The 109,123-nt window shown below is 33.8% G+C and overlaps 3 protein-coding genes across 10 annotated transcripts; all 3 read right to left on the bottom strand.

Moving 5' to 3' along the window:
• Window positions 1-521: 521 nt before the first annotated feature.
• Window positions 522-4,554, bottom strand: LOC143230622 (uncharacterized). Of its 7 annotated transcripts, none has more exons than XM_076464479.1 (2): window positions 4,399-4,554; window positions 522-2,007 (listed from the first exon to the last, which is right to left on the bottom strand). In XM_076464479.1, the coding sequence occupies exon 2, from the start codon at window positions 1,981-1,983 to the stop codon at window positions 868-870; it is 1,116 nt and encodes a 371-aa protein (XP_076320594.1). In that variant the 5' UTR covers window positions 1,984-2,007; window positions 4,399-4,554; the 3' UTR covers window positions 522-867. The 7 variants fall into 7 exon arrangements, with proteins under 7 accessions (XP_076320594.1, XP_076320591.1, XP_076320595.1 ...); XM_076464476.1 differs by having other exon boundaries at window positions 522-2,044; window positions 4,399-4,521; XM_076464480.1 differs by lacking the exon at window positions 4,399-4,554 and adding an exon at window positions 4,033-4,330.
• Window positions 4,555-8,333: 3,779 nt separating this feature from the next.
• LOC143230621 (calsyntenin-1-like) lies at window positions 8,334-75,533 on the bottom strand. The gene is made up of 16 exons (XM_076464475.1): window positions 75,341-75,533; window positions 44,216-44,317; window positions 40,744-40,927; window positions 39,220-39,428; window positions 32,634-32,780; window positions 31,552-31,743; window positions 23,776-24,045; window positions 19,043-19,221; window positions 18,124-18,250; window positions 17,344-17,498; window positions 16,573-16,724; window positions 15,671-16,020; window positions 15,278-15,423; window positions 13,488-13,671; window positions 12,400-12,572; window positions 8,334-11,300 (listed from the first exon to the last, which is right to left on the bottom strand). Exons 1-16 carry the CDS (start codon window positions 75,402-75,404, stop codon window positions 11,139-11,141), a joined length of 2,796 nt encoding a protein of 931 aa, XP_076320590.1. The 5' UTR covers window positions 75,405-75,533; the 3' UTR covers window positions 8,334-11,138.
• Window positions 75,534-76,868: 1,335 nt separating this feature from the next.
• LOC143230619 (cellular tumor antigen p53-like) lies at window positions 76,869-105,077 on the bottom strand. 2 transcript variants are annotated; one of them, XM_076464474.1, is made up of 13 exons: window positions 104,939-105,077; window positions 95,850-95,971; window positions 92,645-92,768; window positions 87,357-87,419; window positions 85,833-85,927; window positions 85,471-85,549; window positions 84,326-84,515; window positions 83,711-83,821; window positions 82,889-82,997; window positions 80,444-80,577; window positions 80,018-80,115; window positions 79,519-79,622; window positions 76,869-79,176 (listed from the first exon to the last, which is right to left on the bottom strand). In XM_076464474.1, exons 2-13 carry the CDS (start codon window positions 95,960-95,962, stop codon window positions 79,110-79,112), a joined length of 1,287 nt encoding a protein of 428 aa, XP_076320589.1. In that variant the 5' UTR covers window positions 95,963-95,971; window positions 104,939-105,077; the 3' UTR covers window positions 76,869-79,109. The 2 variants fall into 2 exon arrangements, with proteins under 2 accessions (XP_076320589.1, XP_076320588.1); XM_076464473.1 differs by lacking the exon at window positions 104,939-105,077 and adding an exon at window positions 96,717-96,886.
• Between the last annotated feature and the right edge of the window lie 4,046 nt (window positions 105,078-109,123).

Below are 109,123 nucleotides of genomic sequence, written 5' to 3'. Positions count from 1 at the left end.
GATTTTTATATCAGATACACATCCAAGCACTTAAGATCTCATACTTCCAGCTTTCTTCAAATGAAAAACAATCTAGTAGATAGAAAATTAGGGTCATGTCTTAATGCAAATATCTAATCAGAGGTAGCAGATTTGAACTTATGATACAGAAAAGTGCCCTTAATATCGGACGATCACTACATCAGAAGTTTGTGTAAATATGAGATATTCTAACCACCACAGAAAATATGTGGCAGTGACCACAAGAAAGTATCCTGAACCTTGGTGAATCATTACCAAAGTATTCCATAAAAACCCTAATCTTGTAAACTTGAGAGAGAAGGTACTGATATTGTATATAGTGTTGTCAAGTGCAGAGCACTTCACAAAAGAATGATAGTTATGGTTACCCTGGCAACAACAATCACTAATGATTATGAATTTAAACATTTTGAATTAACTTCTGTTATTAATCACTTCAAGGTTTAAGTAATTTATCACTATAACTTTTAGTTTATTTTTCCACATTGAAGATAGCCTTGTTGGGCTAAAACATCTTTATTTACAGGTCTGTATTAACAGTCAACTTTACATGCATTTCCAGGAAGGTATATTACATTTAACACACATAGTTTCAAAACCAATCATGATAAATCACTTGTATATGCTGATACAAAAATAGTGCCTGTAGGTTCATGAATCACACAAAAATTTGTATCACAGATATGGTAATTTCTATTGAGGCATTAAAACTGGACAAGTTCTCTATTAGACTGTTTAAGAAAAAATGTTCTGCTGTTTTTTATGCCTGTCTCTGTTAGAAACACACACAGTTTAGACACACTGACTTTTCAACTCTCATGTTGCTATGGTGTTTTCTCTCCACAGCTAAGCAGCATTCTCGGTTTGTTCTTCATACGCTATATCTACAGGGAATATCTGGAAAGTCTGTTGTGATGAGTTCCCTGTTGGGCTGTTCAGTGTTATATTTTCAAAACTAAGAAGCTGTGTTAACACCTGCCTTAAAGCCGCAAGTCCTCGACACACAATTTCAGAATCTTGGTACCACTGACGTGCTTTTTCTTCATTTTGATCACTAGGCACTTCAACAATAAGCCCTTCCTGGGGCAAATAGAGAAGCAGATTATTAGAATTGGACCGAGAGTCTGCTAATACACCCACTGACTGGGAAGTAGTACCAGACTTTGGTTCACCAGACACAAGCAATTTGGATACTGGGATTGCCACTACAGTTTCTTGCTGCTGGGTCGGTTCTGAGGAGTTTGTGGCAGAAGTGGCCAGTAAAACTTGCAAGGGGCAGTTTGGGTCTGCCATCGCCACTGCATTTGGGGTAACACCTTGGATATGATTTAATGCATTTCCTAAACCTGCCAAGTTCATATCTTGTAAAACAAGTGTATGTGCTGAATGATCAGGCTGCGTCTCCACATTTACAGATGGTGCTAAAACTGTCTGAAGAACAGTTCCCTGGTTAGGAAGAGCACTGTTGGCAGGAACTATTAATGTCTGTACTTGCTGGCTGGACTCTGCAGTACTGTCATTAACAGGCAACAAAAGCGTCTGGAACTGTTGGATATCATTTCCTCCACCATTACTAGGAACTAAGATAGTATGAACTTGTCTCCCAGCATCAAGTACTGAGCTACTATCTGACAAATAAACTGTATGAAGTTGTCCTCTGGGACTTACAGAAGAGCTGGCCATGGGAAGAAGTACAGCCTGAACACGGCCACTGTTCACTGGCACTACTGTCTGCATGTTGGGAGTAACCACGTGGTACTGTTCACCTGGAAGAGGTTCAATATCACAGCCACTGGCCTCGGTTGGAGGGACAGAAACAAGAGTTGCCCCTTGGGCCGAGAAGTTGGGTAGTAGAAGTTGGCTGCTAACTGGAAGGGTAAAGAGGGTATGACCTGTGACTGGTTGTTGTACAAGCATCGGAACTTGATTTACGTTTAGAGTAAGTACTCCAGGGGGAGCCATTATTCTTCCTCTGTGCACATATTTCTGCTTTCACAAAAATAATAGTTTATCAATAAATATCCTGTAAAAGAAAAATGTCATAACAATCTGTACATGATATACAACAAGCAATCATAATTTATTAAGAATTATAAAACAGGCAAAATAAATAAAATATTATATTTCAATACTCTAATGTAAACACAACTAATAATAACACAAATAAATATTCTGTATTTGAAAGTCCATCATCATCTTGAAGAATAAAATATTTTCCACTTCTTCAGTTAAAATTAATTTTCAGTAAAAAGTAAACTACAAGCTAATAAACAGGGTCATCATTTTAAAACATATATCTGAAACAGTAGTTTATCAAGTTAGGATTTAGGTTTGTTTTGCATTTAGAGGTAAAATAAAAGACTTGACACATCATGTAAATGTTTATTAAGATAAATGTTAGTTATTTCTTGTCAAGCACAAAGCTACACAAAGAGTTATCTGTGCTCTGTCCACCACAGGTACTGAAACCTGGTTTTTAGCAGTACTAGTCCACTGAGGGGCTTTTGATAAATGAAGATGTAGTTTACATAAATGTTTTATGTGCATAAAATATGTTTGCTTTACAAAATTGTTTATAAAACAGACCTCCACTACAAACTACAACAGTATGTTTAAAAAAATATGTATAACTAAATATTTCAAAAGTGCAATGACTTACAGTATTCTTCAGACCACATAAAGTTTACATTCAAAACTTATAAAATGAACTACAAAGAAATACATGTAGAAAAACAAATTCTCCTCACTTTTCTACAAACAATAAAGTTTTTTTGCTTTCTAAACTATGATGTGTCTAAGTGCTGGTTGAGCCTATAAAATGTACTTCAGTTAAACTTGTAACAATTCTCAATATATTCAGTAACACTTGAGATAAAATGGACAAACAGCTTTAATGAAAATGATCAACATTCATTCAGGTGAAAAATGGAGTACCCTAGAAAAGTTTTAGTTTTCTAAGTGTCTCTATTATAGATCATGAAACCTGTAACCTACCTTCATGGTAAACCAGTAGCTGTATTATACATCAAAAAACCTGTAACCTACCTTAGTAATAGAACAGTAGCTGTATTATACACCATAAAACCTGTAACCTACCATAGTGGTAGACCAATAGCTCTGTTATACAGAATGAAACCTATAACCTACCTTCGTGGTAGAACAGTAGCAGTATTATGCATCATGAAACCTGTAACCTACCTTAGTGGTAGAAAAAGAGTTGTATTATACATCATGTAACCTGTAAACTACTTGTTTGAATGACTAGTTAAACTATAAATCATCTTGATGTCAAAAAGTGACAATCAACACCCTTTCATAGCTTAGATGCAAAAAATAAATGTATTTGTTCTTTAAAAAGTATAAATTTAGGATTAACAATGGACCCTATCCCCTATACGTAAAAATTTATACACACACACACACACACACTTGTGTATAGTGAAAATGCTTCAATCTCATATAATCTGCAAGTTCTACTGATTCCATGATTATGATACTAAAAATCTATATAAGTGAACCACAAAACATATTATTTACATTCCTTTCTTCATTTTGACGAGTTTTCTATAATATCAGGTAACATGAGAGTTCTTATATTCAAATTTCAATGCCCTAACATAGACTTCATGTATTACAAAAGTGTTGTGTTATGTAATTTAATATAAACATCAGGATATGTTTGGTCTAAAATTACAAAATCTAAGTTACAAAGCATTAAGATTATATAATATTAGCGCTAAACCACATTTATCTCTTGAGTCCTAAGGAATGGTTTTAATTTAACAAGTCCTAAAAATAATTATAATAATGTGTCACCGATTACGCATTAATATCAGTTGAAACTTTAACACACTGACTTGGGGCCCTGAAAGTGAAATGACGTTTGAGTTTAAGCCTAGTTTAAAAAATTTACAATTTGTTTTAAAGTCAAACTAAGAACAACTTAAATACGTCTTGGCAGATAAATTTTAACGTGATCAATATTCAACTCAAAAAGTAAAATATTCATACTTTGTGAAAAATATATCACCCTTCACAAAACTGACACTGAAATACCTGAATAGAAAAAACCTACAGTTAATTATATGGAACTTTTCAGTAATAACATTAAGTAATGTTAAACCACTCAACGCTGGGTGCCCTTACGACACGAAAAATGTCGAACTTCATTTTAATCTAACTTTTAAGCATCAACGTTATTTCCTTAGGTTTGACTTTAACAAGTTCGTGCACTTTTCACACACTAAAAAAAAGTAACTGTTCATACTTTTCTACGAATTAAATATTGCTACAACATATAAACAATTATTTATATAACACTTGAAAATAAAAATACTTTTTTCTTTTTTTGAGTTTTGTCAAGAGTATTAGACTTACCTTTTAAAAACCAGTTTACTAAACAGGTTGGGGTGGCGCCGTAATACAATGTGACGTTCGACCACATTTTTACGATATAGAAGCATTTATATTATTTACATATTACTAATTTAATAATTTGCTTCATATAAGTAATATTGCTCTGTACTGATACCAAACTTTCCAATATGAAAAATCAATCCAAATTTCATTTGTCCTCGGAAAGATTATATTTAAAATATGTATTTTCATTACTTTTCCTTAATTCTCTAAGGTAACCATTTTATTATAAAGGTACGAGACATAATATTGTTGTTATTCTAAAAATATAATATATTTCTGCTGAGAAAATTTTTGAACTGACCGATTACTTTCTACTTATATGTGTTTGTCAAAGAAATGTTTAATAGGGATATCACGACTTTGTACAAATGTTAATAGATACGTATTAAAGTATGTTTGAATAAATCGCAGAGTCAGAATGACACAACATTGGCACCTGTGCATTATAAAACTGTCTTCCTCACTATTAGCTCAACAAATGTATATCAAATAATAAAGGTGGATATTTTAGATAAGTAAAATTTAAATGAAAATAATTTAATTCGTAAATTAATAAAGCTCATGACTGACGAAATGATATCATATTTAATAGAGTTTCTTTCTTTTTTTAAAAGATTTAGTTTAAAAATATTACTAATTCTAGCGCTATATTAAAAACGAATGCAAAAAACGTGGCGCAGCCTGGCACATGGATTAGTATGTACTAAGTAGTTTTATTTTTCATGTTTTTTTTTTCCTTATGGGAGATGTTATTATCAAAAATAACACTTTAAACTTTTTAAGTTGTATAATTATTTGTTGAGCGATACGATAACTGTTATTATTCGGCAATAAAGAAACATTGTTGAATAATTTAGAAGATGGCTCCTAGAAAATTAGCCATTATCTAGAGAACTACTTTTTAGCTAAGCCCAAAATATGGCAAGACGTATTCTGTGGAATTTAGTAGGTCGTCAGTTTTTCGAAGTATTTACATAAAAGTAATATTACACATCTTGATAAAGTTTTCAGTTTTGACGAAATAACAGAAATCTTAATGTGCATTGCAGTACTTACCAATTCTCATTATTAAAACAATAAATAAAGCAAACATAAATAAATATTTGAAGACGTCTTTTAAGTGAATTTCGATTTTTTACTCATAGTTAAAAACACATACACACTATAATCATGTCTCCCAGTAGAATAATGGCATGACTGTGGACATACAATGCTAAAAATTAGGTTTCAATATCCGTAGTGAGCATTGCGTAAATAGCCCGTTCAGTGGCGTGTTTAGGCAGGGGCAAGAGGTAGCTTAGCTCCAGGACCCATGGTCTCAATGGAAGCCCACTGATAATTTTATTCTGTGTAAAATTACAAGAGATGTGGGTCTCAAAAAATCATTAGGCCCTGGGCCCACACAACCAAGCCCGTTGTGTTGCTTTGTGCAAATAGACTATAATAATCGGCCCGGCATGGCCAAGCGTGTTAAGGCGTGCGACTCGTAATCTGAGGGTCGCGGATTCGCATCCCGGTCGCGCCAAACATGCTCGCCCTTTCAGCCGTGGGGCGTTATAATGTTACGGTCAATCCCACTATTCGTTGGTAAAAAGAGTAGCCCAAAAGTTGGCGGTGGGTGGTGATGACTAGCTGCCTTCCCTCTAGTCTTACACTGCTAAATTAGGGACGGCTAGCACAGATAGCCCTCGAGTAGCTTTGTGCAAAATTCCAAAAAAACAAACAAATTATAATAATCGATCCTTATCCGATGAGTGGGTTAAACATCAAGTAGATATTTTAATTTTTATTAGTTATACGACGTTTAAAAAACAAAACAAGCTTATGGAACACAGCATAAGAAAATAAATGGGTTGAAATGCAGCTAAGTCGTTCTATTACATTTTCTGTAGGCTATTAACTAAAACATTAGTACGCATGATTGCAATCATTAAACAAGAGCTTTCAATCATTGTCAGAATATTTAAATACTGTAGTTCAGCGTTAACTTCACGGATTTATGAGGCTAAAATCTCAGACTCAATTCCATGCAGTGAATACAGTGCCGATTGCTTAGTGAGTGACTTGTCACAAACACAAAGGTTTTTTGTTTTGCTTTTGAAATTCGCGCAAAGCTACATGAGGGCTATCTGCGTTGGAAAGCAGTATAAGAGGGAAGTCATCACCACCCACCGCCAACTCTTGGACTACTCTTTTTTACTAAGGAATAGTAGGAATGGCTATCACATTATAATGGCTCTACGGCTGAAAGGGTATGTTTGGTGTGACAGGGATTCGAACCCGCGACCCTCAGAATCGAGTCGGGTGCCTTAACCACTTGGCCATGCTAGGCCGTAAGACAAACCTAACATATCGTCCAATAGCTATTATTTTATTTTTTTCGTTCTTGCATGTACAAAAGTTAATTTCATTTTTAGAATTTAAATATTTGGTATAAATGATGCTGTTAACACAGCTCAACATTATTTTTATTCAAATCACATCAAGTACTGATATTTTAAACAAAAATTCTTCTGATTCGCAGTGAAATAAAGAAACAATGAAAACTGGATGTCTCATTGAACAACCAACATGGCCAGGTGACTAGGACACTCGACTGGTAATTCGTAGGTCGCGAGTTCGAATCCTCGTTACACCAAACATACTCGCCCTTTCAGCCGTGGGGGGCATTATAAGTGTGATCAATTTACCCATTCGTTGATAAAAGAGTAGCCTGATTATCTTTGGTGTATCTGAAGAGAAGACATAAAGGAATAAGTTTAAGATTTGGTAAGAAGACAGGCTAGGTGACAGTTTCATTTTTCTAACTGGTTGACTAACTTTTCGAGTAAGTTAGTAATAGAGGTCAGCACTTTATAGTATGTGTATTTTTTTCTTATAGCAAAGCCACATTGGGCTATCTGCTGAGTCCACCGAGGGGAATCGAACCCCTGATTTTAGCGTTGTAAATCTTTAGACTTACCGCTGTACCAGCGGGAAACTACTTTATAGGTGTATAGAGTGATTATTTGGAATTAAGCACCAAACTACAGAATGGGCTATCTTTGTTCTAGTTTCTAGCAGTGCGAGTCTGTAGACTTACTACTATGCCACTGGGAGGCTATAAAAGTATACGAAGTGGTGTTAATGACTTCACGAAAAAAAATGGTGGGTTTAAATTTTTACTTTTCTCAAATGTGTGTGTGGAAGGACAACTGTGAAGGCCAAAACATGTTTTTGTTTTCTGTATTTAAATCTTTGTAGAGTAAGTCAAGTAATCAGTTTCTTTCACACCATGATGTTCGCTTAGACCTAACAGTGCAACAGTACCTTTAGCAACACAGAAAGTGAATATCTTATGTTTCACTATTTAGTGTTGGAAAATAATTACTCCCTGACTTTAATATAAGCATTTTTACACAAGTCTGCACAGACTGGGTTTGTATTTTCATTTTACAGTATTCTTATAACGTCTTCCATTATTCATACTTTCTTTTCACCTAATATTCTCATTCATCTAAAATAATTCTTCAATTCTGGTGAGGATGTATTATAGACAAAAATTTACTTGTGTGAAGAAAACAGAGGTACAGAGACTACTAAATCCAGTGTAAATTGTCGCAAGTCCTTCTGTTAAAAATACAGCTGAAAGTAATGAACAACAAACACAGACTTAAGGGTAAAATGTATTATTTCATTGCAACACTTACAAATATTTCCAAACAGTATATACTTAGATGATGAATATTTGTTTCACTAAAGTTCATGACGTTTGAATTTTTAGATATCAAAGAATTACCTCTAACATTTAACCTAATCTTTTATCCTCAAGAAAAATATTAAATAATTTGTCAAAATTCATTTGACACTTCCAAATTTGAGATTTGTAAAGCCAGTGTATTATTTCTTGTTAGTAAGTTCCTAAAGTTACTTTATTTCTTTCCACAATGTATATACATGCAGTTCGTTTGTTACGTGCCACATTTAAATTCAAAGTTTTAATGCTGTGAGATTCAGTAACTGTTAAATCTTGTAGAAAACAGAAATAATCCTTTAGTTTAACACAAGAAATTATTATTAATTTGGACCTAAGAAAGAAGTCACGTAACATAAGAAATTATTATTAATTTGGATCTAAGAAAGAAGTGATGTAACACAAGAAATTATTATTAATTTGGACCTAAGAAAGAAGTGATGTAACACACGAAATTATTAATTTGGACTTAAAAAGAAGACATGTAATACAAGAAATCATTATTAATTTGGACTTGAGAAATAAGTGATGTAAAGTAAAATATTCTCAGGTGTAAATAAAAAATGTCTGAACACACAAAAATAATTGGTTAAAAACTTTAATACTCAAAGCTAAATTTGAATTTTCTCTTTTTTTTTTTTAAATCTTGGAAAAACATCAGTAAATCAGAAACTCTACAAATTATAAAACCAGTATGATTCAAGTCACTTGGAGCTATCTCGTCCAGTTATTGAAAGGTGTGACCCCTTGAGAAGTAGACCATTGTTCTTGTATATATATATATATATATATATAATTCATTCAAATAAAAACCTAAAATTTATGTATTTTTTTCTGTATTTAAATACTGACTTCAAAACTTTCCCTAGATCTTTTCAACTCTTCACTACTGTCACATTGCTGGAAAGAAACTACTTATTGAAGTATATTGGAAATCAAATAAAAGCTACCCTTTACCCACAACAGAAACAAAACAAAGCATCTTATATTTATTTATTCAATATAAATGGAATGTTTCGCCATTACAGTGTTAGTTACAACAACTTACAAATCACTTTTTTAATTCTTTCGACTCTCACAGTACTGTGTCCCTGAGAGAAGGTTGTGTTTGGAAGTCACGTAACATATGCGAACCATGAAAACAGGTTTGTGTCTTATTACTAATTCAGTGTTATATTACCCAACACATTCTTCACCTATCTTAAAGATTGGGGTAAGAAAAATTTAAAGTTTAGAGAGACATTGATACAGCATCTTACTACCTTGTTGTACATAATGGCATAACTTTTCAACTTGGGTAAAATCTATAGAAGGCTTTAACTTACTTTAACACAATGAGTTTTAACCCAATTTTCATTTAATTTACTTAAGTAAGTTGTGTGTTTGAGAATTAAGATAATTTGTAGCACTGTTGCCTGTATTGATATACACATACATAAGATGGGAATTCAAAACCATAATGAATTTCACAATTGTGTCCCTCTTGGGACTGGATATGAAGTTACCAAGACTGATTCTTAGAGTGCCACACACTTTTTGCAAACAAAACCTTTCTCTTGGAAACATGAGTAACAATAAATGACTGACCATCTGTTTACACACATTAAAGACAAGACAAACAAAAAAATTTCAGTACACGTATTAAATACATCTAAAGTGCTCTGACTATGGCTACATATCTACAACAGAAGAGGTTAGAAGTAAAATGCTTCCACAGTTACATCATGAAAAAAAAAGAAAATAATAAGTACATATGGATATGTTATTCAATTCACTGTGTTAGTAGACAAAATTTCTCACAACATGAACCTTAAACTCTTTTTCTGATAGACCACTGTTAACACAAGCCTAAACCCTGCTTCTACAGAGCACATATCTATTTTTTTGCCTATTAATACAAGTCTAAAACCGACTTCCATAGATCATTGTTAACATAAGTGTATATGCTTCATCTATACAGCATAAACCTAACCTTTCCTGTGTAAACTATTATTAAAACAAACTCAAGAAATATCTTTACAAAATTATAATATTTTTATACACCACTTTTAACAAACCTAAACTGTGCTGCTATATAGCAGTGTTAACGTAAACCTAAGCTGTGCTGCCATAAAGAAGTGTTAATGCAAACCTAAGCTGTGCTGCCATAAAGAAGTGTTAATGCAAACCTAAACTGTGCTACTATAGACCAGTGTTAACGTAAACCTAAGCTGTGCTGCCATAGAGAAGTGTTAATGCAAACCTAAGCTGTGCTGTCATAGATAAGTGTCAACACAAAACTAAATTGTGCTACTATAGACCAGTGTTAAGATAAAATTAACTTATGCTGCCATAGAGAAGTATTAACACAAACCTAAACCTAAACATTGCTGCCATAGACCAGTTAACACAAACCTAAACTGTGCTACTATAGACCAGTGTTAACACAAATCTAAACTGACCCACTGTCAAAGCTTTATGGGAACTGCTTCCCAAGCCTTACATGTAAAGTGGTTATTACACATTACTAATTATACTGATTTTTACAAACAAGGGGGACAGCATGATCAACTGTTGTATGAAGTATTCTTTTAAAAGTATATAAAAAAAGTTTAAGACGTATGCCAAGAACAGTTTAAAAATAAACATAAATTTTTGATTTACACCACTTGAGGAATGTCGAAATGCCAGCAACATGAGCTTAGAAAGTCATTATGGCACAAACTAATACATAAACTTATTAAATGTTTCAAAAAACACTCAAAAAGAAGTACAATTCAAGTAGTGAGAGAACCAAAAGATGCAAACAAACAAAAAAGCGAGCTAATGTTTAGAGTTTGTTTACGTTGAGTCACGTTTCACAGCTGTAAAGGTGTACATAACATCTAACTGCTTTCTATGTAGTATTCAGTATATTGTTTTAATACAATAGAAAGGGAATTAAAACAAAGTGTTTCAAGAGGGGAAAAAAAATAAGCTGATAAAGTTAGAATGAAATGTTGGAGTTATCCCATTCAAGGTCTCGCTCCTTCACTTGTTCAGTTTCTTCCTCAGAACTTTCCCCATCATGGTAGCTGCTACCATCATCTGAACTGTCACTGTCTTCATCTTCCTGTAGGGGCTTAGCCTTATTTGGTTGGTCAATTTGCTAAAAAAGAACAAAAGAGAAACCAACTTTACATTAATGTACCACAAGGCCTACAGGGTTATTGTATCATTAGACCTAGAGTTCATGTACTATTAGGCCTAAATACAGTTGAAAGATTTCGAAGTTTCCACTTAACACTGAAGGTGTAGTTTAGTTCAGTAAAGCTATGCCTTAATGTGACACAAACTTAAGTACTAATAGAAAATGTAACTAAATAATGATAACAGATATGACCTTATTGGCATATCTATCCCACCATGACATTAGAAATAAACATAAGTTCAAGAAATCAACTGAATACAAATATGCAATATTCTGTAACCTGAGAGTTTTTGAAAGGTGGACCTTTCTTCTTCAGGGGAAAGCTGGGAATGTGCTGTTAGAGGAAGTGGATAGGACAATGATGTTTGTTTGTTTTGAATTTTATGTAGAGCTACGTGAAGGTTATCTGTGCTAACCATCCCTAACTTAGCAAAGTAAGACTAGAGAGAAGGCAGCTAGTTGTCACCATTCACTTCCAACTCTTGGGCTACTCTTTTACCAAAGGATAGTGGAATTGGCCTTTACTTTATAATGTCCCCACAGTTGAAAGGGTAAACATGTTTGGTATGATGGTGATTTGAACCCATGACCCTCAGAGTGCAAGACGAGTACCCTAACCACCTGGCCTTGTCGGGTCAGGTAAGACAGTTAGGTAATCTATAATGAGCATGCAGATAGTTTACAAGTGAACCACCAGAGGGTGGTGTGATGAGCAAGTATCAAATGTCTAAAAATGACATCAACTTCTAATAATAAAGTCTTAAAATTAATAGTTCATTGTAGGTTGTGCCTTGAAAGTGTTATAATTACAGGGCATTGTATTTTATATCTGTTTCCATACACTGCACAAAAAATTAAATGATAACTGGTATATACATTACCTTAACTAAAAGAAGTTAAAGCCACAGTTTTTTGGTGTTTTTTTTTGGCAAATTAGGAATCATATGTTTTATCATGAGATCTGAAATGCAAATGGGAGAATATTTAGCCTATACCACATGTAAATGTTTAAGACAACCTTGTCTTAGTTGTTTATTCTGAAGTCATTCATACTTACATCCATTGGATTAACAGTGATTGTGAGGGACGAATCATCCCAAGCCATCTCTTGCTCATCCTCCCGAGATTCCCGAGATCTACGATGGGCTGCACGAATTCGAATCACTCCAAGAACAATCATAGAGACCAGAAAACCTACACATACTACTATGATAACAGTCATAGCATGGCCTGTTGAAAACAATTATAATTACTTATACACTTTCATTGTTCTCACCCAGAACTTAAGATAACATTCTTTCATTCTTTGATAACTTTGTACATAATGTTACATGACTGATATTGTTCCAGAACATTACAAGTTATACAACGAAATCCATAACACTATATAACACAAATTTTGTTCCTGGATAGTATGCATTATTTCCCTTCAAACTTCGCTTCTGTGACCTGGATAATGAAATTTAGAAATTAACCTGTCTTCTATGTAAAAATGGGCAAATTTTCACATTTTCATTAGGTCTGAATAAGACAACATATGAATCAAGATTTACATGTATTTATACTAAGGTTATGCAAAAATTAACAAAAATGTTTAGAAGTGAGAAGTTTTTCAAGATTTGCGACTGTAATGTAAATCACTTTCATGTATCAGCCCCCAAATATAGTCTCCCATCACGTTTTCGTCATATGCTCCCAAGTCACAAAAGCAAAGTTTGAGGAGAAAAATAGGTCTTTTCTATTTACTTTAGGCATAAGCAATTGGGAAATAACACTTTCTGCCCAGGAACAAGAAAAAGGAAAAATTTTCTTACATAGTGTTAAATCACACATATATGCTGGAATCTTTAATACCATACACCCATCAGAATGTTAAATATCAAAAGCACCCATATCATACAAATCCAAGAGAATCCATTACACCCTATGAATCCACTGGAATCCTCAGTATCATAGACATGTCTAACACAAACAAAATATGACATGTATATCTAACAGAATTAAAATGATACATTTGTAAGAATTACGAGGTTTTTGTGGGTAAGAGAACAGTCTGTTTAAACATGTTAAGTAGACAAAACATGAATAGAAATTATGCACAACTGGTAGTTGGAGACCAGAATAAGGCCTAACAGAAGGACATACTTGCAGAGGTTTTTGTAACAGTTTCTCTACCATCCAGTCCATTAGTGTTAACATGTTCTGACTTCACATTTGGATGTTGAATATCCACTTTTTGTTTGTTGACTTGAGCATGAGCAATGTGTATAGGATTGACGTGGTTTTCTACCTCATGACTGGGTTCGGCACGAGGATGGATGACAGTCAACTGAGTAGAAAGCATTAGAATCAGTTATTTATTTTTGGTACTTTCTCTTTTTATACTGCATTAAAATCTTTTATACTAAGATATAGTGAAGCTTAAAGAATAAAAAACTGAAACAGTTATAAACCCAAACACAGTAAATCAAATTACAAGAGCTCTCCACCCCTTTAAGAAAAGTATAACAGAAAATTGCTGATGCTTGTTTTAATTTTGTTTCTTGATTTACTAATTAGCATCATGTGCAATTCTTCTAGAGAAATATCTATTTATATAGTTTGTTTTATTTAAAAAATAACCACTAAACAGTAACAAACTCACTATCTTTGTCATTCTGTCCCTTATGCTTACCTTCCAAAGTAATGAAATGAAAGTTAGAAACCCTAAGTTATTTTAATTGTTGTGAACAGCAATATCATATGCATGTGATTATGTGTTATGTAGCTGTAAATCAAACTGTTGGTTCTTCATTGTTATTTGGTGAGAACTCTAAATGTCAATGAAATCAGAGTTTATGAACAGCAAAGTTGCAAATGCATTCTGGATGTTCAAAATTTGGGTTAGCTTTGGTTTCCTGTCATTTCTGGTGGGCTTTTATAGTAGTTCAATATAACTTTGCATGCAAAAAATTTGTATCAATATTACCTCTATCAAAAAATTAAATACAGTTACAAAGATACCTGTGTTATATGAAGTCTAATTACACAATCTGTGATTCTGGCTCATTATGTGTTATATATCATGTTTATTTTTACAATAATTATGAATTTAATAATACACTACATAATTATATCATTGTTTCTCAATAATATATAATTTTGCTAAATCTACAAGTTTAAACGAAGGAAACTGTATTGCTCTTTTACAATTATTGACTAGAAAACATAACTCTAAAAGAAAAACTACACACACACACACATACACACATATATTACTTCATGTCCTATGAATGAAAAATATGTACACACTCAAATCCAGAATAATTTAGTGCAAGAGATAGAAGACAGGAAAATTTGTTTCAGGCAATTTTAAAAATTACCATTACAGACCAGACAGTTGCTAGTTTCCACCAATCCCCATTACAGACCAGAGAGTTGTTAGTTTACACTTATTACCATCACAGGCCAAACAGTTGTTTGTTGTTTGAGTGAGTGTTTTCTGTGGTTATGTTGTGTTTATTTGACTTGCAGTGTTCAAAAATGCATGAATGTGACTTTTTATGTTCTTTGAATCTGGTTTCCATTTTTCTACTTGTTTCTCCAATATAGAAGTCATGGTAGTTATCACATTGTATTTTATAAATAATGTTGGTGTGGTGTTTGTCAGTGTAGTTTTTACATGGTATAGACCTCAATTTTGTGCCTGGTTTTTGAATAAATTTGGTATTAACTGGAATGTCATATTTTGTTACTAGTTTTCGCCAAATGTTGGTTATTTTTCTGCTAATGTCGGAAATATATGGTATGTAGCAGTATATGGGTTCATGATTTATATTCGTGGTATAAGCATACTAGTTGAGATCAATGGATAAACTCCATTTCATAGTTTCTGAAGTTTTAAAGTAAAAAAAAAAAGTAAAAGTATTCGACCAGAAGGGAGAAACACGCCTTACCGTTTGGATGTATTCATTACTGACAAAACGGTCATTCAGTTCAAAGCAAACCAGTTTAAAAGCCCGATTTAGGTAGTAGGCTGGTTTTCGATTGAAATATAGAATCTGTCGAAGAATCAGCTCATAGTTGTGAATTTTGTCTGCTCCTGTAAAGACAGCAGTATAAAGGTTAATATATTTAACAGATACAAAGCTGTTGAATGGAAAAGTAAAAACCAGTTACTCATGTGAGGATCAAATCAAATTCACCTTCTATAAAAAGATATTACTGGCTGAATAAAAAAACTGAAAAAGAGGTGATTCACTGTCACCATCCAGGTCCAGATAGAACAACAGTGTTTAAATAACTTACAATTCTGTAATTATTAGTTTTTGATTAAGTTTAACATTCACCATAAATAATTACTCCTTCCTTATGATCTCGGTGATGAACCCTAAGATGCAACATCAGATTCTGTGGTAAACGAAAGTACTCGTGATCTGGATTTAGAGGTGGATAAACCTGGATAGAACACTTGTCCACTTTATTATCAATAGTGACGACCACATCAGAAAACTCTTCCTCGTGATTCTGGTCGACTGTCAGAGATATTGTGTTGAAGAGTTCAATGCCCTCTTTAAAAGCTTTGTACTCTCGGGCCAGGTTAGAGGTGCCATTGATAACAATACTGGGTTCTTCTGGTTGCATGACCATCACATAACTTTTGATTTCTGGAACTTTCTGGGGTTTTCCATTAGAACACCTGGATGGTACAAGAGAGTTTCAACAAGATATATAACACAAACCTATTCCTATAAAACTTCTGACAGTAAATATATATAGCTGGTTTATAAATACATAAATAGAATTGAAATTACCAAAAACAGTTTTAGCTTCAAACATACAACATTTACAATAATTAAATGATCAAAGTTACATTAGATTACAATAATAAAGTGCTGTTCAATCAGCTAAAAATCAGTGCTTCTGTAAATAAGTCCCAGATCTCCTTATCCTGATACATGCACAGAACAATGAAACAGAAATAGTTGTAAATACACCAGCCACCCAAAAGTACATAAACTAAAACATACACGTAGGACATGTTTCATTACCTTTGTGAAGCGAATACTTCAGTTCCTGTTGGTTCTCCATTTGAAGGAGATTTAACAAAATTCTAAAAGTGGTTACATTTTACTTATGTAAATAAAATTTCTGTTAAAGAAAAGCAGCTTTTTTTTACATTATATGAAAGAATTTTTGGCATGTCAGATGTTTATTACAATTAAAACTGTATTTAATATTCTATGCTTACATAACAACCGTGTCAAGATACAAATTTCGACGGCCAGGAGTTGGGAATTTTCTAGAGTTCCAGTACATTACATTGGATACAAGTTTCTCCAGGTTTTCTTTGTTATTCCCCTCCATAGTCACTTGTGTTTTCTCAGAGTTTGTCATCAGTTCCTTCATTCAAGACAAAGTAAAACTTGTGACATATTTATTCAGACAGGATATTAGTAGTGAAATTCAGCAGTTATTATTTCTTCAGCTATAATAACAACAAAATATTTGTAAAGTAGAAATTATTAAAGTGATATTTGTTTACATGGTGACAGCATTTATATGTTTCAATGACAATATCTCAGGTACACTGATAATTTTGATATACATGGTGAATTTAAACAGATATTTATTTACATGGTGACAGTGTTTATACATTTCTATGACAATACCTCAAGTACACTGATAATTCTGATGTACATGGTGAATTTAAACTGATTTGTTCACATGGTGACTGTTTATATGTTTCATTAACAATACCTCAGGTACAATGATAAATCTGCCATACATGGTGAATATAAACTGACATTTGTTTACATGGTGACAGATATCTTTTCCCACCTCGCAACTATTGATGAAAACAAAAGATTACAGTTTATATTAGCATTAAAACAATTCATTCTTGGTTCCACTAAGTTAGTTGATGATCAAACAATATCTTTGATAATTTGTTCTGAATTTTCACTCACAATAATTACCTTGACAATAGAGGTTATACTTAAAACAATATTAGAAATTATACCATTCCCGGTTCCAACAAGTCAGTTGATGGTTCCTCTAGGCTCTCTTTACACTGATGTAAGCAAGACAAAACTTCAAGGTTTTCAGTTTCTCCACGAAGAAGAGACAAACCCGCGAGATAGCCATGAAAATGAAAGTTTGTTTTATTCTCTCGACCTGAAATATAACATAATTTATGTCAGTTTTGTTATATGTACATGGTTGAAATGTGGATTAGTTGTTCTAAGAACCTGTTGTAACTTTATAAAATCAGTGTCCAATAGTAACCTTTCAGCCAGTATTAGTTTAGACATGTCAAACTAGTGATAACAAATCTAACACAAAGGTTACAGAAAAACATTTAAAACTCAATCATATGCAAAAAACATAAATCTTGGTTATACCTAATGTTTGTATTACAGAAAATTTGGAAAATGAGCATTATGTCTGGTATTGCTGAAAAATACTGTTAGTTACAGAACTAAACCAGGTTTTACTGACAAAATACTATTAGTTACAGAACTAGGCCAGATTTTACTGACAAAATACCATTAGTTACAGAACTAGATCAGGAAATATCAACCATTATTCTACCAGTGTGTATCCGTTCATAATTAGTGAACTGTTGGGCCAATTGTCAGCAATCCTTGTTTTCACTGATGGAAAGTGATATGATGAGTTAGCATTGGGATTTCATCCCCTAATGTCATCCCAGGGGCCCCTATATGTTCAATGTGGACTGAACTCAAATGTCAGCTCATGATCCATAATTTTTTAAGTTTTTAATAAAACTTCCGCTCACCTTGCCAACAAGCACCAACAACAAATGTGGTGTTGACACCTTTCATTGGATGTAAAGGCCAATCATCAATGACTTCCGGATTATTAGCAGTGACTTTGAAGACCTGTCCGTCCACATAGAGAGATGCCTTAAAAAAAACCAAAAAAACACCAGTAGAATATTTCAGTCTAAGATTAAAGTAAAATAAGAGTAATAGGTTAATACACTAGCTGATAATCAAAAATGGAATTATGCATATTGTGTTATTTTTATTATGTCTTATTTAATAAACTGTAATAGATTTGAACATTTATAAACTGTCCATAGCATTTATTAAGAGACAGTCACCCACAGCACTTATTATCAGTCACTCAAGGCATTCAGTAGCAAGGAGTGACCTGATACATTACAAAATAATATATATACCACATTACAATAAAACTTAAAAAACATCTGTATGACTCAAAAAGAACTAATTATTTGAAAATTAATGGTATAGTAGCAAATTAGTTCACCATCTTGCTAACTACACAAGTTTTAGGGGATCTGCAGAAACTGATTGATCCCTTAGTCAATAATAAAATGTGACTATACGTATGACATACTAATAACTAACTAAAGTCAGGTTTCTTCCAGGTTAAAAAGTACATGCAAATGTTTCTAAATCGTTAGATCACCCACTCATTCTTGCTATATAACTTACATAAAATCCCTGCTTTAACTTGTCAAGAAACCCAAGATTCATAAATTAAAACAACTGATGTTTAAATCATGATGAAATCATTGATCATCACTTTTACAGCACACTCATAGCTCTAATTTACATGTAGTTCATACAAGGCCCATAAGCTCTATTAATATGACCCCAAAATTCAACCTATTGAGAATTCTTAGATCTATGCACATTTAAGAAATGTTACTCAGTTATCTGAAAACATACCTGAGGAAACTTGACACTGACAGCAAAGTGATGCCACTGATTATCACATACTTCTGGAAGTTTCCATCTCCACTCTGCAGGCCTGAAAACACTTGGCCTTTCTTGATAAAACTCTCGTCGTAACAAAAGGATCAATCGGCAGTTCCGGACAAAGATCGAGTAATGGTGACGGTTATGAACTGAAAATAAGTTATACAAGTTTTATAAAGGCTAAATTAATTGTAACTAAAATATACAGGATTATTTTGAAAAATTAGACTTCTTATATTTGAGCATAAATCACGTATTGATCCTTAAGAGACGTTTACTCTAACAAGTTTTAGATTGTAAATTTTGTATAGATGTCTAAATTTTACATTTTCTTGCCATTGTAATTTCATAAAAACTAATAAAAACGAATGTTTCATACTATTCAACTTTTAATAAAACATATATACATATATTCTTAGGAGTAATAAGGCTTTTAATTAAGTTAGTTAAATTTTACACAAAACTAGTCGGAAAATATTTGTTCGAGCCATCACTACTTTTGAGGAGACAGATTAGGAGAAAAGTAGCTAGTCAACGCCATCTACTGCCAACTCTTGGGCTAATTTTTATCAGTGAACAACTTCGCCAACACACTATAAAACCACCATGGTTGAAAGGACAAGCACGTTTGATGACAGATTTTGGTCCCTCGACACACAAATTGCGAGTCAAACACCTTAACCACTAAGTCATACTAGGTCTAAATACCAACACACTTCTTCTTACTTTATTATGAAGCACCTAATTAAATAAACTAAAGGCAAACACAAAATATTTTTTCATATTCTTTATGAAAAGTTATATGTTTGTTTGTTGTTAAGCACAAAGCTACACAGTGGGGTTATTTATGCTTTGTCCAGTGCGATTATCGAAACCAGATTTTTAGCGTTATATGCCCTCGAACTCGCTACTAAGCCACCAGGAGAGGGAGGAATAAATTAAAAGACAGACTGATGTGATTGAATTTGATACCAATCATTAACTGACCGTGAATATAGTCTTATGTTGACATAATAAAGACATGTCCGAGTAAATGCTGGTTTATATCTTCCTCAAAAGAACATAAGTACTGTTGTATACTATGGTTGTTGTTGTCGGTTTTTATTCATATATAAATTTGTATTGTTGTTTCTGCAAAATACCATCGTGTTACGTGGTGAGCGCAAGGCTTTAACGTTTCGAATGTTTTTGAAAGTTTAGGAAACAGATTAGAAGCAATAGAAACGTGAGTTTGGCGTAATTAGCTTAAGTTTTATTTATTGATTATTGGGCAGAAGTTCATTTGATGAGCTAGCGAGTTTGTTGGTCGTTTCGTGTGCTTCTTAAATTTCGTGAATATTCAACGACGAAACAGACATAGATGAAGTACCTTGAAGAGAAAATATTCAAGTGACAGTTTTGCCTTATTTATACGTTAAGCCTACCGTTAGTTCGTGACACAGTCTAACTTCTAAGTATATAACGCTTTCGCCAGCAAGAAATGGACTTGACTTTGCATTGTTTTTTAATTTAACAATTCGAAATAAAACCCATTCACAACAAGAGAAACCCTGTCACAATATTATATACAAAATTATTCTACTGTTTTCTGATTTTGACATCATTAGACAGATTCTATCAGGGAGTTCTTGTCATCATTATCCACGATAATTACAGTGATGGATTACACACCATCGGGTCATTCTAGGATGATTAACCATCACCACAACATTATCTCCCTCGCGTATAGTAAGACTTCGTGAGAAATCACCGAACTATGGCTTTCAGAGCTCTTTCTTTGTTGTTATTAATGTCATCTCAGTGATTTGTAACAGGAGTTACCAGAGCTGTTAATAGGTTAGTTTAATCTACTGGGAACAGTTACCAAGTAAGATGAAGCGGAAAGACATTAAGGAATGAAATTATAACTTCTGGTGAAAATAAGGATATTAAAGTACAAAATTAATAACAACACAGTACCATGTGTGACACCATAAAGACGAGCAGAACAGTATAAAACTAAGTATTCACTTGGTGTGCGATTATTGTAGGCCTAAAACCCGAACCCTCTCCAATAAGCGAGAATTTCTGATAAAATTTAAGGATTATAAATTACTATATGATTGAAATATTAAACACACGCAATATCTAAAATAAAAGCAATATCATATTAAATGACAATATACTTCAAAGATTATATGTGATATATCCAAACCTTGAAAGACAAGTCTTGGTGTAACAGTACAGGATATAGCAGACACGGTGTGATTATTTATCAATACATTATTATTTTTACTGTCACAAGTTCTCAGAATTAAGTTAAAAATACAATTAAAAACACGCACTTGATAACAGTTACCAAAATGACGATATCAGTGATTCCGGAAAATCGGTAACAACATAGAATTTATAAAATTATTGCATATACCAAAAAAAATGATTTTTATTGAGGTTATAACCTAATCTACAGTTCCATTTATTTGTTTATTAAAGTTTTTATTGGCAAAATGACCACAAGCTCTTATGTACATATGCAAGTGAGACTCTTATTACTTTAAAACAATCTTTGCCCTCAATCAGAGTGAAACTGTATTTTCGAGATGACAATCGATTTCACGCCCAATGTCGTTTCTACGAAAACGAGCCTTGTCGCGGTAGTCGCGTTGTTTATGTATGTCTTGTACGGATGTGCCGATTTCAAGTGTTTAAATATGATGGGCTGTTGTAAACAGTACTTTCTAAGAACCGCGGTTTGTATTGTAACCAATAAATCAAAAACATATGCCCGTCGTTACGCCTCCTGGTGGGAATAGATATTACGAAAACGTTTTCTCGTCTACAAATCTGTTCAGGTTCTAGAGCTGTGACAAAATATATTTGTTTTAGTAGCCAACGTGTTAATCTAACTCTAGTGTGATATGTACAGATACAAAACAACTATAATTAGTGGTACTAGCGTGCGTGTTAATCCTTTTAAATAATATAAATAGCCACCCACAATAAACAAAAATCATTAAAACTGAACTATAGTTAATATCAACCCACAACAATACAAAAACAGTTAAAACTGAACAATAGTTAATATCAACCCACAACACAAAAATCATTAAAACTGAACAATAATTAATATCAACCCACAACAATACAAAAACATTACAAATGAACAATAGTTAAACATTAACAACCCACAACAATCACAAACTACTTCAATCAATTTTTACTCAGTTTACTTAGCATGGCTCTGAATAGTTATGTATTATGTAATTTAGTTTCAAGCGTGATCTACGTCAACAGAAACAAAACTGAAACCTTTGCAACAGCCAACTGAGTATGATCGTTCTAGGTTTGTCTTCTGACTGGATGAAGTGCTCCAAAAGTGTCTGGATGATGTCAATGATGATACGATCGTGAAAGTTTTGGTTAAACTATAATTATCACTCACTGTTAGAAATAATAACAGCAGAATACAAATCATTAGTTCTCCATTAAGCATTATCAACATAAAACCTCAGGATCAGACAATAAAGCGAATGTAGACAGAAAATGGACAGAGGTTTCTGTTTTTTGTTTATTTTTGTGGCAAAGCCACACTGGGCTATCTGCTGTGTCCACCATGGGGGATTGCACCTCGGATCTTAGTTTTTTTAAATCCGTAAACATAACGCTTCCCCGCCGGGAGAGAGGGCAAGGAAAGTCTTATAAACAGATAAAACAGACGTGTTAAATACTGAAAAGAAATGGGAGAACTTCGTAGTTCTTTTTTTAATACCTAGATATCAGGCTTACTAGTGATATACAGATGGGCCTTTATCAGCAGGCGGCAACAAAAAAAAATGAATGGATTGACAGAAAACTAAATATGTTATCCTTTCTTTCTCTTCATCTTAATTAGTGCTACTGTTAACGTACAGCGACTGTCATAGTTTGTCTTCTTGATTTACTATGATGGTCAGCTGTTGGTCTGCCAAATTCAATAGGATGGTTAGATGTTGGTTTCCTTGACTCACTATGATGTTCAACTGTTGGTTTCCTTGATTTACTATGGTCACATGTTGGTCTTCCTACTTCAGAGTAGGATGGTCAGCTCTTAGTTTCTCTCCTCCAGTAGGATGGCCAGTTTTTCAGAAACGACAGTCAGCAGCAGGTGTCCCTGCTCCAATAGGATGGTCAGTTGTCAAGAAGTACTATCAGCTCTGAAGGGCATGATAAAATTCCTTGCCACAAAATGTTTCTTGATATAACCAATATAATTCTTCGACTTCAGACACAACGTCTCGTGCTGATAACATATGTTAATTTGAAGTAAAGATATTTTCACTTATTTCACTGTTGTCAATCGTTATTTTACCTTCTCTCACTCTGTGACGCTTTCCTTCTACTTTCATATAACAATGAATGACCTGGTCATATGCTCATTATGTTTTCATTAAATTCAACAAAATAATATAACAATTTCTTAACTTTACAACAATATTTCGACCACAACAGACGACAGCTCACCTGATGATAACCCTACAAAACGTTACGAAAATTAAAAATTAATCCCTTTAAAAATAAAAATGTTTCTAGAGTTTTATTTAAATGTTGTAAGGTTGTAAACTGTTGTGATCTTGACCTTGAATACAAACCAGTTATCAATTAGTACAAAGTATGTTTTAACAGATATACATGTATCTTTAATTCCAACCTTTACTCTCATTATTGATATTAAAACACATCTTTACCGTGATCGTCAGAGTTACAGATAATGTGTTCTTTCGTGTGGTGGGATGTGTGGTTGGGCTCGGGAAGTGGCTCGTGCTTCATCCAGAAGGTCACGGTAAAGTTGTCCGTCAGATTGTGGTTTAAGATCGTTTCTGGGATCACAACGCTCGTAGCACCATCGAATTCGTAGATCTGGTCACTTTCGCGGCCTTCATCCATCGGAAGGTTTCTGGTCCACGTAGCCCCGAGTTCAGGTATGGGAAGAAGGTCAACACTTTCAGTGTTGGCACCTGGTGACAGATACAGGTTTTACTAAGAATTCAGAAGTGGTTAACACATAACACAGTGGTTATACATATTAGCATATAGACAGTTATAAGGAATTATCACTATAGTTACAATACTTGCCACTAGATGGGGCAAAACAAGAAATTATCGCAAGAAAGCGGATAATTGTTCTTAAGCGCAAAGAGCAACATAATGGGCTATCTGAGATCTACTTGCCACGGATATCGAAACCCAAATTTTAGCATATTAAGCCTTTAGACATACGCTGAGCTATTGGAGAACAAGCCAGTAATATCAGATTGTCTTAAGTTTAAATATACACATTTTTTTTATTACTTTATTGCTTGTTTCTGCCCAAAGCACACAATGTGCTGGCTATCTTCGTTTCGTCCACCACGGGCAATCGATCTCCAGTTTTTATCACCGTAAACTGATATTACAAGCTCTTTGGCTACCATGGCATTCCTAAGACACACGAATTTTATTAATAATTGGTTTGCTTCAGACATTCAAGCAAAACTATACAATGGCTATCTGCTCTAATGATCCTCACTTTTAATATAACAAACTAGAGAGAGGGCAGCTAGTCGACGGTATCCATTGCAAACCGTTGAGCTCCGGAAACCAACAATGGGGTTTGACTGTCATTTTTACAAAGCATCAACGTCCACAAATAATGGAGCTCGATTTGGAAGTTACGTATTGGAAATTATGGATTAAAGAATTCAGAGCTCAGCATTGTGTTTGCTTCTAGCCAGGGGTATGTTACACTTACGTTTGTCTTTCACAAGATAAGCAAAAAATTGAAACATAGATATGAAATTAATTGAAACGCCGAGGTCCATGATGAAAAATATACTTGTTTAACCACGTCCTGGTCATAATTTTAAATATGTTAATAGTGAAAAGGTACAGTGGAATCTGTCATGTTTTAACTCAAGTGTCATGTCCTCGTACACACACGGGCCAATCAAACACTGATTATTAGAAAACATTAAAGACAAGGTCACGACCAAACCTTCATTGTTCTAAACAAAGCAAAGACAGCGTATCCAAGATTCAATATATACATTCAACAAACAGTGGATTCACAGTCATGTAGATGGTGTGTGTTACGTACGTATATCTTTCATATATGTTGTATACATATCTATAAATATCACTGGCTACATCTTTCATTACAACTCTTGTTCATCTCGTTAACAACACGCGATTAACACTATATAATGACACTGTTCATGTGACCCGTGGTAGTGAGTGTGTCACCAGTCACCTGAAACATTTTAGGTGTTTGGAAACATGTTACATACTCTCAATTAATTAATTATACATCACGATTCAGTGGTTGAACCGAATTTTTCATTTACATATCAATATCTGTGACTAAAAGATGACGTAGTCGCTAATTCCAATGCAACAGACAAATTTCGTCGAATTCACGCTCTGTCATTGCTGTTTGGAAGAGTGAAGAAAATACATTAGACCCTATATAGTAAAATATTACTAATTTTCGATACAATTATTTCTCGTTTCTCAACAATATGCAGTGTAACAATAGTGGTTACTTGTTTAACAATATATTATACGCAATTAAACACAAGTATGACTCATGAACCTGTGATTAACAGGTTAGGATGTATTCTTCTGACTTTAAACTGTACTTTTCCGCTATTAGAAAAACACCGGAGGTGGTTATTCAGTTTAATTTACATAAACGTATCTACTTTCCTGAGTCCTGTCCTCACTTGATTTAACTATAAAGGATCGTTTGGTTTTATAATTTCATATAAAATATTAACTGTTCTTATAAAGCTTAGAACATGCTGTTATTCCCGTGAGAGAAACTAGCGTACGGAGAATATAGGTACTTTTTATTTCGCCCAAAGCTACACGAGTGCTATCTGCGTTAGCCGTCCATAATTGAGCATGTGAGACTAGAGGGAAGGCAGTTAGTCATCACCACTCAACCGCCAACTCTTTTACCAACGAATATTTGGATTGACCGTTACATTATAACGCCCCCACGACCCTCAGAATACGAGTCGAACGCCTTAACCCCCCTGGCCATGCCGGGCCATAATACGGTATATTAGGCTTGTATGTAGTTAAGTGGAAAGCTACACAATGCGCTATTTTTGATCTGTCAATCACACGTATCGAAACCTGGTTTCCAGTGTTGCAAGTCCGCAAACATTTTGCTGTGCCACTAGGGGGCTACGATATATCAGGATACACATTACAGGATTAAAAGCGAAAACTGAAATCACCGATTTTGGGATATATAAACAGAACTATTAAACAGCTAAAAATAAACAGTGAATCTTAAATAATAAGTACCGAAAAACAAAGTACTGATATGTCATTTTTTACATATTCTCAGTGTTTATTTTAGTTTTTGTTTTGTTTGAAGTTAAGCCCAAAGCTACAACTTTTATTCTTCATATTTCACAGCTAAGGCCTTACTTTGTCTTTATTTCATACTGTTAATTTATAATAATTTTTCACTAAGCCCTGTAAATAATATATTGAATTAAAACTTGAATATTATATATTACGAGATATTACAGTTTTACGCTTTATCATTACCATTATTATTTAGATTACTTTATCAGTTACATACGAAGAAATTAACTGGTTAGCTAAATATACAGGGTGAGCCAAAACTAGGTGGACAGCATTTGGAATAGGTTTATGTATCGGTTATATTAATGCAATTGTATATTATAACTATGTTGCAACTATATTATTTGTGTTATATAATTACAATTTTATAATTACATTTGTTTTTTATTTAATCTGTCATGTTTTTTTTTTGATTGTTAATTGGAACCCATAATGTCAAATACTTTAAATACAGATAAAAGAATATGGGTGTTAAAAGAGTATTGGAAATCTCTTTTAAAGGAAAATAATTTGAGCATTTGCGTTAATAAATAACAATTTTATATTATCATTAATATAATTTTACGTCTTATCATTACATTATAGTTGTTACTTATATCAGATCTCTAAATAAATGTTTTATTACTGTCCACTTACTTTTGGCTCAATATATATGCAAAAACGGCTCGTTTGGGTTGAGAAAATATTAGGTAACTCAGTTATGTCATTCAACAATACTTTATCATTATTTGGTATTCTGACCAATGAATGAAGTACAAAAACGACGGTAGGTTACTCTTAGTGGAAAGTAGTGAATATTAGAAATAACTACGACAGAATGTAACTCAGGTTTGGTTATACAGCCCTTACTTACCACTAACAGCACGCGACATGATGTCACTATTTATTACCCATTATTAGTTAGTAGCCTAGATCGAAGAATGAGCTAGACCATTGTGTAATTATTTTTTCACTGAAATTCACCTTTTTATATGGCAAATAAGTATTCACAGATAGAAGGATGATTCAGATGTCAAAAATCTGAGGTAGATAATATATTTCTTTCAAATTATTTGTAACTAGAAATGGAAAAACAAAGGTAGTGTTACATCTTACGTCAAAGACGATTTTTCAGTACGAAATGAGATATAATGTGAATATGAACATTATCACTTTTTATGCAGAAAAACACAATAACTACTGATCCTAAACATTTTAAAATGCAGTGTGTCTCTAACAGGCCTAACAACATTGTCTCGTTGTCTACCTCTGTAATGTACACCTAGCAGACCTAACAACACCATCTCGATATCTATCTCTGTAATGTACCCCTAACAGGCCTAAGAAAATCGTCTCGACGTCAAACTCTATCAAGTACCTCTACTAGGCATAACGACATCGTCTCAACGTTTATCTCTGTTACATGTCTCCATTAGGCCTAACAACACTGCCTCAATGTCTACCTCTGTAATGTATCACTAGTAGGCTTAACAGCATCATTTCTTTGTGATTTACCCTTGTCTAAGTCTTTGTACACGTTTTGAATCTACTCTAAACCTATACGTCACTAAATGACATGTTCATAATGTTAGAAAAACACCTAGATTCAAACGGTCTTGAAAGAAATGAATAAAAATCCTACAACCGAAGCGCTTTCGAAAAGTTGATCTTTCTTCTTCAGAGGCAAACTGAAAGGTCCACCTTTTGAAAGCATTTGGATTATAGGATTTTTATTCATTTCATTAAATATTATTATGTTTCGAATATATTCTGAACCTATTTGTCAGTAAATGCTATACAGTAAACAACCCAACCAAAATGTGTTTATTGATTGCTAAGAAACATGTATCAAAACTTGACAGATTATAGACCTGGAAAAGAACCAGCTAAACAAATAACCTATCAAATGGTACCAAGGTGTTTTCCTTGTTTTATTACAAAAAAATAGTTTCTTTAATACATTCAACCCAGGAGAACTAGAAAGTATGGGGCAGCCAACGTTGAATATCATTCATCAAAAATACAGATGAGGAACAACCAAATATTGTCCCTTGGAAAATAAAACGAACAGGCACCAACAAGGAATTTGTAGGAAACAGACGATGAGGGTTCAGTGATAACAACATTACGTAAAACCTTCATTGACATTTTCTTCAACAATCCTACAGAAAGAGACCCAAAAGTAGGGTACAAATTTTCTGCGTAAACTAGATTAATTAAAACAACAACAATGTGTGGTGTTACCAGTGGAACAATCGAACCACACCACAAATAACGAAGAATGGTTCAGCAGTGGTCGTGTGCACCAAGTTCACAACCTTACTGTGTCAAACATCTCTACTGTTAAGGCCTAGAAAGTATGACATACTTTTACAAAGGAAATGTTTAACTTATTGTTTCATAAGTAAGCCTAATTAACCACTTACAGATAGAACAAGATGTAAATTGGTTTATTCACATCAATCAAAGTGATATGATTTTAAAAATGAATGTTTTACAACAACTGCTATAAGTAATGAACTGGATATATTATATAATCGAGTAAAACATATTTTTTGATTTCAACACAATACAAACATTGTAATAGGATAGACAAGAACACTTTACATAATCTATGCTCCAAATATACATTTTAAAAACCTGATAAAGGAAACACAGTAGTTTTAATGTTAACTAAAGTACATCACAAAATAGTAATGGAACATTTACTGACAATACAACAACATTAATAATCATAACAATGCATTGAAAAATATTAAATTTATTTACATGGGATCGTTCAATACTTGTTCTTACTCCTATTACAGGAATATTTTATTTTTGTAACAAAAATACCAGTATATTAGTAACATGTTTTAATATAGATGATACTTGCATAAAACTGGGAGCTTTATTATTGCCATACTAGACCTATTGTTGCAGGACACCAGTTTTTCTTCTCAGTACACTAGTAATTTTGTGAATGACCTGTTAAAACCTTTTATTGTGAAACCAAAAGCTTCTTTGCTGTTGTATTTAATTTGTGCAAAGCTACTTGAGGACTATTTGTACTAGCTGTCCCTAATTTAGCAATGTAAGAGTAAAGGGAAGACAGCTAGATATCACCACCAACTCTTGGGCTATTCTTTTACCAATGAATAGTTGGATTGACTGTCATATTATATAACCTCCCATGGCTGAAAGAGCGAGCACATTTGGTGTGATAGGGATTCGATCCTGCAGGCACCCTAACCACACAGCCATGCTGGGCCAAAATTAAAAGTCTGAGATTGTTTAGATTTTTATACAAACATGTTTATAGAACTTGTTCATAAGGCCAGATTAGTTATAGTAGATGTAGTGTCTTTATACAGTGATACTGAATATGAACTTAATGATGTACCACCAGGGATCAATAACTTGTGGATTTTGCACAATTTTGAACACACAAACTTCTTAGCTTAATCTAAATCAGTAAGTCATTAGCCACTATAAAACGAAAGTATTAACATCTTCCTCAATTGTTATGTCAGCTAACTCTTCTAACAAAGAACTCTAATTATGTTGTTGTCACTAAGCTCCATACAAATACATGTCACTGTTTACATTCATGTACACTTTATTTTAAATGTCATGTATATGGCATTGTTCGACACAAGTAAAGATTTTTATATAAGAATTTGACCATCAATACCACTTTCAATATGTGGGTTGAATTATTTCATTTAATACTTGTCAGAAGGAATTGAGAAGCCACATATAATATGAGAAACTCTGTCCAGAATACAGAATAAACAAGTCATAAACAACAGAACGTCATGAAAACAAAACATGCACTCAGTATTTTTTTTTACAGTAAAATTGCATTTTGGTTTTAATAAATTGAAAACATAATAATAATATTACAACAGTACAGCTGACTCGTCGATATGAACTCACAACTAGACAGATGTATTTTAATAGTATTGGGGTAGGAACTTCTCACCAGTAGCTCTTACATTATGTCAGTCTTGAAATGATTTTCATTGGAAAGTTTTTAAACTCATTGAAGAGTGTTAATAAATAAGTATAAGGAGAATCATCTATTACATCAAGATAAAAAAAAATACATTTAAGGAGTTTTGTCTGACAGACAGTTCAAACTTTTATAACCTTTCCTTGAACAAGGTTTTATTTTAGGTTTTCTTGTCTTGTGGCATTAGAATTTCAGGAATTGATTTTTAGAACGTTACCCACAGTACGCAACTTAAATGTACTCATTAATTCATTCTTTTGCTTTATAAATATCACGTTGGAGAAGTCTAATATTTGTTATTTGAAACCTACATTATTTACCTGTCTGTCCATCTGTCACATCTCTGTGTTTCTTTATCACACTGTCACATACATCATTATGTTATTTACAGGAGATCCTTAGGAAAATATTTTTGTTGAGTATAATAAAAGGCTTAAGAAATAACGTCAGGTTACTTTTCTTGAATGAAACTCGTTCATTGAAAAGATGTCTCAAGATAAGTTTGGCCATGAAGTGAGAGATATTAAGTATATTAATTTGAAGAGCAAAAGAAAGTTGTAATCAAAACCACTGGGTTGAATTATTTCATTTAATACTTGTAAGAAGGAATTGAGAAGCTACATATAATATGAGAAACTCTGTCCAGAATACAGAATAAACAAGTCATTAACAACAGAACGTCATGAAAACAAAACGTGCAAATCAAGTTTTAGTGTAAGGTGTATCATGAACTTTGTCACCTAACTAGTGTAGTAAAAGTCTCTTGTAACTTGTGTTCAACATATCACCTTTATTGAAATTACCTTCAAATTATTAAAAGCAATTTAGAATTTCAGGCCAGATTTCAGATTAAAAGGTTTAAGGTTCGAATTACACTATGCTGCTTAATTTATGCCATTCCTCTGTCTATGGGGTCTAAGATTCTTCATATTTAGCTATAAGTGGCCACATAATTGGTTGGTCCTACTGATTTATCTCCCTTTCTTTAGTCACCATATTCAAATTCTGAAGACAGTATCCTAAACATAAGAGTTTCAGACCTGGCCATTAAGTCAGTATGTCACATAGTGGTCCCACAGATCCATATTTTAATACACTGTTGACCAACTGAAACTAAGTACTGCACACTCACCACACAGTTTGCGCTGAGACTCCACTGAGTATGTGTCACGATCACAACCTTTGCCGATATGACCAGTGGACAAGGTGATTCTTGCGGACAGTTTCTCGGGTTTACAGGGAACATCACAGAGATTCAGCCTGGCACTAGGAAACAACTTCTGCTGGCCCGACTCAGGTACATACTCTATTCTATCGTATACTCCTGTAACACAAACAGTACGTAATGAATAAGTAACAGCAGTTGTATGTTCACTAATATTATTTAATATTCACCAAATATGTGGATCTATATTTATATCTATCAACAGTGTTGCTCGCTATAGTTACAATTTGTTGAATACATATGAATGCAGACTATCACAGAATCGTTAGTTTTGCTCTATAATGTAAATTTTAACAATACTTTATTGTACTTTGGATATTGTAGCCTGTAAAATTAATATTTTGTGTAAACTTTAACAATAATGTAATGCACCTGGGGGAGAAAATGTGAAACTTTCTCGAGTGTTTACCGCTCCATCTTGTGTTTTATTATATAATTAAAAATAGGTTTATGAAAAAAAACTGGCTGTCTTTTGTATTTAATACATGCAAACTTTTGTACTTTCTAACAGCTGCACAGTTTCCTTCTTTATATAAAAAATACACCGTTCTATAAATGGACTTAGTAAGGTTGAATTTTATAAAATCAGAGAAATATGGCTACCTGTGGTTGATCGTAAAAAAGTTAACCTTAGCTATTAAACAATACCATGGAAGTGAATTTATCCTTCAAGTCGATATGACAAACAATGTCTTGGAAGTGAACTTACCCTTCAAGCTAACATGACAATGTTCTGCAACTGAACTTACCCTTCCAGCTAACATGACAATGTCCTGCAACTGAACTTACCCTTCCAGCTAACATGACAATGTTCTGCAACTGAACTTACCCTTCCAGCTAACATGACAATGTCCTGCAACTGAACTTACCCTTCCAGCTAACATGACAATGTCCTGCAAGTGAACTTACCCTTCTAGCCAATATGATAATGTCCTGCAACTGAACTTACCCTTCCAGCTAACATGACAATGTCCTGCAACTGAACTTACCCTTCCAGCCAATATGACAGACTTCATTCACTCTGATATTAACACTTGTCGGTTTCGATCTCTTCATGCCACAGTCGAAAGCTACAACTCTCAGAATATGATTGTGACTTCGTTCCCATGACAACGGTTCCGTGTTCTTAATACGTCCTGAACAATGATAGTAAATTATGAATGCATTGATAAGATATTTTCGACTCAAATATATTTATTTATACACAAGAATGACCTATTTCAAGCACTGGGCAACTCTTATACAACAAAACTACATTTTAATGTAAATAATATCCAATACTGTTATCAGTTTCTAAGGTGACACATTTAAGTCAATTTCTACAACCATCGCTAATCTTAATAATAGGTACCACAATCCCGTTTCTACACAGCGTAGTTAATCTGGTTACTAGGTGACACAATAACGTTTGTACGTAGCGTAGTTAATATGGTTACTAGGTAACAAAATCCCGTTTATACACAGCGTAGTTAATCTGGTTACTAGGTGACACAATACCATTTCTACACAACGTAGTTAATATAGTTACTAGGTAACACAATCTCGTTTCTACACAGCATAGTTAATCTGGTTACTAGGTGACACAATACAGTTTCTACATAACGTAGTTAATCTGGTTACCAGGTAACACAATACCGTTTCTATATAATCCTTATTATACATGACACGTTTAATTCTGTTTCTACGCGCACACTTCTTTATTTTGTTTGTTCTATGTCCAGCTACTCATGATTAACTCCGGTTCATCAGATCAAAGTAGAACAGAAGACCACACAAAGGGAAAATGGTTTATTAAAAAAAGGGACAAAAACACTTACCAGTTTATGAAATGAAAACAAAGGGGAGAAGGAAACGAGTTTTCTTCATTTTTTTAGATTTTAGAAAGCTAGTGGTTTTAATTCTAGAACAAAATAAAAATGTACATTAACATTAAAGCTGTACTTCCGACAGTAGCAACACTAGTGCCATATTCGCATAAAGATGAAAATGCCACTATATTAACATAAGGCCCGGCATGGCCAGATGGTTAAGCGCTTGACTCGTAATATGAAGGTCGCAGGTTCGAATCTCCATCACACCAAACATGCTTGCCCTTTCAGCCGTGGGGGCTTTATAATGGTACGGTCAATCCCACTATTAGTTGGTAAAAGAGTAGCCCAAGAGTTGGTGGTGATGACTATCCGCCTCCCCTCTAGTCTTACACTACTAAACTTTGCGCGAAGTTAAAAAAAAACAAAAAACATTACCGTAAAATATTCATTTTCGGACTTTCACTTGTACTAACACTGGTGTCACATTTTAAGTATTTAAACTATCTTTAAGATAATTACAATTATCCAATGATAACGCTCTTGTGCAATCATTCATACTTTAGGTTTAACGTTTGCCTAATATTAGTGGCATTTTTTTTTTTATCATAGGAGAATATACCATTTTGTCTTTTCGTGATACAAAAGACAGAATATTCACCAAAATCAAATAAGGTAATAGACGTTACGATTACAATCTATACGACATTATGACTCCATAAGTAATACTTATGATCCTCAGGGATTAAATCCGGGATACTTCTGAGCGCTATCGCAAAACATATTATAAAACAAGGTTTGAAAGGTGCGTTTTTATTTTATCTTCACTTTGATGTCTGTTTATTTTGCTTTCAAGAATGTGATGCTACTTGAAAATAATTTTTTGTTTCTTCTCTGGAGGAAGTTTCAATACAAACAACAATAAAAAATGAAAATAATCATGAAACACTAAGCCTAGGACAACGAAGTAGACTTAACATAATTGATACTACAGCATAAAGACATGCCACTCAGCCTGTTGAATTCTGGATTGCACGTGTTTATTTTAGACGTTTACACATTATTCCTCTTAAAATTATTTTACATAAACTGAGATTATGTTAGATTATTTAAGTTCCATTTTAAACTATAGATGGAAAATGGTAGCACTTTCTTTTATGGTGGATTTCATCTTCTTTCTTACATTACAATTTACGTTATACTTTTCAAAAGTCCACTGAAATAACACCTGTGATATTCCAATACGCCGCTGAATGATATTAACTGACGAGATATTCGCAGCCACAAGATTATCTGTTATGTTTCGGCTGAAAAAAACAAACAAACTTATTTTGTGACAATCGTTCAGGTTAAAAGCATGGCTGATGAACACCAGGTCTGTTGATTATTTACTTTTCACTTGTTCCCGAAACACACAGAAGACAGTCTTATCCTCATAGTGCGAGCTTCTTTGTGCATTTTCATTCTATCCATCAACGGCTGATTAAATAGGCTTACTTCTCATCCAGTAGTGCATGTTTTGTAGTTAAGCACAAAGTTACACTGTGGGCTGTCTGTGTTGTGCCCACCTCGGCTATCCGATTTTCAGTGTTATTAATTTACTGCTTAGCCACTGGGGGGGGGGGTCTGTTGTTAAGCTCAAAATTACACAATGGACTATTTATGCCGTGCCCACCACGGCTATCAAAACCAGATTTTTAGAGTTAGGATCCGTCAGAATTGTAGGTGGATCAACGGGAGGCATTCGCTCTTTGTCCACCACATTAAGAATCCGTTAATGAATACATTGGGAGACGGATGTACAGGAAACTTTTAATTATTTAGTAAAATAACAGCTACAAAATAACAATCCAGACTTAAAAGATAAACGATAAGCCGACCGTAAATTATAACATCCACCACCACTGTATCTTTATGTACTGGAAAACATGTTCTTAAATCTGCACGTGACTGTCTTGTGTTAAAGATATTAAGTTTGTGTTGTTGAAACAAATATACCATATCAACTGTCTTAACCTTGTAACCTCAAAACTCGCGAAAAACTTTCTTACAGTTTCATTTCTAATGGAACCTTGAACGTGCTATGACGTACCGCTATGTCACATCCAATGAGAGGGCGATTAACTATACTTCATGTGTCACCGGGTCGTCAAACTTGGATGTTCTTATGGGTAGGTTTGAGCCATTTCGTCATTCATCCAACATCTTTAAAGTAAACCTGTGACATTTTGCATATTTTTTATTCAGCGTGAAGATAAACAATGGGCTATCTGTGCTGTGCCCACAAGTATCAAAACTCGATTTTTAGACATTTAGGGCAATTTGTAAGTTGTAATAAAATGACTATTAGTTAAACTCAAGACGAAACTATTCTGTCTGTTTGTTTTTCACCCCAAAGCTGTACAATAAATAGACTATCTGTGCTACGCCCTCAACGAGTATCATGTTGATTTCAGTTGTAACATTTTATCTTTCAAGATAATTCTCAACATGGTGGGTATACTCAACGAAAACGTTCAACTAAACGATTCTCCAATATTAAATACCAAGTGTTTGTTAATAAACAGGAATTATTAACTTAATTCAAATAGTTAAACTTGAGTTATTATCGGCAGTTGGGAAGCCATTTTTACGTAAATTTATTTAAAGATTTTATACAAATATCATAACGTGATAGTGATTTAATAAATAAAACGCTGACAAAAATATGTTAATTACAGTGAATTAATTATGGAACCATTTCATTAAGCTTATTGCAATGTTGAGGTAAAACAGTGGTAATTAATCCTTAAACAGCGGGAATGTTGTAGGTAGCATCATCAGTTGATGATGGCCGCCGTTTAAGGGTTAATACTTACAAAAATATGTTTTCTGTTTTGGTTGGTGTGTAACAGTTTCTAGGAATATATCCACAAACTAACGTAAAAACCGTTAGGGATCGATCAATTTAAGTTACGTTTTAATCTGTTGATATATGAATAGATAACAAACATACAGTTCAACATCTACAAATCCTGTACACAGTTTCTTAGGTATATAATATAAACTATCTGTGGTGCATAATGTACACTTTCTACAGTATCTAACATATAGTTCCTGTAGTACGTAACAGAACACTGCATGTTTCTAAGTCTCTCTTCAATAACATTGTTTCCTTTCTTTGTTTGTGAGCCAGTATTTTTGTTTGTTTGTTTCTGAAGTTTACTGGCTAAGAATGGACAAATGTAGAATACAACCTCCAAATATTAAAAGGGGAACTTGGAGCATCATATGATAATATAATGAAAGCTGAGTGAGATTTGTTGTTCTTAAAACGACTGAAACACCATACAATACCCCTAGTGTTTAATTTACTAACGGAATCAGTGTTGCTTAGATACAAAGTCTATATGACCCATGTGGTGTAGCAATGGAAGAAAATGATTAAAAAGAAATGTAGCATGTATATAAAATTACTTCCCGCATACAGTGTTATTTTTATTAAGGCCACATGCTGTAAACACAGTGCATTGTTTTCTGAATAAAAGTAATATTAACAGTTTGTTAAAATATTTTATTTCTTAAAAACATAATAAATTATTTCCAAATCTTCAAAGTCATATAAATATTGTTACTAAAAACAAGATAATATATTTGGCAGAAGGTACACAATCTGTAGAAAATTTATCTTAAGTTTAAAACTATTTCATCTGGTAGTTTTTCTTCTTATTGTTTTATTACAAACCATAAAAAAAGTTTGTCAAATCAACACAGCCAGCTAATAACGGCTGTATAAATGTCAAGCAACACAGGTCAACATTTGACAGTGTGTGTTGAACACTTTTTGAATAACCATGTGATGTATACACAACTTTATTAACGTACTAAAGTTAAAAGGAAGCCAAACTGTTTCTAAATTATTCGTCAAAATATTTCATTTAATATATGTAGTAAATTTTAAATCCATTTAATATTCATTTATATATTTACATTTCTTTTTTGAAAATTTCACCAAAATATTATTATTCCTTATCTACGTATGCAGCAAAACATCAAACCTAATAAAGCAATGATCACTTGTACCTAGGTGGTTTGCAGTATCCACCTTCTCAAACATTTCTATATTAGAAGTTAACAATAAATCTAAAATAACATTATTTCTAGTAGATTCCTTGACTAATTGGTGAAGAAATCAATCTTTAACAGTTTCTACAAACATTTCTTCCTCATGGTTTGACTCTAGCATTTACCAATCAATATGTCTGAAATTAAAATCACTCATTATTATGACTTCATTAACAGCTGATATCCTAATCTCATTCTAAAGTTTTCTTACTAATTTCATCAGTTTCATCTGGTTGTCTGTAACAAATTCCAACTAAGAGCTTTTTTTCCCTTGATGTCCACTAACGAAAACCAAAATGGATTAAATCTCCATATTCTCAACTTTAACAGGATGTAACTCACAGTTAACATATAAAGCCACTCCTATTTCTTTAATACTCTGTCCCTATAAAATAATCTACAACCATGTATTTTAAAGAAACTTCTATCATCAAAATTATCTACATTTAACTATGTTCCAGTTATTTCCATCATATCAAAATTCTTCATTTCTACCAAGCTTTAAAGTCATCTGTTTTATTTCTTATACTTCTGCCATTACAACAGTAACAGTTAAGCCTATTCTTATAACTATACTCATTTCCTATGTTAAACTTTTCTCTTCCTCTTATTCTTAGCTTATTTAGTTTATCCTTGCCTTTACCACTGTTTAGTCCTATTTTAAAACTTCTCTTGCAGTTGAGTTAATAGCTGTAGCAAAGAAGGCAGCCCCTTCCCTATTTAAATGCAAACCATCCATTCTAATAATCTTCATTTTTCCAGTGAACTGATTCCACAAGTATAACCAGCCTATTTGCTCATTCTTACATACTAACCTAAGCCTAGTCTTTAGCTCTAGTGGCCTATTTATAAATACATTCCTATAGTTAATTATGTTGCTTAAGCTTTGTAAATTTTAGGTTAATCAAAGATTAAATACTGTCAAGTTGAACAAAAATAAGTACATGGTTAATGGTAAAACCAAAACCAATGCTAAGCCTTTAGTTACCATATGTAAACAATGATCTTAGTAGACATCACCAGAATAAGGTTACTTACTACCACTCACAATGATACTGATAGTACCAGAAAATTCAGAGAAAATATTATGCCTTCACACTATAAATAACAGCTTAATGCCCACAAAACTGGGCAAACGTGAACTGACATCATTACATGCATAGTTTACTATCTATCTACAATAAAAAGAAAAGTTTTACTTCAAGTATAAAAGCAACAGCCCTCTAGTAAATTTTCTTATAATGTCATTTATTTTTTCCTGAATTTTCAAAAAGTGGAACTAATTTTGTGGGTAAATCTTTCTTCTCCAATCAATAAACAACGAGACTGTGACATCACTTGACCCTCCACCAATTACTTAAGAAATTCAAGTTTGTGTGTTTCTTTTATAATCTTGTAATGTATTTAAATACAATGATTTTTACCGAACGTTATTATATATTACATGAAAATATTTTTCTTGAAAATGTTAAATACACTCATAAAAACAAGTAGGAAATTAACAGAAAGGTGAGTAAATTTTATTTCAGCTTAAAAAAACAAAACAAAAAATGAAAAAGGCTCTATCTACTAAGATATATGTTTAATAACTTTTATTTACAAATAAGAGAAGCTAGGTTTATATCAAGGACAATTCTTTATAGATTAAAATTTTAACCCTTACCTTCAGAATCTATAGTGAAGGGTTGATCCGGGGTAAGAATCTCATATTTACAGATGTCGCTGTATTTCGGTGTGCAGTCTCTGTCTTCAGCTTTCACCTGGATGATATTGTTGTACATACGTTCCTCATCAACATCCATGATGTAAGAATCTTGGAGGAAAACTGGAGCATATTCATTAACATCTTCCACTGTCAGGTGTACAGTGATGCTAAAACACAAGAGTTCAGTTAGGCTTATCAGCAAGACATCATGTCAAACTGTGTGTGTCTAAACAAGAAATCGTTGAGAGTAATATTTCAAATAAATATAGAAATTACCACAGGAAGAGGAACATCACCAACAGATGCCCAAGTTATAGAACAATGGAATCCAGCAGTGAAACGACCAGAAGGTCCAATTGCTGCTGAGCACAGAGCTACAGAATAGGCTCTGCCTACTAGGGGTATCGAAACCAAATTGGTAGCATTGTAAGCCTGTAGACTTACCATAGAGCCACTAGGGCTCTATAACAATGAATACAATGAAATCAACAAAACAATTGTCAAAGAAAAAGGTGTGTTACCATTACACTTATCATTACAATAAAAACTTCTAGAGATATCATAATATGGGCAAGGGTTTTATGTAACTATGAACTAGTGGAAACACCACCAGCAGGACAGCTGTTTGTGCTAGAAATGACTAAACATAGTATTAATATGTTAATAAAAAAAAAAAAGAATGTTTTATGAAAAAGTAGTTTTTTCTGGGATTCACTGTACAGTAAAAGTGTTCATATTGTGGTCTTTAGCCATACATAACTTATTGCATAAAAATAATTCAATCTACAGAGCTAAGAATGTTCATAAGTTTTATTGATATAAACTGTAATGTTTTAATATATACAAAAAGTGGTAATATTTATTGAAAAAATAATATTTTTAAGGACTCCAGTTTCTCAGCATTACATTTACAAATTACATCAATAAAGATACAGTCAAACCCTCACATATTACTCTAGCAAAAGTTGTGTTCCTGTTGTGAGGAGAGAACTTTTGTTCAGTAATAAAGATATGATTGTTGCAAATACCATAGCTATTTCTTAATTGTCTAAATCATGAATATCCAAAGTGTGAAATCTGTTGTGAATATTTGTTTGTGGTGTTATTCAACAGATGGCACAGAAATTTTAGTTACATACATAGGTAGTGACATACACGCTACATCCATTACAGTAAGATAATATCTGTGAGTTAATGTTTTTTTTCAACCCAAGCCTTAATGAGAATATTGTACTGCATATTTTTTTCAAACTTCCTGTTAAAATGAAAACTAAAAGACATTGTTCATAAGAAACAGACAAATGTGTAATATTTTGATTTCTTTTTACCCTTTTCAGAACTGTCATTTCATGAACTTTTTAAACCAAGAAGTTGCACATGGTCATCTGAGTGCAAGGACAAAACATAAAACTACATGATTCTTATCTCAAACTCCCCAATAATCATAATTAGTAATAGAAACAACAACAAAAAACAACTCACTTTTCAGAAACTTCACCGTTGCGGCCAACAGCAGCAATGTCAAACTTGTAAGACTTCCTTTTCTCACAGTTCAGAGCTGTTTTTGCTACGAGAACAGCTTCTCCTTTCTTCGAATTTGTAATCTGAACTCGAAACGGAATTTCTCCATGGTGTTTGCTGTTTACCAAAAACCTCACCGGTTCCACTAATAATAATGAAATAACAGTGTACACACAACTATTTGAAACCAGTGTTAATGACTTAACAATTAGGATTAGAAGAATAATTTAAGGCAAACTTTATGTGAAACAGAAGAAAATATTTTTCATTATAGAACATTAGGAGGTATCAGCATAGAATGTTCAAAAAACTTATAAATAATTTTATAAGATAAAGAATAAAAACTATCTTTGACTCTCAGGGTTAAAACAAATTACCTTAGAGTAGCACTTAAGAGAGTTAAAATGAGTAATTATTAGACATCAGGTTATATACGGAAAAATTTATTTGGTTATTAATGTGCCACCTGATGGTAAAGCACTGAAACAGCAACTCCATTTCAGTGGTTCTGGTTGTTGTATTCTTATATTTGTTGTACAAATTACTGAAATATGTCTGCAAATCTGGTCTGGTTGTATTCCAATTTTTGTTGTAGAAATTACCGTAGTACATCTTATAAACATGGTCTAGTTGTATTCTTGTTTTTGTTGTACAAATTACTGTATTATATCTACAAATGTGTTCTGGTTGTATTCTTATTTTTGAAGAACAAATTACTGAAATATGTCTACAAATGTGGTCTGGTATTGGTTGAATTCCCATGGATTATGTTTCTTTGTTTACAAGTTTGTCGAAAATGGTATAGTTGTAAAGATACCTGGCTTCTATGGTTATAACCTAGATAAAACCTCGATATTAGACAAAGTGATTTGTTTAGAGTTGAGGGTGAAAACTTCTCCTTACAATTGGGTGTGACATACAAATGTAAATAGTTTCAAACATTACAAGATGCATTATTTAGAATCTTACACCATTCTTTATCAAATTAACTGGTGTAAGTTGCTTCTAACCAGTCAATTAGAAACTAACTACATTTTATCACATTGGAGGCATAAAGGAGAGGAACAAAGTGAGTGGGTGGGAGGTGGGGTTCTTTATGATTTACTTGACCATCACTAACTGGCACGCCCTACGTTACACACCAGAACGGTTTCATCACGTGAGCGAGCCATCTCTACTCCCAATCAATACGACGGCTGGGTCTACACAGACAGCTGAATCAAGTAATTGCAGTATCTTTTCGTAAATTATTCATAAACAAGTCTCTCCAGAATGTTAATGTAACATTAGACAGTTTTAATTGGTGAAGTGAAACTCAAGGAAGGCAGCACTCACATAAGATGTATCACTTCTGTTACTGTTGTGAATTATTACACATACTAGTGCAAACAACTACTACAGAAATACGGCATCAGAGGGATGTACTTCCAAAAAAACACTTTGAAAACCTAATCTAACGGAACAACTTCAAGGCGGACAACAATAAAATATATCAAAATAGCTGTAGTAGAGAAGATAAACAAGGTAGGGAGTAGTAACGAAACTCAGCAGATGTCGTGTACAACAATAAAATGTATAGAATAACAAATTAGTTCTGTCTACAGTATTGTTGTTTTGATTATTTTTATGATCAAACAAATTAACGTTATATATTATTGTATAAACGTTATTTATCTCCAAAAGAAATGTGAGATTAAGTTTATAAAATTAAAAACAACGAACTATGTTTGTTACAATTCTTAGAATATTAATATTATTTCTTCGCACTATTTATATTGATTTAAGACAAACAAGCCCTGAACAGTCCAATTTCAAAAAAAAAAAAGGTAATTTAGACTTAAGCATAAGATTGAATCTGAACACCGAAACGTGATATATGTTATTATAACACACGACAAAGTGTCTGAATCACTGAAACCTTTTGACAATTTTTTCTCTTTTATTTCAAGGAAGTGAACAGTCAATATATCTTGGAAACTCAGATATCGCCATCACGACAGGGATATTACAAAGAGAATTCCCAGTCAGTGTACGTGAACTGAAAATCAAAACAAAAAAAAAACTTATCTTGGAAACGTCATTTTCTTATTTTCTTTGGAGTGGAAGTGAATTAATAGGTAAGTAGCTGCTATCGAAAGTGTACTTTAAAAACCGTTTGGAACACTCGACAAAAGAGCATTAGATAACATGTGTGTAGCTCCAGGAACGTTAGGTTACATTTGTGTAGTCATAGGAACATTTGGTTACATGTATATTACTTGTTTATTACTACTGAAGGCTCTATAGAAATACTATCACACACCTTACCGTGGTAAAAAAACCCATGGGTGGGTCAGCTTATAGGACTGTACTACTTCGCATATTATTCAGTTACTAGAATGGTTTAAATCTTAAGTCATGACCTAGGTTTAGAAACTTTCACTGACGGTGATATATAATAGTTTTATTAGAGTTCTGTCTCTAATTATCGGCGAAGATCAGCGACTCACAACTGGGTGAAATCTTTAACTTTCTGTGAAAAAAATGCGTGGGTTTTGACAAAAACTAGCGGGTTTAACCGTATTATTAGATTTTATTCAATTGTTAGATATACTGTCAGTTTTTTGCTGGCTTAATACTTAAGGTGACTGGTACGTTATTAAGATTCTTGTAAACAGTAATGCAATAGTTTCACAACCGATTTGGTATATAAGTAGCTTGAGAAATGTCTTTCTTAGAACAAGTTATATGAACCCAACTGGTGTTTCTAGGGCTACCAGCCAGGCTCAAAATACATCTTTGTTCCATAAAGAGATACCACAAAACATCGTTACCCAAGACTGCAGTGCACCAAGAATTGAAAACTACCGTAAAAACATTAATACTACTAAGTAATATAACAGTATCAATTTATAGGTATAGGGAATAATTTTAATGATGGTGGAATACAAGTGTTTTGATAGAACATGGCCTGTCTTCTTTCGGAGCACACATGAGAGAATGATACGCACATTGTACATGAAAATAGGTTACAAGGAGTGCTAGGAGGACAACAAAATGCGTTTAGAAAGGGGCGTTATAAAAAGTTTATACGCTAATGTTAACCGAGAATTAGTGCGCCATACTTTAAACTTTTAATGTTTTTTACATTTTTTTTAATCAAAAAATTCTTGCTTCCTGTCGTAACACAAACTAATTCTTATACTCTGAGTAAATTATGAAGCTGGCTCCAAGTTTTTGTATTTAGAAAACATGGAAATCATCTTCCGAAAACGACAGACTATGAATAGAGTTAAGCCTAATTTCATTGTACTTAAAAATGTCTACTTTATTAGGTATGCGTCCCTCTTAGTATAAGCACTTGGAAAATGTATTTTCGTAAAATGTAACGTTATTTGATTTAATTCTCTAACACATTTCTAGTGTACAGTTCTTAAAAACAAAAGAATCTTACCGTCCACTACCCTGATCCTGGGGATCACTTCGACAATCTTCTCATTTTCCTTTACAATAGCATGGTATCCCACATCAGGACCCACCTTGTCTAATCGTGGTACTGGAAGGGAAGAATATTAATATAGACAAATTATAAGCATCACTGTATATAGGAGAACAGTGCTTCAGTATATTTTAGATATATATTGCGAACTGTGGTGTTTGTCCGAGCGTTCGTCCGTCTCGCCGTTACGACAACTACTTCCTATCCTGCGTCTCAAAAGCTGTGGACGCAGGGAAAGCTCAACATTCACTGTTTAAATACTGGTTGAACAGACATGAAAAATATTTATGTCAAGTTTTATTTCTCAAGCAGGATATTCTACACTAAATTGCTGTCATACTGTCATTCACGTTTCAAAATGTGATGTGACTTAAAGTATAAAAATGTAGATTTACTGAATGTTACTGTTGAATGGCTCTTAGCATGACTGAAATGCTCAACAATTACTTTCAGTGGTGAGCTGTAAAGCCCGCACAGAGCGTTGGCTCTGAATGAAATCAAAAGTGTAACACAAATAACTTTTTTTAAAATCCACGAGCTAACTTTAAATTAAAATGATAGATTAACTTTTCTAGTCACTGGGAACGGATACTTTTGCTTGTACTGTATACAAACATATATACCCAGTATCATAAAAGGTTAGGGGCAACATAAAATACACATAACCATAGTGTAAAACTTGAGTATTTCTAGCAGTATTTAATAATCGCTTACTGGTACCATCTATGTTTCTAGCAGTACTATATAAACTAAATGTACTTCTGGAGTGTCCCCAAAATTGTTCTCTTTTAAGAGTAAATAAAACAAAAATTGAGAGCAACAAATATTTTTATTTCTTGCTTGTAAAATTCATGTCATGCGTACGTTTTACTGACGTCACGACAGTACAAATTGCAGTGTTAAGCGTGCTTCATGTGAAGTCATTTTAGAGTCCACTCACTGGCTGACAGACAAACAACATACTACTGAATAGTGGTCCCAATGGTTAAAACAGGTGGCCCCTCCAGGTAGCTTTCGGCCCCCTTTTGTGGAAAATACATACTAGTGCCTTTTTAATATATTACAGTATTAGATAAACTGCATACAAGTACCATGTTTATTTCATGTTGAATAATATACAGCATTAGTATTATTTACGCAAAACCAGAAGTGGCACACGTACTTAGACAATTTATTATAAGTTCAATATGTTGTTACACAATATACTAAGTTGTACTACGGAACAGTATTTTGGATTTATTTTAAACAGAAAATTGTTATGCTTCCACAATTCAACCACGTTGTTTGGTTGCCGTTTGTCCTTCTTAGGTTTATTATAACTTCGTATTAATTTTTGTGCCTGGGGTTTGTGCAGGTCAAACCATGGTTTTGAGAGTTCTATTAGCCTTTTTTATTTTATTTATTTTTTTCTCTTTTTCTTGCCACGTACCATCTCCCAACATTTGGTGCATGTTTGGGATTGTTATCTTGCTGGCCCAACAGGTTTTGGGGAATGGGTAGATGAATAAAAAACTTGCATGTGCCTGTCAGCTGTCAGGATCCCATCAAGTTTGTGTAGACTTTAAACATCATTGGCAGAGATGCAATTTACATTTTTAATGGTGTTTCAGCATGGTTCACTAGAGATGGTTTACGTTCTTGATAACTGTACTTCGAGCTAGATCAATGACAACAGTTCTACTGGATTGTCATGTATCACGTAAATCACATTTCAACACAACAAATAAAACTAAAAGACGTCACAGCAGTAGAATTGTAGGAAGTACCTGTTCGCTTCATATTGGTTATTAACGTTTCACTTAACATAACAGTTCATATCTAGTTGTTTTTATTACTCTTACACTAAGTAAAATATACTAAATGATGTTGCTGTAAAACAATAAATACTCGTATCAACATACGCGACACATCCTTACCATAGATTTATTTGGTGATCACGTAACACCACTAGTAAGATAATACGTGTTACATCCTTACCATAGATTTATTTGGTGATTCCACGTAACACCGCTACAAGGTTACACGTGACACATCCTCACCAGAGATCTATCTGGTGATCACGTAACACCGCTAATAAGATAATACGTGATACATCCTTAGCATAGATTTATTTGGTGATCACGTATCAAAATACATTCTTACAGTACATTGGATTTGGTGATCACGTAACACCGCCAGTGAGGTTATACGTGATACATCCTTACCGTAGATTTGGTTTGGTAATTATTTTTCACCATATCTTTAGACGCCTATCTTTAATAATTATATTTTTGTTCCTTTGAGAACAGACTTAGTGTAAATACGACTATTAAGTCGGTACCAACAATCAATATCCATTTGACGAAACAGATGTGGCCTTGGGTATTAGCAATGATGAAATTCTATCAATATTAGAAAATAGTTACGATCCATCAGTTTTCAACGAAATGTTTATTTACGGATTGTTATTAGACTAACATACAAAATCATGTTATCACCTTTGATATAAGTAACTCTGTATTTGCGTTACAAGTACCTCTGTTGTATAAAGTTCAACAATGATAAAAGTTAAGAAAAAAAAACGACGTTTACACTCAAGATAAATATGAAAGAAAATATTTTTATTTCAAACAACGTTTCGCACTTGCGGATTCTTCTAGACACATTAAAGAATACAACAATAAGGATGTAGTAGAAATACAGAACGTAAAAACATCACCAAGTACTAGTGTTAAACAATAATAAGGATGTAGTAGAAATACAGAACGTAAAAACATCACCAAGTAATAGTGGTAAACAATAACAAGGATGCAGTGCAAATACGTAATAATATCACCAAGTAGTTGTGTTAAACAATAATAACGATGTAGTACAAATACAGAACGTAAAAACATCACCAAGCAATAGTGGTAAACAATAACAAGGATGCAGTGCAAATACGTAATAATATCACCAAGTAGTTGTGTTAAACAATAATAACGATGTAGTACAAATACAAAACGTAAAAACATCACCAAGTAGTTGTGTTAAACAATAATAACGATGTAGTAGAAATACAAAACGTAAAAACATCACAAAGTAGTTGTGTTAAACAATAATAACGATGTAGTAGAAATACAAAACGTAAAAACATCACCAAGTAGTTGTGTTAAACAATAATAACGATGTAGTAGAAATACAAAACGTAAAAACATCACCAAGTAGTTGTGTTAAACAATAATAACAATGTAGTAGAAATACAAAACGTAAAAACATCACCAAGTTGTAGTGTTAAACAATAATAACGATGTAGAAGAAATACAGAACGTAAAAACATCACCAATACTGTTAAACAATAATAATGATGTAGAAGAAATACAAAACGTTAAAAACATGATAAAAAAAATTAGGACATAGCAGAAATACAGAAGGTAAAAACACTACAAAGTAAGAGAATAGCTCTATATTGACAGTATAACTTGGTAAAGTGTTATATTGTGTAATGTTCTGTGATATAGAAACCTTGATACCTTTTTCTCTTCATACGTGCATTTCACATAAACTAGTAATTCAAAACAGACACTGTCTAATACATTACATGGAGAGAAACAATGGAGTCCACGTTTTATCAAAAAACCTTTTCTTTGAAATTTTTCTTAGATTATCGAGGAGAAGATAAAATATTGCATATCATACCTAATAAAATTATAATAACAGTGTCTGTATTAACACACACAATTCACAATTGTAGAATACACAAGAAACGAACACAGGTCGAGTGTCTGCTTGTAATGGTGCTGCAATAACTCGGTCTCTGGTACCAAAATATGTACGCACCAAAACACTTCATTACACGACGGCTCCCGAGTTGCCCCACTCGAACTAATCGTACATATTCCAGCGATTTATCTCTGGGCAGTACAAAATATTCCTCATTTATAATTGTGGACATAGGTTGCCGATGAAAACCGATGCTTTTGGTTTTGTGTCCTATAATCAAGGTTATGAAGTGGAAGTGATTGTTCTGTTTTAAAACAGGTTAGACGAGTCAAGAAATATCCGATAACGAATTATGACAACACCTTTGAAGAAATGTTGCTCGACAAGTTGATAAGGAAAGGTAATTTTAGATATAAAAAAGAAAGACGTTTTACGGACGCTTGAAACACATTTGAAAACAGTGGTGTCAGTTGGGTCGTATAACAATACATTTTTAAAACAGGTGACTGTATAACAATACATTTTCCAAACAGCGGTGTCAGTAGTGTCTGTACAACAATAAATTTTCCAAACAGTGTTGTCAGTTCTGTCTGTACAACAATACATTTTTAAAACAGTGGTGTCAGTCGTGTTAATAATACATTTTAAGATTATATTAGTGTTAGTTCTATTGATGTTTGTCCACTTAATATTAATGGTGTTGTGAACTTCAAACCAATATGTAATAGAAATAAAGAACGTTTCCCAGTTTCAAGTGCAAAAGCCAGGAGAAAACAAAAGAAAAATGAAATGGTTATTTACACTTATCACCCGTAGGTGTCGCTAGTAGATATGTAAACCCAACACTAACTACGAGCCTCAGGAGTTAAAACTTTTCAAACTCAACCAAACCAAGATTTTTAAAGAGTGGAAGAAAAAGTTAAAATTGAATTGATATTTTCAGTGTCTCAAATTACATCTTTACACTAAATATTCACTATGCTTGTGGTTGTTTTTACGATTTGCTGTGCACGTATTTTAAGTTTATTCAAGTGGATAGTTCGGAATTCCATTTCTTAAGTCACGCTATTCACGTACTGTATAAACAACAGGAACCCATCTTCTCTTGTCAATGATATAAATCTACGCATGCCAGAATAAATAAGAGGTGGATAGGAGGAAAAAGCGATCTAAGAATGTCACGTCGTATCGGTTCATGACCAAATTGAGTCACTTGCATGAAAATGTTTAAAAACAACGGATAATAACCGAATGTAGTCGAAGATTTTTCTCTGCAGTTTGTCTAGTAAGGAGAACAAACTGGTTTTAATGAACGCCTGACAGTGATACTGCTGACATTCCCTGTAAACGTGAAATGAAACAAACCGTTTTATGTAGTTCTTCATAGCATAATAATATTTCACAATATGATCTTTTAGGAAAATCTATAAATATTTTAAGTTAATTGTAGTTTATCAACAAATCGAATTGTCACAAATGTGTTAAGCTTTCCTAACGTTGGAATTATTTTATGCCGTGACGTCATAACCCCTTAAAGAACGGTGGGTTAGCTCTACAGCTTGACTCCATAACTTCTGGAAGAATGCTAATATTTTACAAATTACGTCATAGACCCTGATGGAGACTAAACAAGTCAATATCTCGTTGCAATTACTGTCTACATGGCACCATAGCCCCTAGTAGAACACTTTAACAGTCTACAAGTGACGTCATAACCCCTGAACGGTCATAAATGTATTTATAACACTTTATTTCGAATGTAGACACAATTCATCAAATTTTGAAACATAATTTTAAGATACTTGGTGTTCGACTCTACACAACAGGCTTTGCGTGTTTATTTTGACGCAAGTAAATATCCTGAAACGAAACGTCACATCACATTGCTAATAGTTACCACTAGAGTTCTTTGTTTCAAGTATCAAGGTAAATACGCGTTTAACGACATCGTGCATGTAAGATAAACCGTGTAAAGTCACGTAACGCGCTCACCTCAAACACAGACCTACATTTTGCCCTTTATCTATATTAATATGCATTTTTTATACATATAATTTTCCAACCACACTGTTATGAGAGATCACAATTACCGAACAAAGCACGTAAACGGCAAAGATACCAACGTCATTTTTTTATTACGTCAGTTAAATATAAATATGGCTTGAAGGACTAATGTAACAGATACACTTCGGTGAAGGTTCTATTGTTTCATTCATTTAATTACGTATTGTTAGAGTAGGCCCTAACACAATTATTTTAAACACAAGAGCATATGTTACGGTGGATCTTAAAAAATCAGTTTTATTACACATAATTATAAACTGTCATGTTTGTAATTATGCATAATCTATCTGTGCTGTGCCCAGCAGGGAAATCAAAACAACGTTTACACGATCTTTTTTTCATGGGGAAGGGGGACAAAATATCAAGGTGAACCTTATCACTGCTCTAAACACAAATATAACTTTCAAGATAGATTATAGAACAGTTCTATAATCTATAATCAAACTTGGTGTTTGGTACATTGGCTCACAGAACGACTTCAAGTTTTGAAGTTTAAAGTTTTAGTTCATAGCTTCACATATCTTGACCAAAGTGAGATCCAATTTCAGTTTTAGACTCGGATTCATGATGACAAGAAATCCACTTTAAGTAAAAATGTATTATAAAGAGGGTTAGTATGGATATTAAGACTTTAATTAAAACAGAGAATAACATTTCAACCTTCTACACTTTCAGACTCAGGTGGTCAAACAATTTCAACAGATTCAAGGTCTCACAGATTAATTCTGTTTAAAACAATTTCAATTTGAGGATAAACTAGTAGACAGTAAAAACCCTGATGAGTAATAAAATTGAATAGGATAATACTGGAGCACAAAAGTATGTCTAATAAAATGGAAAAAATTCAAAGGTTAATTTGCACTAATCCAAACCAATGGAATTTCTAGTGCCATGGCTCATGAGGATTCCCTCGTATTTTCCTTCCCCATCTTCCTCGTATATTTTACGCTCCAGTTATTGACAATGAGTTGATACATTCTGTTTAAACCATTCTAACTTCATAAAGACACAGGTATGTTTTAACAAGATAACAAAAATTTGAATTCTCTGAGGTAAACGTAGTGCTTGGCACGAACAAAATATTTACCTTTTCGCTCATGCTTTATAACCTGTGACTTGGGTAGTCATGACAACGAAAACAATAAGCTGTGCCTGGAGAATAGGTTTTGTTCTTTTTATTTATTTTTTATTTACACTTAAGCCTGAAAGATCAAAGTCGATCAACCTCTAATATCACCAGACAGTATCGATGATATTGGAATTGATCGACTTTGATCTTATGAATACTTTCATATACCAATCTTCACAAACAATCAATTGTTACTTGTATCTGTTACAACGAATCCACTTAGCAACTTTCTATCATTTATGTTAACTTGACAATGTTATAACCCAACTATTATTTACGTTTACAAGCCAGCCACACAGTGTCTCAGCAGCAAGTCTGAGGCCATACAACACTAACAACATTGGACATTTGTTTATCTACTGTCTTATACATAGTCACAACAGTATCACACTCTACATTTAACTGGTGTCTTACAGTTACAACAATATCACACACTTTACATTTAACACGTGTTTTATGGTCACAACAATATCAAACTACGTTTAACTGGTGTCATTTACAGTGACAACAATATCACACACTTCACATTTAACATGTTTTATAGTCACAACATTATCACACTCTACGTTTAACTGTTACCTTTTACAGTTACAACAATATCACATTCTTCGTTTAACTGGCACCTTTTACAGTTACAACAATATCACATCACACATTAATTAGATGTTATATTTTACCATAAGTGATTATAAAGACTACATACATTTCGGTATTATTACAGTTTAGAACACATTTATTTGGTAGATGGTATTTAGTAATTAAAATTAATGAAATTTTGCACTGTGGTACAGTAAACAATACTGAAACAGCAAACAGAAGAAATAAGGATATAATCCAGTCGACTGCCAGCACCCCTGGTGGACATGTGCGTGAATGTCTACCCTCTGTTTTACACACAAAATTGTTAAATAGCTTTTAGGTACTGGATCTTTTAGATATTATTTGTTTCTGAAATTAAAATTAGTGTTAATGGCATACTTTCTTCTACATATTAGAAGTTTCTAATCGAACATCACATTGTGATTCTGGAGATAGAATATCTTGTTTTTAAGCGTAAGGATACGTAATGGGCTGTCTGTGCTATGCCCACCAATATGACTATCAAAACCCGGCATTTAAAGTGGGTGAGACCTAAGATTTTCGTTTGAGTCAGGGATTTAAAAGTAGCTTTATTTGTTATTTCGTTTCTTAAATTGTAAGATATTCTATTATTATGTACAAAACCGGTTTCACAAGAACTGGATAGATCCAAATGAACAGAAAATGGGTACCACACCAATAAGACGAGTGACAACTATGTGACAATACACAGACAGTGTGACGTGCGCGAGTTGCTGACAGTACAGAGACGCACGTCGATCGATACGTATTTATTAAAGCTCCCCCTACGTCTGAAAACAATACATGGAAGACACCGGGGAACCTAAAGATGAGTAACCGAATTTAAGTTTGGAAATATGAAACTGGATTACAGAGTGAGTCATGTAGTGGTTCAAGATTTAATTAAACAAAAATCACTTACATACACACCACTTCTTGAGAAAGTTACAGCTCCAATGTAGTAATTACTAGAATATTTTTTCTAGTATTCAAGAAGAAAGAACGTGATATTTGTGATAAACCGATAAACCCAAAATGCGTATTTCTAGATTCTCACTGTGTTATCCAATTATGAAGTTCAATGGGTAACCTAACGCATTGCATTTCTAGTGACCACTCTGATAGGAATCGCGTCCTGCTGCTCACATACGACACGTATATCTAGTTATCACTCCAACTGACCACATGATTTGTAGTTCCAGTGGCTACCTTGGTATAATTCGTGTCCAGCTGATCACGTGTGTTTTAAGAACGAAGAGTTTACGTTTAACGACTGATGGCTAAATAGTCGTTCAGAAAAATACATTCGATCTATTTTATATTACATCACGACCAATGATTTGACCTACTTTCTATTACACAGTGGTCAATCATATGACCTAAAGAAGCAATATGGCCATTTCTTTGATATTTATTTTTCTAATGAAAGATGGTCAGTTATCCAACCTGTTTCCTATTATACCACTGCCATTCATTAGGCCTGTTTCTAATAGAAGATGAATGGAAGATTCACCACTGATATTTGAAGTTTCAAGTAACTGTAGACAAGACACGACTTTTAACCCTTGTTTGTTGGCCTAAGAAACTCGTAGCTGCAGTCATAATTAAAAAAAAAAAAAAGCAGTAACAAATATTAGAGTAATTTCGGACATTTTCAAAGACGAGACACTAAACATAAGAAAAAAATTAGTAACAATTTAAAACTGTTTAAAACAATAATATTGAAGCCCAAACAAACAAGATACCAACTTAGAAAGAAAACATGTTTACGCGACGAACATTAAACAATTCTTTGTTTTTAGCTTTATAATGAGATTATCATATGTTCAAAAGACCACACCCATCTTTGCGAGTTTAGCACAAGACAAAACTTCCCAACTCTCACAAAACGTCTCTTCATTTTCTCTATTAGGGTCATTCAGTTCTTAGCCCTTAAGTACTCAAGCACTTGGCGCGGTCATTGTTTCTTGACTACGAAATCCAGGGATTTAAGGTTTGTCAAAGAAAAAAAAAGTTCCTCACTTTGGTATCGTATGTGCGCTGTAACAGTATAAATAAAAACTCACGTTTCGATTAGAAAAGTTTGTTTGTTTGGTTTGTTTTGAATTTCACGCAAAGCTACACGAGGACTATCTGTGCTAGCTTTCCTCAAGTTAGCAGTGTAAGAATAGAGGGGAGGCAGCTAGTCATTACCACCCACCGCCAGCTCTTGGGCTACTCTTTTACCAACGAATACTGAGATTGACCTCACATTATAACACCCCCAAGGCTGAAAGGGCGGGCATGTTTGGTGTGACGAGTATTCGAACCCGCGACCCTCAAGTCGAGTCCCTTAACCTCCTGGCCATGCCGGGCCAGATTAGAAAAGAACTGGCAGAGAGTGCTGTCGACTAAATACTTCCCTGTTGTCTGTCAGATGTGTACTTATGTAACAAGCTGTCTCGACTCAGTATCGTTTTAAATCCACGAGAATCACCAAAGTAATGTCGGGTTCTGCATACGAAGGATAAGATAATCTTCTACATTTACTTGAAAAGAATAGAAACAGTGAGAAAAACTACACAACCCGGATACCCGAATTGCTTGACTTTTATTCGTTCTCTTTGATGTACCATACACCTGAGATATAGACATTTGAATTTCATTATACTGCCTAATTGAAGTTTTAAGGATAAAAAACTCGAAGTGTAGCGTGTTTTTAGACAGCACTTAATAACTACAGTGTTCATTTCACGGTCGACTTCGAAAACGATTTTCCCGCTTTTCCAGTTGACAATAATGAAAAGCCGAAATTCTGTGGAAAATATATCCGAATTTCACATGTACATGTACCAAGTCAGACAAACTTCACTGTATAGTAAAGCATTTCTATTTAAAAACGCACGATACTATCGTGTTTGATGTAAGACAACGATGTAACTCATACATGCATTACTACCATCCTAAAGTTTTATATTAGGCACAGAGACATAACCAACTAAACCAGAGCATAGAGACATAACCAACTAAACCACAGGATAGAGACTTAACAACTAACTAAAACAGTGCACACAGACATAACAACCAATTAAAATAGTATACAGACATAACAACCAATTAAAATAGTATACAGACATAACATCCAATTAAAATAGTATACAGACATAACATCCAATTAAAATAGTATACAGACATAACAACCAATTAAAATAGTATACAGACATAACCAACTAAACCAGAGTTAAAGACATAACAACCAACTTAAATAGAGCATAGACATAACCAACTAAAACAGAGCATAGAGATATAACAACCAAGTAAAACAGAGCATAGAGACATAATTAATTAAAACAGAGCATAGACATAACCAACTAAAACAGAGCATAGAGATATAACAACCAAGTAAAACAGAGCATAGAGACATAATTAATTAAAATAGAGCATAAAGACATAACCATTTAAAACAGAAAATACAGAGACACAAGAGCACAGGAACATGGAAACACTAAGTAAATAGACACAGACAGAAATAATATATATTTTTTATAGCAAAGCCACACAGGGCTATATGCTGTGTACATCAATGGGAATCGAAACCCTGATGTTTAACGTTGCAGATCCAGAGACTTATCGGGGGACGAGGAAAGATAAAATAAGTCATGAGAAACAAACAAATGGTAAAATACACTTGGTTGAAATGTTAAAATCAGCGAATGGCGAACGAACTGTGCTGGAAAAAAAGAAAGTTACCAGGATATAAAGTGAAATAACAAATTTATATACAAAGTTTGCGATTTAAGAGAGATAAACTTCGACCAGTAAGCGGTGTCGTAATTTCAAATCAATTTGAAGAAATGCTTAGTGTGTTCATATCTGTATGATCTAATTTCCAGCTAAATTACCCGTTTCAACATGGGTTAAGTTTCGGGTACACGTGGAATTGCTGTAGCCACTGATGAAATCTGAGAACGAAAGGTTCGTATCCGTAATTAACGGATTCATACATCCCATCAAACAACTGAAATATGGCCTAGTACACTGCAGATAATAAATATATTCGACACCTGGTTGTTTTCTCTGTAAATTAGCAGCGTTGGGATTTGCTGTTGTAATTACTATGTTGGTTAGCTTGAAATCAATTACTACTACCTTATTATATTTCTGTAAAGGAATACCATGTCGGGCTGCGTGTCGAAGGTCTAAGGTTAAATCATAATATACCATTGAATATGTTATGCATTTTGAGCTGTTGGAGAGTTATAATAGTAAATATCAATCTTGATGCTTGGACAGAGGGCGCTACTGGCTGTTTGATTCTCCTTTGAGATGATCCAGTAGTTCTCAAAGTTCTACAACCACAGACCATCTACCTGTACTACGTCATCAGCTTTCGCTCGCCGACACAAAAAACAAATATCAGAATCAACGGGAAGAACAGTTCTACTTTTGGCATTTTGAAACAGCCCACGGACCAGTTGGTTCAACGTTAACTCGGTATACATTTTGAAACAGCCCACGAACCAGTTGGTTCAACGTTAACTCAATATGCATTTTGAAACAGCCCACGGACCAGTTGGTTCAACGTTAACTCAACATGCATTTTAAAACAGCCCACGGACCAGTTGGTTCAACGTTAGCCCAATATTTAAAAATGGTCTTTTTTTTTTTTTTTGCACTAAAGCTTTATTTAAACCAAAACAAATTTAAAGTATTCGTCCATAACAAAACACACAACCGCAATTTGAATCATAATTCGAATCTCGTGGGCATTTGCTTAGAAAATATAGGGCATCCACGCCAAAACGTCGATACTGTATTTTATAACTCTGGAAAAACTAGTAAGGATATCTGTCACCGTCTCTAATTTTGAACAACTAACCAGGAAGAAAACAGCTTGTCGACACCCTACCATCCATGACAATGGATCAACTGTTACTCTTATAACGTTCATAGTTTAAAATACAGGGTACATTTTGTAGTATCGCACGGATGTAAATCCACCAGCTCTATTACAGGGCCAAACCATTCTCGTAAAACACAGAACGTTAATCACACCCAGCATAATTTCGCGAACATGCGAACAGAAATGTAATGCATTTTTAATACAGCGCATTTTTCTTGTGTTTAGCCTAAGAAAAAACCCAACGAAAACACAAAGTTTATAACATTGCCATAACCTTATTTGATTTAAATATAGATACTATTACACATTCACCTATTAAAAATAACGTGCAAAATGGAAGTATACTTTAGGGTATATAACTTTACCTCCCATGCGCGACTGGTGGCTAATCGTGGAGTGACCTCCCCTTTCCTAATCGTGGAATAAGATAATTTTAAGTCAGAGCTACCTGTAATGTAGCTATTCCAAAAGGGGTTAAATTTAGGTGCCATCCATGCCTACAAATCATTACACTTCGGCTGTTTAAACATTATTATGGTTTTCATTCTGTTTAAACACGTCTCTACCATTATTTACTGAACGTTCCATACTTTATGTATTTGTGACTGAACGCATCTAAACCCATTTATTAGTTGATCAAGTATTTACAATCTAACTTATCATTGCTGACGGAATGCTCGTAAGTCGACTAATAACTTATCCAATGTTACCTAGTCTATTTATCATTGTTGGCTGAACGTTTACAAATTTATCACTACCAACAGAACACTTGTAAGTCTATCTCACTACTTTGCTGAAGGTTTTAAAGAACCAATAATGTATTTTACGTTTTCTTTAATCTACGAAAGAAGACTGGGAACAAGGCTACAGTGAATGTATGTTATTATAGGTATAAAGACGAAACCGCTAATCTTGTTTTTCAGATGTTTGAAACGTTTCACTGCAAAAAAAAAAAAAAAAAACGTAGTATCATTTCATTGGCTTAGATGTATGTCACGTGCACAAACATCATTCCTACAGTGTGCGTCTCTGCGAACTTTGATAACGTTCATTACACCTTCCACATATCTAACCAGTCCTGACCTGGTAGTCTGAGGGCTGGTAGACACTGGGTTATCTATCAAAAGTCTACATTTTTTATAAATTTACTAAGTTTTTATCAACCTCAATTTCTTTCATCATCTCAGAGTTCTACTGATAACTCTAATTTAAAGGGTGAACCAGTGTAGTTCATTATATGCATAAATAGCTAAACAAGATGGCTATTATTAACGCAACTTCTTTAGACAATACTTTTTATCCATCGACTCTTTCACTACCATGAGTCCTCTAGAAGGTTGAGCTTAGCTCAGAGTTTATTATGGTTTGTGCTCCATTACCATTATACACACACAATCACAGTATGCACCCTGGGGACATGGGTGCATTATAAGAGTGATGGTCAAATCCTACTATTTCATTAAAGAACTCTATAAGCAGGCAGGTGGTGGTGTTAACTAGCTTGCTGCCTTCCTTTAACCTATAACTTTGCAATAAACAAACCTCCTCTCGAGCACTGTGGTAGTTATGTATATACCTCTAATCTACAACACTGCAATGGGCACATTATCTGGGACACACTGTATAAACATTAACCTTGAAAAGTGCGATATAAACCAGATGCAATTTTGAAATTTTGTATCACTGTGAAAAAACGGATATTCATTTCAAATTGACCTGTTTTAAGCTTCAGATAAATAATCAAATATTACACATGTATTTTTGTCATTTATTGTTTATAAAATAAACCCTACAGTTATTTCTATAAGTGTGGCAGTGAAAGCATTACACAATTAAAATAAAGTCATTTTTATACAATGTGATATGTTTTAGATTTCAATCTAATTTTTCCCAATACTACACATTAATTAGATTTTTGTAATCAAACCTAAACATTAACAGGTTGTTAACTTTAAAACTGGGATATGGACAATGACTCATCCAAATATTTTTTATATAGCCTACTTTCTTTTATTCATTATTTAAAGACATCTTGAAAGATTGTTTGTTTGTTTGTTTCAAAATAAGAACTAAGTTATGTTTGGGAAATTACTTCAAAGAAGTGTTTATTTCCAAGTGAGAATCTAATTAGGTAGGTAATTTGGTAATTATAGCTCATATGTTTTTAAGATGACAAATTACACTTTGTTGCATAAAATTGAGGTCTGATTATAAAAAATGGTTCTATTTCAATAAAACAATTTTCAAACACATTTTTCAGTTGAATATAAGAGATTAAATATTTTCAAAAAATAATTGGAAAGCACAAAACCTACATGTAAAAAAGCACAAAACCATGATGATTAAATTAATGTAAAGAAAACTTAGAGCAGTTACTCACAGTTGAAATATTATTCAAAAAACTTCGTCAATATTTATAAAAATTAGAGAAATTTTGGTGATTGACTTCATTTGATTGCCACATTCAAGTCTTATAGTTTATCACAAAGTATGCATCTTATGGCTCATCAAAGTAATGACAAATGTTTGCAAAAATTTGTATTTATGAATAGAAATGTAACATCAAAAGTTAATTGGTTTTAAAGCAAGAGTCAGTAATCATGAAAGTGAGACATTGTCCTGAATCCCCTAAAACTACCTGATAAATTAACCCTTGAACTACTAAAGGGATTTCAACTTTTTTGAAGACATTCTAAACTATTTTGGCAGCAAGTTACACGAGTCTTTGTTGGTTACAGGAGCATTAAAAGAATGTGAAATACCCAAAATAATGTAAACAAATATACCATAAAACAATCATACTACTCACCACTTAATTTCCTATGTATTTTGCACATAAAATAAGTGTCTTCATCAAAATATTTTGGTCAGTTCTTTAAACAAAGTCGCAGCTTAAAAGGCAAAACATAATACAATATACAGTAACGAATATTATTAAACAAGCCAGTGAATTTAAAGCTTATAGAGTTGCTTCTAGAAACTGTTAGCCTCAGCAATTACACATTATAACTTGGAGGTTGTACTTTTATTGTCTATAACAGGATTTTCTAAAGTGGTAAAACCTCTCCTCTAGTGGGAAGTTTACTGACTTACAAAACTAAAACCCAGGGTTTGATTTTCCACAGAGAACATTATATAACTTTGCACTGAAAAAAGAAAAGCAATGAAAATTAATTAAACCCTGGTTTCCATCTGACACTTTTCTGTTTTGTATGTAGTTTATAGGCAATCACTATAACCATTAGATAAGTCCAAATATATATTATAATTTTAAGACAATATACATGGAACTGTTTATTGTGGAATATATTATGTATTTTATTTATTTAAAACTTATAATTTTAAACACACATGAACAGGAATAATTTCTTCTGCCTATATATTTTGTACCTAAGTAGTTCAACATAAAATCTGAAATGCCTATGTTTATAGAAAATCTGAAAGCCCAAGGTTGAAAAATAACAGCACATAAACCAACATGAGATTTCCAATACTGCAGATCATTTAACAGCATCCTCCTTTTTTCATGTGCCTCAAGTATTTTACAGTTACCTTTGTAAACTTCTGTAACCACATTTCAGTTGCAACAAAATCAAAGCATAAGAAAGGCATATGACTACAAATTAAGGGTATGATTTCTCAGAAAATACTGGTAATTCCTCTTACAAATATATTAGTTCATCCCATAAGGCATGGCCAAAAATTTAATAAAGTGCATCACCATTTCTGTCTTTGTAAGAGGATTTAATGACTAAAATATGTTGGAGGTTGTGCATAAACATATACAGTCAAATAAAAGAAACTAACACAACTCCACTTTTTCAGATCATTAATCAAATAAACCCTTATGAATATGGATATGTCTGAAGAGCACATTAGACATACAATGATTTATGAGCTTAAAAAAAGCAATAGTGCAGCAGAAACTACACTAAACATTCAAGGTGTATATGGTGCAGAGTCTCTCAATGAAAGAAAATTTTGAAGGTAGTTTCAGTAGTTCAGATTAGGTAACTACACCTTAAGTGATGCACCTCATTCAGGTTGTCCTACTGAGTTTAATAATGACTTGCTGCTGGCTGCACTTGATGGAGATTGTGCAGTAACAGTTGAAGAATGAGCACAGAAGCTTAATTCAATATATTCAACAGTTACCTTCATCTGCAACAGCTTGGAAAGGTGTCAAAACTCAGAAAATGGTTCCACCATGATTTGACAGAAGACATCTTCACAGCAAGATTGGACATTTGCACTTCTCTGCACTCTCTTGAATGTAACTCACCTTTTTTTGGACAGATTAGTGAATGGAGATGAAAAATGGATATTTTATAAAAATGTTAAGCTCTGCAGACAATGGCTCAGTGCAGGTAAGCTGGCTAAAGCACAGCCCAAAATGGACCTCCACCCTAGGAAAGTCTTGTTAAGCATTTGGTGGGATATTGTTGATGTGATCCATCTTGAGTTGCTGCCACTCAATGTAACGATTACATCAGACTTCTACTGTCAACAGTTAGTTTTGAATATTGCACTATTGAAAGAAAAGAGGCCTACTCTGATCAATCATAAAGATATTGTGCTACACCAGAATAATGCATGGCCCTATACAACAATGATTACATCTGCAAAGACAGAAAAGCTAGACGGAAAAACTTCCACATCCTCCTTATTCTCCAGACCTTGCCCCTTCCGATTATCATCTATTCAGAAGTTTGCAGAACTATCTTGATGGAAAAGAGCTTGGAACACATGGAGATGTTAAAACTACCCTTTCTACATTCTTTTCCTCCAAACCCCCAGAATTTATAGAAGTGGCATACAGAAGCTTGTGAATCATTGGCAGGAAGTAATTAATAATAATGGAATATACATTATTGATTAAATAACATTAAAAGCATTTTAAATCCTTTCTATTTTTCTGAATCTAAAATCAGACATTACTTAAGGGATGACCTGATACATAAAAGAATATGCAGAAACAGTCTGGAGATACTTTTGAATACAAGTTATGATACATCTGCATTGCACAAAATAATTACAGAGCACTTGTTGTTTTATAGTATTTTAGGGGTGACAATTTGAAACTATGTTTCATTAAAGAATTGCCAATCATTTTCTTAGTTGATGTTTACCCAAAACAAGCACCTAAAGAGATTCACTACATGATATGAAATGTTAGATATAGATTGTTCAGCCTAGGATAGATATGCATATGGTACAGGCCAGTTTACATCTTACAGTTCACAACAGTGTGAATGTCAATCATTATGACCAGCAAGTGCAGACTGGCACCAGTGTTGCATGGTTAACTACTTCAGAGTGTTGATAAATTCTCAAAAATTCCTATAAAGAAAGAGCTGTTTCCAGGACATCTTCAACATCTGGACTATTTAATGGAAAGTGCTGTTTCTAGGACATCTTTAACAACTAATCATTTGACAGAATGTGATGTATATTCCAATATTATGCTCCACTGAACTTCAAGACAGCAAACAGGCTATTCCATTCAGTCAATCTCATGAAAAAAAGGTTTAGCAGAGTGCTGTATGGTGTTATCAGCCACTCAGAGTCAACTGTTCCACATTCCTTGTATAACCATTATTGATCAATGCAATAAAAAAATCTCTTATTTGAAGTACAGTATTTGTTAGGTTCAGAATCCCAATAGTGAACAGAATCTTACATCTCGAAGGACACCATGCAAGTGCATTTTTCAACAGTGATTATATAATCTAGGTTGCCAAGGTTTTAATGTTAAACTGTACATTTCTTAACTTTTATATTTCAGATACTAAGGGCTGCATTACACTTATTTTTTCATCCCCATTCCTCAAGGAAAGGTCATAAAAACTATTCTGTTTTGAAGAAGAATAATGGAAGTGCTATGGGAATTACCGTAAACAAGAAAATTGTGTCTGTAAATAGATGCACATTTGTACTAGTGTAAGAGGGAAAGGGATCCATTAATAGAATGGCAGCTTTGATACACCTTTAACCCTTCTTACTCCAAATATTGGGCAAGTTCCTCACCTTTGTATATGGTTCTAAAGACAATCAAGAATAGATAAATTTAACAGATAATATGAAGTGTTGAGAGTGCTATAAATGAAGATTTGGTATTTTGAGATACACACACACATATATGACCACAAGAAACTTATTACTCACTATACAAATTAATAGCTTTCACATGCCTCTTTACTTTAACTCTTAGTCTTCTGATACATTTTATGAAATGTAAACACTAAATCTACAAAGTATATATATATATATATATATAAAAGGGTTCCAGCACAGGTTGAATTTAAAATGTTTCAATACAATTTTAGAATGAGGCAACTGAAGGATGAACAAAAGAATTTAGAAACTTTGGAAAGCTGTGGTCTTGAATTTAAATTTTCTTTTGTGACAATGTTTTCTATCATTCCTTAAAAGTTTGAAAGCTGTAGTATATTAACAGCTGTCTCAGATCCCAAGTGGTGATTTGGTTTTCAAAGTCTTCACTTCTATGTTAGTTCTTGCCTTTCTACATGTTGATCCCAGTCATTAACTTGATGTGCAAGATGTGTTGACATGCACTTTTTTGATGAACTGCTAATTTCAGAGGTTAGCATCACATCCAGTCAGAAGTTAACCAGACTCAACAACCAGGTTTAGGTATTGAACTGTGTCTAGTAGTTCCTTCTTCTTAAAATAACCATTTTATTAATTTGGACAGGATAAATTAGTTAACTAGCTGTCTAGTAGATAGTGACTACAGGTGTAGGGCTACCCAATAGCTTAGTGGTTCTTAAAACAGTCATTTTACTAATATCAACAGACAAAGTTAGTTAACTAGCTGTCTAGTAGACAGTGGCTACAGGATTAGGGCCCCCAAGTGGCACAATGGCATGTCTGCAGATTTATACTGCTATAAACCAGGTTTCAATACCTGTGGTGGGCAAAACACTGATATTTTTTTGTGTAGCTTTGTGCTTAACCACAAAGAGGGGTAAAAGAATTTACTAGTTAAGTGAACAAAGTAACTAATTACATTGTAAACTTTCACTAGTTTAATCTGTACAATGAAATACACACAAACCAATTTTACTCATAGTCTAGTCATTAGTCAAACTGATTATATTAGTAAACCAAAATTACCAGTATCTCATATTCACATGTACCATTGGTTTTTGGATCAGTTCCATATTCTACTAAAGATACTAAGCTAATTAATTACTGACAGTTTGCACTGACTGTCTAACTGTTCTCTTAGTGAGTAAAATATCAAATATTGGCCAGCTTTGAAGCTCAAACAAGATTGTAGAAAGCCATCATATATACATAACATAGGATGTGAACCCAATGTTAACACTTCACATAACATCACTGGTCATGAAGTACATGATTTACACGGAAATTTATTGTACTTTGTAACTTTTTTTTTCTGGTGGTAACAATTATAATATTACAACCTCAAAAGCACAACAGATCAAAGCATTTTACATTCTAACCATTTCATATATCCACTCTGCCAGCACATGTCAGAAGGTTTGCTCCATCTGGTGGTAAGATAGCAAATTTTCTTAAAAGTGAAATATAAATATAAAATGGGTTGTGTATTACCATGATCAATAATATTCTGTCAAGATACAAGTCTAATTAATCATTAACTGGATATAACTGAATACAGGGCATGAAAGTTATGTAAACATTCATCTTTGGGCAAACATTTAAATTACGTCCTTCCCCAAACACCTTTTACTTTTTTGCCTATTCTTCTTGACAATATATTTTAATTACCCCCATTTCATCAGTTTAAAATGTATTCAGTATTTAATAAGTGGTTAAAGTATCTACGTTTTCAATAGTTTTATTTTCTGTCAAAGAAGTGTCGGTTCTTTGTCAATTCGTAGGTTATGCCTGAATTCACAGAATGGGTCATTCTCCCCACTCCTCACCTGCCACCCCACTCGCCATATGTCGTTCTAGGTGGTTGTCTAGGTCGGTTACCCCTTAGACCGGCACTGTTAGCAGTAACATCCGGGTAACGGAAACCATAGTGTTTTACTATGTTCAGATGAGGCTAAGATAGTGGAATTGTGGTTTTAAACAACGGTGACCAGGTGACTGCTTGAAACTGCCCGAATCTCTTTTAACCAAACACTTACGGAGAGTAGGGAATGAGGTTAATATTTGTCGTCAATTAAAGAGAGGACTGGTGCTATTTCAATGCTAACCTCATTAGAATTAATGAAGAAAAACACGAACATGTGATTTAATTAATTGAAAATAATAATACAGCCACAAAAACAACTGTTAACATGACGTAACTCCAAAACGTATTTGGTTTAATGCGAAAATAAAATACGCATTTTAGAAAACCGTAAATCGATGCTAAACATACAGTAGTAAACGCTGTGGTGATATTTAAGACTGATATCATTATGTATAGGTGCTTGGCTCGTGACCTAAATTTAAGTCTGGTTGTGTTATAAAAAATATATTGGTATTAGGGATGGGATGGTTGAATGGCGTTACTTCAACTTCGAGATCCAGTAAACAAGACCATTTCTATTAAAACTATATTTGTTTTATTTGTTTAAAGTTATGGAAGTTGCCCATAAATTCTGGCAACTAATGGGAGAACAGCTAAAAGTAGGATGAAAAATTAAATTAGTCCTGGTGTTGCCGGTGAAATATTGACGTATATGAACTAAATTCTAGAGTAAATAGAGTTAAAAATAAACAACTGTATTTATATTAATGTTTTCTTCCTGCTGTGATGCCCATGTAGATAAGATCGGTGGCACAAAAGATAAAGTCTCAAGTTATAACACTTTATGACAAAAACGTCAAAAATTCACCAGTCCCTGTAATCCACTTTACCTTTGTGCCCTCTATCGGTCTTAAAACTACTTAGCTTGTTTTAATAACTGTCATAATTTTTTGTTCATTTCTTAAGCACAAACAGAGCTACAATTGAAGCTGTCTCTGTTCTACCCACCGCGATTATTAAAACCCGGTTTTTAGCGTTATAAATATACAGGCTTTATATTAAGCGATGAGAAACTTTCAATCGAAATCTGGAACAACCATCTGATTGTATAAGATTGGACCTACATGGCCAGATGGTTAGGGTACTCGACTAAGGATCGCGGGTATGAATCCCCGTAGGGATGTTATAATGTATGATCAATCCAATATTCATTTGTAAAAGAGTAGCCCAAGAGTTGACGGTGGGTGGTGATGACTAGCTGCCTTTCCTCTAGTCTTACTGTTAAGTTAGTGGCGGCTAGTGCAGAGTCCTTGTGTTGCTTCGTGTGAAATTCAAAAGCAAACTATATAATATTCTGTACTTGACTAACAAAGAGGGCACGAATCGTTACAGTTTTGTACACGGCCATATACTTTCAATCAATATTAATATTTCACATTTTTCGTGCCTAACGTCCGCCTGGTGTTAATTCAATAAACCGTTCAAAAGCAACCCCTCGATATTCGTTACAGTTTAACAAACCGTACCAAAACAAAATTATCTCATTGTGTTTTACCTTTTAACCCCCCCCCACCCCCGGCACGACTGTATGCCCGCGGACTCTCATTGCTAAAGATCGGGTTTCGATACCCATGGTAGGCAGAGCACAGATAGCTCACTATGTAGCTTTGTGCTTAATTGAATCTAGCTTCCATTTTTCTCCAATATAGAACGTGTGGCAGTTTTTGCATTGTATTTTATACATTATATTGGTGTTGCGTTTGTTTTATCCAGCTTCCACAGGGTCACGTGGGTCGAGTGGCATTGAACCACGGCCAGTCTCTCTCAAGATTATAGAAAAATGATCACTGTCTCATGGATTATTGTGAACCCTCCATGAAAAATGGGAGAATAATGAAGGGGAGCAAATTGATAGATCAGTAGCTGTAAAGAACTGACTAGGTGCATGGAAATAGGTAGAAGAACAATTACTGAAAGAGAAAGGTTGTGATCAGAGAGCATACGCTCTACAGAGTGACTCTTCCTATCGATATCAGCACTTCCCCAGAGAGTTGATATCTATTAGTCCCCCAGGATTAAAAAGGCAATTGTTCAATGAGAGCATCAAGGTCTGACTGATCCTATATGTCTCTCCAGAGGACAGGTAGAGAGAATAAACAATGATGGTATGACCCAAGGAAACACGGATGGCTACGGCCACCAAGGGTGTGTTGAGTGACAAAGACAAGGTGGGCACATGCTGATCAACCAACAGTGCCACCCCTCCATGCACTCATCCATCACACAGTCTGTCATTTCAGTACAAAGAAAACCGCCGAAAGTTGACTGTATTGGCAGGTTTCAGAAATGTTTCCTGTAAGGAAAGACATACAGGATGGTAGGAAGCAATCAATTTTGATGTCATCCAGATTAGAACGTAAACCTCGGCAGTTCCATTGTATCAAGGTGGCCATTTTTAATGACGTGCAGGCGAATTGGCTGGATAATTCTTCTGTTTTCGACCACGTTTTTTCCTTACTGTCCTTATTCAAGGGAGGTCTATCAACCTCCATGGATCCTGCCCTGGGTCGATTGGACAGGTCTTTGCTGTTGGAAGGGGATTCCAGTGACTGAGGATGTGAAAGAATGATTGTTTTGCATTTTGGGGTGAGAGAAGAAGATGGATCCCAGGAATTGCCTGTATCTGGAACCAAAAGTTGTGGATCTTGAGGTTTGGTGGAAGGTATATAAGGGACAGAGATAGGTGTTGAAGTTGATTCATCAACTTTTTTAACCATAGAGGTCAAAAGACTTTTCATTTGCTTGGAGAACGATTCTTTTGTAGGCACAGAGAGATCTGTCTGCACTTCCACAGTAGTTATGGAACAAAGTGCAGCAGCATATGTCCGAGATTAGGTGGTGGACAGCAATTTTCGAGCCTCAGGATAGATAATGTTATGAATCATTTTCAAATGCTGCACCTCATTTTCTTCCAACCATTTAGGGCAAGAGCGAAAGTAGGATGGGTGAGAACCATTGTAATTGATGTAATGAGGGTCTGTTTCACACTCGTAGGCATCATGGTCCTTGCCACTGCAACGAGCACACGTCAAGGAACCACAACATGACGTCTTTGAGTGACTGAACCTTTGACACTGGAAACATCGAAGAGGGTTTGGAATGTATGACTGTACTCTGCAATTGAGATAACCTGCCTTGATGTTAGCAGGCGGACGTGGTGACGTAAATGTGATAATGAAAACATTGGTCGGCACCATAATTCCATCTTTGCGAGTGGAGATACGCCTCACTGCAGAAACTCCTTGGGTGGAAAAACCAGCGAGAATCTCCGACTCTGGAATGTTATTCAAATTCCTCTCAACAATAACTCCTCGTGATGAATTCAAAGTAGCATGAGGTGTAATCTCAATAGGTATATCACCAATTGCCTATGAATGCAAGAGGAGTTAACTGTGTTGAGATGTGGATGTTTCCACCAACATGTCACCGGATCGAAGCTTCTTTACTGACTTTGCAGAGCCAGCAAGTCCCTCTAGCCCCTTCTGAATGGAAAAGGGAAACATTTGCTCTAAAAGTTTGTCTAAAAGTGAATGCAATAAGGATACGAGGTACAACAGGTGGTCCAGATGTCACGTGAGGATTGGTGCTCAAAATCTTCAAGACGTGGTCGTTTACCAATAGACTATTTTTCACTATTTTATTAAGATTTTTAATTGGAGCATACATAATAAAGAAAGGGAAATTTCGGTGCCCACTGACCCCGCCCACCATGGAGCACTACGAGGGGACACTACAATGTCTAACCAGAACACTGCAGCAACGCCAGGGTTTCGTGAGCACTATACCCAAACACCATTATCAGATAAAATATCCACAACATCTGCTGAGAACATCCAACACTGGTACTTGGTTGATCCTAGCCTGAATGGACCAGCCGATTGACCCAAGTGGGCCACTCCAAGGCCGCACGTCTACAGGAATTAAAGGCCAAAATGGTGTGTTAGGATCGGACTCGTCAACCGCCAGGATCTTCTTCTCCCCTTCACGGGTTGCCACAAGCGGCAAACAAGTGGGTGGATGTTTAGATTTCAGAGGATGTTAACTGAAAGAACAGAACCTTCCCCGGGGTCCCTTGACCACGTACAAGAATCCACACCGAGGGGAACAATTAGGGTACTACCAACAAAGAACCTGTAATATGGTTTATATTACTTAATGTAGTTTTAATGTAAAAATCAAACAATTGGGGTGTTACTAAGAAAAAACCTGTAATGTGGTTTACATTACTTAGTGTAGTTTTGTTCTACCTACAGTATACAGTTTTTTCTTATAATTTTATAAGTTGTACTAGGTTACCATAAGCTGATTATTTTCAACAAAGTACATAAAGACCACGACTCTAGGGAATAAGAAACGAGCTGTGTTAATGTAAACACACATAACACTGAAACCATAGTTTCCTGTTTGTGTTAAAAAATACAAAAAAATTTACACAAAGAAGAGCCGGTTCAATAAAAAACACCGACATTTTAAGGTTACAAAATAACAAGCAAGTCGATCAGTTCTTTCGCGCTGTCTTCCAAGAAATACGTAACCACTTCCTATACCTTCTTATTGGCTAATTCTAATTGATTTCGGCACCACACTTACACATCGTAATATTTACTTTTCTGAAACCAGCAGGTTCTGTCTCGTTTGTTTGTTTTTTAATTTCGCGCAAAGTTCCACAAGAGTTATCTGCGCTAGCCGTCCCTAATTTAGCAGTGTAAGACTAGAGGGAAGGCAGCTAGTCATCACCACCGACCACCACTCTTGGGCTACACTTTTACCAACGAATAGTGGGATTGACTGTAACTTTATAACGCCCCCATGGCTGAAAGTGCGAACATGTTTGGTGCGACGGAGTTAAGTTCTGTCTCGAACATTCTAAAACACTTGTCGTGCTATTTTTATTACAACGAGTCGTTGTACCACACGTGTTTATTCCAGATTATAACTGATTGAACACCATGTTGTACTACATGTTGATGTGAGCTAGTCTCTCTTAATTTCGACTGTATTGTAACAGGATGAGCATCATGTTACACGTGTTGATGTTAGCTAGTCTCTCTTACTCTGGACTGTATTGTAGCAGGCTGAACATCATGTTACACGTGTTGATGTTAGCTAATCTCTCTTAGTCTCGACTGTATTGTAACAGGCTGAACATCATGTTACACGTGTTGATGTTAGCTAGTCTCTCTTAGTCTGGACTGTATTGTAACAGGATGAACATCATGTTACACGTGTTGATGTGAGCTAGTCTCTCTTAGTCTCGACTGCATTGTAACAGGATGAACATCATGTTACACGTGTTGATGTGAGCTAGTCTCTCTTAGTCTCGACTGCATTGTAACAGGCTGAACATCATGTTACACGTGTTGATGTGAGCTAGTCTCTCTTAGTCTCGACTGTATTGTAACAGGATGAACATCATGTTACACGTGTTGATGTGAGCTAGTCTCTCTTAGTCTCGACTGCATTGTAACAGGCTGAACATCATGTTACACGTGTTGATGTGAGCTAGTCTCTCTTAGTCTCGACTGTATTGTAACAGGATGAACATCATGTTACACGTGTTGATGCGAGCTAGTCTCTCTTAGTCTCAACTGTATTGTAACATGATGTTCATCATGTTACACGTGTTGATGTGAGCTAGTCTCTCTTACTCTGGACTGTATTATAACAGGATGAACATCATGTTACACGTGTTGATGTGAGCTAGTCTCTCTTACTCTGGACTGTATTGTAACAGGATGAGCATCATGTTACACGTGTTGATGTGAGCTAGTCTCTCTTAGTCTCGACTGTATTGTAACAGGATGAACATCATGTTACACGTGTTGATGTGAGCTAGTCTTTCTTAGTCTCGACTGCATTGTAACAGGCTGAACATCATGTTACACGTGTTGATGTGAGCTAGTCTCTCTTAGTCTCGACTGTATTGTAACAGGATGAACATCATGTTACACGTGTTGATGTGAGCTAGTCTCTCTTAGTCTCGACACATCAGCTTGAATGCATAAAAGTGTTCAAAAGAGAAAGAAGTTACATATTTGTTAAAAATATTTGGATAATATTTAACCCAATATTAAAGTTATCATGGTGTTCAGTGTTACTTTTAATTTAGTCAACCCATAAGGAAAGTATCTTTACATGGACAGTACGATGTTCGGATAGACAGACTCTACCCGATTTCGTACAGCACCAACGATAATTAAAACACAAACCTTGTGGTTTGACCTGCCAGCTGGAACATGCTGTTGGTGATTTAAGTGAGCCATTATTGGCCATCTAGCGGTAGTGATTTGACTAACATAAATATCTAATCAGGTAATTTGTTTCAAGTCCCGCCCCTTCCTGTCACAGATTCACCCACATTTGAAAGGGAAGCCACCTACTGAGTTATGAGAAACTGTTTCCCACCCACTTTTTTCCTAATATTATGCTACTGGCTATATTTCGTTCTAAGATGTTTTACTTGAACAAAATTGAGTTAGACACAACGTGTGTTGGATGTTGCCTGAAGTGTTCAGTTTTTGTTATAGTCTCTATACAACACAGAAACTATGACATGTTACAGTATCTATGTAACACAGTACATTAATGACGTTCTGTTTCGTGTTAAAGGCTCTATACAACACAGTTCATTGAAGATGTTCTGTTTAGTGTTATAATCTCTATAGAGCTTATCAAAAACCTTGTTTATTGTGTTAGTCTCTATACAGTACATTAAAGACATTATTTCTTGTATTATAGTCTATACAACACAGCATATCAAAAACGTTCTGTATCCTGTTATGGTCTCCAACAACAAATTAAAGACGCTCAAATTAAGTTTTCTACAGGTTAGCAAAACAAGTTAGAAAATGGTATAAACAAATTCGATCTCACGTTTGGCGAAACACGAGTTCTATTTAATGGAACTTAACATCATGTTTGTACCTTCCGAAGGAATAAATAGTTCAACAAATCACCACTGAAGCGCTGTGTTTAACTTAACAAGACATTCGGGAAACTAGACGCCAGAGACGACATTAATGAAAAAACAAAAATGAACTGTACTTTCTGCTGAACTCGACAAAATCTCATTAGAAGCACAGTTAACAAAAAAATTATATTTCAACAGAAATATATATATATAACAGTTGCCCCTCAGTAACACCTTCATCTCGTCAAGGTGCAGATTTTTAAGGTTCATCCTAACCAAACACTTGCAGTAGGCCCACTTCGAAAACAGTCGGATCCAAGGAATGTGACCATGGTTTTGGTGTAAAACAACAAACTCAATTAGGTCAAGTCCACTTCATCAATTTCGTATCTCCTTCTTTGAGGTCCCAGTATACCATCTTACGTATACCAGTATACGAACACAATAGGTAACCAACACTTTACCCAATCTCATTAAATATTTTCACCCATGTTTATTCATGCATACTGAGAAATACAAATACTATCGGAAAAGTTGATCGAGAGAAAGATGTATATTTTTGAGGGTCTGACGACAGCGCCAATTCGATAGGAATAACCGAGAACCTCGCGCGACAAGAAGTTTGTCGAATCATAAGTAATACATACGAATTACTATCTATTTTAAAAAACAACCGTCAAAATGCTTCTGCAATAAGGGAAATGTTCTGACTTTGTTTCTTTCGTACAAAGTCCAGACTACAGATGTAAACAACCATACCAAATGTCAAGTCTTCCATTCCAGACTATTGGTGCAGATGTAACAACCGTCAGAAGTTATTAAAGTAATGGGTACTATAAGAAATCACACATTAAATAAATGTTTGAAACTTCCTATCACAAGATGACCAACACACTTATTACCAGCATTCCTGTGTCTTGGTACGAAGACACGCTTGAATTGACCCAGTTGAAAGAGCGGAAAGATACACTTTCAGCCCAGACTACGGCAAGAACGTTAATCATAACTTGGATGCTAAGAATCTACCAAGAAAATCAGAAGGTGCAGGACAATGAGAATATTCTTACAAGGGAACCCTGTTTAATTTAACTCTACAATTGATGATGAAGCCACGATCTTAAACTGATTTTTTTTCTAAACTCTGTGGTTCTAGGACCACACAACTTGATTCATGCTAAAAATTAAACAAAAGTACCAATAATATAATTAATTAACTAATGACTACTGAAGTAACCAGTATATCTTACATAGAAAATAAACTATTTCGCCCTAACATTATGTTCACTTCTTTTCACGTTGAGTGTTTTCACAAACAGTTTAAAATCCTCACTGTAACTAACGGTATAAAAACGATAAGGTTATTTGAGGTTTCTTCAAATAATTCTGTATCAATGTGGTTTAAGAGAAGTATTGAGCTGTGAGCATAACAGTTGTGTACATGTCCAAACTAGGATCTAGTGGTGGCAACAGAAACATCTATCGACAATCTTGGATACTAAAACTAAAGCGTTCTTTAACAGGACGACTTCTAGAGAACAACAAAATCGGCAGGAAAAAATCTTACAAGATAACAGGGTTAACAACATACTGTGCAGGATTTTACTAAGTTTCTGATAGTCTCCTGACCCATCTTGGTTTATTGCTCTACTCTACTGACAGGTTTATATCCATCTAGGTTTACGGTTTTATTTTACTAAATAGGTCTCTTTACCCATCTAAGTTTATTGCTCTATTCTACTGACAGGTTTATACCCATCTAGGTTTACTGTTTTATTCTACTAAATAGGTCTCTTTACCCATCTAAGTTTATTGCCCTATTCTACGAAGTAGGTCTCCTTACCCTTCAAGGTATGCCCCTTTTCTCTCCTAGATCTGTCAAGCAGTGAAAAAACCTTCTTCCTGTCCTGTAAGGTTTACTAATCGATTGTAATATTTCACTAGAGTTCTGAATGCATCATGTGATTTTCGTAAGATTTTAAATTCAGACTTTTCTACCACCAACACAGCACCCACCTTCCGTTATGTTTGTAGGTGTACAACACTAAGCCCCTTCTGTTATGTTCATAGGTGTACAACATTAAGCCTCTTCTGTTACATGATACACATCACCCACATTCTTAAGATCATTAATACAAACATACCTTCTTTAACAAATTAGTTTGTGTTCAAGTCAGTTTGGATCAAAGTAATAAACACGAATTATTATAGTCTTAGTTAACTTGAAGATGACCTAAGAAAATCGAAACGTTGTTCTCTGCTTTATTTTAGGAGTGTTAATACCCATACCAACCGTCCCGAGATACATATTATAAAGTCAATAAACTTTATACCCAAATATAAAAAAATTATCACTTGTCGCCCAGGTTTTTAGAAATGTCATAAAATATGGCGACAGAAAAGATATAGCCAAATGTTATTCAAATCATGCAATTTTCAGCTCAGTCACTATAAAAATAAAATTAAAAAAGTAGCAAAAATTACCACGTTATTGTATAACATTTCAGCTCAGTCACTATAAAAAATAAAATTAAAAAAGTAGCAAAAATTACCACGTTATTGTATAACATTTTAACTCTAGTTGATATGTTTTTCACTCTTACTTTTAACAGGTTTCATTTTTGTTTAAACCACATTTAAAAAAAAAACTTCACAGTTACTGTAAACAAAAACGCTTTATTGAGCACCAATATAGCTGGTTTGAAATTATATAGATAAATTCTGGATCGCATATGATACATTCATTTACTTGCAAAAAAGTTAATAATACTAATATTAAAGTACACGGTTAATATTCGGTTACACGAAACTGAAAGCATTGGATATCATTACATAAGAGAAAAAACGATAACAGCTGGTTTGAACACGCTTAAATTCGTACATCTCCAAAGCGCAAATAAATTTTTATTTTACGGTGAAATCTAAGCACGCTAAATTTATCGCAGGCTTAAACAAGTAAAAGCATAACTTACGAAACTGTTCTATTTTTGTTTCACTAAATGAGTAAATGCGAAGTGTAATACAAATACTGCGCTTTAAATACGTATGTGGATTTCGATATAACAGCTTGAAAGTTGTAGGCCCAATACGAATAAAAATGGAAAAAGTCCTACTGAGCCAGATAATTGTATACAATGTTATGGATTCACTACATTAAAAATTAGAAATATTTTCATTGTCTCGGAACACTCTTGACTCCGCAACTATTTATACCACTAACGTTTTTGGTAAAATTAAAAATAATACATTACATATTGAAATAAATACTTAATCATCAACACGTGGTAAATATGTATTTAGTTTTTGTGGATAAAATAATAGAATTAATATCACTTTTAAGGCCCTACTTAATTAGAATCTAATATTTGAAGTTACAAACTAAATAATAACTTTTAAGTTTCAAAGTTTAAATGTATCAACATACAATTATCTCAGTTCCTGTTAAAAGTTAAAACTTACAGTACTAACTTTAGTATTTTGTGGGAGAATTCGAACACTTTAATTTGCAAGTTGGAATGCGCGAGGTGAAACTAAAATCTATAAATAAATTTGCTGAATAAACTTAATTTTCCAAACAGAGAGAAAGGTACAATATTTTGTATATTACAACTATATATTTTATATCTAACGATGTTTTTTGACATATATAAAAACCAAACCATTTAGTGATTCGAAGTTAACACTAACTGACTAAGTCATGACCAAGCAGGGATGATGATTCCCACAGACAATACGGTGGCGGGAATACCACCGATATTGACGAACGAAGCACAGTAACAACTTACCTAGTTTTTGTGTTGCAAAAACACAAGATAGAAGTAAAAATACAAGTCCTGAAGAATATTTCATAATTCTTAATTACAGTAAGTATAAAAACTTCTGAAGAGTAGTTCAAAATTACATTAAGTATAGCTGGATTAACAACATACGCTCTTTTCTTATCGCTTCTAGACATAGAATGTTAGTCTTTTCACAGAATCAACGTCACATGTCACGTGATACCAGTACACGACTCGAGTCTGCGCACTTGTCTACGCTACTGTGATTTTGTTTTTTTAAACGAAAGCTCCATTAGAAATGAATTAAAGGATTAATAAATATCTAATCTGCTTTATTTGTGCATCAACAGATCTGTAAATACAAACAAACTAGCTTTATAAAATCCAATACACATGTAAATAACTATATGAAACGTGAGTGAAAACTAAAACAAGTTTTCTTTCGAAATCCGCCGAGTGTAGCCAACAGATTAACATTTAGATTTGCGAATCCTAGTTCGTCTACGTTTACCACAAAAACGCGCTCTGCGAGTATATTATAAGTGTGACGACCAAATTATATTTGATTTGAATAATAAATGAGATTACAATGGGCGACATTGACTAACTGTATTACCTCTCATCACATTTTTAAACAACTAGCCTTCGTGTATTTTGGTACAAATATCCAAAACCATCAACCAAATCTTTGAAAACGAGGTTAAATTCATATGATGTGGAATATGTCTCCTCAAACAAAATCACAAAAACTCATTGGTTTCTGTAGTACACATTGTTGTATGAAAGACATTAATACTAGACAAAACGACCTTACAATACCAAAATGTTTTTTTAATTAGACTTTTCACGTTTCAGAAGCGTTCACTGAAACAAACTGAACACTTATTTTTAGTATTAAAATCACAAAAGAAAAATCAAAAACGTTTTCGATATAATTTCATTCATCGACAATAAAGCCCGACATCTCTGGCTCGGAACTTACCACTGTAAGATTAGTTTTTAATTAATGAGAAATCATTTTCTTCAAGATATCGTCCTTATAACCATCACGAAGACTGAATTATTGGTCAATAACTACCTTTATAACCCTTGTTTAAGAAATTGTTGAAACTAATAGAAAAACAAAACAAAAAACAATCCTATATACATATCTTTATAGTGTGGATATACGTATGTACGTTTAACGTGTTTATATGACAAGATTCCACGAAATAACTCCATGACCAAACGTAAAATTAACAATTTAATTGGCATAAAGTGGAAGTCTAAAAAGCTCCAACCCCTCTATGCACCGAATTTTTTTTATATAAAGTATGTCATGGCAAAATATAGATACAGATCTAGAAATGTGATCAAGACAGCAGTTTATCTAACCCGTGCCAGAATTTATTTACATAATGTGTTAAATAACATTTCATCTAAAACCAAAGAATAATAGTTTATTTCATGTGTGAGAAAGAATTCAATTACACATTATTCATAAAACTGTGAAATTATTAAATGGTGTTCGATCAGTGAAAAATAACATGGAGAATAAATTTTTTAAACAAGTATTTATTTCATTGGCAAAAGAAATATGTACAATAGATTCTTTTTTATAATATAATCAAACGCTAATATACAATTATTTCAAAACACAGTTTCACTATGATTTGGAAGCCCTATTCTTTAACAAGTTCTGGAATGGAATGGTTTTATGAAGTACCATAAATGAAGCAGTTCATCCCAGATCAATCCCTTTGATGTGGGATTATTTGCTGTCAAACATAAAGTTACACAATGGGCTGCCTGTGCTATGCCCACCTCAAGTATCTAACCCTGGTTTTAGCATTATAAGCCTCCCAATTTACCACTGAGACACTAGAAGGCCCTCTATGTGGAATTTGTAATTTTGATATATAATATATCATTTAATTCCCAAAAATATTTAAAGGAAACTACAAATTTCAGACACTAACAATAAAAAAAAATCTAATCAATTAAAGATTAGATTTATAATTCGTCAGCAACAAATATTTAAAACTAAGAGTTACTCTTTTTTTAAACTTTTAACATATTCTAATATACTTCCAAAACTGTAACAACTTTTAAAAATCCACTAGGTAACTGTTTCTAAACTTTTGTTAGACTTCTAAGCTACACTTGACAATTCTTACAATTTGAATAGAAACAAGTTTATGATGTTATACGTTACAACTGAACCTGTATGTTTACTGTTAAGTAGGGTTACAATGCAAATTTGAATTTGTTTATATTACAGTTTAAATGAGACAACCAAACTTCTTGCAACGAATGTAGAGTACAGAACAAAAGTATACACTTTAATGAGAAACAATCCATTAAAGCTATAAGATCTATTTACTGGGTGCTTCATATTTTCTTGTTTATTATCAAAAACATTTAAAGTTAAATTCACACGTGATATTTTAAAAACATACACAAAAATCTGTTATGTGGAGATAATTTTCTGGAAATGTTTAGAAACATTAAAAACTAAAAATCCACAGCTTTAAAATTGTTACATATTTATATCAGTTTACAAAATCAGAAATTGTACATAAACAACAGGATTATTTTAAATTATGACGATCAAAGACCTGTTCTCCTCCTCCAAGTTATGATGGGTTAATGATATCACTTTTTCTATAGAAAAAAAGAGAAACAAACTTATCAAAGCTTACAAGAGTACTTGAGGAAAAAAGGATCTGGTTTATTTGTGCTGTATCCTGAAGACATGAGAGGATGCAAGTTTAAAACTATGAAAAGACAGACTGGGCTCCAGATAAAATCATACTGTATTTCTAACAGTGTGACTGGCCCATGAAATGAACAGTCATCATGAGTAAATAAGGACAGCACTATGCAGAAGTGTAAGAGGAAACAAAGATTTTTCTGCAAACTAAGAAAGTGGAATTAACCTTCACTTTTCTTTATCTTACAAGACTGGAGCACAGAGACAGCATCACATGTCCGTATGACCTCTTGTTCCCCCATACGTTATGATAATTAAACTGCACAACCTATAGCAAAGTAAGAACCTATGACTATCACTGTTGCCTTTTCCAACTTTCTTAACATACGTAGCTCTCTTACTAAAGTAACAATAACAGTCTTCCATCGCCATGGTTCACTGACAGAACAGGTCTTCATTATAGACAGTCTTCCGTCATCGTGGCTCACTGACAAAACAGGTCTTCATTATAGACAGTCTTCCGTCATCGTGGCTCACTGACAAAACAGGTCTTCATTATAGACAGTCTTCCATCATTGTGGCTTACTGACAGCTGTTATGTTAAATTAGAAAATCTGTAGCATGCAAATATGACTGAAACAAAGAACAGTTTGAGAAGTTGTTCAAAAAACTGGAGCATTTTTCATGAAGAAAATTTCAATGCCATTACAATAGCAGCAATTATTGGTTCAAAGCTCTTTTTTGTTTTTCAAACAATAAGGTAAAAGTATAGGCCTTATAACACTGAAGTTATATTCTGTGATATACTAAAATTGACTGAAGCTTTTAACAGTATTTGTTGTTTGTACTTTGGAAAAGTTAACAAAAGTTTCATGCTTCATTCTAGACTGTCTTTCGTCATCGTCATCATGGCTCACTGACAGATCAGGTCTTCATTCTGAATAAACTTACTGTTCAATACATTAAGGTTGAAAAAAAAAAACCCAACAAAACTTCAAAAAAAAGCAAATCTTATAGTCTTTTTTTTTTTTTTAAATCTCCATCAGCAACATCATGTACTAGCTGGACACAAACATCTATTCATTATTCTGTTTCCTCTCCAGATGAATTCTTACTGCTTTTCTGTTTAGGTTTACTCAAAAACAGTATCCTGCAAAACAGTAAAAACAAAACTTTTTTTTGGAGTAAAATAAAGAAGATATTAATTTAAAAACATAATTATGACAAACTATAGTTTTGACTTTAGTAACAATTAGAAATAAGCTTCAATGTAACAGAGTATAATAAAGCTGTTTCTGTTCATACACTAACAATGGATGTTGAGTTTGAAAATAACAAAAAGGAAATAAACTCTAGACAAACTTAATATCCTTCCATATCAGAACTCCTTTTTCTATTAGATCAGTGAATTATGTCACTAATCCCTGCTATCATACATTCACAATGATTACATTACAATAGTTTACTGATTTGTAAACAATGATTTACTAACTTGTCTTGCTGGTAAGTTTTGAGCTGTTCTGGTGTTAAGTATGTTTGCTTTTCGAGCGCATCTCTCATAAGACACATAAACTCAAAGTTCTTACGCCCTCTGACCTAAAAGAACAAAACAAACAAAAACAACTAAGGCCAATCATGTTACAAAGTTTATACTAAACAAGTTTATATACTTGTCTTTTAAAACAATTTTCCAAATGTGGTTTTAAAAGAAGTAGAAATAGTAACCTGTTACAAAACAAGGTTTCTGCTCAGTATTACTTCAACATTTTACACTTGACATCTTGTATAATGTTTATTATTCACAGAATAATTGTTCTAAATCTAAAACACTGACTTAGTTTTAACCTGTGTAATCTTTTCACAGTAACACATTACTAGATTATACACTGGCCCTTATTAAATGTCTTAGATTCTATAATCATTGGTACTGTATGTAACGTAACACAGCCATAAAATAAGATTAAAAGTAGCTCAGAGTTGATGAGAATTACCTTAATAGTGAATATTTCATCATCTTCGCTGGTCGACTTTGGTTTCTTTGGGGCAGGAGTTACAGTCACAAACTCTTCAAAAATTTCATTACACATCCCTAAAAAGTAAAATATCAAAATTATTTTTCTATTCAATTTTGTGGTTTTTAGTAAAAATAACCAAGTACAATATTCATAAAATTACTCTGTCAAGAAACTGTTAACTAACAATTGCTATGGAAATTGCAATACAACAAAAAACAAGGTTAAATATTACACTGGAAAAAGAATTCACTCTTATCAGTTGATTTTAGAAAGAAACAACAGATGTAAAAATTTGATATCAAGAAAAAAAAAAACACTTTTGTACAAAACTGCTTACAGTAAAAAATAATAAAAATTTGTAGGTATTCTTTTGTAATGCTAATGTTATAAAAACCAACTTACGTTTAACAGATACTCCAAGACCTTGAGGACGTGGTTTCTGTTGTTGTTCAAAGTGTTTCTCGTCAGTTCTACGATCTCTCCATGGACAAGCGCAAATTCTCACTTCCACAGACTGACGCCCCATACACAAGCCACTATACAGCAATGGTTAAAAACATTAGTAACATTCTACACGATCATGTACATACTCGCAAAAACCTGAGAGTCCCTCCATGTTAAATTTTTTTTTTTGCTAAGATAATAAAGTAAAATTGAAGTATAGCATCATCAAGTTGAGATAACATCATATAATGGTAAAGACTGTATTTAACTTAACCAATTCCGAGACCAATGAGGTTAACAAGTCTTGGGCCTATACTTCTGAAGAATCTAACAATATGTTACTGACATGTCAGTTAATCTTTAAGCTAATATAAAGGAGAATTGAGGGAAGTCAACAATAGTCACTTATAGAAACAAACATCAATTACAATGAAGTTAACTTGTATTCAATTGTTGAGGAAATAAATATTCACCGAATGGAAAGTTTTGTAACAATAAGATAAAGCACATGTAAAGACTTGCACACCTCACTTTAAGTTGTCAAATATCAAAAAGTTCAACAATAGTAAAAACACAAGACTTGAAACAATGTAAGTGTGTGTGTGTTCTTATAGCAAAACCTCATACAAGGGGTGGGCAACTTATTTTTCATAGTGACCACAACTGTGGCTAATGAAAACAACGTTGGCAACACTATTAAAAAAAAAAAAGAAAGATGTTAGTTTAATCAAAATAATCGCCTTTCAACTAACCTTTAATGTGAAAATTAATGGGGTTTTCATCAACAAGTTTTGTAAAATTTAGCATAATATCTATGTTCAATGAGCATCTTGGCTCTGCCTCTAAATTTATGTCAGTAAGTTGAGATTTGTATCTAGACTTGAAAAAATCTATTGTAGAAAACGTTGACTCACACACTCATGTGGATCCAAAGATGGAAAATAAATTTTGATATTACTATCTAAATCTGGAAGATTCTCATTTATCAGAATAGTCAGCCACATCTCTCTGACTGAACATCTTTGTTTACCTTTGTGTTCTACTCTTTTCCAGGATAAGCATCTGGTCTTCAAATCCACACTTATTCAAAGATAAAATTGTTCTCCGACTTAATTGTAAATTATTTACCTTTTGAAGAATATAATCTTTTATTTTTGAATCATAATTCTACAAGAGTTTCAATGACCACAATCAATATTTCTTTTACTTGTTCAGCATCAGAAAATGATTTCTTTTCTTTGAGCTAGAATCCAAGCAACTTTAGAGCTAGCTAATGTAAGTAGTTCTATCGATGATAAAAACCTATTTAGGCCTCCCTTTTGTTCATGAAGTTGTCCTTTCAGATGACCAATCACATTCATGCAATTTTTGCTGTTTACTGAAATTTTACATCAAATTCATTGTGAAAATTGTTAAAGAGTTGCTTAAGGTTGTATACTTTATTATTCCTAAAAACTTTGTTACACAAAAGACACACTGGCTTATTATTTGCTTCAATCACAGCAAATTTCAACTCCCAACTTTCATTAAATTCTTGTTTCACAGTTTTCCAGTCATGCAGACATTCTCTTTTTGGCAGTAATGCCAGAATCAGTTAAACTGTTTTATTTTCTGAGTGTTCACCATCATCTGGATTCTTTCATTTACAAATTATCCACTTATCCATATTAAGGGATTAAAACCAAAAATGTATTTAAACTTGAAAGTTGCACAATAAAAACGTTTGCAAGTGTATGAAAAACAATGCACACTCAATAACAAATATCTAAACTAGACTGATGTGACAAAATGGGCAGAGTCTGTGGCAGTGATGAAGCATGCAACATTAGCAATGATGTTAGGCAGTGCAGTTGCTGATTACCAAATCTGTGATAAAAAGTAAATGATGGAAAATATTGATTCTTAAACTTGAGCTGGCCATAATTGTGCTATCCACTGGCCATATGTAGCCAATAGTCATGGGGTTGCCCACCCTTATAATCAGCATTGTAAGCCATCAGACTTACTGTTCAGCCACTGAAAACAAAGTGTGGTATAACCATGCAACTCAGGTCTCAGTCATGGAAGTGTGAAATAAGAAAACTCCATGCTGTAAAGAAGGTAACCTTTTGCCACAAATTGTCTGAAACATTTCATAAACACTTCAATTACAGATGCAAAGTTTTTTCACCCTGTCTTCTTCAAAAGAGAAGTGTTAACCCCTTAAGACTGATGGAGTACTGAATTATGTTTATTACTAATGGGCTTCTAACAAATTACTAAATTAAGTGCAATAGAAGAAACAAGATTGGTTCCCCACGAAAAAACTAAAGCATGTAAATTAAACTTTAACTTATATTTCATAAAACTGTTCTTAAAAATAAATAAACAAAAGAAATATGGTGTTTAGACCTTGTTACTCACTGTTTATTTTCAAGAGTAAAAACAATTTTTATTGGTCGTCGATTCAATCCTCCTACACAACTGCCGAGGCACATGAACTTGAATAGGTAAGTTGTGTATGGCATTCCAACTAAATAAAAATGAAGCAAGCATTAAAACGTGAAATGAAGAGTTGAGGTTATTCAATACATTCTAACTGAAACCAAAACCATAAATAGAAATAAAGTTTCTATTGTGTAACGTGGAGAAGTGTGTGATGGAAGAAATTCTAATTAAAATGAAAACCATAATAACCATAATTACTACGCATGAATCGTTGTGTAAATAAGGCAAGGAAGTTAATGTAATATACAGTCCGAGTCCCATAAATCAATAGAATGTTGAATATAAAAGCATTAAACTGTGATGTAAAAAACATCAGTGTGTGTAAATTGGTAAATGATGCTGCATATGTAAAAAAGTAATGCAGGTTGGAGATTTATGGTCAAAATGTGCATGAGACACAAACCTTCAAAATAATTAAAGCTTAATTTACTCAATTAGAAAATGAAAATGTTGATAGCTGACCAATAAAATCGAATTATTTTTAAAGTTGTTTCATGACCTAACACAGAGCTGAAAATATACAATTTCAATAGAAAAAAGCAGGATTTTTGAGACGACTTCTCCACGACCTATTTCAGAAGATCACACTGTTCCTAACAAATGTTTCACTTTTAATTTTTAAGTTTTCAACCAAAGACTAGAATATGAGTATCAAACTTTTGACCTCCATTTAAGTAAGAGTTCAAGTTGTTACAACCTGGTGGTCCTTTCAAATTCTTAGGGAATTTAATTACATACCTTGTGGATTTTCAAAAGGCACTATAACTGACTGTCTTTCACTGTTGGAATCCATCATGTAGTATGCTTGTGGACTCTCACAACGAACCAAATGGTCAGGAGCTGGATGATCTAGAAAAAAGTGTAAAGGTCAGCAAGGTACACATTATTTTATACTACTTTAGTAGTACGGTATTGGTCAAAATGTTTAGTATATCTTCTTGTTGTTTTATGATTATTATATCTATTAAAATTAAAGGCTATTTTGCATTTTCAGTTTACTATATGGACTTAGGACTATCACCCAAGCTGGACAAATAAATTATTAGGATTAGGGACAGAGATATTACGAATAGCAAGGCCACCTAACTGATGAACCATTGCATTCTTGTTTTTATAATCAGGATATCTATGCTTCTTACTCGGTTAATTTTCAATAGAATTTACATTGGTAGCTTGCTCTGATCAGAAATTAACATTACTTGATCAAATTAGGAATGCAAAAAACATAAGGCAAATAATTTTAGTGACATTAGACGTAAAGCTTTACAGATTATTAATTCAAAAAGTTAACAAGATTAATTGGAAACAAATTTAATACAATAAACCTTATCAGCTAATTTAAATGTTTCTCACTTTCATTGGTTATGTCACTTGGACTTGAATGGTTCAGGCAGCGTTTGACCACGTCTTTAACATACTCTGGCTTGGTGAACACTGCCATAGCTCTGAGCACTGAGCCAGCTGGGGGTGAATGGGTTGTGTAAAACCTCACAGGACAAGCAGTTCCCATGTTTATGTAGAGTTTATCTTTCATTTCTGAATACTAAAAAACAAACAAAAAAAACAATTATTGAGTAATCTTTCTTCAAATCAACAAAAATGATATGACTATACGTAAACTAATTGGAAAGTTAAGGCCTAACTTGACCACTGCCAATACAGCCAACATGATTTACATGCATGTCTCGTGTTAAGTTATACATGTGTGATGTTGAAAAAGAAATAACAATCTACATATTCATTTTAATTATTATAAAGCACTAGAGAGAAATATACTTACACCAGAAGACAGTATCACAGAATAAAAAACCATAGCACAATCGTGATACTCCAACCTCAAAAGAGTCATCTTAAATTATACTCGAAAGTTTTTTAAGTGTATTTACGTGACAAAATTACAATTTCAAAGAGTTACTTAAGTTCATCAGACAGTTACTTAATATTTAACTTGATAAAACAAAACTGTCCTCGACTGGCACGACTTTCTTCATTACGTAATTAGATAATTTATCACTTAATTCAGACAAAAAGAAAAACTTTTAAATCAAATCTGATAAGAAGAAAAACAAATTTGGAAAAATTACTTATTGCACAGTACAATAGTTTATATGTAAAACTTTATTTCAACCTGCTGGCTGTAATTTAAGATCACTTTAAACAATTTTAATGACCTTTCATGCATGGCATTAATAATAATAACAACAGATAATTTTTGTATGTGCAAAGAACTAAAAAAATAAACACTTTACTTGATTTTTGTTTTATTATTAAAAAGGAAAATCAAATTTAATTTCTTTAATAAAATAAAATAAAAATACTTAGAAATTAATGTATTTCTAATTAACAATTTATAGAAATATTTAACCATGTTTATAACAGAGAAAGAGAGAGAAAACAGGTAACAAAAACTCAGTTACAAGTAATTTAATTACATAAACAGTTCCAAGATATTGCATGTTTAAGTATTGTTGACAGGTAATGCACCGAAAAACACTTACTGTCCAAGCCGTGCTTTTAGTGGGTTTCTCCTGAGGACCAAATGATATACAAAAACCATACTGTCCAAGCCAATTGTTTCTATATCATAATAAGAAAAGTCCAAATCAGTTAATGTTCTACTTTTAAAAGTTAGCACAAAAACATTAACAGTATACAGTATTTCTAATTGGCTAAGAATTCAAACCATTTGAGTGATAAGTATGGGCTGCAACTATCGATTTCAAAGACAATATTAAACTCTAGCAGTCAACTGGCATTATTCAAGTCAGCAGGAAGACTTGGCTTATTGACCGTAGTTTGTAAAGTAACAACTAAATGTTTCAAACTACACTTCTAAAGAATATCTCATGTAAACACTTACGTGGCTGGTAGAGAACAAGATGCAAGTGTTGACTGGTGAGTAATGACAGGGGAAGGGAGAGAAATCTTGGAGTAGTCTGTATTAACCATTTCAGTCTTTAAAAAAATAGAATAAAAAATGAGCACAACATATGCATCAAATGCAACACCAATGTATCAACTATAACTGAAGTGCTCCTGTTAAGTTCTGATAGTTGTGACAATGAAAACTGACAATTTGGAGCTGACCTTCACATTCATAAATTACTTCAAGTTATGATAAAACAAAACAAATTTAAATATAATTTTTTTACTGTTAAACTGTTGTACAGTAGCATGAATAAACACCAAATTGTGCTGGGAAAGGAAAGAAAAGATGTTATGTCACACTCTAGTTTAACAACAAATACGGAGAATCAAGTTAAGAGGAAACTTCCTGGCAGATCAGCATTCATTAAAGTGCATTTTTCTATTTCAAACTATTTAAAGTGGCTTAATTGATTGTTCTATTTCCTGTACACAACTAATAGCATGGATAAATGATAAACTGATTATTAATGTTTAAATAAATGAATTAATATTGGAATATAAAACAAGAACAGTATGATAAATGTATGTTTAATTGGTAGGTTGTATGAATAGCAAATTTAGACAAACTATGCATTGTTATGATCGACACCTCACTCAGGTTATTTAAGGAATTTTTTCTTCCTAGCCTCACTTGAGGGCTGATATTATAATAATAATAATTTCCAAGGCCATATATACACAATCTGTCCCTAATGATATACTTCAACAGAATTCAATTAAAATTTGTCTTATGATGAAAAGAGTAACAGAAAACAAAATCCAGCAGAGACTCAAGTCATGTATACAAGTTTGTAATGGAAATATGAAAACCCAATTTTCTCACTCTGAGTATCATGTAAGAAGAATATACATGTAGACAATGATTCAGATCACTGTGTGAATGTAAGTAACAATGTAATGACATTACTCTTTATGGTTTTCATTGTAAGCATTTGTACAAATATGCTTTCCAACAAATTTAGTGCCTTAAGCCACATTCACTTTTCAATTAACCTTACAGAAATAATTAAGTACCCTAATGTGAAAATTCTAAAGTTTGATAACCTCAAGAAAACCAGGTTATGAATTTCCAAATTTTTAGACTAGCACATTCTAACTTTGGAAGTAAACTAAAAATTTTATTTATTACCAGAGGAACTTGAGTCAAGCACCTAAACAGTTTAGTTCTTTAATCTGAAGACAGAGTGACACTTACATCAAAATACATAACATGTTCATTCCAAGTTTTTTAATTTTACATTTTTTTATTTTCTAGGTTTCATGAAAAAAGAAAACATGTCAGATTTTTCTACTTAACAGACAAACATTATAATGGGCAAAATACCACAGAAGGTTTGAGGCATACATCAGTACCAAAATAATATCTTAAGATTATCCTATTTAATTACTACTAAGTTTGTGTGAGTGACATGTCTTTGATACTGTTGTTCCATTACCTCCCAAAAGACTGACTTACCACTAAATCTGTGTAAGTGACAACTGATGAAGAGGTTGATGGATTAATGTAGCTGGAAGAGACCTACAAACAAAGTAAAAAGTGTATTTTAATACTTACATCAGAATGTACATTTAACAACTAATATTAAAAACAAATGAATAAACTATTACAGAATCCAATTAACACCCTAACTTGTTTGTATATCTAGTCCTAGAAATAGAATTACTGTATGACTTCACATCAAGTTGTGGAAATCACGTAACTGTGCGTGTAGTTTTATTCTGTGAATTTACGACCTAAAATTTATTACGTTTGTCATGTATAACGTTTCTAGTTTATCTAGACACATATATACACACACACGGTGTGAAACAATGATAACTTGTTACTATATACGTTACACACTTAACAGTTTTATTCATAACCATTCAAAATTTATTGTCCCACAGTTAAAGTGGACAGCTCCTCATCTAAATCAAAAGTATTACATGATATTCTCTGGGTTGTTAGCCCTGACACCACCTACCACTGAGTGTATTATCGTATATTTAGTAACAACTCTATATATAGACCTTATTAGTATCATAAACAAAGCACCAAGTAGCATATTTCTCGCAACAAAGAGTCGTCCAGTGGCACAGCGGTATGTCTATGGATTCATACCACTAGAAACTGGGTTTCAATACCTATGGTAGGCAGGGCACAAATAGCCCATTGTATTGCTTTGTGCTTAATTCTAAATACACACACACAAAACAATGAATAGAAAACAGCCATAGGAAACTGGACCCTGGTCAGTCTTACAGACTTAACTAGTGCAGAAGGAAGTCAACAGTAGCAATGGGGGCCTGGACGCAACAGAGAGGTTATTATAACCAGGTCAGTCTAGTAATTTACCTCATGGTTATTTATATATTTTGAATGCTACATATAAAACTAAGTTATACAAAATATGATACAAATGTGCATTTATTAATAGTCTGTTAAAAAATATGGTAACGGAAGATAGGTTTATTCGCAGTATTACGCCTAAAATACATACCAAAAGGTTGTTGGTCGTTGGTGATCTTAAAACACGCTTTGTCCACTAAAATTAACTATCGTAGTTCATCACAGCTCACTCAATTAAGCAGCGCGAAGTTCAACTGACATCAAAATCGTAAGTTTAAATACCCGCTATTAGGTAACGCAGCCTGGCTTGTATAGACTTGTCTCAATAGACACCCCAACACAACACGTCACCGGACTGCATTCCCTTCCATCCACCCTCACAACACGCATCTCAGCCAGCGAGTCGGGTAAGGATATTTAGTACGTGGAACAAGTTGAGGCAAGTTACACCGTGACTACGAACAATCAGGCGCTCCGATTACAGAAAAAAACATCATTACTGGTTGCGATAAGACAGGTCCAATTTGGTGTCACATAATAACGAATAGTAAGAAAACAAAACAGCGTTACTATTCTTAACATAGAGCCAAATTTAGTAATATTAAAGGGGAAAAAGATATATAATACATTTAACAAAATTCCTCGGAAATAACGTTTGAAGAAAAGTTGCTAATATGAATTCCGGTATAAATATAATATTGAGGAGTTAGAAATTTTCCGTAACATGAACCAACTTTTATCCGAAAGGCCTGATTCTATGATAGTCATACGCGATAAAAAGCAGAACCGTTTTATTAAGCCTACGTAAAAAAAAAAAAAAAAATAAGTGAATGAAATGAACTACAAAAACATTTTGGGGTATTTGTTTTTCCCAACGTTTTTTAAGTTAAAAGTTTCTATATAATATCAGAATACCTTTTGTTTTTATAATTGTTCTGTTACTTAATATCTAGTATCACCGAATATGTATTGCTATTCAGTAGCACATAGAAGAAAAAAAAGAATATTATTATAAACACAATACATAAGAACAACACTGACAAAAAACATAGAAATAGACAGATATTCCTTAATTATTAGGCCTACGTAAAACTCGCGATCTTGTTTGTTTGTTTTCTGAAATGTGAATTTTTTGTTGTTAACTAGTAGAATGTGTCGAAATTCGATAAAATACACAAGTTTATTATATCATACTTTATTTCTTGTTTGACCGTCCCATACCTAATATTTGGTTACCAAGATATATTTTTGGCAAAAGCTATTTTAAACCTAAACGTATCTCCAACAACGTTGATACAACGAGCACTAATTTCGAGTGATTTAATTAACCATCCTATTTATAGGTTTGTTAATATAATTATCAGAACTCAATAAAACATTGAATTTGGACACAAATGTATTTCACAATTACATAACAGACCTATTAGAAACTGAAATTAAAATTCGGTCGAACATGCTTATTGCACGGGCATCTTCTTTAAAATATAAAAACGAAACATTTTTGTTAAGATTTTAATACCAACATGATGGAAGTAAAATGCATCAGAAGTCGTTCTTACTAGTCCTTATATCTGTACACGTAATTCTACATTTCTCTTATTTACATCAATACGTAACTGACGGACAAACATACATTTTATCAAATAGGACTATTCTGTCAGCAGAACAAATGCACACTTATATTATATTAGTGGTAACGTTCGAACACAAACCACCTAACATTATAGTTTCTCTGTAAAACTAAGTAAAAAAGTTTAAAATTCGCACAGCTCCCTGGTAATTAAGAACCAACTAAAAATACTATTTCCTTACAACAATATGACGTTAAAACACACAAACTTCAGCCTTCAGTAGTTGCAATAACCGATCGTAACACTTTTCACAAAGTTATAGATTTAGGCCTAAAACACTATTTTTATTCAATACACGGATTACTTTCTAACCAGTGCCGATAGCCCTTGTGTAGCTTTGCGCGAAATTAAAAAAAAAAACAAAAACTAGCCCCACCCCGACAGATCTGTTAAGTACAAATATTATTAGTAGACACGCCATGAAACACGGGATTAAATCAACATTAAATTAAAAATAACAAATTAACTAACGTTACGTATTATTATACTTCATCGTGCTACTAAATAAAGATTTTCGTTTTACAAGTTTCAGTGTAAAATATTTCGATTGTTATTCCCACGTACAACCAGCCACCTATATATTTTATATTATTACTGTAGGGCGATGTAAACGTCTATTCAAGTCCAAATGGGTAGAGCATATAACTTGATTGATCATTGTACTTAGTACGGTAACAGTGACCGTTTGCCAAAAAGTGAACTTTGTACAGTTGGTTGGTTGGTTTTAAAGAAGCAGAAATATTGATAATACTATTACGGATAAATTTCTACCAAACAACGCTTTAAATTCTCTTATGAAAACAAACCAGAAAATTAAATAGGAGCTCATATCTATCCAATAGTAACTAACCTATCATGAAGTTTTGAAACAATTATTGGTGAGATAATAATTTATTTCTATACAACGTTTTGCCTCTACAAGATTACACATATTTTAAGTATATCCAATCAAATAATTCGGTTTACGATACTAGTACAAAATGTAATTAACTTAATACAAATATAATGGTATTCCTGGTGTTTCAATATTAGGCTTTAATTATTTCTAATTTGTTTAAGCTTTTCTCTGTAGTGAGAAATTTAATACATTTTTGAAGTTTATTTCATATTGTCTTTCAGTCTTATGTTCATTTACGTTTAACCCTTTTCGTTGTTCATGCCCCTTACATTATTTTCTAACTTACTTCTACTATAAAACATTACCAGTCTTAAGCACTATTTTCTGTTCACCACACGCAGTAATAATTTTGGAATTAAATTAAGGTGTTAAAACAGGATCCGGAAACCTATTTGTCCATGTTTAAATATTTAGAAACTGAACTTAAATTTACCCAGTGTACTAGAAAAGCACGCTGTCAGGGCTAACAGACCGTGTTTCTATAAAGTACTTTTAGGTTTGTTGTGATAGCAAGCGATAACAAAACGTAAACATTGAAAATAAATATAATATACTATGTAGTAGAGGAAGCGCCATCTACAAAGTAATATCGGAAATATATTTAAACAATCATGAAACTACATCGTAAAAATGAAATGTTGTAAATGACAATATAATGTTGACAATACTCCCACAATAATGGCAAGCTTTGTAAGCAAAATTATAGGGATGATATGGTTTATATTTCTACGAGATTAATGTCTCATGTGGATGGATTATAAATCTGTTACATGTGTTTTGGGACAAAATGATTTAATGCAAAAACACCACCAGGTGTTTGTTTTACAATTTAAGGTGTGGCAAAACAAAAAGTCAAAACAATGTTAGTTATACGACAGAATATTTAGAAGTCCTCCAATTTGCAAATATAAACACACTGCCACAAGGTACTGTTGTGGAAATATCAACAGACATTAAGTTTCCTGACAACAAAAACTAAAACCCTGATACTACAGAGGTATCTTATCGTAACAAAGTATACAAGTGCCATGTACCACAACTGTATCAGATGTTCATTTTCCATTCTTTAATTCCTTGAGACTAAATAAAAGAAGTCACTTTGACAGGGTATAATAATAAATAGCCTTTATGTCCGAGAAAAATTCTTTGTTGGATCCAACAATGACAGGATGGAGGCATGATGACGTCAGAGTCCTGTGGCCCATGGTAAAATCTTACTTAAGGTTATGGACTCACTTTCAACAGACTGGAAAAGTTATGAGGCCAGGGCAGTCCTTGAAAAACAATAGCAATAGAATATTGATACACAATCCCTACAAAGACACCAAGGTGAGAATTGCCAATTTCTTCTGGTACTGTACTGTGACTATGGGCCAAATATTTCAATTCAAACTCAGAGAATTGTTTGTACTAACATGTACTGCAGAACAGGTAACCATTCGTGATCCTTATACACTCTGCTTCACCTTGTCAACACAAATTACAACAGAAGCAAATATGCAATTGTCATTTTTGCAAATTAAGTTTCCAAAACCATTATTTATAAAAATATACTTGAAAAAAATTGGAAAACACCACTGCCTAGTATTCATTACTACAAGAAACACACAGTGTGGGTAGGTATAACCATCACTGACTGCACAAATATGTATAAACAACCTGGCATGAACATTTAAATTATACTATTCACTCTTGACTGTAAGGAATTGGTAATAAGAAACAGTTAGTGGTTTGTAAGTTTGCTGAAATAATACCAAATTATAAAAATAACTCATTTAGAATTATTTCTTAAGATCCTGGATAACAGTGAGTGAAGAATTTATTTAGTAAACTATAAATTTTAAAACCAAGGTAGGACAAGACAAACTCTTGAAGACAAAACTTACCATAGTTTCTACTTGTGGTATATAGTCGTAATGTTCTAAAATAAATTTATTCATTTCACTAACTGTTTCATTTCCAGGATTTTCATTTCCATTGATGACTTGGTCAACAACTGTTGTAAAAGACCTGGGGAAAAGAAACTGGACTTAATGCAATTCCTACTTTAACCACATATTTAGTTAACAAAATTAAACACATGAAATGAAAAAAAAAAGTTATTATAAACCGTTAAAGTTGCCCTAATTAAGTTTCAACTATTTTCATGTTAACTAGTTTTTTCACATAAAATGTATTTTATTTTCATATTTCTAGATTTGCACGATTCAGAAATTTCAAACCTCTTTCCATCAAATTTTAGAAAAGTAATTTTAATATTCTGTTTTGCAAAACTATCAGCAACACCTGGGTTAAATTATTTTAAGGAGTATGAAAACATTGACTGTTCTGAGGATTATCAAAACAGGAAGTCTATCTATTGCCAAATATTTCCTGAAGCACAGAATTTAAAGACTGGATATTTGAACCACTTGCTACCGTTTTGTGCAAGTCCTTGAATAGTAGGCAGGTATGTACCAAAGGATTGGTAATTAGCTAATGGAACTCCTATCTTCAAGAGATGGAACAAGTGTTCCATTCAATATAAAACTTTTAGTTTTACATAACTTGTATGTCAAAAAGACTGTTAAAAGATGATTTGGAAAGCCATTTAAAAAAAGTTTAAAATTCTGTTGATAGAAAACATGGTTTCAATAAGGAAAAATCTTGCCTTACTAATATTCTGACATTCTTTGGAGAGGTTAATGCTTATCTGCGTTTTCAAGCATATATCAACGTACCACACAAGTGTGCTAACAAATGAAATACTTGTAGATGAATGGGTTGGCTTATTTGACAAAAAAATAGCTAGAAGGAAGAAAGAAAAAAGTTCTTATATCTGGATTTTAGTCAGAGCTAATAATGTTAAACTTCCAATCACAGTAGTTATAAAACAAAACCTAATACTGATTAAATACTTCCACATTACCTTTCCACTTAAAAAGATTAGAATGCATTATATCATCAATTGGACATGCTCACGGTTAATAATATTTTTGGCCATAATTCCAATAATATCTCATAAGCTTGGACAGTTTAACAGATTTAGGTTTTATAATCTTAAACACAAGTTAATAATGGAAAACACTCCATAACAAAGGTGTAATAAAAATGTGATAATATTAGATACACTAACCAACAGTGTTAATTAAAACAATAAATAAACAATACAGTTTTACTAATATAGAGAACACAGGCTGTTGACTGGAACTACTGGTATACAAATCTTTTAATGTCACAGTGAGGAACCTTAGAACTCAGTATTATATATAACCTTTGCTTTTTAGCTTTACATCAGTGACACAGGTGAAGGAACGGTCAGTAAAATACTTAAGCTTGTTTATGATATTAATTTGGTTTACATCAGTGACACAGGTGAAGAAACAGTTAGTATATTACTTAAGTTTGTTCGTTAGCATTGCTTATTTTAGAAAGGGATTTTAATAGTTGGGTAAATAAAAAACAGCTGTTGATTGTAACTGAACTTTTGTATTTGAATATGCAAAGGTTAAAAATGTAAAGTCAACGTGTGTATTTAAGCTTATTTAAACAGTTAAGTAGCCTTCCTTAACTATTCATGTTTAAAGTTAGGTGAGGCTTCTGAACAAACCTAATGGCGTATGGACACACAATACCCTCTAGTCTAAGACACTTTAAGTCAATTGGTCTAATAAAAAATGACAACATAATGGACTTAACAAGTAAAAGAGAACAGATCCACTGATGATTTCTAAACCTGGATGTTTGGGGAAAGTATTAAATCTTATAGGGTGAGAATACTGGAGCTCTACAAATACCTACAAATAAAGGATAAGATTCACACAAAACCTCAACACATAATGCTGTTGTCCAAGACAAGGCTCCAAGGGATGACAGATCCATTTCATGAGCACCGTTCCATTCACAACACACAGCACTATCTACACCCATGCCACCCCTCTACAAGTCTTCCCATACTTCTCTACTTCTAATTTCATGTTTGCACTGTTAAAGTAGTTTGAAAACTTTTCACACACAACTGTTTCAACTTGGCAGCTGTATGGGTTATCATAACTTGAATTAAGGTGTTTATGACATAACCTTAACATCACTGTGGCAAATAAATACTTTGGTGTACTGGTTGATCAGTCTCTTCAGCTAGTCATCAGAAGTGTTGTTTGTTGTGAAAAGATGGAACTTTCTAAGAATTATGTATCATTATATTAATACATAAAAGTCTAAATATATTATTACTTCATATCTGTAGCACCAAGTTCCTTACATTAAGATGGTCACTGAAATGCTCAAAAATATTCATAGGGGGCTTACAACAGCCCAGATGGAAAGATTATCATATGAGAATAAACTGAGATCTCAGAAATTGTCTTCATTTGTATAAAAAAAAAAAAAAAAAAAGTCATTTTATCAAGGTGTTTAAAATTGTTAATAAATAATGTTGATACATGATCGGTTTTATATACTTGTTGGTAATAAAGACTAGGGGACATAAATATAAAAGTTAATAAGGTAGTAGGCCACCTTCTGCCAAGACAGCTTTATTCTTCTAACAGGGTAAATGACCTCTCAATTGGGCTGCTTTTAAATTTGGTGATTTTAGTAAATTTAAAGGCAGTGTAGAGAAATCTCAATAAGTATTTAAGTAAAGATTGGCACGAAGTTCGTCCTTTGGAAGCTTTGTTAATTGGACAGCATGGCCGAGATGGTCCATTAGGCCTCTTGATAGCCTTAGGTTTTACTTTATATTAACATATTCACGGACAGAAGGAACAGCTTGAAGAAACTTTGTCTTAAAGAAACATTTCAGGCTTCATTACAATACTAAAAGATTACTTAAACATACACGTGCTAGGACTAACCAAGTGACTTCAACTGAAACTTAAGAATGAGTATGTGAAAACGAATTTATAGTAACTAACTGTTTTTCTCACTTCCTCAGCCTAGAATCTAAAACCCACTCACACAGAAACTTTTACAACAATAAAACTCTTTGTCTTGAATGCGACACTTATTTTCGTCATGAAAAAAATTACCAGGAGTGTTAAAGCGATCCATTAAACATCTTCAAAATTTCAACCGTACTCCAAGTAACGGTTCTACAACTGTACCACTCACCCATCTGGAGATATCTGTTCCAATTCTTGCCACAGCTTCTTTATCGATTCTTGAGACAACTGGAGATCCAAGTCGGAACAGCTGAAGACTGACTCTGCAGGCTCCTCGTCCATTCCAACGTTCTAAATGTCATGAGAAAAATATGACACGAACATCTTGATTCATTTTGTGGACTAAAAACCATAGTGAAATAACAATGCGAGTGTACCAAGGGTATCAATAGAAATATTGCCTTAATAATACACCAGGTGTAATAACAGGATAAAACACGTTATACAAGAACACAGCAAGGATATTCTTAATTCTGTTTTCTGATGAACAAATGAACAACTGAAAGAGTCGTTTAAAAAAAAACTCAAGTAGAACAATAACTGGCAAGTTGAAAAATAATAGACCTAATGATTATAAATAACATGCATCAGCTCTAGGTAATACAAAATGCTAGTACTTTTTTTTTTTTTAAACAAGGAAAACAATTTAGAAAACCTCCAAGCTATTAAGCTTAATCTATAGAAAACGTTAAACAATATTTATAAACAGAAAATAAACTTAATCTTATTATACAAAACTAGTCCTTTAAACTGTATAAAATGTAATCTGCTTTTTAGTGTATAATTTTGTCGAGAGATGACACTAGCTGCAGAAGCTAGAAAGTATTTTACACGTGCTTTTCGTAATGAGCAACAAGTTCTAAAAACGACTAGTTACTTTATGATATGTTTTTTCATTTCTAATTGCGATACCATCATCAATTGAGATTTGTTTTCATTTAACGTAGAGGCCCATTTTCAAAACAAAGAACATATTATCTACAGTCTTGGTTGGAAAATCTATTACCGCAATATCACCTTACTATAGATGACTCACCTTGTTATATTAGTAGAATTCCTAATTTTGGCTTCTCTACGAACTTGTGTTTGTAGTAAACAGTGTTGATATGTGTGGTTGCTACGCTACAAGTAGAAAACTACGATGCTCCATCAACGTTGTATTTTTCTTAAATGGCGTCTCTGACCCACGCTATAATGCTTTATTGTGTTTCACCTGATTTATACGCATGCTCAGGGCGAGCGTTACCATAACGATTTAGTCCCGTAAAACCATGTGGGAACTGCGAATACACGTGTTTGAAAGCGACGCCGAGAAGATGGAAGGCGTCTTGTGGGGTAACAGAAAAGTTCTCATACAAAAAGAATAAGGAAGCACACCGGGGCAGCTAGCTGTGTTGTAAAAAAATTGCCCCGGGGTTCGTTTTGTCCTCAAAAGGGAGCGAGAAAACAATCTCCAGTCAGGACTCGTATAAAAGAAAGCGTTTACTGTGAACAAAACCTATCAAGGTCAAGATGCACCGCCGGAAACAAGTCAGCTACTTCTGAAGGAGCTGTTAGCTACAAAAAAATAACCTCTCGTGGGTTGGGATAACCAAACCATAAAGTTTGGTTATTTATGGACTGAAAATTAGTTTACTTCTATCGGAGTAGTGGTTCCTAAACGTTTGTGAGCCCTATCACTCTCATTTCGTACCCTCTCAGGGGGGAATCAAAATCCTTGGTTTGGAATCCCTGGACTAAAAATAAACAGTCAACAGTTGGCTGCAAAATAGAAGACTCTGATTATTACTCTCATATCGCAATCACAGCTTCAACGGCGAAACGCGATTTTATGGGAATGTGACGCGAACCAGGAACCCTTGGATTCATAAACCAGCACACAAGCCATTACAGATAACGCCCTGCCCTTGAAGCTTAGCAGAAAAACACAAGTTCTGCATAGTAACACCTGGTTTGTTTGTTACTGTTTGTTGCTCAGCGCAAAGCTACGCAATGGTTTTTTTCTGTGCTGTTCCCACCACAGGTAACGCTGAAAACCTGGTTTCGATACAAGTCGTTATACGGCTTACTGCTTAGCCATTGACGGTAGGGGCTGGCACAAGCATTTAGACGATGACTGAAACTTGGATAAAGATATATCACGTTCTATTACTAACACAAATACAGCACCTGTACTCCATCTTTATATATCTACCACTAAACTCTATTCTAGCAAAGAAGAATGACTAGAAAATTTAAAGTGTTTCGTTGCACAATATACTCTATACTACATACAAAATATTACACTTTTTGCTGAGAAACGAAACAACAAATAACGTTCCTAGTTTTGCTAGTTAACCCTAGAATTACCAATAAGGTCTATGCGGACCCCAACAGACTTAGAAAATCTTTTTTTTTTTTTTGAACAGGAATATGTTTGTTGATCCATGGCTGTTGGTTACTGGGCAGAAACGGTGGTGTTTTGTTGCGTTTTTCTTGTAGGAAAGCCACATCGGCCTACCTGCTGAGTTCACCGAGGGATATCGAACCCCTGATTTTAGCGTTATAAATCCATAGACTTACTGCTGTACCAGCGGAGAACAGAAATGATGGTAAAGATGGAGAACATTTTGGGGCTGTAGCTACCCCAAAAGTGCCTTTATTCGCCCCTGTAGTTTCCACACCCAAGTAACAGTACCGTTGAAAGAAGTTCACTTTACTGATACTACAATACATGAAACACTCTCCCTTGTTTTTACCTACCCTATTTCACCCACACACCGGAAAGAAACTGACGCCGCCCCTGTTTACAGGAGTCACCCAAAATAAACAAAAATACCCTAACTAATATGTCAATTAACGCCACTAATTATTGATAGGGTTTCAATCCCCTGTGTACTTCTCTATTCCGAAATATAATGCAATACGACACTATCCCCAACTCCCCCCAAAAAAAGATAGTGAACGGTATAAAAACAAATCAGGGTTAACATTATATGGAGAATGGTTTACGTCATAGATAGAAACGAAAGACTTGTTAAAAAAACAGTAGTGACATACAAGCCTTAATTTCGAATCTGATTCAAACGTATACACACATATCTTTGCAGAATTTCTACTTTAGCAAAATACTTCGTGAGGTGGTTATTTAAGTTTCAGTTACAAAATCACCGAGTTAATTGATTATTACTGTAACACTTAACTGTTTATCAGGGAAAATACAGGCGAGAAAGTTACATAAATATCCATAGTACAGAGACGCCACCTTGCGCAGGGAATTACATGGTTTGTAAGGGCTCAGTTACAACGTTCAAGGTTACATCTCAAACAGCAGTAGTAATGCTTAAAGACGTCTGCTCTGTGGAGAGGACGTGTCCCCTCCAAAATAATTTGCTGACAATTATTTATGTAAGTCTGTTTCACGCAGTCGCTTGCCGTGATAAAAAGAGAGAGCAATTGGTCAGCAAATGTGAACATTACACATCAAACAATTAAATACTTTTGGGTATTTTGATATGTACGCTACTACATGTCTTGTTGGGTGAATAAAATTCTTGAATATTTTGTACGTTTTTCACTGATGTCTTCCCCCCGTTTTGTACGTCCCGACGTGTATGATGACGTAACGACCCAGACAGTTTATAAATACTGTATCACAGCCGACTCTACTAGTTTTAATTAGTAAACAATGGTTAATAAAGGGGTCGAAATATAGTAGACATAATTCACAAATAAATAAAGAGTTATGCATTGTTAAAAAGTGTAGTATTACCGCAAGTATTCGTTGGATAAATTCTTTAGTTCAATTGGTAAAATATTATTGAGAGATCACTGGTTTGAATCGGAGCCGAAGAAAATTAGTTTTAAAAATTACAACATTTGACTATTAGGTTTAAGAGTTACTCAATACTGTATAACTCTGGTGTTTAGTAGCCTGCCTTTATAAAGCAAAAGTACAAACATTTTACAATACTACAGTCTCACGTATAAACGATATATCAAGTTTTTCTCTCCACTCTGAGCTGAAAACAGATACTGGAACTTGGTAAATTAAACTCGTGTGGCTTCCAAGTGTACTAGCAAACCGGAAGTCTGGTGTCTACAATCTCACAACAGTAGTTTCTAGTGCTGTCCAAATTAACTAAAAAAAAAAAACAAACCGGAAACCTTGATGTCTACAATGTAAGGACGACAGTTCCCAGTTCTTTTCAGGTTGTAGTTGTAACTACTTGAACGGATATAGTTATTTAGTTGCACTCCCTCTAGTGGGCGGTGTTCCAACACAGACACGTTTGAATTAAAGTAAAGTATTAAGGCAGAGTTTCTGTGTACACTGAGGAAACTATTTAACAAAATTACATCATTACGTTGCGTTTTTCTGTGTCGTTGTTTAAGCAAACCCTGCATAATCATCCCCATGAAACAGACAACAGCCAATCATCTGGTGAACGTGCTTGGACATGCACGTTTAAGAGGACGAAAATTCCTCCCCCACCTTTTTTTGGACCGTAACACGGCGAGATGTGTTGAATGAGTCCGTTCCAAGCAGTTTGAAAAATAACCATTTAACCTCAAACTAAAACTTTCCACCGCGACACGAAGCGTTAAAAACAATACTACATTACAGACGTTTGACAGCAATATTTCTAAACACAATAAAGATGTTGAAGGTGCTGCCCTCTATAACGAAGCCCAACATTTAAAACATCAACTTTAATCTAGTAACTGTTGTTGTACGCCACATTTTCAATGTTTTAATTAGATGTTTACTAGAGGGCGCATTTATTATGATCTGATTTGTTTTGAATTTCGCGCAAAGCTACTCGAGGGCTATCTGCGCCAGCCGTCCCCAATTTAACAGTGTAAGACTAGAGGGAAGGCAGTTAGTCATCACCAGCCACCGCCAACTCTTGGGCTACTCTTTTACCAACGAATAGTGGGATTGATCGTGACATTATAACGCCCCCATGGCTGAAAGGGCGAGCATGTTTGGTGAGACCGGGAGTCGAACGCCTTAACGCGCTTGGCCATGCCGGGCCTATTATAATCTGGAAACTTTACTTAGTGAGAAGAAGAGTGTAATATAAATACGATAATTAGTAATAATCGAGTCAATTCAATACCAATCAGTTAACGGGTAGCGAATGAGTGATCCAGTGTTAACAGTGGGAGTTGACATGTATATTTATTTGATAGATTATAATTATCAAGGTTATTCTAAAGGTTATTTGACAGTTAGGCACAGGTTAGTCTCAGTAATTTTGTTGCAACGTTGTTTATAAATTTAGGCATACAACTTGTGTCAGTGTAAATGTAGACTGTAGAGTCGTTATTGAAGAAATACACTAATTCATTGCAGATACATAAACCAGACTTGGAAGTATTTTTACCATATAATCTAAAAGACTCGTGTCACGACAGAACACGTCACAACAGTGCTGACATCATAGCCTGGTAGAAACACTTCAGTTGCCTTCTCATATACTTCTGATTGACAGCGAAAGGTAAACAACTACGTAATGCGGCCACTGTGCGTATACAATTGTCTGCTGGTACAGATTATGTAGAGTACAGCTATCTAGAGACCCTCTGGAACTCCCAAGTTGACCACCATTCACTAGTGTTTTCACTTCGCTAATGAGACGTGGTTTTTCTGTAATGACAATAATTTTGTTCGTTTTGTTTTCGAATTTCGCACAAAGCTACACGAGGGCTATCTGCGCTAGCCGTCCGTAATTTAGCAGTGTCAGACTAGAAGGAAGGCAGCTAGTCATCACCACCAACCGCCAACTCTTGGACTACTCTTTTACCAACGAATAGTGGGAATGGCCGTACCATTATAACGCCCCCACGGCTAAAAGGGCGAACAATGTCGGTGTGACGGGGATTAGGACCCGTGACCCTAAGATTACGAGTCAAACGCCTTAACACCTGGCCATGCCGGGCCATCCAAATGTTTTTGACTCCATATCTATATCATTCCTGTTCCTATTGTAAGAGCACATTTTATAAAATCTGAATGGTATTGATTTTAATAATTTCCAAATATTTCAGGATGTGTTTCAACAACGACTAGTGCGTTGTTCCCAAGTATCGTATTAAACGATAATTAAAGTTTAAACCATTGTTGCCCAAACAAACACTTTGGCAACGATCCAAAAATCTGAATCAAGCCAAGGTTAAGACGGGGAAGCTATATTTAAAATCTTTACAGGTTTTTAATTCAAGTTGATTTTTATCAATGTTTTAAAATAAAACTTTCAAGCGTAGGTTATATAAAAGTAAACAAACACCCCTACGAAAGACCACAGTAAGTCATAAAAACAGATGAAAAGTTTTCCTCTAATCATAGCTTTAATCTCCTTCATGACGAATTAGTGTTAACTTTGTCAGACGTTTTACACGGTTCATTTGTTACCTGAGACAGTACAACCTTTTATAAGTAACCTTCAAATTATTTTATCTGGTTTTAATATGGATACCAGCAATATGTTGGGAGAATTATTCTAGGGTTAATAATGAACGTTAGCAGTAATTATTGGGTTAACAATGGACGCCAGCGATAATTCATTGAAGTAATTCTACGGTTAAACCTTTTAATTGTTTAAGAACACTATATCAATAAATGTAGCATTAAATTATTCATGATAAAGATCTACGTTGTTCTGGATAACTGAAGTCGATGACCGCTAGATGACGCCTCTAAATGAATAAATCTTTGTTAACTTAATACTGTCTCAAGGACAGACAAGCAGACGAAATACTCGTCTGATGTTACTTGCGTGCAGTCCTGTCCTACTCCATCGACATGTATTAACATTTTAAACAAGTTCTAGTTCAATCTCGTTATAACAGTACATATAAGTCATGAAAACAACCGCAAGATTTCGTTAATAAAGTATTAAAACATCCATTTAATTCGGGCACTTTAATTAAGTCCTGGTAAACGTTTCAAACATAAGAAATGGAACGCAGCAGTTGTGAAACTGTAATTCTTCGTGAACCGTTTTTAATTTAAAATTTATCTTGGGCTCCCAAACCTTCTGACGTCTTTTGTTTTGGAAGAAAAAAAAATTTGTTTAGCTTTATTGGAAAAGTAAATATTTTGGTGACAGTTAATCGAATTTTGTGAAAAATATTTTCTTATTCCATAAATTAAGGTCTAGTATGGCCAGGTGGTTAAGGAACTTGACTTATAATCTGAGGGTCGCGGGTTCGACTACCCGTCACACCAAACATGCTCGCCCTTACAGCCGTTGGGGCGTTATAATGTTTAGTCAATTCCACTATTTGTTTGTAAAATAGTAGCCTAAGAGTTGGCGGTGGGTGGTGATGACTTCCCTCTAGTCTTATATTGCTAAATTACGGACAGATAGCCCTCGTGTAGCTTTGCACGAATTTCAAAAACAAAACAAAAACTTTGTTTTTATGACAAGTCACTAAGCAATCGGCACCGTATCCACCGCATGGAATTGAGTCTGAGATTTTAGCCTCATAAATTCGTGAAGTTAGCGCTAAACCACAGTATTTAAATATTCTGACAATGACTGAAAACTCGTGTAACGATTGCAATCTTGTGTCTTCCGTCTAATCTTACACAGCTAAATTAGGGACGGCTAGCGCAGATAGCCCTCGTGTAGCTTTGCGCAAAATTCAAAACAAAACCGTAAATCAAATGTTTTAAGCATCTTTACGAAATTTTAGACATTGCGTTTTTAAAGACTTATCTTCGATACTAAGCCTTGTTAAATTTTTCGCAACTAATATCTGTAATTTAATGCATTAAACCTAAAACCTTAACCCGAATACTAACCCTTCTTTGACATCCCGTAGCTTTCAGCTTGTTATAAAAAAAATTTCAAGAGGTGAAATTTATTACGAAGAGACTTACTCAATTCAAGTGGTCGGTCTTACGTTTATGTGTGTGTGTGTGTTTTTTTCTTATAAGAAAGCCACATCGGGCTACCTACTGTATCCACCGAGGGGAATCGAACCCCTAATTTTGGTATTGTAAACCGTAGATTTACCGCTTGCCCGGCAAGAGGGCCCTTAAGTTTACCTGCGATATTGTTCTGTTTACAAGCTAAGTAAAAACCTCTTCGTTATATAAGCAAACCTATGATTTTCTATCTCAAAGTTCTTTCAGAAATAACTATTAATTCTACCTTTCTTCACTGATACAAGCAGAAAACTCAAGTACGGCTGTACTGATAATTCTAGTCACCTCTGGGGATTCTGATATATTTCGGACACCATGCAATAAACATGTTGATACAATAACATTAGTTGACTGAAAAACAGATACACTTCGACACTCAGAAATGACAACTCGTTCAGTATCATTTTCCACAGACTACAGATAATTTACAAAGAAAAAAGCAACACGGGAATGAGTTTCATATTTAATGAAATTACAAAACTATAATTAATGATAAATGTACTGCTAATAAACTAACAGTAATTATACGAGTTATCACTGACGTTATGAACTAAACAATATACTCTAAGTGGAGAAAACTGTTGTTTGCATAGTTTGCATGTGGAGAAACCTATGCTACAATAATAATCTCATTCTTTCAATTTTCTAGCTCTTTTTTGTCCTCCTTTTACTTAATTCTTTCATCATTAAACATATGATGTTTAGGTTTAACCAACGATCTATTTTATTTTCAACCAAATAATCCTATTCCTTAGACCAATGTTACAATGCATTCTGTCATCAGGCCGTTTTCTTTTATAATTTGGAAAGTAATGTGAATTTTGGTCCAATTCAGGATAATTGATTTACGTTTGCTACGGGATACGTTTACTCTGGCGGAAATTGTAGACCTTGTTGGTTCAGATACAATCTTCCCAACACAAACAAATTACATAGGTCTGATATGGTAATAATATTCAACAGATTGTTTCTTGAAAGATACATTTCTAACATACACAAATGTTATTGTATCTAATTAGTTATTTGATTATAAATTATATGTTTGTTTGTTTGTTTGTTTGTTTTGAATTTCGCACAAAGCTAATAAATTATATGTAGTTACGTCTTAGACTATTTATTACCTATGCCAATCGTATGACCCGTCTTCTGTATTTTTGTTTAAACAATGCCTACTTAGAGAATGGATATTTAAAATGTCTTTTAATCATTTTTTACAGTGTGTATCAGAACGGGTGTATATTTTTCAAGACTCACAGAGAATCTTCATGATATACTGCGATAATATTAATACTTGTAATTAGACGACTTTATTATTATATAAAATTTAAAGATAATCTTACCTCTGCCTTTAATTTTCAAGCACATACAACGTATACTACACTTTTTCACGTACAGTTGGTACCACTAGTAATGTAGCTTTAAATACAATGTAAAACAACACGACTTTCTTGATTCAGGGTATCTGCCGACATTTCACTCGTAACAAGTTGTGATATTACGTCATACTAATAATACAAAATTTACACAATTGTATAATTTTGTTATAAAATGTTCATGTATAAACGTTTGTTATATAAGCAAACGACAGAAACAATCATATATAAACTCTGTGTTATATTTTTAGTTTTGGTTTCGCGTATCTATTTCTTATAACGGATGTATTTTAAATGAAATTATTAGTTAACACTTTTTGGCGCGAAACAGTTGGTCACGTGGTAGAATGTAACGATAACGTTGGAACGATGGTATGTATCCAGACTGAATTGTATAATAACAAAAATTATAGCATTAACAGGTGTAAAAATAAAATCCGCAGTATTTAGTCTTTTTTAAATTCACTAGGTTAAACATACTTCAATAACTGGTTAGTATTTAAGGATTATCACATGTAAATTTGTGACCGTGTTTACTACTTTTATTGGACAAAAGATTTATCTTTCACGAAATAAAAGCGTTATGAAAATAGCCATGCCATCTAGCGTGAATTATACATAAATAGCGTATGTATTTTTCAGGATTTTATTCTTCAAAAGTTTACCTAATTATTCTTGCATTAAAATTTGTTTCGAATTCTATAATTTTTATTTGGAATTATTTTGTTTAAAGAGACTAGAACTACTTCATTCTAATACTATTTATGTAAAAATTGGCATCCTACATATATTTAAATCTTATTGCGCTAAAACAATTTTTGAATTTCAGATGTAGATATCGGTTCAAATATCCAGGACAAATACGAAATACTATTGAATATTCTGCTACTTAGTACTGACTAATACAGAGTACTAACTCGAACAATTATATTTAATCGACGAAGTGAGGACGAAATATTTCGGTGTATTTCCATAACAGTTCATTGTTTCTTTGCGCTTTCTATTAGTGAGCTAAAACTAATTTAACCGCTGTATTTTTAACTTCATGAAAACGATGAATGACACTTATAATTAAAATTTTAAATTTCGAATATTTGTAGCTATAGCAAAGCCAATAAAAATAAAATAATCATATTGGATATTGTAACTTTAGTTATTCATACCTAAAATCAGTAATAGTGAGTTTTAATTATAATATATAAAACGAATTATGTTAATCAAGGGAGCGGGTATTCAGTTAATATAAACTTGTTAACTTATATTTTTCAAAAGTCACATTTCTAATAAATAAATTTGGTCGTAACACCAAACTGGGAATTGAGATGTCAAACGCATCGTTCAACATTTATTTTATAACGACTTCTTCATCTAGGTATTTATAAATACAAGAACATTCGTGAAGAAATTTGATTGAACTCTTACACAAAGTGTACGTTATTTATAATACCGTAGTAGAAAAAATTATAGCTGGTCACAGGTCTCTCTCCCTTTTGTCATGAGGCGGGTATAACTCATGTTAAGATGTCCGGGCTGTGAATCCCAAAAATTATAGTTTGCAATCCGTTGTCATGAAACTCACTACAAATTTTTGGCTCGTGGTGTTACAATTAGCAGTGGCGGCGCCAGGATATTTTCGTTGGGGGGAGGGGCTGAGGTAAACTGTGGAGGGGCTTCCTAATATGCCATCAATATGAAATATAGATGATAAATTATAATAATGTAAATACCAGGGTACATTTCAGAAAGGTGTGCTATTTTGAACTGCGTTTTCAATGCAGTTTGCATTGGAAACTCATACTCTGATTAATAATTCATTATTACAAATTAGAAATAATCTGTTTATGAAAATATGCGTATATGTAAAAGAGGAAGCTCACCTAAATTCCACCCAAGGTAATACATAATAATAAAGAAAATCAAGATTAGCTTAGATTGAGCATTTAATATACCATTAAGAGTAAAGCTACAAATCAAAAGAAATAGAACATAAAGACATAGTTTACATAGCAGAAACGAATTATTCCATGTGAAGTTAATACACTCTGAGGAAAAGTAAGGTCACTATCAGGCTAACTATCTTTCATCATGTTTCGTTTATAGTCAATATTACTTCAAAACAACGCGCCTGTTCTGGTGATTGGCAGCAAATGTTTCTATAACAGTATCAATATCGAGTTGTTTTGCCCTTCTGGAGTTTACTGATATGACAGTAAGGTTGCTGGTGCGGTTGTTACCACTGTTGTTGCGCAAGTATGTCTTGAGAAGCTTCAGACATGAGAAACTTCTCTCACAGGCAGCTGAAGTGACAAGCAAGGTAACAGCGATGCATACAAGTTTGTGGAGATCCATGAAGGCATCCTTGTATGGCTCCAGCATGGTTGCAAGCTCCAATGGTGTGGACACTTCCTGCCCCTTGTCTTTCTTCCTGGCAATTAGCCGGTTCAACTGATGGACTTCCACTGCAAGGTCATCCTCTGCTACACCATAGTTTGCTGCCATTCCTAAGAGTGCTTGCTTGTCGAGAAATGTGGAGTGTTTGGGGTTCACTGAAGTTGCACCCGTTAGAACATTGCAGGCATCAGAGGAGAATCTTCTATTCAGCTCGTTGAGCATCCTGTCTATGATGGCATAGAAAGTGTGTCTCCTGGCATCTGGTGTTGGTTCATCTCTGTGGCCAGTACTAGATGTGATTATGAATTCGTCCAGGTGTCTGAGGGCAGATTTCTGTCCACATTGACACACTGTCTCAGTGCGTATTTCCCACTTTCTTGCATATATCCTCAGCAGACTCTTCCAAGTCTTTCCATGCTGCTTCAGTTCTCATTTCTGAGAGACCAGAGATGACAGATTGTACTAGGTCCTCTGCAGAGGCCAGCTGCATGTCAGGTGATTGGAGGTGGTCTGATAGCTATTTTGTCATCAGCAGTAGTTTTTTATGACCACTAGACTGGTTACGAACTGCTGATCTCGGAGAATGCACAGGCCCTTTGATTCAGTGGCTCTGTGGACATTTTCCCCTTCCACAAGACGCTTTAGGGTTGTCACAATGGCAAGGAGGATTCTTTTCACAGCCAGACAAGTAGCATGTTGCCAGGCCCATCTTGTTTCTGACATTCGCTTCAATTCTACGTACTGGTTCACGGGTTCAAGCTCCTTCTGTACACACAGAAGTTCTTCATGCACAACCGATGTAGAGAAGAATTTGTACAGCTTTCAAATTGTCACAAAGAACTCTGCTGTAGCCTGGACATTGTGCACACAATCAACTAACACAAGGTTGAGCCTGTGTGCATAGCAGTGGACATACACAGCTTGAGACACCTCTCTCATGAACCTCTCCTGTACGCCACTGATGTACCGTGACATGACTGCAGCTCTGTCATAGCACTGACCAATGCAGGCACTATGACAATACCACATTTAGCCAGAGCGTGCATGATTTTCTTGATTTTGTATGGCTGATACACTATGCAAAATGATCTCACAGAGGACACAACACCGGCTAAATGCTTCATAGTTTGACCTATACATAATACACTTATACATGCATGCTATGTTTTACTTTTCAATAAAAGATAAATGAAATTAATGGATAAATACCTGTGAAACCTTTGGTTTATCAAGTAAAATCCCTGATGATCTGTTGTAACTTGAAATCAACGTGATTGTTTAATCTTCGTCAAAGCTCAAGATAGAATGACATTACACAGGGAGCGGCAATACAGCGCATGAGTTTCAGTGCGTTCAGTACGTTGCTATGGGACGCATGACACACACTTCTGTCTTAATGAAGACGTTGAGTTCTACAGATCTATGTCTCTTTGATGTTAATTGTTAAGCAACAACGACGATTGTGTTTTCCATATTGGCTCATTTTTTGGGAGGACTAAAGCCTTCCAAGGCCCACCTTGGAGCCGCCACTAACAATAAGATTAGTGGTCAAAAGTAGTCAACAGTTCAATAGTTGATGGCGGATGGCGTTAATACACTCTACCTGCCTTCACCAGCAGTCCAAGATTAGAGATGGCCATGATATCCCTCGTGTAGTTTTGCGTAAACTTCTGAAACACATGATGAAACAAACCGTTCGCTCTGCAACTAATTATAACAACCAACGAAATAAAACACTCAGAAGTATAACTACGACTAAAA

The sequence above is a fragment of the Tachypleus tridentatus genome, chromosome 10, assembly GCF_004210375.1.
Source record: "Tachypleus tridentatus isolate NWPU-2018 chromosome 10, ASM421037v1, whole genome shotgun sequence".
In the NCBI taxonomy this organism is placed as follows: domain Eukaryota; kingdom Metazoa; phylum Arthropoda; class Merostomata; order Xiphosura; family Limulidae; genus Tachypleus; species Tachypleus tridentatus.
This window is presented reverse-complemented; position numbering and strand designations above follow the sequence as displayed.

Coding starts and splice junctions, on each gene's coding strand:
- LOC143230622 (XM_076464479.1), bottom strand. CDS start 1,983: ATGGCTCCCCCTGGAGTACTTACTCTAAACGTAAATCAAGTTCCGATG.
- LOC143230621 (XM_076464475.1), bottom strand. CDS start 75,404: ATGAAATATTCTTCAGGACTTGTATTTTTACTTCTATCTTGTGTTTTT. Junction 24,046..31,551: donor GTCTCAGCGCAAACTGTGTG/GTGAGTGTGCAG, acceptor ATCTGTCACCAG/GTGCCAACACTGAAAGTGTT. Junction 13,672..15,277: donor GTAATGAATACATCCAAACG/GTAAGGCGTGTT, acceptor CTTTCTACTCAG/TTGACTGTCATCCATCCTCG.
- LOC143230619 (XM_076464474.1), bottom strand. CDS start 95,962: ATGGACGAGGAGCCTGCAGAGTCAGTCTTCAGCTGTTCCGACTTGGAT. Junction 84,516..85,470: donor CTAAAAGCACGGCTTGGACA/GTAAGTGTTTTT, acceptor TTTGTTTTTTAG/TATTCAGAAATGAAAGATAA. Junction 79,177..79,518: donor AAAACTTACCAGCAAGACAA/GTTAGTAAATCA, acceptor ACTGTTTTGCAG/GATACTGTTTTTGAGTAAAC.